The sequence below is a fragment of the Eurosta solidaginis genome, chromosome 1 (genome assembly GCF_040869045.1).
Source record: "Eurosta solidaginis isolate ZX-2024a chromosome 1, ASM4086904v1, whole genome shotgun sequence".
In the NCBI taxonomy this organism is placed as follows: Eukaryota; Metazoa; Arthropoda; class Insecta; order Diptera; family Tephritidae; genus Eurosta; species Eurosta solidaginis.
In genome coordinates, this window is record NC_090319.1 from 28,246,289 (window position 1) to 28,376,617 (window position 130,329).

At 36.6% G+C, this 130,329-nt stretch overlaps 2 protein-coding genes across 4 annotated transcripts; one reads left to right on the top strand and one right to left on the bottom strand.

The window, feature by feature from the left end:
- Positions 1-24,570: 24,570 nt before the first annotated feature.
- LOC137250574 (calponin homology domain-containing protein DDB_G0272472) lies at positions 24,571-111,503 on the top strand. Of its 2 annotated transcripts, XM_067783644.1 has the most exons (8): positions 64,307-64,415; positions 65,469-65,660; positions 87,101-87,164; positions 87,254-92,440; positions 95,069-95,188; positions 108,417-108,674; positions 108,745-108,936; positions 110,461-111,503. In XM_067783644.1, exons 2-8 carry the CDS (start codon positions 65,506-65,508, stop codon positions 110,533-110,535), a joined length of 6,051 nt encoding a protein of 2,016 aa, XP_067639745.1. In that variant the 5' UTR covers positions 64,307-64,415; positions 65,469-65,505; the 3' UTR covers positions 110,536-111,503. The 2 variants fall into 2 exon arrangements, with proteins under 2 accessions (XP_067639754.1, XP_067639745.1); XM_067783653.1 differs by lacking the exons at positions 64,307-64,415; positions 65,469-65,660 and adding an exon at positions 24,571-24,608.
- A 3,751-nt stretch (positions 111,504-115,254) lies between these two features.
- LOC137250586 (transmembrane protein 192) lies at positions 115,255-129,001 on the bottom strand. 2 transcript variants are annotated; one of them, XM_067783663.1, is made up of 6 exons: positions 128,780-129,001; positions 128,492-128,667; positions 127,174-127,306; positions 119,317-119,593; positions 116,732-116,856; positions 115,255-116,649 (listed from the first exon to the last, which is right to left on the bottom strand). In XM_067783663.1, exons 1-6 carry the CDS (start codon positions 128,813-128,815, stop codon positions 116,551-116,553), a joined length of 846 nt encoding a protein of 281 aa, XP_067639764.1. In that variant the 5' UTR covers positions 128,816-129,001; the 3' UTR covers positions 115,255-116,550. The 2 variants fall into 2 exon arrangements, with proteins under 2 accessions (XP_067639764.1, XP_067639772.1); XM_067783671.1 differs by having other exon boundaries at positions 128,492-128,663; positions 128,780-129,000.
- Between the last annotated feature and the right edge of the window lie 1,328 nt (positions 129,002-130,329).

Sequence of the window (130,329 nt, forward strand, 5' to 3'; positions counted from 1 at the left end):
AGCCTTCCTTACTTGTTTTAGGTATTGTTCTTTGAGTACAGGATTCACCGGGCGATTCCTGGCATAGAGGTCCGACGCCCGTTTGTGGAATTCACTGAGGACCTGCTTGTGTTTTTTGGCTTCATGCGGCTGTGTTCTCAGGTGCCGTATTTCCTCATAATGCTCCTCCTTTTCTTCTTCTTCTCCTTTAGCGATAAGAACACTCCCAGATTTTTGAGAGTTTTGTCGATGCTAATGATCCTTGTTATCGACGCGTTATCGATGTTTCATCGATTGTATGTTGCAGTTTTACGGTATATGCTTCGTAAAAAAAGACTTCAGTCGTGGTTAATAAGAAGATAACACGCGCGGTAACAGAAATCGATAACTTTTCGTTAAGAAATAAACTTTTTTTAACATGTCGATAACTTTCCGATAATTAAGAGATAACTTATCGATAGTTAATCCAGAACCTTTTGATAAGAAGTCGACAGCGTTTGCATCACATTTCGATAACAAATCGATAACGTTTTGATAAGATGTCTACAAGCTTAATCTATAATTTTCCGATAACAAACCGATTACTCATCGAAAAAAAAGTCAAAATCTCGTAGATACATTTTGAATACCCCCTACATAGAAAGCTTGCAGATAAAAAATCGATAGCAAATTTATAAGATTTCGTCCGAACACTATAGCAAACCTATCATTTCCTTTCCTTTGATTGCCTTTCCTTTGCTTTCTTTGCCTTGTCTTTCCTTTGATGTCTGTTTTCGCTCATATCAACTCCACCACGTACTTTTTGCCCATATTATTCTAGAGTATTGTGACTAAACTTGTGCTTACATTCTATATTCACCTTCTAGCATACCACTTCCAAAGACTGACTAAGCTTAAGCTTACACTTAGCTTACGCTTACATTCAGGATTCCCTTATACCGTGATCAAGTATGTCAACATACCAGTAAGGAACGTATTGGCTATTTCTTATGTAGTTGGCTCTCCACCTGCAATTAATTGTTTTTAGCTTTAATTTAGACCATTACCAGCTATTTGCAATCCCTGTATCATCACTATTAGCCTGGGCAAAATCGCTTCAGTCACCCACAAACTTAGTGGTGTGTGTTGGTTGCTTCTTACACTCTGTTAGGGAAAATCATGTTTAATTTATTTTCTCAAACGTACTCGTTGCAAATTAAAAATAAACAAAACGTATTTGCATTATTACATTCGTTTTTTCTGCACACTCTCCTACCCTTTCCCGTTGCTTGATTTGCTGGCCACAAATTTATTTGTGCGGCGTTTTAGCCCATAAACACTCTACCTCACGAGCTATCTAACAAAATGTGTTTGAATTTGTATTTCTAGCGAGTTAATGAAAAATCGCGGATATCCTTTTTTTCTTTTAATTATGATTTTAAATTAAAATATTCAAAACCAAATGTTGCTCTGAAATTTGAATTTAAATTTGAATTCAAATTTTCTATAAAAACGGCGAGACATCAAATTTTCTTCGTTCTTAAACAAATGCAGAAATGAAATCAACTTCCTTTCCACTGTAACAACAATAAGATGTGCCACTTCCTTACAAAGTTCATAAGATTAAGAAAAGAATACGGAAATAAATAAACGTCACGTCTTTCATACCGTTAATCAAAGGAAAAAAAAAATATAAGGAAATCAAATAGCCAGAGATATATTCAAATGCTGCCCGCCTGCAATTTACTGTTAGCGCATAACTCATACTTATTAAAAATGGAGAGTTGGGAATTTCCTATGCACCCCTCAAATCTCGCCACACTGCGTACATATGAGAGGACTAATAAAAGTTCGTTTGATTGAACTTGAGAAAAGTGTTTGTACCAAGCAGAGCTTTAAATATAAATGCTACATTTTTTGTAGTAGTATGTGTGTACAAGCAGAATGGTAAACAAAATTTGAGCATAGAATTTCCTGCTGAGTCTCAGTCGCTACGCTTATTAAATTTATGAGGCTCTGCGAAGCTCTTGAGGGCATATGTGGTCGAAATACTAAAGCAAATGAACTGTCACAAATTCAAGAGATATTACTTATTTTATTCTGAAAGTTAAGTCATCTAGCTAAAATTTTGTAATTTGCCTCTTCGCCGGAGTTGTAGGTAGTCTAGCCTTAGATTTCCCAGACGCTTCACAATACATCTTCTGCTTTGGATTGAGTATGCAACTGTGAAGCAAAGCCGTCACACCTCGAACGATATTCAGAGTATATGGTGCATGCAGTATTCTATGCAAAACAGGTAAGAAAGTCTAAGTCCGGGTGAAACCGAACATTTCATAGGCAGCAGTGCACTTGAAACGCTGTTGTTGTTTGCTGTGTGTGGTTAATAGCGTTATAAGGCTGCGCAATAATAGTTACGTATTATTAATACTGTATTTCAGAGCTATTATAAAAAGCAGGAGTGGCTTTCAGACGATTTCGCTCATTTTCAGAGCTATGAAAAAAATGTTCATGCCAAATTTCGTTCGGATTTGGGAGATTTTTGTTTGACTTATGGCATTGAAAGTATTTTGGAATAAAAATAAATAAATAAATGTAAGGCGCGATAACCTCCGAAGAGATCTAAGGTCGAGCTTCTCTTCCAATTTGCGTCGTGCTCCCCTAGATTTTCCCTACAAATTGGCCGGACGGGACCTACGTGTTTTATGCCGACTCCGAACGGCATCTGCAAGGCAGATGAGATTTTCACTGAGAGCTTTTCATGGCAGAAATACACCCGCAGCGCTTGCCAAACACTGCCGAGGGCCGCTTAGAAAAATTGTCTTCTAGTTGAAAAACCTTATTTCTAAAATTTTGATGTTGCTTTGCCCGGGTTGTGAACCCAGGGCATACGGTGTGGTAAGCGTAGCACACTACCATCACACCACGGTGGCCGAAAGTATTTTGGAAAGCGTAACAAAAAAAGGGGACTGTTACGCACATTTTCAGAATTTGTTGTAAGTTTTGTTCTTAGCTCAACCATATCACTACTGAGTTAAAATAGCAGTCAAATGTAGTTAAATACCATAGAGTTATTGCTAAGGTTTTTAGGAAAAGTGGGCGAGTTGTTTAACCGATTTTGATTTTCTTCACTCAGTCTATATAATTTGGCAAGGATAGTGTCTCTGCCAAATTTCAATGTAATATCTTCAACGGCTTTTGATCTACGACTTGTTAAACTTCCAAATCTTCTTCTCTAAATTAGGGTGGTGCCACGCCTATATTCCAAATTTTTTTTGGAACTTATGTTTTGCGTCATAAAACCAATCCACCTACCAAATTTCATTAGCTTAGCAATATTCGTTTTTGAATTATCTCATTTTTTCCATTTTTCTAAATTTTTGATATCGAAAACTGGGCGTGGTTATCGTCCGAGTATCACTTTTTTCCATGCGTAACGGATTAACGGACTTCTATACAATTCTGGTATATTCTTGGACTAGTTAAGAACGATATCGGGACTGTTTCGCGCAATGACTTCAGGATTATTTTAAGGATCTTTTCGAATCTGATTCGGTGCAATTTTGGGGGCAATTAAAAGATCACTCCTGGACTATTTTCGAAATCATTTCACTATTACAGTATTACATTTGAGCAATAAAACAATGAAATATTTAAGCGCATTTCAAGAAGTCAAGTTATGTAGAAAGTATCATTTACAACGTTTTTCGAGCTACCCATTTATATTATGATCCATAAGTGTTCAAACACAGCCTCAGTTACCCTGAAGATGTTCTGTAATATATTCAAAAACAGAACTTCGAATAGCGAAATGGTATATGGTTGGTTGTTGAGAAAATTGTCCTAAGCACAATTCCGAAGTAATATAAAGCAGCTCAGCAATATTCCCCGATTCGAAATCGATGCAAAATTCTCCTCAAACAATCCACAGTACCTACAAAAAACAACGCTGTAATTATAAGCATCTAAAAATGTTAAATCAAAATGTTTACTTCGTTTTCAAAATTTTTTAGGAACTTTATATTTTAAGTGTAGATTCAATTTCTTAGCGAACATTTGTTAGTACCCACGCAGTGAGCAACTTAAGCAAAATCCAAGCAGACAGCAGGAAGATACCATTTGGAATAACAAAATTATCTGCTGCTCAAACTTTTACCTTTTTTGACAAATATCCTTGAAACATAAAAAAAAATGTTCACCCCTCACAAAGATTTTAAGGGAAAACAAAAGTCGCTCAAAAACTGTATCCGCAATTCGGTGTGTTTGCATAGCGTGCATAAAAAAATTTTACCTATTTTACACTTAGTCTAGGTTTGTTTTGGTGGCGATGCTTAATTCATTTGGGACGGTGTTATTAACACTTGACTAAATATGCATTTGTTGTGTCAACTCGTTGAAGTTGAAGAAGTACAGAAGCACCATTGATTTAAAAAGTGAACATTTTGGCTTTCTTAGCATGAGGCTGCAGTAAATTGTAAAGTTTATGCTAAGAAAACGTGCTGTTGAGGACTTCGAACTCAAGTCAATTTCGTTTAACCTTAAATATAAATAAATGTAAGGCGCGATAACCTCCGAAGAGATCTAAGGCCGAGCTTCTCTTCCAATTTGCGTCGTGCTCCTCTTGATGTTCCCTACAAATTGGCCGGACGGGACCTACATGTTTTATGCCGACTCCGAACGGCAGCTGCAAGGCAGATGAGTTTTCACTGAGAGCTTTTCATGGCAGAAATACACCCGGAGTGCTTGCCAAACACTGCCGAGGGGCGACTCCGCTTAGAAAAATTTTCTTCTAATTGAAAAACTTTATTTCTAAAATTTTGATGTTGCTTTGCCCGGGGCGTGAACCCAGGGCATACGGTGTGGTAGGCTGAGCACGCTACCATCACACCACGGTGGCCGCCAACCTTAAGTATGAATTAAATAAATACGTATGCTACATAGAATAATAATACAAAAATTATACTTACTTGTCTTCTATCAGTTAACTACATATTTTGTGGACTTGGGAGTCACGATAGATACTAAACTTAGTTTCAACCTTCATATTAATGGTACTGTCAATAAGGCTAGAGGTGTTCTTTCATTCGTGAAACAGTGGCCAAAGAATTTAGTGACCATTATGTAACTAAAGCACTTTTCACCACTTTAGCTAGATCGATACTAGAACGGATCAATAGTCTGGAATCCAAAATATCGAATTCATGCAGATAGACTTGAATCAGTACAAAAGCAATTTCTACTTTTCTCTTTAAGAAATTTTCAGTGGGACTCTGCGTATAATCTTCCCCCTTATATTTATTAGTCGGTTGAAGCTTATCAATCTTCCAACTCCTGCAAGTCGTAGAGATATGCTAGGCGTAATATTTATGGTTAAACTACTGAATGGATTGATTTCTAGCCCAATTCTCTTGAACGAAGTAAACTTTAACGTCCCATCACGAGTGTCAAGACATTACAAACCTCTTCTTTTGAGGCAGTGTAGAACTAATTTCGAATTAAATGAATCTTTTCGGTGTTGTGTCATGATTTTAACACTCATTCTAGTTCATTTGATATAACGGATTTACTTTTTATCATAAAGAAAACTGTCCTATCCTATCTTAACTCGTAACAAAAACAAATGAAAATTAAAATTTTACGTACTAAAAAGTTCACTTACTTAACAATGTAGTATATGCATAATTTCTAACTGTTATGTACAATACTCAGCTGATGATTTTTACTCTTTAACTGAGCAATTTTAGATCTCAACGCTTACTTACCTATCATCAGGCCCGACGAGTGGGGGGGGGGGGGGGGGGGGGGGGGGGGGGGGGGGGGATTCCCCCGGGCCTGGGGTTTCTCAGGGGGCCCGCGATTTAGAGGTACTAAGACATTTTTTTTAATTCGGGAGAGTCTTTAGTTGTTCCATGTGCAAATTTTAAGCCGAATTTCAAAAGCAACGAATATTGATAATGATTTTTTGCCTGGGTCTGAGGAGGACAATAAAAACATCAAACAAAAATGTATGCTTACATGAATCCGAAATCGCAAAGTTTCGTGGTGACATTGATGAAGGTTCATTTTCAAAGTCTTCCAACAATACGACCAACTCTGTATCAAAGTCCAGATTATTTAAACGACTTCGATATCGGTGCCGTGAATAATGAGTTTTTGCGATCTGACGAAGTCAACGAAATAATTCGTCGAGGTCATCAAAAGTGTCCTGTTATTTTTCCACGTGATTGTCATGACGAGGCATTTCATACCTCGTTGTTAAACAGCATCTTGCCAAATGGAAAGAAGGTGGAGCGTGACTGGTTAGTGTGGAGTGCCAGTAGCAATGCTATTTATTGCCTACCATGCCGTCTGTTAAACACCAATACTTTAAATCGACCTAAAATTTGTTCTGCGGATATTCGAAATTACAGGTATGGAAGAAGCTATACGATAAACTGCCATCACACGAAAATACTCAAGATCACATTAAATGTTATATTCAAAGGCGATCTTTACAAAATCTAATTCAAAAGGAGGCTACAATTAATAAGCTTATCAATGACCAGCTAATCACTGATACTCAAAACTGGAAAGAAATTTTATATAAAATTTTGGACACTATTTTATTTTTGGGTGAAAGAGGCCTAGCTTTCAAAGGCGAAAGTATATATCTTGGTGAACGAAACGATGGACATTTTTTGGGCATCTAAGATCTCATAAGCCAATATGATCCGATACTTAGAGATCATTTAGAGAAAGTTAGGATTTCACAACAGCAGCGCAAACGTTTACAAGTTCACTATCTTTCCCCAGTCATTCAGAACGAGTTTATAGAAATTTGTGCAAAGCACGTGAGGGAAACTATATTAGATCAAGGCAAGAATGCCAAGTATTTTGCTATTATCGTTGATACTATGCCTGATGCTAGTCACGTTGACTACGTTCATTTTGCGCTAACTCCATTTCAATTCGAAAGCAACAAATTTTACAATTCAAGAACGGTTTTTGGCTTTCGTGAATTGTAACCAAAAAAGTGGTCAGAAATTTGCTGATCTAATTTGCCATACTTGATTGAAGATCGTCGTGCACAAGGGTAAGTTAACGGCGCCAACATGAAAGGGGTTTACAACGGAGCACTACGTCACTTTCTCGACAAAAACTCGAATGCTGACTATCTTTGGAGTTGTACAAAAATGTTTTACTATTTTCAGCAGCACTCCACAACGAAGGGGCATCCTCAAAAAAAACTGTACCGAGCTCTCTTCATAGTCTTTCAGCCAAAAGCCAAATTTGACTGCGCAAGCATACGGCGATGTTACCGGCATTATCAAGTACATCAACAAGTTCGAATGTATCTTGCTGTCCTCAATTTGGTTCAAAATACTGACTACCATTAATGAAAGAAACGTGGTCCGCCAAGCTAGAGACGCCACCGTAGATGTTGAGGTCCGACATCTAGATACCTTATTAACTGATTTGAAGTTGATCAAGAACCAATGGGTAACAAATTTAAACGAATGCAAAAGAGTTGCTATTCAACTGAAAATCTCGCCAAAGTTTCCGGACATTTGAAAGAGAAAACCAAGGACGTTCTGAATATAATTTAAATGAAATGATTACGGATGATTCAGAGTCTGATTTTAAAAACAATACATTCCTGGTGATCGTTGATTCGGTAATCACTTGCATTACTGAACGATTTGCAGCTATGAGTAATTTGAGCGAGACGTTTTCCTTTTTGTGGCAATTTGAAGACATGGATGAAACTACGGTTCGGGCGAGCGCACCAAAATTTGTCGAAAAATACAAGTCGGACATTTCTTAAAGCTTAGGATGCGAAATAATTCACTTGAAACACATTTACGAAGCAAATTTTGATAAAGGACTATCACCATTGGAATTGCTAAATGCCATCTACATATGTTCCAAATCTGTGTACGATTTTCCCAACATTTGTGTTGATTTACGTATCTTTTGCACTATACCTGTCACTGTAGCTATTGCAGAACGTTCTTTAAGCGTCCTTTCAAGAATTAAAAACTTTCATAGATCATGTTCATCTCAAGAGCGAGTTTCAGGACTTGCCACGCTTTGTGTTGAATCTGTTTTGGCAAGACAGTTAAATTTTGATATTATTATAAAAATATTGCAGCGAAAAAAGCAAGTAAAGCCACTCTTTTAAATCCGAACTTGCTATATTGAATAATTAAAATTTTTAATCATCATTAAATTTATCAGAAATGTATTAAAATGTTACCAAATAACTAGAAAAGATTATTTGAAACAATATGTGGCTGTTAAAAGAGAATTTTACTTCTACGTTACAATAATCTAGTATAAATAGTAAATATTCTATGTTAATTTTATTGTCAGCTCTTAGTCCAAAAATTATTTAGTTGATGTGGCATCAATAATAATTCATGAATGAGACGTCATTAATTCAAGTTAATCAAATGTATTAGTGAATTTTCTATAGGGGGCCCGTAAATTGTTTAGTCCCGGGCCCGGATTTTCTCTCTACGGCCCTACCTATCATACTCACCTAATTTGATACTCTGTTCATATTAACCTTTCACTTTATTCGATCTACATAATTTATAATTAGGTACTGCCATACTCACCTAATCCCTCGTTTTCATTCTCCTTTTGTTTATAACTGCATCCTTTATATGCTTGCAAAACTAAGCTCTGAAAATAAAAGGAAGTGCTGTAAACGTTAGTTAAAAATAAAAGCCTAAAAAGATGGCGGAACCATAGAAGGTGGCAGTACGGTGACATAAATAAAAATTCAATGTACTTTGTTTTGTTAATCGTTGGACTAATATCAAAATCGTACTGCGCCGGAAGTTGCGTCAAATTATATAAAAATGTAGCAATCAGCTGATTTTCGGCAGTCACCTGTTCATGGCTCCGCCATGGTTGTAAACCCAAGATATAAGATTAAAAAAAATAAATATAAGGCGCGATAACCTCCGATGAGATCTAAGGCCGAGCTTCTCTTCCGATTTGCGTTGTGCTCCTCTTGATTTTCCCTTCAAATTGGCCGGACTGTGCCTACATGTTTTAAGCCGACTCCGAACGGCATCTGCAAGGCAGATGAGTTTTCACTGAGAGCTTTCATGGCAGAAATACACTCGGAGCGCTTGCCAAAGACTGCCGAGGGGCGACCCCGCTTAGAAAAATTTTGTTCTAATTTAAAATCCTTATTTCTAAAATTTTGATGTTGATTTGCCCGGGGTGCGAACCCAGGGCATACGGTGTGGCAGGCGGAGCACGCTACCACACCACGTTTGCCGCCAGAAGATATAAGATATTGTGGCGAATATTTGTATCACTATGATGTTAGTAAGTAATCACAACACCAAAAACAGCAAGCAGCGACACCTACATATGTACAAGGCAACGAAGAATATTCCATACACATAACCAGCAGCTTGAAGCAGGGAGTTTATGTAGCCGGCAGCTAAGATCAAAAGTTGTTACTCACACATATACCCGCATATGGCTAGAAGAAAATCATAAACTACATATATACATGTATATAGTTAAATTACCAAGCGTGAGATAAAACTGTTCTAGAAGGCACGTGAGAGAAACGTCTAGACCTAATGAGAAATATGCGAACGAGATAACAGAGAGTATAAAAGAAGCGCAAGCTGAGGAATAACTAATCAGTTTAATTTAAATACGCTATTAGTTGCAATACTGAATAATGGAGTTATTTATTCGACGGTCCAGCGATACGAACGTTACCAGAAGGTGTATAATTATCACGAACTCCCCAAAAATTTGTTACAATATGTTTGTTTATTGCTCTTTCTAACATACTGCCGTTTAGCACTTGCCGAAGTGTCAAAGCAATGTGGAATGTGGTGGAAAGATCGTTCGAATCTGAACGAAGTGTGAAAATTACCAGGGTTTCTGCCATCGGTATTGGTATAAAATTTAGTATGAAATACATAGTGCATTATATGTGACCTATCGAAAATATTACAAAAGTCGTTGAATAGGGTATCCAAAGAAGCGTAGTTATATCAACATTAAGAATCCATGCACAGAAGTAAATTTTTTCCGCCCTTTCCAAAGTTATCCGCGAACACACAGTTACATATGTACTACACACACTACTTCACCAGAGCTACTACACTAATTTGTACCAAAGTAGTACAACGCTGCCGAATAGCCTCCACAAAAAATTAGATAGAACAAACATGATCAGGTGAGCACAGCTGCGAACGAAGAGCTGATACATATTTTACTCGAAGCCTTTACAATAGCCATCATCCCGTCGCAAAGATACTGAGCCAGATATATAATTTTGCATATAAATGCAACAACAGCGATTTGAGCCAGATAAATTCAGATAGCGTGCTACGGAGCTAGAAAACTCACTGGATGATGACTAATGATAAACCTTTGGAGTCGTTCGTTTCTTACGAGTTACTAAATAAAATTAGTTAAAATCAAGTGCCGGCAGTGTTGCCGTTGGGGCGACTTTAGTCGCAATTTCACCCTTTCTGAAAGCCAATTCCCCGGACAACGACTTTTTTAAAATTTGCAATATTTGAGCCTTCTTGAAAATGCTGGCGACTTTTGGCACGTTTTCTCTTTCAAAACTATGATGCAATATTTTTACGTTTTTACGTAAAGAGATTGTAGTACTCCTTCTCATTACTTAACTTTTGCATCGGAACCACTTAAGGAATCCACATTATCACTCTCGTCATCACTATAACTGCAACCCTGTAAAATTTGATCACTTTAACATACGGCGTTAGTATAGAAAATATTGATTTACTCTCGCCAAAGAGGATAAATTATGATAAGAGACGTCACTCATTACTCGCAGCCATATGCTCGTTGTTTTCTAAGAGGAAGTCGCTTTTTTTTGGCGAGATGTGCATAAAATGTCTTCTATACATATTCGTGGGGTATTTGTGTTTATTTTTCCGACTATATTTAATGAATCAATTAATTCTCTTTCCAAAAATCACAGAATGTAAGAAACTAATTTGGACTTACCCTCATTATTACATTGGGCCCGAAGCTGAGAAAGTCTTGCTAAAGGAAAACTTTTCTGAAAATGTAATTAAATGCTTGAAGCGTAATATTTTAAAGTATTATCAAAAGCTGTGTTACGAAATATTTCAAAGAGTAGACATTTCCTACAAAAAGCTTAGGGTTTTAAGTTATTTGAATCCATTAGTGATTAAATCAAATGATGATATAGGAGTTTTTGATATGGTGTTTGCATATTCTCATTGAACAGAAGATCCCGAAGTAGTTACTGAGGAGCTTAAGCTTTTAGAATGCAAAGCAAAAGACAATGCATACAAAAAGATCTTCGAACAAACCGATATAGAACAGTTTTGGTACAGTGTTGGAAATTTTCCCTCGGAATTTGGTTCTCGCGAATTTTTTTATTCCCGCGGAAAAATTCCTCCAATTCTTTTCTCCTTGGGAGAACAATAATTGGGGAATAGGAATTTCGAATTTTCGAAGTCAGCTGTTTTGTCAATTGAAAAAATAGAAAACTTTAATTAAAAAATAGAAAAGTTTACTTATTGTTCCGTAGTTGTCTGAGATTAAGAAGTAAAATATAAACAATGCACAGTATTGCATTTCATGTGGTATTCACTGAAATGAGTAATGAATTGGTGCCACAGCAATATCAATAGAGGAGCATAACAAAAAGAAGAAGACGGCGGGATAACACAAATCCACCGGAGTAACCTGCTTCCATTCAACTTTCATTCAACAAAGCAATTTTCTGGCGGCCAAATCGTCTTTCGCCATATGCCAAAATCTATTTAATCCTTTTCAAAAATTCTTGCGCAATCTCTGGATGGTTGCATCAAATATATCAAGAGCTCTTCCCTTGCTTACGATATACTTTTCGACTTAAAATAAAGAATATTGTGGTAGAATGTACATATGTACATATTTTTTAATTTGTACAAATAAGTGTTCCTTCTTAAAAGAACCAATTTCCTTTAACTATTTTAATGCATTCCCTTTAATTAACAAGTGATAAAACTCCTATGAAATGGCAGATAAATCTCTCTCTCTGATTGAAAATAATTTAAATGAATATATATATATATAATAATTTGTATTTATTTGTTGCAAACATATTAACGCTGCCACACTGAAAGAAATGGTGCTAGTAAAATCAACAAATCGGTTCTGTTGTTCTTGACTTAACGGAGATTCGGTGAAATTGATCGAATTATGGTTAATTCGACCGAGTTCTTTGCCAAGCGAACAAATTAGTTTAGTCATTTCAACAGAAGAGAAATTGTCGCTCTTAAGTTAACAAAATTCTGTAAAATTGACAGATTCGTAATCAATCTTACTGATTTTTCTGTTAACACTACTGATCTCACTGGTCATTTCAACAGCGATCAACAGTCAATATATGAGCAAATTTCAAAGAGAATTTTACGCCCACTGCGCTCTCTACTTTGTACTTATGCCGATGGTGCCACTTGTTTAAAAAAAAAAATACCAAAATAAGAAAACCACCAAATCGAAAAAACACAAAATGGGGAAAACAACAAAAAACTAGTTTTGTTATCAATACAAAACGAAAGACCCTTTTTTAAATTCACTGTGCAAACAGTTATAAGATACCGGGACACCTATTTATCGGGTACAATTTTACAACTTCTCCTCCAAGCGAAATGCAAAATTGCGGCCTCTTGTTGCAAAAGTTTTTGTTTGAACGAACAGGATTTTTTCCAAAGTTAGTAACATTTTGTTCAAGTTTTTACGAATTTTCACTCACGCGAACGAATTTAATAAGATAATAAAAAACATCCTCTTTTAATTTTGATGTTTCCAACAACATAAAAGTTTGAGTTGTTTTGGAATCGTTTCAAATTAAAGTGTTACGAAAATTAAACTTGCCGAATTACATGTAAAGTTACTCCAGTGGCGAATTACCTTGTAGCGATTTGATTCTTTACTTTTCTATAACTTACAAGTTCTCTATTTAAAATGTTATGTCAAACATTTATACAAGTTTTGTTCGAAACCATCAAGTGTGGCAACTACATGCGAGAGAAGAAATTGAGAATGAGCTGAGCTGCAACTGAAAAAATTGAGAATCAGTTTTGTGACTACAATTTTCATTTCTATTTGCAAAGCGGAGTTCAAAACTATAAAGTAAATAAATTATAAAATATAAAATTTGGTGAAAGTGCGTTTAATAAAACAAAATAATAAAGTGTATAAATGTTGAATGTATGCCAGCATATTTGATGTAAGCCCAAATGAAGTTCGCTTAGTAAGTGTGTTCATATGTATGTATATGTAGCAAGCATGCGTATTTATTTGGTGTGATGGTAGCGTACTCCGCCTGCCACACCGTATGCCCTGGGTTCGCACCCCGGGCAAAGCGACATCAAAATTTTAGAAATAAGGTGTTCCAATTAGAGGAAAATTTCTCTAAGCGGGGTCGCCCCTCGGCAGTGTTTGGCAAGCGATACGAGTGTATTTCTGCAATGAAAAGCTCTCAGTGAAAACTCATCTGCCTTGCAGATGCCGTTCGGAGTCGGCATAAAAACATGTAGGTCCCCGTCCGGCCAATTTGTAGGGAAAATCAAGAGGAGCAACACAAATTGGAAGAGAGGAGCTCGGCCTTAGATCTCTTCGGAGGTTATCGCGCCTTACATTTATTTATTTATGTTATGGCAACATAGGTATTTTCGTACAAAGCTGTCGCAACAGCTTTTTTTTGTACATTTGACTACTAAAACAGCCAATTACGAATCAACGATTTGTGGCGCAGTTGATTCAACATCTTGTTGCGATGGATAAAAATTAACAGAAATTTCGGTTGATTTTACCAGTCTTTTTCTTTCAGTGCATCAGCAGAAAGACTTTTCAAAACTTTCACTTTTTAAGAACAAGATAACGAACCGTTTGCAAATTGATATATGTAATGCAATGTTAGCAGCGCTCAATTTAAAGGAAGGGAAACATTTAGACTCTTGGGTACCTGAAGAATACTTGGTTGTTAAATACTTGGTAACTAAATTTTAAGTCAATTAAATAATGAATTGATATAAACTTTTAGTTATGTGGATGATAGCATTCGTTTTACCAAAACGATGTTACTTAACCCATTGTTACTGAAATAAACTTAACTTTTTGTATGTATTTTTATTATTTTATCGAATAAATATCTTCGTACTTTAGTAATTTTCTTCAATTGCCACACATGGGAAATACATGGGAGAACAAAAAAAGATAAACTGCTCTTCCTTGATAAAAGATGAGTTAAAGGCGATCTAGTAACATTGCAAATGAAAATAAAATAATTAAAAAAAAAAAATTTTAAGTTAAACGGTTTTATTGAAAACAATACTTACATGAAATAATAAAAATACGAAAAGCTAGAAAATAATTAGGTAGGTCCTAGGTACTAGTCATCACACTCCTTATCAATCTAGGGCGTTGATCAGACAATTAAATAAAAGCGTTGGGCGCGTGAAATTTCTAAAAATGTGAGGCGTAGCATAACCTGATTAAGGTTCAGTTGGTTTTACTTATGACTATCAATAGAAATATGACGCGTCCAACGCTTTTATTTAATTGTCTGATCAACGCCCTAGATTGGTAAGGAGTGTGATGACTAGTACCTAGGACCTACCTTATTATTTTCTAGCTTTTCGTATTTTTATTATTTCATGTAAGTATTGTTTTCAATAAAACCGTTTAACTTAAAAATTTTTTTTTAATTATTTTATTTTCAAGTTTTTAGTCTTTATTTAATTGCCTATTATTTCTCATTCTGTTTAGTTCATTTAGTGACTCATTATTACAAGGACTCTTTCCTGACAATTTGTAACAACCTAAGTCCTCAATACATAATCCTTCCAAAGACTTTACTCGACTCTGCGCCACGTATGCTTGTCCCTCCTCCAACTCCAAAATATTTTGATGTCACTTCTACTGGACTGTGTGCAATATTTGTTCCAAATATGAGCCAAATCGGGCATCATAGGTCGCTTTCTATTCATGTATGTATTATGTTTTCCAAATATGGACCAAATCAAATCGGACCACAAATACGATTTTTGTAAATATCTCGATCCTTGCGCCACCTAGCGGCGATTTTTTTTTTTTTTTTGATAGGTCGCTTTCTATTCTTGTATGTATTATGTGTTCCAAATATGAGCCAAAGCGGACCACAAATACGATTTTTGTGAATATCTCGATCCATGCGCCACCTAGCGGCGATTTTTTTTCACAGGTCGATTTCTATTCTTGCATGTATTATGTGTTCCAAATATGAGCCAAATCGGACCACAAATGCGAATTTTGCGAATATCTCGATCCTTGCTCCACCTAGCGGGCGATTTTTTTTCTTATTATTGCATTGTCAGTGGGTTTCTGAACTATATTCCAAGTTTCAAGCTTGTAGCTTATCGGGAAGTTACTTAAATTTCAATTACAAGATTCGTTCACAAACGGCCGTGCATGCGGCCGTGCAGCCTGTCAACTCAAGCTAAATAAAACCGTTTAAAAAAGTAGAGGCCCTTTTTTTCAGTAGGCCCCTTTTCTGTGCGACTTTTTGAAAATTTTCAACGGCAACACTGAGTGCCGATATTTTTAGTTCAAGTTTAGTGAATAATTTCCCAGAGCAAATACACGTACCGTACTCTGTTCATGTTGATGCTATTAATAAAATTCTTTACTCAATATTGATCTCGCTATATTTCATGTTTTGTTTAATAATACTTAAGCACCTAAACAATTGACGCCATTTTGCAACAAAGCTAACGCCAATTAGAAATGCCATATGAAATTAAAGCAACATCCACCTATTTTTTCTTTCTTTTTTTTCGGAAAAACACCTAAAAATACGTAAAAACATTTCCCAAAAAATGTCTTTAAATTAAAAAAAAATTTAATTAAATGGCTAAGAATTTCGAAAGTTTGTATAAACTTTTCACCAATTTGATTTGATTCAAATTTTTTTTATATAATATAATGAGTAAGAATTTCTTATTTTTGTGTAAAATTTTTCATTAATTTGAGGAACAGATCTATAATTTTTTTGTATCAAGAATACTGAGAAGCAGCTTTTATCCTCAAATTTAGGATTTTTTTCTTAAGTGTAGCACTGGCGGATGTTAGAAAAGTTGTTGGATAATTTTTTCATTGTCACAACAGGACTTAATCGTCCCGATGCTTGCCTTCAACTTGTCCCTATCTAACGTTGTCATCCCGCTACTAAAGCCTGAGAAAGCAGGTAACGATATCTCTCCTTTCGCGAGTAGCCAAGGCACTCGAATCTGTCTTGCCCCCGGCGTAAACCTGTGACTTGTCAACCAACCAAGCCCGCCACCACAGTGAATCCAAAACGGCATCAAAGCGTATTGAACCAAAACTTCCGGCACAGAACAGTTCACGTGGCGCTAGACATATTGAAAGCTTTTAACACGGTCAATTACAGCAGGTTACTGTAAGACTTTAAAGTCTTTTCTACGTAGCCTCAAAAAGTGAACCCTTCCAATAATTTAGGTGGTCGGCAGGCATCGGTCCAGTTCAGAAACATACATCGTTAAAGGTTAGAGCCTAAATCAGAAACTGTTCCCCCCGCTTAGGAGCACTGGAAAAAATGTGTTTCTAAAACTTTGCTGTTGCTATGGCCAGGACTTAAACCTAGGGATGTGGTCGCCGAGCCGTTTAGTTGATGGCTTATATGTATATATTTATGACACAAATATCTAAAGAACGCAATGTCAATATCATTTCACCAATTCTATTTTAAAACGACTTGTTTATAAAAAACAATTCAGCAATATAGTTTTGATTACGGCTTATTTATATAACAGATATACCCCCAGCTTTGTCAATATTGGTAGGCCAAATTTATTTTTGACAAGCTTATTAGCTTCGCTTATACACTGAAAGAAGAAGACTGGTAAAATCAACCGAAATACGGGTCAATTCAACCGATATTTCTGTAAATTTTTATCAATCGCAACAAGATGTTGAGTCAACTGCATACAAATCGTTGATTCGTAATTGACCGTTTTAGTAGTCAAATGAACAAAAAAAGTTGTTGCGACAGCTTTGTACGAAAGTACCTATGTTGCGGCATTTGCAAGGCAAATGAGTTTTCACTGAGATCTTTTCATGGCAGAAATACATTAGGAGTGCTTGCCGAACAGTGCCGAGGGGCGACCCCGCTTTGAAAATTTTCTTCTAATTGAAAAACCTTATTTCTAAAATTTGTATGTTGCTTTGCCCGTGGTGTGAACCCAGGGTCCTCGATGTGGTAGATGGAGCACGCTACCATCACAACACGGCGGCCGCCATATACATACGTAAATATGTGCATACATATAGTACACAGCATACATAAGTACAAAGTAGAGAGCGCAGTAAGCGTAAAATTCTCTTTGAAATTTGCTCATGTATTGACTGTTGATCGCTGTTGAAATGACCAGTAAGACCAGTTCTGTTAACAAAAAAATCAGTTAGATTGATTAGGAATCTGCCAATTTTACAGAAGTTTATTAACTTAAGAGCGACAATTTCTCTTCTGTTGAAATGACTAAACTAATTAGTTCGTTTGACAAAGAACTCGGTCGAATTAACCATAATTCGATCAATTTCACCGAATATCCGTTAAGTCAAAAACAACAGAACCGATTTGTTGATTTTACTAGCACCATTTCTTTCAGTGTACTTGTTTGCAACTCTAGAATAGGCGCGCAAAGGAGAGTTAGACCCATCTAGGCAGTGGTTAAATAACCCGGTACAAAACGAGTTGTGTTTAATAGCGGAGACATGAGCCTCTGTGCTATGGCGTGTTTTTGAGTTTTTTTAAAACTATGATTGTTATTAAAACTCCTTATCTATATAAGAAACAAATCAATGAATGTGGTAACAATAACGCATCTTGTTAAAAAAAAATTTAAAAATGGCATATGATTGAAATTTTTCCAATAAAAGATATTAAACGAATTAGGCGTGTGTTAGAGCGTTGGATTTACCACAGAGAGGATCAGAGTATGCACGATGCTTCAACCCATGAATAGAAGATCTGCAAAGGGGGCAATTGCCATTTCATAGGAAATCACAATGTTAAAAGCGTCAGTTGAAAGCAGTGCGAGGGGACAGAGTTGGAACTAGGACGGTCTCAAAATGCGCTAGTTCGGAACTAGTGCGATCCGCTGCAGGGTCATTATATACTTATCAACACTACGGGCGAAAAAAGATACACGCGTGTTTGTCGGCAAAGAAAGGCGCATGAGTACTATTTTTTTTTTTTTGCTAAAAAAAACGAATTAGTCACTACAGATGAAAAAAGGCGCGTGTTTGCCGCCGAAGAATTCTCTTGACTTTTTTCTCTTCAAAAAAAGAGACATATTTTCGTTTTATATTTTTAGAAAGAAATGATTGTTTTTGTTTTTTTTTTTGAGAGACGTACTCATTTAATTTTTAGGAAAGAAAAACACATTAAAATAATTTTTAGTAAAAAAGGCACCATTCGTATAATTTTCAAGAATGAAAGACGCGTTACTATGCGGATGTAAAGAACGAAATTTACTGACAGTAATACCAATTGATTAATCAAATTATCGATTAGTCGAATTCGAACAAAAACATTTTTTTTCGTGAAAATTATAAAAAATGGTGAACATAAAAAGAAAACGGGAAAAAATAATCAAATTAAGAAATATTAAGTACGTTGTTTTATTGAAAACCAACCAATTACACGCAAACATATCCGTACCACCTGAAAAGACGGGTGCCGATGCGTTAACGTAACATTTTTTTTATATGTGGTATATATGCAAACGTATTAGTAAAACTAATATAAGTGTGTAAAAAAACTTTTATAATTGAGCCGAATTTTCGGGAAGAATAGAGACAGCGTTATTATTATTTGTAACTACAACATTTGAAGGTGAGCACTAGTAATGGTCAGTTGCTTTTTAGACTATACATCAGTATCAACAAACGTTAATTCGATTTTGGAATCGCCAATTGAACTCCAGAAAACATTGATCTGGGCTAAGAATACAGTTATTTGAATTTCAGAAAGCAAAAATATGTTTAACTTTACGAATTCTAAAATTAATATATTTTTATAAAGTCTAATCAAACTGACTCTTTATAATATTCAGATCACTTTCTAAAGTACAACTGGCATTTGAGAACTTTTATTGGATTTAAGAACAGCTAGTGGAATTAGTTGAATACTAATAGAAGCTTAATCGAATCACAATTTTGTTTCATAAAATAATTAAGCGAACATCTATCAACAGTCCTAAAAAACTATTACGCTTTTACAAAAAATAGTTTAAATGAATAGCAGCCGTTTCCTCTTTAACATTTGGTGTCATCAAATTAAAATGCATGCGCAAATACTCATAGATGATGCACCTAACCAAATATTTGCCTATTTTTGAAAAAGCCATATTATCTTTTGCTGCTAATGCAAAGAAAATACAATTTTTTTGGTGTTTTTGTATTTTTCGTAAATTATTGAAAATAATTTATTTTCATTGTAATCTGTTACACTGACAATAAAATCCGACCCATCAGGCATTCAATAAAGCAATAATTAGATAATTAGGAATTTGTATTGTATTTTGTATGGAATATTGAGTTCAATAAAGACTGTAATGTAGAAAACTTGAATAATTATTGTATTAACCCTCCGTGTGAAATTGGTAAACAATTTCTATAACCTAACTGAATATGCTGAGTCCTATATATATGAAATGAGCCCGCTTATGGTATGCCTGCAGAGCTATTCCAATATGGCGGCGATGAGTTGGTAAGGCATCAGCTTGTTTGCAAAATACGAGGCATGCCCGACGACTGGAATCTAAGTTTTCTTTGCTCAGTCCACAAGAAGGGGGATCCTACAAACTGCGCCAGTCATCGCGGAATCAGTCTTTTTAATATTGCATATAAAGTCTTAACAAGCGTATTTTGCAAAAGATTGAAGTCCATCGTTGATTTGGCTGATAGAACCTTATCAGAGTGGCATTTAACCCGGTAAATCTACCATCGATCAGATTTGCACAAAGCGCCAAAAAATTGGAAAAAACCGCGAAAAAAGACAGCACGAAAAGAAGCTGCCTATGTGCCGCTTTGGCTGAATTTGGTTCCCCCTCAAAACTTATACGGCTGTTCAAAATAACGATGACAAACACCGGCAGAATTAAGAAAGAGCCTCTCCGAGCCGTTCGAAACTAAACTAATTTGATGCTGGAGACAATAATAAGAGCTGTAGAACTTAACTGCTCTGGATCAATATTCTATAAAAGCGTGAAATTTTCGGCGTGTACTGACGACATTCATATCATCGACCACAACACTCGAGCCTTACGGCATACATATATGACCGATCGTAACGATTTTTTCAGGCAATAACATATGCCGTATTTGTGGGCACCGGGGAAGATTTGAAGGTTTTACCGACTAAAATAAGTTTTTGCTTTTTGAAAACTGGAAAAAAGTGGAAAATATGGGTTTGATGGTGAATGACGAAAAAACGAAATCCTGCAAAGAGTCACGCCACTGTTGGCAGCCATAATTTCTAGAAAGTAAAAGTCTTCGTTTATTCGTGAACCAGCATTTACACAAACAACAACATCAGCTTCGAAATCTAGCGAAGAATCCCTATTTGCTTATAAATGCTACTTTTAATTAGGTAGGCAATTTAAAAGTAGTCCTATCGGCAAACTAAAATCATACTCTATAAATCTTATCCTACTTGTCCTGCTACATTGTGCAGCAGCATGGACCATGACAACATCTTTTGAGGCGGGTATGGGAGTGTTCAAGAGGAAAGTTCTCCAAAAGATTTGCGGACCTGTGAGTACCGAAGAAGATTCAATGGTGTGCTGTACAAGCTTTACGCATACATCAACATAGTCCTAAGAATTAAAACACAGCAGCTACCCTTGCTAGGCTATGTTATGCGAATGAAATATGATGCTCCGACTAAGAAAGTTTTTTTAATCGTAACCCGCCTGTGAAAGCAACGGAAGGCCCTCACTCCGCTGAAAGGACCAGGTGCAAAACGATTTGAATTCCCTTGGTGTTACCAATTGGCGCAAGTAACCAAAGCGAAGAAGCGACTGGCGGCGCGCGCCTTATTGGACGACCATAGCCCTTTAAAACCCTTATTGAACTCAATCTTTCATGTAAAACACAAATTCATAATTATCTTATTATTGCTTTACTGAATGCCTAGTTTAGTCAAAACCTAGTCGGTTATGCTTGGTGTTACGGATTTTATTGTCAATTTACCCAAAACACCAAAAAAATTCTAAATTTAATTTTGACAGCAAATTATTAAATAGAATTGTAACAAGTAAAGGTGTCTAAGTTCGAGTGTTACCGAAAATTATATACTCAGCGTGATAAAAGTCATAAACGTTTTTCCTATTTAGTGTTATAAATCCACTTAGGAAATGAAATACCATTGATATAAAGCTCCTTAATCGTCCACGACCTTTTTAAAAATCTCTTACATAAAAGTGGACGTGGTCCTTAACCGATTTCGTAAATTTTTCTTCAAAGTATTCTTTTAGTAAAGGCAACCTCTCTGCCGAATTTTGTTGCGATAGGTTTGACGATTTTTGATTTATGTTTAATAATATTTGTAAAATTGATTTTATCACAAGTGGGCGGTTCCACGCCCGTTTAAATTTTTTTTTTTTTCAAAGAGTCTCAATATCAGTCCACACGTCAAATTTCAACATTCTAGGTGTATTATTTACTAAATAATCAGGTTTTTTGTGTTTTCCAAAATGTTATATATATAAAAAGTCGACGTGGTTATCATCCGATTTCGCTCATTTTCAATACGAATCTATTCTAGGTCCAGATAAGCTCGTGTACCCAATTTGGTTAAGATATCTCAATATTTACTCAAGTTATCGTGTTAACGGACAGACGGACGGACATGGCTCAATCAAATTTTTTTCCGATAGTCATGATTTTGATATATGGAAGTCTATATCCATATCGATTCCTTTATACCTGTACAACCAACCGTTATCCAATCAAAGTTATAATACCCTGTGTAATAAAACTAAAATCATTCTTTTGGGCGTTTTTTAAACATAGCTAATATTTTTTTTTTAAATTTTCACTACTGTCTGCTGTAATTTATATGGGTGGCTGCCGCTTTTAAAGTAATTAAGAAGCCAATGTTGGCTACGGTTGTTGTCAAGCTTTGCTTTATTGTGGTTGTGGTCTGTAGACGCCGTGTTGAATGTAATTAGCCCTATTGTTTGGTATATGAACAGTTTAACACTTTTTGTAAATAGCGTAAAATTTTTTTTGGGCTGCTGACGGATGTTCGTTACTGAAGCAAGTGACCTTTGAGAAAAGGAAAAAGTTATAATTAAATTAACAAAATTGTGATTCCCTTAAGTTTCTCTCTGAATTTGGTACTAGATGTAAAATAATAGTTTTTGAAATGCAAGTAACCATTTGTTATATGAAAATTTTTTTTTTTTACTAACTGGAAGTGGCGCATTTTTTGTCAAGTTACTTTTTAGCCACTAAAAATTCTTAAATTTCAGCTAAGTTTTATTTAGCAAAACCCTAGACTCCTTATTAATTTCAAATTTAATTTTTTACGTTTTTTACTTTTGTCTCAAAAAACTTTTCATCAGATAAAGTTATTATTAAAAAAACGCAGTAAACAAATATTATGGTATTTTAATGTATATTTCTTTTCGTATTACGAAATTATGTACATCCACAAAAAAATTATTAAACAATTTGCAATGCGACCGTTTGCTAAGAATATGCGACGCAGACTGAAACCATCTATAATTCGCATTGTAAGTAATATTCGACTCTCAATTTACACAAGGATATGCGCATCAACGCAGTTCCAATGGAATTTCATTCATAACAATTTGGCGCGAAATTGTTTTTATCTCAAACATATGACACTCTCTGTGAGAGCACAGCAGCTTCGTCTTACACTCTCGTGTTTAGCACGTGCTGGCAGCACAATTCGATTACAATAAAAAAAATTACGTTAACTTTAGATTTTAATTCAATCAACACCACGTGATGCTGACTATGATATTGTTTGCATCCCCTCACCTGATTTCATATATCATCAAACAGTTCGTGTCCTTTTTTGTGTTACTCACTGGTTTAGAACTTTACTCTCAGCATTTAACTGTTAGCTCACCAACACGTTATAACGGTTTAATGATGTTTCTTTTTTGGTATGAGAGTTATGCATTTTGTTTTTATTTTCGACTTTGTTGCGTTTTTGTTGTTTGGGAGCTTATTTTTTTATTACTATTTTTGTTTTGTATATATTTATAAGTTTTTGATTTTGTTTTTCTTTTTTCTATATATTTTCCGATGCGAATCGGGTTATAGAGGGTTGTACTGCAACTATTCGTTCTCGTTTAAATAAACCGAAAGCAAAATTGCATACGATTTCATTTTTATTTTGTGCATTCTATTTATTGTTTTGTTGTTTGTTGTGTGTGTTCGTATTGTGACGCGACAATTTTACCCCGCCCCCAATTGGGATGTTGTTAATATACATATATATGTAGGTGTTTGTTAGCTTATGTGTCCTTATATCCTACTGCTGCTTCTAAGTAACAGCCTGTGTATTCATATCCAAATATCCAGCTGCTTGTTGTTTTCTAGCCTGTTGTGTATTTTGTAGGTCTGACCAGTTTGTATCATTTGTTGGATTGGCATTTCATCGCACGACGGCTTACAAATCGGTCGTTATTATCACCTTCGTTGTTGTGTCTGAGCGCGCGCTTCGCATACGGTTCGCTGATATGTTGATCTCATTCCAAACGATACAATATTTTCGTTGTGCTTGAGTTGTTTTTTCAAACAGCCTGAATCATGAGTAGACAATATTTTCCCCGTTGGCCAGCAATAAAGTGAGCGTTTCTTTTTTTCTGACTGGCTAAAATAATCTTATCATCTCTGCTACACAAGTTCCGGCTATGATATCAAAACGAGCCAAGGAAATTCGCACGGTTTTTTTTTTTTATTGTGATATGTCTTTTTTTCCGCACGACAAAGCTATCATGCGATTAATGGATATTTAAGTGAGTGTTAATTTTGTTGCTGTACTAAAACATGTGATGTGTGTGATTTACTTTGGCCATTTTGTTGCCGCAAATAATGTAGTTATTTGATTCATAAAAAATTAAGCGTTTTAAGTGTAGATAGGTAGGACTTCTTTTTACTATGTGTGACTAATGTGTGACTTATTAACAAAGTGTGTCAATCTGATTAAGAATGTTTGCTGTGATGTGAAATTATGTTGCAATTTTATTGCGATAACCTACGCATAAATGACTGATTTTTTAATTTTAAAATTGGAGACTGTAATTTGAAAAATTAAAATAAGCAACAAAGTTGCATTACTTTAACAAATAATTTACAACAAAATCGCGAGATACTATCTTATAAAGAAAAAACTCTTAAACACCATTGTAAAACACAATTTACGCGTAATAATAATATCAATAAGAAACAGACTTAATTAAGCTTGTGATAAAAAGTAAAGAATTTTCTAAAAATCTCTTAAAGAAAAAAAGACAGTCTGCGAACTTATTGCAAATAATTTGAAAAGATAAAACATTCATATTCAGTATAGCTGCAACATATGATCAAAGTGAAAGGTGAGCATATGAAAAAAACCAAAATTAAAGAAATTTAAATTTTAAGCACGTTTTATAGCAAACGAAACTTTGTTCAAATCAAACAAAACGTTTTTCAAAACAAATTAAACTTTTTTCAAAGTACTTTTTTTTTCTAAAGTGGATTTGATTATTCTAATGTTCATTTTAAATTGGTATTTTCGAAAGTACTGTTGGAAAAAGCGTAGTTTTTCGATCAACGTCGATATGGATATGTTGTTTCTTTAAGTGGCATTAGTCCAGTTTAAAATTTTTTTTCTTCACGCGTACAAATTTGAGCCTAAATTTTAAAACAATCATCGATTTTTAATTTTTTTTGGTTTAGATTTTTAACTTATTTAGATCTAAAATCTGAATTTAAAAAACAAAACAAAAACAGAAAAAGTTTCAAAAATATAAAAATAGAATCTTATAGACACTTCTGGGTTTGAAACAAAACCGGAAAGTTCAATAAACCCTAAAATAGATATTCGTTTTAAAACTTAATCGAGGGTTTGATCTTCTTGCCAAAAATTTTAAAATTTAAGATTTCATTTGTGAAAAATGCTGCAAGTTAAACAGATTAGATAGTTCAGTGGGTAGAATACAATACTGTTATCCGGTTCGAAACCTTGTCTTACATTTTTTTTTTAACGGAGAACGTAAACTTCTAAGATCCAATGATCAAATATTGAAAGCCAGTTCCGCGCATCCATTTTTACCAAAACGAGTGTAATCTATATTTTAAACCAAAAAAGTTTGAGATTTATGCACAATTTTTAACTGTGTAGTAATGTTTTTAGAACCGATACTTGAGAAATTTAAGATTTATTTTGTGAGACTAAAATTGATTTGACGATAAAATAAACAAAAAATTTTGAAAATTTCGAGTATAAATATTAAATTTCTGTATTTATTTAATAACTTGGGAAAAATTTAAACTAAGTGACATCAGTACGGATAATGCGACAGCTGTTTCGATTATACATTGTAAATATGTTCAAAACCCGCACTCCAGCGACGGTTGAACTATTACAAACACATTCAGCCACACCATGCCTTAGTTGTTGTACAACCTATCCAAATTGCCTTTACATATTTTATTCTTTGCACATACAAAATTTGTATGTTATCATGTGTCAAAGCTACGCTTTTTGTTGTTGGTGGTTTCGAAGTTCGTGAAGCTAATAACTAAATAAAATTTTACAAAAATTTTATAGAATTGAATACAAAAACTTCTTAAACCTACTTCAAAACCATTTTTCAAAAAATTCGAAAAATTAAGAAGTTTTTAAAACTGTTAATGAAAATTTTACAAAATTACAATAACGAACATTTCATGAGCCAATTTCAAAAATGTTTTCGAAATAAATTCAATAAATTATGCAAAATGTTTAAGCAATAAAATCTAATACTTTAGAAAAACAATTTAAAAAATCAAGGCCAATTTCTGGAGATCTAAAGTTATACTTTGTGTGGCTAAATTAACGTGACTTTAAAACTGTATGCTCTAAAATTTTTTAAAATATGTAAGAGTTAAACTAGAAATACTCATGAATATTTTTTAAGAAATCTCGTGTTATAGAATTTTTTTCGAAACCGTTTTTAAAATTGGTTAACATATCGTCGCCCGCTTGCCAGAAGTATGAATGTGCCAAAATGAAAATGTTGGGAAATCGAGTTTCTAAGTTTATTGCTCCCTCAAAATTAGAAGAACTAGTTTCTAATGTAAAAGTGTATCTATATATTATATTCACACTATGTTCTCTCAACTGAGATAAACGCTCTGCTCGCATCCCTTCTATTTTCCGAGATTTAGCATATTCATTTTTCTGGCACAACAAAAATTTTAAAAACTGATCTAATTTTTTGTTAACACAGCTATACAAAAAAATTAAAAGTAGTCGGATCAGGTAATGCGACTCATGTTTTCTATACATTTTGATGCGCTGAATCCAGATACGCTATAAAAATTTGCCCAAGTGGTCATAGTATGGCCTTAACCTCAAAAGACGTAAAAAAAATCACTGCAGATTGATTTTTGAATAATGTTAGGGCAAGCCAGTACCTGCTAGGTCAATTATGTTGGCGGATTGGGATTCGGAGCATCACAGTACTTGGGAAAACATCCGCGGCTTTGACTTATCGAAAGTATGTATGTAAATGACACATTCAATTCAATTTCATATACACTAATGTGTTTTTATTTAAGATATTATTGCAAACTTAGAACTAGTTCTAATTTTCATCAGAATCAGATTCTTCTGAAATATTGGGTTTTGGTAAAGCGTTGCCCTCAAGTTTTTTATAAAAAGAATGATATTCTTTGATATAACCAGTTTTTCACAGAATTTTTTCAAGTATTTTAGATTCGATTCGAGAAGAGGCAACGGCTTCGAATAAATCGGTTTGTCTTCAATTAAACAACTATCTTTTTTTCGCATATTCAGCTAATAAAAAATCTTCATCGGTATAATGTTTTATGAAGAATACCTAATACAGCTCATCTTTTGTGTATCTCAACTAGCATTTATATCGCATGGGTAGTTTTATAGATCCCTGAGTAAAATAATTATAAATAAAAAAAATCGTTATACAATTGTGTGTGAACCTCGAAAAGTTTTGGTGAGTTACGAGTTGGTGCCCAACATACGAATACGAACATACGAATGTGTGCTGTTCTTTTTCAAAAATTGTTTAGCCATATCAACGAATGTGTCATATAAACAGGAAAATCATTACCTTGTTGCCACCCAGAAACATGAATGTGCTACATTCATTTTTCTGGCTCAACTTTGTGTGACTGAATTGCACATTCATGAAAATGGCACTGCAAATTATTGGGGTTTGCATGTGCGTAGGAAGCTCTAGATTTAAGTAGAACCTAGAGAATCTAAAAGGTAATATAACGAGGTCTATAACACAAAATCGAAAAAATTGCACATTCATGCTTCTAGTTAGTGGGCGACGATATGCTTGCGCACATCTGAAATCAAGCGCGAAACGTTTGCTAAATAAGAATAACTTAAAACATGTTTTAAGATTGTTTTGTTCTTAAATTTTCATAATATATCATGCTCTGTAAGAATTCTGCGCCTTCTCGGAATTAGTGAATCGGATTAACCATGTAAGGGAACTAGATACCAAGCGTACTTATTAGAACCACAATTGAGTGTTATTCGTATAACAAAAGTTGAATGCTTCATATTAATCGATTGAGTGAAACGAATGTCAATCCATGATCGTATAAAACGATACTGTTCGTGGGCCTGTATCTTATTACACGATCCGTGATCGAACCCCATTTTTTTTTAAATCACAATAGCTCTAAAAAGGTGAATGCTTTGAATGACATATGTTTTTTAGGGACCAAACGTACTCATTAAATCAATGTTTTTTTTTTTACAATTTTAACAAATAGTTTAACAAATTCATAATTATCATTTGAGTGAAATTCGTTTTTCATTCCTGATCGTATAACACCATATGAGACTAATATTACCAATATTGAGTCGTTTTTTAATTGTATAATACTGAGGTTGAGTTGAAAACTTAGTGAGTTGTACGGGAATTTCGAAGGCCTAGTAAATCCTTGGCCAATATCGTGTTATACGATCCGCGATCGAATTCAATTTTTTAAATCGCAATAGCACTGAGCGGGTGATTGGGATTGAGGTAATTTGTGAAATAGTGGCTACGAGTACTTACTAGATTCATATTGTTGTATCATTTTTACAAATAGTTTGACAGAATTATATTTATCGTTTGAGTGAAATTGGTTTTCGATACGTAATCGTATGACACGATACGGGCTGTTGTTGTTGTTGTTGTAGCGATAAGGTTGCTCCCCGAAGGCTTTGGGGAGTGTTATCGATGTGATGGTCCTTTGCCGGATACAAATCCGGTACGCTCCGGTACCATAGCACCATTAAGGTGCTAGCCCGACCATCTCGGGAACGATTTATGTGGCCACATTAAACCTTCAGGCGATACGGGCTCTTATTTTTAGGTTTAAGGTTATCCGTTCGAAATTTCAAATTTGAAAATTTAAGAACTAGAAATTTCAGCTCAGAATTTGAACTACCGCAAGATTATTTACTAACTAACGCGGCCAGCAGCTGCAAAACCCCTTTTACAACGACTTGTATTACGACTTATATAAGATTTTTATTATTAGAAACTTTTTTCAGGTTTCTTCATATTTTCAGTATTTTGTCGGACCAAAAATATTTCGTTGGATTCTCCAAAAACTATGACATTATCCAAGGTTATAAGCGTGGTATCTGTGAAAAAAATGCTCAAATTTCAGCTTGACTTTTTGCTAACAAATTATTAGTACATGCAATAATTAGATTTAAAAATATTGCCGTCAAATATAAGCGATTGCGAGAACGGTGGTGTTCGAAGACTTTAGTAGAGGAAAATAATCGATATTTTGAAAAGCTATACTGGTTTGAAACAATTTGCCAGAATGCGCTGTTGATTTTAAAAACAATGGCAGCAAATTAACAAATTAGGGAAAACTTGCCTTGAATTCAATTAACTGAGATATTGTTGTACCAAGGCGTTGTTTGGAAATTATCAAGAAGAAGCAATCAACTGATGTGATAAAAACACCTGGTACTGAATTTGCCATGGAATGTATTTATTGAGTTTATTTCAAATTTGGCAGATAAAGAAAAAACAAACACAATTTCTAGCTCTAGGTAAAACTACACGTAGTACCCGATAAAATTAAACATTCAATTGTATAATAAATTCAAATAAATACTTAATATCAAATTGCGCAGTATGTTGTCATCTACTTATTTTCTTTCTTTTTGTGCACACATGTTTATTTATTTTTTTTTGTTTTTTGTTAAAAAGTTAATGAGTTAGTGCTGAAAAAGCTAAACATTTCAACGAAAACAACATTGTTTAATCAGACCAGGCTATTCCTATTCGCCTTTCGATTAGTCGATTAAAAATTGTTAAGTAAAATAATCGATTATGACAATTTATTTTTTTTAATATTTAGGATAAAAAATTTAATTAAGAAATTTTTAAATAATATTTTATAATGAAAATCTTTATAATAACAGTTAGTCAATTGCATGCTATGTTGAAATCGAATACCAGGTAGTAACTATATTCTGAATAAATGCAAAAGTTGCTATACAAGTAGTCGATTGTAAAAAATTCGAAAACAATTTACGAAAATTTCGAACCTGTTATACCTTTCATGAAAATGAAATGGTGTATTAACTTCGTCACGAATTTCAAAATTGTAATTCCTTAAAGGAAAATAGATAGACCCACCTATAAGTATACCGAAATGATCATGAGGATGAAGATCTGAGTTGATTTAGCCATGTTCCTCTGTCCGTCTGTCTGTTTGTATGCAAACTAGTCCCTCAATTTTTGAGATATCTTGATAAAATTTGGTCAGCGGGTATATTTAGGTGTCCGATTAGACATTTGTCGGAACCAGCCGGATCGGACCACTATAGCATGTATCCCACCCTGCAATGCATTTCTTCAGTTTCTTAGTAGTTTTCCTTTTGCATTATTTTTTTTAGTCATAAGCCACCTTTTCTTAGGACGGGTCACATATATTGTTATCTGGAACAAGTAAAGGTGTCTAAGTTCGGGTGTAACGGAACATTATATACTCAGCGTGAGCTTCAATTGCACATTTCATTTCAGATAAATTACTTTTATACATAACACGTGGCACCGCCCGTTTAAAAAAAATGTCTCCCCATTTCCTGTTACAATAAAACTTGTTAAGTGAAATATCATTGATTCAAAACTATTTTTTGCTAAGTTATAGCTTATCATTCTAGTCTACGACCCTTTTAAACTTCTTTGTATCTAAGTTGCCGTGGCCTTTAACCGATCTCGTCCATTTTTACTAGAAATATTTTCTACTATAGGGAAAATGTGTGTACCCAATGTTATTACGATCCGTTAATTTTTCTTGGAGTTATGGCTCCCGAAACATAGAAAATTGCTTAGTCATAAAAGGGGCGGTGCCACGCCAATTTTTTTAAATTCGAAGTTTTTCCTATCTATTGTTATAAATCCACTTGGGAAATGAAATAACATTGATATAAAGCTCTTTGTTGCAAAGATATAGCTTATTTTATTCGTCCACGACCCTTTTAAAAATCTTTTATATAAAAGTGGGCGTGGTCCTTAACCGATTTCGTTAATTTTTCTTCAAAGCATTCCTTATAGTAAAGGCAACCTCTCTGCCGAATTTTGTTAGGATAGGTTTAACGTTTTTTGATTTATGATTAATAATATTTGTAAAATTGATTTTATCACAAGTGGGCGGTGCCATGCCCATTTAAAAAAATGTTTTCAAATTTTTATCAAGAGTCTCCGTATCAGTCCACACGTCAAATTTCAACATTCTAGGTGTATTATTTACTAAATAATCAGGTTTTTTGTGTTTTCCAAAATGTTATATATATAAAAAGTGGGCGTGGTTATCATCAGATTTCGCTCATTTTCAATACCAATCTATTCTGGGTCCAGATAAGCTCGTGTACCAAATTTGGTGAAAATATCTTAATATTTACGCAAGTTATCGTGTTAACGGACAGACGAGCGGACATGGCTCAATCAAATTTTTTTTCGACACTGTTGATTTTGATATATGGAAGTCTATATCAATCATAGAGATCGGTGGTATATACATATATTATATACCCCATATAAACTGTTATTTCTGCCCCCTTTTGTAAAAGCTTCAAATTTCATCAAATACTTACTTTTACGTTATACATATATTGTACTTTGTTATGCCAATTTCAGATAGAGGCTAAATGAAAGATTAGTGAGGATTTTACATTAAAGCCCTTATTGAACTCAATCTTCCATACAAAAATCAAATTCTTTGTTATCTCATTATTTATTGCCTTATCGAATCCTAATGGAGTGAAAATCTAGTCGGTTTAGCTTGGTGTTCGGACTATATTGTCAATGAAGCAGATGACAAGCAAAAATAAATTATTTGCAATAAAGTTATCTGAAAAATTAAATTTTTATATTTACAGCGCAAGATAATACAGCTTTTTAAAAATAGGCACATCTATGAGTTATGACTTGGTTTCCTCGAAAGCGGTGCCGCTATAAAGCGGCCGTTACATAACGGTAGAGTACATTGTCAAAAATGTTGCAGTGTCAAAGTGCCTACACATATGGACAAAAGTGTTCATCACTTAACGTATGTGCTCTTTAATGATATGCCACGCCCATAAATTTATTGACATATTTTTAATTCAAATCCTATTAGTTATTGCAATGCTTTAGCTTATTTAGCTTTGTTATAGTACTGAAAAGCTTTTAACCAACGCTTCAATGTTTTAAATAACAACGATTAAAGTAAAATAGGTACTAAGCTAAGTGGACAAAAGTGTTCGTCACCTTGAATATTTAATAAAAATAATTAAATATATTAGTTTCTAATATTTGGTTTGTCTTCCTTTGGACTTTACGACTTCTTGAAGCCGATTAGGCATGGAGTCTACCAATTTTTGTCCAACATCAGGACCGGTTTTGCGTCATTCTTCCTTTATAAATTCCTTTAGTAATTTTTTTGGTGTTATATGGCGTTCTCAGATCTTTCTGTCAAGATGATCCCATAGATGTATGGGATTTAAGTCCGGTGATTGTGGGGTTGTTTTTAAGGTGTGGGGAGTGTTATATAAAATCAACAAACGAACAATTTCGGCAATATGCTTGGGGTCGCTGTCGTGCTGAAAGTGATAATCGGATTCTATACCTAGCTATCGCGCGCTCTTTGCCAAATTTTCTTTTAGTATATTCAAGTAGGCATTCTTATCCATTGTATTTTCTATAAATACGAGTTCTCCGAACCCATCAGATACCATACAACCCCATACCATGACTCAACCGTCACCACAACTAAAAAAACATTCAATAATGAAAAGTCGTCTACCGTAAGTGTTCGTAGTTTCCAAAAAAGCGGGGCGGCTAAAGGGTGAGTATACCGGCCGCTCTTAAGCGGTCGTAATGAAGCGGCACTGCTTTTGGAGGAAACTGTATTTAAAGCTAAAGAGTAAAGGGCTACTATCCTTTTAACTATTTTTTGTAAAAAGCATAATATTCTTTTGGGGCTACTGACAGATTTTCGTTAATGAAGCAAAAGCTCTGTGTGAAAAGCAAAAATTAATTATTTCATTAAACGAAATTTCTATTCCATTAAGTTTCTGTGTGAAATCGGTATTAGATTAAAATTGGTTTGGCTACAAAACTACATACTAAACAATTTACAAAAAGTTTTCATCTCATAATTCAATAAATTATGCAAAATGTTTATGCATTAAAATCTAATACTTTAGAAAAAAAAAATTTTAAATCAAGGCGAATTTCGGGAGATCTAAGTTTGTACTTTAGTGACTAAATTAACGAGACTTTAAAACTGTATGCTCGAAAAGTTTGTTAAAATATGTTACAGTTAAATTGGAAATATTCATGAATATGTTTAAGAAATCTGGTGTTATCGAATTTTTTTTCGAAAACGCTTTTAAAATTGGTCAACATATGCTTGGGCACACTTGAAATCAAGCGCGAAACGTTCTCTAAATAAAAACGGTATGCTATCGAGAACAACTTCTTAAATCCCAACGGCTCGGAAAGAGGGAATCGGATTATCCATATAAGGGAACTAGATACCAAGCGTACTTATTGGAATCACAATTGAATGTTATTCGTGTAACAAAAGTTGAATGCTTCAAATTAATCGATTGAGTGAAACGAATGTCAATCCATGGTCGTATAAAACGATACTGTTCCTGGGCCTGTATCTTGTTACACGATCCATGATCGAAACCCATTTTTTTTTTAAATCACAATAGCTCTAAAAAGGTGAATGCTTTGAATGACATATGTTTTTTAGGGACCAAACGTACTCATTAAATCAATGTTTTTTTTTCAATTTTTACAAATAGTTTGTCAAATTCATAATTATCCAGTATATTGAGACGTACCGCATGGATACCCATCGGGCAGTGCTTTGTCAAAACCCCAATGACCATTGATAGGTGAGCCTTAGTGAAACCAATTATTTCAGCAGTCCTCCATCCACTTTCGGCCAGAAAGATCTTGCTACCCCGCAAGACGTGTTGTCCACCGAACGTTTGCTGAGCTGACTCGAGGCCCAGCTATGGAGGAGCAATCCACAGGTGGCCAGCGGAATCTCGTAATCCCTACAGCCATCTTCATCCGGTTCAGTTGTACCGATGCGGGCTAAGAGATCCGCTTGACAGTTACCCGGGATATCACTATGGCCCGGGGCCCAGATAATCTTAATTGTAAAATAATTCGGTGCAATCGCAAGCGAGGTCAGGCACTCCCAGACCACCTCGATCGCACTGTAGTTGAGCTTAAGACCTTCATAGCCGCTTGGCTATCATAGTATATGTTAAATTCCCTAACCGTAGTTGCACTGGATAGCATTCCATCCACCGCATCCTTAATCGCAGCAACTTCCGCTTGAAATACACTGCATTGATAAGCCAACTTAAACTTGCGGCTTACATTTAGCTCTTGACAAAAGACCCCCCCCCCCCCCCGCCAACCTTTCCGTCCAACTTCGACCCATCCGTGAACAAGTTAACCGGTCCCATGCCCCAGATAATTCCTCTTCCCCACTCCTCCCTCTGGGGAACGACTGGGGTGAAGGTTGCATAGGGAGCGGTCATCGGCATACAATAGTCCGTCCTGTCCGGGATAAAGTCGAAATTAGTAAAAAGGCTAGATTGTCCGAAGTCAGAAAGCCCATAACCCATATCACGAAGCCTGACCAACGATCGGGCCGCGGCTGTCTTTCCTGCAATATCTACTGGATGTATGTTCAGCATGACATTCAGTGCCAAGGTAGGTGTTGTTCTCAGAGCGCCACTGATACCAATCAGCGCCGTCCGTTGCACTGACACTAACATTTTGGAGGTGCTCGCCGTGTCCAGTGCTTTCCACCAGACCAGCACCTCATATAGCAGAATCGGTTTGACCACCATCTCATAAAGCCAGTGTACTACTCCTGGCGAGAGTCCCCATCTCTTTCCTATAGCCCCACTGCAGCAGTACAAGGCAACGGCGGCCTTCCTGGCCCGATCTTCCACATTGGGTCTCCAGGACAGTTTCTTGTCCAAAACAATCCCCAAATATTTAACCCTATCAAAAAGTACCAACGGTACCCCCCCCCCCCCCCCCCCCCAATCGAGGGAGTTCTGAAATCGGGTATCTTATATCTCCTTGTAAAAAGAACCAATTCCGTTTTTCCCGCGCTCACCGCCAATCCACATGGTTCAGCCCACCTAGCCACAGTATCCAAGTAACCCTGCAGCACATCGCGCAGGGTGCCCAGAAATTTGTCTCTGACTAGGATAGCGAGGTCATCTGCATAGGCAACCACCCGACAACCATTGGTCTCCAGCTCCACAAGAAGCTCGTTGACTACCACAACCCAGAGCAGAGGAGATAGGACACCCCCCTGTGGCGTGCCCCTGCACACCTTCCTCTTAATTATGGCCCCTCCCCACTCCGCTGCGATAATTCTGCCGCATAGAAGTTTGTTAATAAACTCAACCATAGCCGACTCGACTCCTAAACCCACCAGAGTTCTTTCGGTTGCCCCCGGTAAGGCATTGTTAAAAGCCCCCTCGATGTCTAGAAAGGCACCCAGAGCATACTCTTTGTGTTCTAGGGACCCCTCTATTTGCTTTACAATCGAATAGAGAGCCGTTTCCGTCGATCTGCCCTTGCAGTACGCATGCTGTGAAGCCGACAGTAACCCCCGAGGTATCCTTTCCCGTAGGTACAGGTCAATCAACCGCTCAAACGTCTTAAGAAGAAACGACGAGAGACTGATTGGCCTGAAATCCTTAGGTGATACATGAGAGCTTCTGCCGGCCTTCGGAATGAAAATAACCCTAACCGTGTGCCAAGACTTCGGGATATAGCTAGCTAAGCCTGAGGCAGTTAGTGTAGATGATGGCCAACCAGCGGCAGGAAGTCCCCAAAGACTTTTGGAGTTGCGCAGGAATGATCCCATCCGGGCCCAGAGACTTATAGGGCTTGAACGACCCTATAGCCCAGGTTATTTGACTCCCGTATTGGAATGGCAGGCACTTCTGCATGGCCAATGCCCGCCGACCATGCAGGCGAAGATCCCTGCGCAATTGGGACATCGGGAAAATGATTATCCAGTAAAAGGTTTAGGGACTCTTCGCTACTCATCGACCAGTCCCCACCATCATCTCTCAGATACCCCAGAGTAACGGGATTCCCAGAGAGTATTTTTCTAAACCTCGCCGATTCATTGCAGCCTTCTACGTTTTCACAGAAGCTTCGCCATGAATCTCGCTTGGCTACCTTATTTCATATTTATAAATCCCAAGACTCACCTTATAGAGCTCCCAGTCCGAGGGTAGTTTACTCCTCCTGGCTCTGTTGAAGAGCCGCCGACTGGACGCTCTTAGGTCGTCAAGAGAATCCGACCAACAGGGCGGCCTGCCCTTCCCCTGTAAGTTTTCAATGGACAAGACAGTTGAAAGGCGCTCTTGCTTGCCGAGGTGAAGTTTTCCACCAAAACGTCTATCTCAGATTCGGGCAGGTCCGAACTAACGGTACGCGCCGCAGGCAACAGCTCTCCCAGCTTCCTACAATACAAGTCCCAGTTAGTACTTTTAGGGTACCTAAAAGATACTTTACCGGGACGTTCTTCGTTCAGCGAGAACTGAGTATATCGGTGGTCAGAGAAGGAGTGCTCGTTGAGAACCCTCCAGCCAGATATCCGACCTTCCAGCTCTCTACTAACCAGGGTTAGGTCCAGGACCTCCTCCCTTACCGCAGTAATAAAAGTAGGGTCATTCCCCCTATTACATATACAAAGCCCCTCATCTACAATAAAAGTAAATAAAGACTCACCTCTAGTGTTGGTATCCAAGCTTCCCCAGATGCTATGATGGGCATTAGCATCGGCACCGATGATCACGCCAACACCTCTCCGCCTTGCTTCAGCGGTGATTTCGCCCAGTATCGCAGGAGGTGGTCCCGCTACGTCCCCATGGGGCATATTACGCTGAGACCACTCACATTTCCTTATTGCCTCGCTCGAGGCAGACCGTGGTTACGTCAGCATTGCTGAAAGTAGAGAGAATAAAAGCTTTAATCTCTTTTTTAACTTACACACAGGATCTAGGCCTACCTGCCTCCCCATGCACCAAGGTGTTGAGTTTTCCAGTCCTTAATCCAGAAATCTTTCTGCCGTTACGACTCAGCCACTGCTCCTGGACAAGGACTATATCCACTCCGCCTTTTTCAAGGCAGAGCAACCAATTCGCTGAAGCCGCCTTAGAGTGCTGAAGATTGATTTGACGGATTTCCATCAAACCCGCTCTTCTTCCGCACCCCACACTTGGCGGATTCGTGTTAGTCTTGTCCATTCTAAAAAGTCCCCCCTCAAGGCCGCTATCCGCAGCCGATTGTGTAGTTGCCCTTCAACGGTCTCGTGGTTATCTATGCTACGCAGGGAGGCCACGCGAGGGTTGACGCAGTACCTTATGGGTAATGCGTTCAGACGCAAAGCGGGAAATTTTTCAACCGCACGTACACCACCAACTTAACGGCGACGGAGCCGGAACGTACCTTGAAGCCCGCCACGGTTTTAACGGAACGTGGGCAGGTGCAGCATTAGCCTACCAGCCATTTCGGTAAGGTATCACCCCGACCTACTGAGGTGGCAGAATACCGCACCTACCAGCCCAAAGTCATCAAGTCCAAAACAGAGTCAAAATCAAAATCCCTAACAATCCAGTTCGTCACCGTTGTGTACCGATCTTGACCCTTAATAGGGTCTTTCCTCCCCTGAGCTCGGCACAATGACTCAGGGGTGCGGGTTTTATCGAGTTGTCCTCTCTCGATCCGCCATTATCAGTAGAAGCAAGGGCACCTCGTGCAGGACGTGATAACTAATCACGTGTGACAATTCGTCACTATGGCCGGTCTAAGACTGATACCAGTCCCTGATCCAGAGCCTGCAACCACATATGATATCCAAGCCAAGTATCTTAACCAAAAGGTTGAGTTGAAAACTTAGTGAGTTGTACGGGAATTTCGAAGGCCTAGTAAATCCTTGGACAATATCGTGTTATACGATCTGTGATCGAATTAAATTTTTTAAATCGCAATAGCACTGAACGGGTGATCGGGATTGAGGTAATACGTGAAATAATGGCTACGAGTACTTACTAGATTCATATTGTTGTATCATTTTTACAAATAGTTTGACAGAATTATATTTATCGTTTGAGTGAAATTGGTTTTCGATACGTAATCGTATGACACGATACGCGCTCTTATTTTTAGGTTTAAGGTTATCTGTTCGAAATTTCACATTTGAAAATTTAAGATATGCTGAATTTTTGATCTCCTAACTAAAAATTTCAGCTCAGAATTTGAACTAACGCAAGATTATTTATTAACTAACGCAGCCAGCAGCTGCAAAACCATTTTTACAACGACTCATATTAGGACTTAGATAATATTTTTACTATTGGAAACTGCTTAATCATAAAAGGGGCGGTTCCACACCCATTTTCAAAAATATTTATGTTATCAAATTTAATTTTATAATTCAATTTGGAAAGTAAAACTCTATTGATACAAAGCTCTTTTTCGAAAATTTATTCAATAATTTTATTACGAACCGTTAATTTTTCTTCGAGCTATGGCTCCGAAGGGGCGGTGCCACGCCCATTTTTTTAAATTTGAAGTTTTTCCTATTTATTGTTATAAATCCTCTTGGGAAATGAAATATCATTGATATAAAGCTCTTTTTTTCCAAAGATATAGTTTATTTTATTCGTCCCCGACCCTTTTAAAAATGTTTTATATAAAACTGGGCGTGGTCCTTAGCCGATTTCGTTAACTTTTCTTCAAAACATTCCTTATGGTAAAGGCAACCTCTCTGCCGAATTTTTTTACGATAGGCTTAACGATTTTTGATTTATGATTAATAATATTTGTAAAATCGATTTTATCACAAGTGGGCGGTGCCACGCCAATTTTAAAAAATTTTGCAAAATTTTTATCAAGAGGATCAATATCAGTCCACATGTCAAATTTCAACATTCTAATCATGTTTTTAGTGTTTTCCAAAATGTTATATATATAAAAAGTGGGCGTGGTTATCATCCGATTTCGCTAATTTTTAATACCAATCTGTTCTGGGTCTAGATAAGCTCGTGCACAAAATTTGGTGAAGATATCTCAATATTTACTCAAGCTATCGTGTTAACGGACGAACGGACGAACATGGCTCAATCAAATTTTTTTTGATACTGATGATTTTGATACATGGAAGTCTATATCTATCGCGATTCCTTTATACGTGTACAACCAACTGTTATCCAATCAAAGTTAATATACTCTGTGTGCAAAGCACGCCAAATATAAACGATTGCGAGAACGGTGGTATACGAAGACTTTAGTAGAGGAAAATAATCGAACTTTTTAAAAGCTATACTGGTTTTAAACAATTTGCCAGAATGCGCTGTTGATTTTAAAACCAATGGCAGCAAATTAAGAAATTAGAGAAAACTTGCCTTGAACTCGATTAACTGACATATTGTTGTAACAAGGCGTTGATGTGATAAAAACACCTGGTACTGAATTTGCCTTGAATGTATTTATTTAGTTTATTTCAATTTTGGCAGATAGAGAAAAAAAACAAGCAAGGAAGGCTAAGTTCGGGTGTAACCGAACATTACATACTCAGCTGAGAGCTTTGGAGACAAAATAAGGGAGAATCACCATTTAGCAAAATGAACCTAGGGTAACCCAAGAATGTGTTTGTATGACATGTGTTTCGAATGGAAGGTATTAAAGAATATTTTAAAAGAGAGTGGGCCATAGTTCTATAGATGGACGCCTTTTCGAGATATCGCCATAAATGTGGACCAGGGGTGACTCTATAATGTGTTTGTACTATGTGGGTATCAAATTAAAGGTATTAATGAGGGGTTTAAAAGGGAGTGGCCCTTAGTTGTATATGTGAAGGCGTTTTCGAGTTATCGATGAAAATGTGGACCAGGGTGACCCAGAACATCATCTGTCGGGTACCGCTAATTTATTTATATATGTAATACCACGAACAGTATTCCGGCCAAGATTCCAAGGGCTTTTGATTTCGCCCTGCAGAACTTTTTCATTTTCTTCTACTTAATATGGTAGGTGTCACACCCATTTCACCAAGTTTTTTCTAAATTTATATTTTGCGTCAACAAACGAATCCAATTACCATGTTTCATCTTTTTTTCATATTTGGTATAGAATTGTGGATTTTTTTCTCATTTTTCGTAATTTTCGATATCGGAAAAGTGGGCGTAGTCATAGTCGGATTTCGGCCATTTTTTATACCAAGGTAAAGTGAGTTCAGATAAGTACGTGAACTAAGTTTAGTAAAGATATATCGATTTTTGCTCAAGTTATCGTGTTAACGGCCGAGCGGAAGGACAGAAGGTCGACTGTGTATAAAAACTGGGCGTGGCTTCAACCGATTTCGCCCATTTTCACAGAAAAAAGTTATCGTCATAGAATCTATGTCCCTACCAACTTTCACAAGGATTGGTAAATTTTTGTTCGACTTATGGCATTAAAAGTATTCTAGACGAATTAAATGAAAAAGGGCGGAGCCACGCCCATTTTGAAAATTTCTTTTATTTCTTTTATTTTTGCATTTTGTTGCATCATATCATTACTGGAATTGAATGTTGACATAATTTACTTATATACTGTAAAGATATTAAATTTTTTGTTAAAATTTGACTTAAAAACATTTTTTTTTAAATTGGGCGTGTTCGTCATCCGATTTTGCTAATTTTTCTTTAGCACACATATCGTAATAGCAGTAACGTGCCTGCCAAATTTCATCATGATATCTTCAACGACTGCCAAATTACAGCTTGCAAAACCTTTAAATTACCTTCTTTTAAAAGTGGGCGGTGCCACGCCCATTGTCCAAAATTTTACTAATTTTCTATTTTGCGTCATAAGGTCAACGCACCTACCAAGTTTCATCGCTTTATCCGTCTTTGGTAATGAATTATCTCACTTTTTCGGTTTTTCGAAATTTTAGATATCGAAAAAGTGGGCGTGGTTGTTGTGCGATTTCGTTCATTTTAACTACCGATCTGAGATGAGCGCCCAGGAACCTACATAAAACAATTTAATTTTTTTAATATTTAGGATACAAAATTTAATTAAGAAATTTTTAAATAATATTTTGTAATGACAATCATTGCGGCCACCGTGGTGTGATTGTAGCGTGCTCCGCCTACCACACCGTATGCCCTGGGTTCACACCCCGGGGAAAGCAACATCAAAATTTTAAATATAAGGTTTTTCAATTGGAAGAAAAATTTTCTGAGCGGGGTCGCCCCTCGGCAGTGTTTGGCAAGCGCTCCGAGTGTATTTCTGCCATGAAAAGCTCTCCGTGAAAGCCATACTCAAATTAAAAATCGTGTACATTGTTTTATGTCGTTGGTTAACGAGCAACTAGGCAAGACGTATGCACGCGTGCTTTTTAACACTCGAAAAATATTTTAAATAATACATTAAACAATACATTAAACAATGACAACATTCTGCGCATAAATGTAAACAATAGCCTCTTTTAAAGTTGCTACTCTGCTTGTGAGCAACACATAATTGATTTTTTTAATTAGACTCAAATGAGTATATATCTAAATGACTTAATTAATTTGATAAAAAATAAAGCAATAAATATTTATTTTTTAATAACGTGCATGCTTGTTTAAAAATTTCCAATTGCAATTTACTGTTTTGGACTAATCATCAAACGCCAGGCGTCATATCGTTTTGCCAAATCCTCTTATACACACATCTGGCAATTGAAAGTTTATTTTTTTTAATTAATTTCGAAACACTTGCATAAACTTTTATTATTGTCTAATAAGGATATACAGTGACTATCCCAGCAGACAATAACTAAAACAGAGAGATCACATAGCTTAGGCCGAACTATCACTAGGCCACCATACACTGCAGAAACAAAAAACAGTTGACAGTACCTATTGTAAAATTATCGAGTCGATTGATTGTCGTCGTAGCGATAAAGACTAAAACGCTAACAAGCACCATTAAGGTACTAGCCCGACCATCTCGGGAACGATTTAACCAGCTGGACAATCCCGCCCCACCTCTTAATTCCGTGAAGAACTTGTGTTCACCAGAGCCTCGCCTGCTAAAGATGTGTATGATGTATATGTATTGGTTACAGAATTCGGCTCGCGTAAATGATGTTGACAATTGGGTTGCGATAGCTGTGTATTGCGCTTATCAACCGATTGGTGGTCTACTTCTGTAACTTTCTTCTCTTCGCAGCTACTACATCTACAAAAAATGGCTCTAACCAGTTAGTGAATATGTTTACTGGGATGCAGCTAGAGCAATACCATCACAATAGAGCAGAGACAACTGATAAAGCAGAGAGCAATGACAATCAAAATACGAGACGGCCGTGCCAACGTTTAAAATGCACCAAGCGAATAAGATGATGTTCACACTTCCTTCCTTCGACTCCCTCCACTAAATAAGTATTTGTCAATTTATGATAAAATTTTCATTTTTCATTATTGAGCATTATGACAGCTTTGGTACGTTTGTGGGGGGGAGTGCGCGTGCAAGGAAAGTAGGTATAGGATGCCCTTTAGTAGATTGTGCGGGAAATTACTGTCTCGTGACAAGGTGACATTGGATGGCAGCAATTGAGATATTGTTTGCCGATAAATGAGCAACAAATTATGTTGATTGGGCTTAATAATAAGAGAGTGTGGCAGAAGAGATGATGGCAGTAAAACTTTTACAGCTGTGTACAGTGGAATCAAATTTAAAGACGATAGAGTAGAAACATTTCAGAATACACTTATGTTTTCGAAACTCTCACATACAGTTATGTGGTACTAGTGAATGTATGCGCAAGTGTAGTCACTGCGCTATAGTACAATTTGGAACGTGGTAGAGTTGATATGAATAAAATCACAAAGTGTCGGAGCATATACACAGTTTTTATACATGCAAGTGCACGTAGAGATGTATACACTGCTATTTTGTTAGAAATAAAGAGCCAGAGATAGAATGGCAAACATTAACAAATGCGTAATTATTATTACTGATACACAAAGTGCTTACCGAAACAAAGCACGTGGCTAGATTTTCAGGTTTAACTTGAAATTTGTTTCTTTTATGATTCTGTTCATTGTAACATCTTTTAAAATTTTTTGCTTGGATTTATATGAAAGAATAAAGTGCAAACAAAGAAAAAAAGGAAATAAGTAAAATAAATTAAAAATTAAAACAAAATAAAATAAACAAAAATAAAACAAAGTAAAATAAAATAAAATGTATTAAGATAAAATGAAACAAAATGAAATAAAATGAAATGATGTATGTTTTTTAAAACTTTAGCTAATATTTGATGCAATACTAAAATAGTTTCTAGATCTACCTGCTTCACAGAAATTTAATTTCTGGACAATTTTCGATGAAACTTTCCACTGTGCCTTTGTAAATATTTTAAGTGCAAACTGTTTGTAAAAAGAAAGTAGAATTATTAAGATTTTCAAAATCCAATGCCAAATTAATGATTGTTGAGTGGAAATCAATAAATTTCTGCCATAAAAAAGTTTTTTATTTTTTCCTATTCTACAGTAAACAAAGCAACTTCATCAACTTCATGCTCAAATCTAACAAAATACTTTAGCAAGACAAAATTTTCGTTACCCTAGAACAATTAAATAACAAATCCATACTAACTTCCAATTTATACATTCCTGGCTTGTATTTAGTTAGCGAGCAGGCAAGCAAAGCGGATTAATGCCCGGAAAAGTGTATGTATGAAAATTTCCTTTTGCATTATTTTAAAACTTTTTTTTTTGCTTGATAGCGGTATTTGTGGGTAGACAAAAGTTGAAAGTAGCAAGAAGCAGCAGTCATTGCATGGATAGGTGGTAACAATTTTATACCGCTGCTGTGATTCTCACCGCCACATTTCAATTGTCATATTTTTGCTTTTGTTGTATGCATAAGCAAAAGACTTTAAAGTAATTTTACGGCTGACTAAACATTAATGTACCAATATTTTATTGTTTGTTTGAAAAACAAATGGCAAACAATGCGAATTCTTTAAATTGCGTCTTGATTATATGGTGGTAGCGAGATATGAAGGAAGGAACTTTGCCTGCGTATTTGGGGACTAATATAAAATATGTAAAAGATGTGCACTCTGTAAATACTCGTAATAAAAATGATTTTAATCTGCCGGCTTATAAAACTGAAGCAGACAAATGTAATCTGTATTATAAAGGTCTTAAATCATATAATGAACTACCGATTGATATTAAATCATGTCATTCTAATAAATTTAAACAAAAATTGTACAATTATTGCAGAACACTACCAATTTAGTGCTGGACAGGCGGACTTCCATAGCATCGATAGAAGTGCAGCGAAACTATACTGCTGTGTAGCGCCAAGACTTCCAAGCTCTTGTGCGCATACAAAAAAGGTTGCCGAAGCACATACTGAAACGCATCACTCGATTAACTCAGTGCATCGCCGTGCAGATGTTGCCTTCGCGCTTTACTAACATGCGTAAAATGCCTACATACTGCATAATCACAACGCTTTGTTCGCATGATCTGGAAGTCTCCCATCCATAGTACTCCAAGGTAGGACATAGATGTAACTATTCTAGATTGCATAGTCCAGAAGACAATTATAAACATGTAAAATAGATTTAAGTTAGGCTTAGGAAAGCCGTAATAAATAAATACATTATACATTATTATACATTATATAATGCCAACAACAGCAATAACACATCAACCAGTTTTAACTAGACGAAACTGAATATCTAAATTCTTTCTACTTTTAAAATAATATTAAATAAAATAATATTATTTAACTAAAAAAAAATTTATTTGGGCTCAACCAGGATTTGAACCCGTAACCTCTCGCACCCAAAGAGAGAATCATACCCCTAGACCTTTGAGCCGCTTAGTGCTGAGCTAAATTTTAAGTGCATTTATAAATTTTCATTGAAAACCCGATAAATAAAAAACTTGATTCGCCATTTGTTGGCAACGCCTTTTACTTTTTATACTCAGTTGAGCAGAGCTCACAGAGTATATTAACTTTGATTGGATAACGGTTGGTTGTACAGGTATAAAGGAATCGAGATAGATATAGACTTCCATATATCAAAATCATAAGGATCGAAAAAAAAAATTGATTGAGCCATGTCCGTCCGTCCGTCTATCCGTTAACACGATAACTTGAGTAAATTTTGAGGTATCTTGATGAAATTTGGTATGTAGGTTCCTGGGAATTCATCTCAGATCGCTATTTAAAATGAACGATATCGGACTATAACCGCGCCCACTTTTTCGATATCGAAAATTTCGAAAAACCGAAAAAATGCGATAATTCATTGACAAAGACGGATAAAACGATGAAACTTGGTAGGTGGGTTGACCTTATGACGCAGAATAGAAAATTAGTAAAATTTTGAACAATGGGCGTGGCACCGCCCACGGATCAAGAACACGCCCACTTTTAAAAAAAAAATTTTTTAAGTCACATTTTAACAAAAAATTGAATATCTTTACTGTATAAAAGTAATTTATGTCAACATTCAACTCCAGTAATGATATGGTGCAACAAAATACAAAAATAAAAGAAAATTTCAAAATGGGCGTGGTTCCGGCCTATTTCATTTAATTTGTCTAGGATACTTTTAATGCCATATGTCGAACGAAACATTACCAATCCTTGTGCAATTTGGTAGAGGCTTAGATTCTAGGACTATAACTGTTTTCTGTGAAAATGGGTGAAATCGGTTTGAAGCCACGCCCAGTTTTTATACACAGTCGACCTTATGTCCTTCCGCTCGGCCGTTAAAACGATAACTTGAGCAAAAACCGATATATCTTTACTAAACGCAGTTCACGTACTTATCTGAACTCACTTAATCTTGGTACAAAAAATGGCCGAAATCCGACTATAACCGCGGCCATTTTTTCGAAATCGAAAATTACGAAAAATGAAAAAAATGCCATAATTCTATACCAAATATGAAAAAAGGGATGAAACATGGTAATTTGATTGGTTTATTGACGCAAAAAATAACTTTAGAAAAAACTTTGTAAAATGAGTGTGAGACCTACCATATTAAGTAGAAAAAAATGAAAAAGTTCTGCAGGGCGCAATCAAAAGCCCTTGGAATTTTGGCAGGAGTACTGTTCGTGGTATTACATATATAAATAAATTATCGGTACCCGACAGATGATGTTCTGGGTCACCCTGGTCCACATTTGGTCGATATCTCGAAAACGCCTTCACATATACAACTAAGGGCCACTTCCTTTTAAAACCCTCATTAATACCTTTAATTTGATACCCATATCGTACAAACACATTCTAGAGTCACCCCTGGTCCACCTTTAGAACTAAGGCCGACTCCCTTTTAAAATACTCTTTAATACCTTCCATTTGATACCCATGTCATACAAACACATTCCAGGGTTACCCTAGGTTCATTTTCCTACGTGGTGATTTTCCTTTATTTTGTCTCCAAAGCTCTCAGCTGAGTACGTAATGTTCGGTTACACCCGAACTTAGCCTTCCTTACTTGTTTTCAAATACATTTGATTCTTTCTAAACTATATTTAGTAATTTCAAAAGAAGCTTTGATAATTGTAAAGCTATTTGACTACTGCGAAAGAGCATTTGACAATTCAAAAGTCCCAATAAATTTGAATTAACTTTTTCGAAAATCGAATTGATATTTTCGAAAGTACACATTATTTCCTAAAAAATAAATATAACTGATTTCTGGTTCGAATTCGAACGCATTGCCTATAACAACAATTTATATGATAATTTGATTTGAACAAGGCATCCCGGATTGGCGTCCGAACGATCTGGTCACCCTACGTATCACGTAATAGCAAAAGGGCATTTTTCAGAGCTAAGTGTTTAGTTACGTAATCGGGGCCCTGGACAACAGAACATTTTTGGCTATACCTAATTTTGTTGTTGATTTTTTCCATTTTCTGTTATTGTGCCGTGTTGCTTTATTTCCTTTTGTGCCTCGCATCCGAAGAGATGGGTCTCATTCGAAACTATATCGTTGCTACGCAACAATTCTCTAAGAAGCTATAGCTAAGTCACCTTTATTTTATGTGGTATCACAACAGACCTTCATGCTGTCCAAGTGAGCTGCTTCCCTTACCAGCTAACCTAACCCATCCCAAGATATTTTTGATTGGCTGGCAGCCATATTTTTTGTTTTTGAGAAAAAAAGGAGCGGTAGGGTTACCTAGGAACCATTAACACTGACGTCATAGATATCAGCTTTTAGAACCATGAAATCCAGATTGTGCCCGGGTCACTTGGATCCGCGTTCTTTATATGCGATAGAAGATACAAGGATTTTAATTCCACACCAATGCTGTCGATAAACCGACAGATAATTCTGGTGCTTTGTATATTGTCCGATTTAATCCGTCTGCCTGTTTACTTATGTTTACTTATATGCCTGAATTGCTAGGTTAAAAAAATAGAACTTTAAGTCTGCCTCCGCAGCGTCTCTGGCTCGAAAAAGCATCCCTCGTTCCTCTGAGGGTGTTGTTCTAATCGGTTCCCAACTTCGTCCCTTAGGCTCTACTTTCCTCCGGAAACTCTGAAAACAAACGCTTTCAACTGTTTTCACTTATATATAACTTATCGAAATTTCTTGCTAGATGAAGCTTCGCGTTTCAATTAAGTGAAACGAAAAATTGTAAACAAAAGGTAGCTGTTTACTTAGTTTGTTTTCGTGTTTTTACAATAGATTTTTCCGATTTGATCTACAAAATATTCACAATTATCGATTTAACCGGGGTTGGTCACCCTGTGTTGGTGAAAACGAGAAAATCAAATGATGCTGTCTGAAAGATTTGTATACTCCAGATAAAATTTAATCTTGTTGTTGTTGTTGTAGCAATAAGGACACTCCCCGAAGGTTGTGGGACGTGTTATAGATTTTGAATGGCCAATGGTCATTGATAGGTGAGCCTTGTGAACCCAATTATTTCAGCAGACCTCCTGCCATCCACTTTCGGCCAGAAAGATCTTGCTACCCTGAAAGACGTAGTGTCCGCCCAACGTTTGCTGAGATGACTCGAGGCCCAGCTATGGAAGAGCAATCCACAGGTGGCTAGCGGAATCCCGAAATCCCTACAGCCATCTTCATCCGGTTCAGTTGTACCGATTCGTGCTAAGAGATCCGCTTGACAGTTACCCGGAATATCACTATGGCCCGGGACCCCGATAATCTTAATTGTAAAATAATTCGATGCAATCGCAAGTGAGGTCAGGCACTCCCAGACCACCCTCGATCGCACTGTAGTTGAGCTCAAGGCCTTTATACCCCTTGTCTATCAGAGTAGATGTTAAATTCCTTAACCGTAGCAACTTAATCGCAGCAACTTCCGCTTGGAATACACTGCAGTGATCAGCCATCTTAAACTTGCGGCTTACATTGAGCTCTTGGCAAAAGACCCCCCCCCCCCCCGCCAACCCTTCCGCCCAACTTCGACCCATCCGTGAACAAGTTAACCGGTCCCATACCCCATATAATTCCTCTTCCCCACTCCTCCCTCGGGGGAATGACGGGTGAAGGTTGCACAGGGAGCGGTTATCGGTATGCAATAGTCCGTCCTGTCCGGGATAAAGTCGAAACTAGTAAGAAGACTAGAGTGTCCGAAATCAGAAAGCATATAACCCAAATCACGAAGCCTGACCAAGGACCGGGCCGCGGCTGACTTTCCCGCAATATCTACTGGATGTATATTCAGCATGACATTCAGTGCCAAGGTAGGTGTTGTTCTCAGAGCGCCACTGATACAAATAAGCGCCGTCCGTTGCACTGACACTAACATTTTGGAGGTGCTCGCCGTGTCCAGTGCTTTCCACCAGACCAGCACCCCATAGGAGCAGAATCGGTTTGACCACCATCTCATAAAGGATAAGCACTGTTGCCATTGACCATTTTGCATGCATGCTTATGGAAACATCAACTTTTTCCAATTTAACTTTTGATGTTTTAAAAGGCTGGAATTAATATTAAATAAATATAAATAGATTACATATTTATTATCTGCACTTTTAAATTATTATTTCGAATTATTTTCACAATTTTTCAAACTTTAATAAGGTGTTTTTGCATAAAACTGCAAACGGCCAAAAATTAGCGCACAAAAGTTTACTAAGCAACTCTGTCTAGTGAGAGAGCGATCAGCTGACACGTTCTTACGAAAAAAATCAAAATTGTTTTGATTTCTACGTTCCGGGCTACGTACGTACGGGCGTTGCACGTCGGTGAGTTTTCGTTTACATTGCACACTCATAAGATAGGTCGTGTCAGCTGACACGGTTTTGGTAGATACGTTCGTAAGTAACTGCCACATAAGCGACAAAAATTGCTACGTTTAAAATTAGTACTACTAAATTTCAATACGCATTATACTCAGATGTAACTGAAATATGTGTCCATGTTTCACCCTCTTCACTAATTCTATGTATTCTATGCGCGTCCACTATTTATCACAACTGATTCAGCTATATGTTATACGCAGAAATACAACAGAGGGTTGTGGCTCCGCTTTTCGGTACACCCTGTGCTGAAGCTAGTTATTTAGCCACTGCCGCTAGATGGGTCTCCTAAGCTTTATCTAAGCGAGGATAAGCGTTTTTACGCGCAAACGAAACGTATACGCGTGTAAAAAAAAACACGGCTTTTTTAAATAAATTCTTAAATTAAACCGAACAATTTTTTGTTTAATTTGAAAACATTTGTTATATGTTTCAATTTATTTAATTAATTCTTCTGAATATCTTTAATAATAAATAGCTGCTGTTGCTCTTGCCACTACTAACTGTTAAGTTGTACCTTAAGTCTCCTTAGCCACATATGAGACATTCCGCAGACGACAGCAACTAACTTCCGCCACTCCCTTATAGCCGATAAGCTTTCTTCTTGATTGAAGCTTATCCGTTAAATGTAATGAATATTCAAAGAGTAGAAAATGTCTTGAGAAATTGCTGACTTTGTTGAAAAGTTACGAGGCGGTTAAGCATAAGCAGGGTTGCCATATTGAGGTACGTATTAATATTCTAGTGTATTATAAGCCGACGTTGTAAATAACTGCTATTGGTCAAAGTTTATGTAGATTAAAAAAATCATACCCAAATTCAACTGCAGAAAAAGTGCAAAAAGGTCTTCCACATCACTGATATTACTCATATTTACATATTTTTATTTTCAAAGGGTGCTTTAGATTATCCACCATACAAAGTGTGAAATATTTTTTTTATATGGAAGAAAATCTGAAACACCCTTCGGAAAAAAAATCAATGCGAATTTTGAGAGCCTCATAACTTTTTATTTGTGAGACTAAAATTGATTGGGCTACAAAACTGCACTTTCAAAAAATTCTGAGAAATCCAAATTAGAAGCTCGAAATTTTTGAAAAATTTACTCGAATTTGCGAAGATTTTCGAAAACGTTTTTGAAATTGGTTTCCATAGTTTCAGTTACGTGTTGCACAGTGGTCAAAGCGATGATTGCTGTATGAATGAAATTGAAACTATTTTTTGATTTTCAATAACCAAACTCGATATTACTTTAATCGGCGACATCACATATAAAATTGTGTCACGATTAGAAACGTGTAAGGCGTGTTGTACAGGGTCTAAGCTCCGATTACCCTTCAAAGACCCAATAAACTTTAATCAATGCGCGACACCCTTTAATCATTTCATATCGGAATCAAAACTTATATGTATACGATATCGCCAATCAAAGAATTGTTAATTTTGGGCATTAGAAATCAAAAAAAAACTCAATTTGAGTTTGTTGCCTCTTTATAGAGACCTCTTAACTTTGACCTCTGTGCGACACCTTTTAACTGTTTTTAATTTGGACCAAAATATATGTATGTGTGATATTTTGTCCTAAGTGTTACCATCTTAAGTGGTGAGACTGGCAAACATGTTTTAATTTATTTCTTAGGGCCTATTAGATGGGACAAAAAAAATTATTTTTTTTTTGCTCTTATCCTTACTGCCCAAATCACTAGCTGTACCTATTTTAATATGAAATAGAACGATCTACAAAAAAGGTCTACAACTTTTTTTTGCAAAGCTAACTGGTTAAGTTGTTATTCGACGATAAACCTCAAAATTTTATCCTGAATTTTCTCAGAGGACAAGTTCTATTGTACGCAGGTGTCAGTGCCTTTGATTAGAAATTGTTGCACTCCTCCAACTCCTCTACGGTGGTAACCTCTTTAGGTTGCCCCAGTCTTCCCGCTAAATGATTTTGAAATTCGTACCGGTTAGTCTTTCTAGGGTTTCTGAAAGTTTTCTCCTTTTCTACCCTCTTTAGGGGTATTCTGAATGTGATATACGCTTGGTCTGAAACGGATGACCTATTAAGGACCCTCCATTCATATCCTGATATACCATGCTCAGAGCTCAATATGATATCAAGCACATTACTTGACGTTGAACCAACATATTTAGGAACGCTACCCCTGTTAGCCACCTGTATAATACTCGTTAGTACATAACAAAACAGGTACCCAGTTCTATCGCTAACATCGCCCTCCCCATACGTTGTGAAGCGCACTATCCTTTCCGCCTATGACGTGCTGTTCTCTGCGCCCTTATTGATAAACCAGCCCTTAGAACTCTTCTGGTGGAACTTCCACGGAATCTGCGCGCGCGAAGTACAGTAACCTCTCCTCCAGATGAGAGTCATGGCTCCTCAATAGTCAGGAGGAGTTCGTTCGACGGAACACAGTAAGTTTATCTGTAAGACTCGCAGCGCCATTGAGCTGTTTGTCTCTCTTCAAATTATAGAAACGTTTTTGAAAACGTTGTACCTCGTAGCGTCTTAGGATTATTCTTAAGATTCGCAGCTTCGTTTAGCTTTTTGTCTCATTACCAACACCGCCGCCTCTATGGCTATACCGTCATTTGACACTACTTCCAGCTTCTCGTGGTCTATTTCTACCTCCTTTGCTTATCCATTAATAAAACACAATTTGTATTTTTTAACGCATTGGCAACTCTCGTTTAACACCACACGTCGAATTATATAAGCAACTTATCGCATTTTCTACATCCTAACATCCAACAGCATCCAATTCCAATCTCATTCCACAGACCGTGTAATTTTATTTACCTACATAACTGATACGCCCCCTCATTTTCAATGACCTCTCGCCCCAAACCATTTTCATTGTTGTAGGTATAAATCAGACAATATGTCAATGTTTGTTTACTTGCCTTTTCATTTTCAACTTGGCTGTTAAGCAATTAAACAGCAAAAAATCTCGATATTATAAAGAGTACTTCATAGTAGTATAGGAAAATGGAAAAGTTGTTATATGAATATCTGAATACTTCTTATTCAAGTATCGAAAATTCTATGGCTTTCACACGACATGTTGGTCGATGGTCTGATGACAATGCAAGGATATGCCAATGATACATGGCATGCCCATTTATGACGACAGCTCTTGTTTTAATTTTTAAACGAAAACATTAGTGAGTTGTTGAACCACAGGCACAAGCACACAACACGACACCCAAACACGAAATGTTTCAATCTTTACTCCCTCCCAAAAAAAATATTTATTTGTTGTTTACAAAAGCAACTTTTGAACTTGGTCCTTAGCTATGTTTTGACGACAATGACATGAAGTTGTGCCTCCTAGTATAGTCAACCATCCACTCAGCAGCAAGAGGCTGGTAGCTACAGTAAGTGATTGTAGAGTAATAGACGAAAGTTGTCTTACATATGTACATATATGGCATGGAAGCGATGTATTATTAACATTTGTACAGTAAAGAATTTTATAGTTTTAGATTCATATTTATAATTGTTGTTGCTCTGTATGAAACTTCTTTATTACCAAACAAACAAACGAGGCGCTTCATATCTATCGTTTTACCCCATTTACCAAGTAGTTTCTGTCAAATATTATTCCAAAATCTTCTCTCACCCAACGGTGTGTAGGTAACAGTGATTTGCGGTTTTCAGTTTATAGGGCGATATATTCCTCTAGATGGCGCAATGATCGACATTTTCACTTGAAAATTCCCAAATTGATAATGGGAAATCGAAGAATTTGGCGACCGACTTTTAAAGTATTTTCTGTTGCAGAAACTCAAATTTTAAAACAAAATCAAAATATATATTATCAGATGGTCTTTTAAACAATCCGGGAGTGATCCTTAAATCTTCCCGAAAACCTTCCTAATGTTATTATCCTTTAATAGTATGAAATTCTTCTAAATAAAATCCAGAGAACAATTCCCGAAATAGCTCTGAAAAGATACCTAAAATAATCTCAGTGTTATCTGGGAAAAGCCCCGAAATGTTAATAAGGCCCAGCTATTAAATAATGTTGTTCTAGGTCAAATATACATACTTAGAGTGCAAAAATATGTCATTCCCCTCAACACCGCTGTGCCCAGGGACCCAGCAAAGGCAGACATTGAGGACGATTTTATTATGTTGGACACTAATTTCCTTAAGGCGGCTTGGCTGTCAACAAAGATCGTTACGTCGGTGTCGGATACCATACTATCTTGAAGCAGCTTTGCTTCTCTGTGTATGGCATAGACCTCGGCCTGGAATAGCCTGCCTGCGTCAGGAAGTCGGAATGATTGGCTTAATTGTAGATGTGTTGAGTACATTCCAGCTCCAGTTTCCTTTTTCCATTTTCGAGCCGTCGGTGTAGATTGTAATGCCCCTACCATTGTCTAGACCTTCTTCCCATTCCTCCCTTGAAGGATATCTTATGTTCTGAACTAAGAAGTCCAAACCGCTGTGATGTGGTCGGTTTTGGACGTTACGTCTGTTATTATTCCGTTTAATTGTCCCTTCGTCCTACCGTCTAGAATCATCGCGTGTCCGTGCTTAGCTGATTTCCATATGTTGGATTCTCTTAGGCCTGGAGCTCCTCTTGCAGCTAATTCCTGCACGAAGATTTGTAAAGGCGTCAAGGGAAAGATTACATTTAGCGCTTCCTGAGGTACGCTGCTCACGGCGCCTGGCATTCCCAGGCAAGCCAGCCATTGTACCTTCCCGACCCTCTGTTGATTATTCTTTTTATCTAGTGCCTTCCACCATACCAGAGCTCCATATGTTAGTATCGGTAGAATGGCTATGCCGTACATGCCATGAATGACATGTGGTGCCAGTCCCCAGTTCCGTCCAAAAGACCTTTTGCAGGTGTAGTATGCTGCTAGAGCTTTCTTTGATCTCATCTAAACGTTCCTTTTGCAGCTTAATTTGGAATCGAGTATAAAGCCAAGATATTTGGCTTCCGAAGATAGGTTTAACGTTGTGACGGCTAACGAATATTCCTTGCAATTCAGTGAGTTCTCGATGACACTGACTGCCTCATGAAGGACACTTTCAGCTGATTTGCCTTTTCGGTATGCGTGCTGAGTTGCGTCCATCCTGCAGAGATTGGCATTGCTTCTATTATGTAGATCGATAAGTCGCTCCATTGTTTTAAGAATAAACGAGGAGAGGTTATTGTTATATAGTGCTTGGCTTCCCAGTGGCTAAGTCTTCCTGCTTTGGGCATGAAAACCACCCGTACATTTCTCCAGTCTTCGGGTACATAACTATCTTGTAGGCATCGTGAGAAGATGTCGTGTAGATGTGGTATCAATTCGTCCAAGCGGGTTGTAACATAGCCGGCTTCACACCATCCGGTCCCGCCAATTTGTAGGGTTCGAATCATTTTATAACCCATGATATTTTATCCTGGTCAACGATATCTGTGACGTCGGCTTCCGGAGGGTATGCGCGGTTTTCTGGCAACGTCGTGCTATCGCATCCGTGCATCCCGGAAAGTGTGTCTCCATCAAGACTTCCAGAGTTTCCTGACTAGAGACGGTCCATGAGCCATCAGACTTCTTTATGCTGCTAGGGGCTCTACTAGATCCTGATAGTACTTTGCGAAGACTTGATGCCTCATTTGTTGTCGCCAGGTTCTCACAGTATTGTTCCCATGATTTCTTTTTTGCCTTCCTGATGCAGCTTTTGTATTTGCTACATCTGTAGGCATCCCAGTCCTCTTCTAGTCGGCTATGTTTGGCTTTGTTGAAGAGTTTTCTTGTTGTTGACCCGAGTTCGCTTAGCTCTGTGTTTCACCACGTAGTCCTGGGGTTTTTTACTTAGATCTAGCTACTTAGAGAATCGTTGGGTAGCAACGATAAAGCTCCGAATGATACCAATCTCAACTTTGGATAAATCCTCGTGGGTCGCCACCCAAGTACTCTCGCCTAGTTCTGGCAAAAGCTGGGCAATCAAACATAAAGTGATTTGGTGATACCACCTCATCATCCTCCATACAGCTGCAGCAGGATGGAGTTTCCAGTATATTGAGACGTACCGCATGAATACCCATGGGACAGTGCCCCGTCAAAACCCCAATGACCATTGATAGGTGAGCCTTAGTGAACCCAATTATTTCAGCAGACCTCCTGCCATCCACTTTCGGCCAGAAATATCTTGCTACCCTGCAAGATGTGGTGTCCGCCCAACGTTTACTGAGCTGACTCGAGGCCCAGCTATGGAGGAGCAATCCACAGGTGGCCAGCGGAATCCCGAAATCCCTACAGCCGTCTTCATCCGGTTCAGTTGTACCGATGCGGACTAAGATATCCGCTTGACAGTTACCCGGGATATCACAATGGCCCGGGACCCAGATAATCTTAATTGTAAAATAATTCGATGCAATCGCAAGCGAGTTCAGGCACTCCTAAACCACCCTCAATCGCACTGTAGTTGAGCTCAAGGCCTTGATATCCGCTTGGCTATCAAAGTAGATGTTAAATTCCCTAACCGTAGTAGCACTGGATAGCATTTCATCCACCGTATCCTTAATCGCAGCAACTTCCGCTTAGAACACACTGCAGTGATCAGCCAACTTAAACTTGCGGCTTACATTTAGCTCTTAACAAAAGACCCCCTACCAACCTTTCCGTCCAACTTCGACCCATCTGTGAACAAGTTAACCGTTCCCATGCCCCAGATAATTCCTCTTCCCCACTCCTCTCTCGGTGGAATGACTGGGGTAACCGCGGCCTTCCTGGCCCTATCTTCCACATTGGGTCTTGTCCAAAACAGTCCTCAAATATTTAACCCTATCTGAAAGTACCAACGGTACCCCTCCAATCGAGGGAGTTCTGAAATCGGGTATCTTATATCTCCTTGTAAAAAGAACCAATTCCGTTTTCCCGGGTTGACCGCCAATCCACATGATTCAGCCCACCTAGCCACAGTATCCAGGTAGCTCTGCAGAACATCGCGCGGGGTGCCCAGAAATTTGCCTCTGACTAGGATAGCGAGGTCATCTGCATAGGCAACCACCCACAACCATTGGCTTCAAGCTCCACAAGAAGCTCGTTGACTACCACAACCCAGAGCAGAACACCCCCCTGCGGCGTGCCCCTGCACACCTTCGTCTCAATTATGGCCCCTCTCCACTCCGCTGCGACAATTCTACCGCATAGAAGTTTGCTATAAAATTCAAGCAGAGTCGCCTCGACTCCTAAACCCACCAGAGCTCTTTCGATTGCCCCCGGTAATAAATTGTTAAAAGCCCCCTCGATGTCTAGAAAGGCACCCAGAGAAAACTCTTTGTGTTCTAGGGACACCTCTATTTGCTTCACAATCGAATGGATAGCCGTTTCCATCGATCTGCACTTACAGTACGCATGCTGTGAAGCCGACAGTAACCCCCGAGGTATCAATCAACCGCTCAAACATCTTAAGAGGAAACGACGAGAGACTGATTGCCCTGAAATCCTTACATGAGAGCTTCTGCCGGCCTTTGGAATGAAGATGACTAGTAAGGGGATAACAGAGTTCAAAATTGTTTGTCAATATCGTTGTCAGTCGGTTTACCGCTCTGTCTATATTATTAGCTCCCCATCTGACATCCACTTCCGTGGATGCCAGTTTGTGAGATACTTCCTCATAATATTTTCCCCAGTCTGTTTTTCTGGATCTCTATATGGCCGAGAAACTTCCATTTCCCTATTTATGATTCCTTCACATTATATCGTAATTAATCATCTCACATAGATTAGCTTTAACACTAAAAAAAAACCACACTTTATTCTAAAAAAAGATTATCTAAAATTTTGATTATCTAATACGCTCTACTTCTCCTTAATTCACACACAAATAAAACAAATATTTCCGGCTCGTGGTGCATTAGGGCCACGAGCTTAATAGGCACATGTTTCAAAACAACGGATTCAGTTCATTTTTTATTTTGATAACACCGGACAACAAAATTTAATATTTAAAGAGATGAGTAAACTTGTCACACATCTTTAAATATACATACCTACAATCTTATATTTTACTTCAAATGGATTTTTTTTTTAATTTACATATCCAGCCCAATTCTAAATATTCCCTCGGAATTAGGTTCTCGCGGAGTTTTTCATTCCCGCGGAAAAATTCTTCCAATTCGAATTTTCGAAGTCAGCTGATTTGCCAATTGAAATTTTGTTGTGCATTTCTATTTTTGTTTAACAAATTGAAAAGTTTAGTTATTGTTTGCGAATTTGTTTAAAATTGAGAAATAAAATATAAACAAAGCACAGTATTGCTAGAGATGGGAAAGGGGTAAATACCCAAATATTTACCCAAAAGAGGGGTATAAATTATCTTTTAGAAAATATGGGAGAGAAACACACAAATTCAATCAAAAATGTAATAAATTGTTGGGTAGTTATCCATTGCTATCGGTTGAAGTATTTTTAATGTGTAATCCAGCTTTTTCCAAAAATCTGTACCCAATAATGCATGCCGTTGCAAAAATTTTAATTTGCCCAGCAAACATTTTAACTCAAAAAGGAGCCATAAAAATATCTAAATCGTGGCGTTTACAGTTGTTACGAGCTCATTTGGGAGCCCGTAATGGAAGACCTTTATTGCGACGGTCGTCCTATATAAGGCTATGCTCAAATTTCATATAAGCCTAAATAAGAGCCCGATATGAATCCTAAAAAACGTATAAACAGCTCATATTTAGCCTCTTCTGGAACTCTTTCCATCGTCATTATAACTCTAATGAACTCTTATAATATGACACCTATTTGGTGCATTTAAAAAATAAATGACAAATGACACATTGGCATTAAATAACAAAATATTTGAGAGGAAACCATAAAAAGTAGGCAGCGCTTGTTGGTGGCATATCAGGTTCGATACACCAGGACAAAGCGCGACAGTTTTCCGGTCACATTAAGCAATGTTCAAAATACTTACATTTTTAAGATGTAGATGACTGTGTGAAGCTTTCCTTTGACAAATATAAATATTTGGCACGCCATCATATCGCAGTCATAATGATCCTGTTTCTGATTCCTTAATTTACCACTCATTTTGGATTCTTAAATTATGAGCGCCATGAGCATGTTTGAGGGGTAGCTTATGTATATCCTATAAACATTCTCGAAGCCCCTAAAATTCTGGAGTCTAATAATATGTGAAAAATATGAGCCTCAGAAATTTTATCACCTAAGAGTCTGACTTATGATTAAAATTTGATGAAATTATGAACAAACGAAAAATATTAAAATTGGTAAACTAGGCAGCTCCGGAATAAAAATTCAGAAATTTTTCTGTGACAATTTATTCTAAATAAAATTTGAATTCAATTAAAACTTATTTCATTTCTATTAACAGGATAATTTCAGAGGAGTTTTATTACAAATATTGTTTTCCTATATTTTGCGCTTCAGATATGTGTCAATAATTCTTCCTAAAAGCCCTGAATTCTGTCATTATAGAACTCAAAATAAGCAATTTATGAGGCCAATAAGGCTGATAAATGACATCAGAAAGAGGCCTGTGTAGGAGCATATTAGCGGTAAAATATGAGCTGCTTATGCGCGTGCTAGGAGTCATATCGTATTTACTTCACGCTCCTAAATGAGTTCGGAATAATTGTTGACTTCGAATGTTTGCTGGATTGCTTGTTTAAAATCAAAACGAAAGTTTCTTAATTTGAAATGACGTATCAGTTTAATTTCTGAACTGTCATTCCAAGCAGTCTCGATTCAAATTATTTTTAAATATCCAAAAAAAGATACAAAAAAGGAATATTCCGGGTATTTTCCTGGTATTTGCCCATAAAAATGGCGGTGGCCATAAGGACTGCACTCAAGCTGCCCCGAGGCCTTAAACTTTGTTGCCGTTGCTAACGCGATGTTTTTGACCGTTAGGTCTGCATGCGGGATGTGTAGAATAGCATGCAATGCTGCTGTCGGTGTAGTTTTAAGGCTCCCGTTATGCCAATGATTGATACTCTGCATACCCTCTCAAGTTTTTTGGTATACGTACTTTTTTTTGTATGGCTGCCCACCAAACAAGAAACCCATAGTAAAGTATGGGTTTGACAATTGCCGTAAATACCCAGTGAGAGAGTTTGGGTGATAGGCCCCACGTGCATCCTAGCATCCTTTTGCATGCATAGAGTGCCGTGGAGGCTTTCTTCGCTCTCTCTTCCACATGGAGTTTTACTTACTATCTATTATAACTCCTAGATACTTTGTGCTATATTTTTCTTGCAGGTTTACCTCTTGATTGGGATATATATTATATATTTGACCGATTTTGACAATTTTTTAGACAAAAATGCATGCCTTTAGTCTAAACATCCTGTGAGATTTCAATCTTCCAGCTGTTAAAAAGAGGAATAAATGGCTAAAACCCTCTTTTTCGGGAAATCTGTTGTATGGGTGATATATGCTATAATATTCTGATCCGATCGGCTGCGACAAATTAGTAATCGGACACCCAAATAAACTCGCTCTCCAAATTTCATCAAGATATCTAAACGAGTTTTTTCACTTCTCCCTTCTTATTCTGACAATGTTCGAAAAAGGGAAAACCGGTTAATCGAGAAAAGTAGGTATTATGAATGTGATTGGAAGGGAAATATCTCTGACATTTTTTAGGAGTTTTTTCACATGTTGAATTAAAGTGAATGCATCAAAATCGTTCAAGTGAAGGGTGCAGGAATGGCAGAACATGCTATACACGTCTATACGGATGGTTCCAAATTAATGGAAGGGGTTGGGTCTGCTGTTTATTGTGTCGACCCAGAAATAAGTAGATCCTACAGGCTGCGAGATTACTGCAGCGTTTTCCAAGCGGAAATTATAGCAGTGAAGAACGCAGCAGAAATTTTGAAGGAAGCGTGCTTAAGCTGCAGTCGCGTCAATTTATATATTGATAGTCAGGCTGCGATTAAGGCAATGGTCTCACACAGTACTTCATCAAAAAGTGTTTTGGAATGCAAAGAAGCATTGAAAACACTTCGCTCAGGCCGGACCATACATCTTTACTGGGTTTCCGGTCATAAAGGTATAGAAGGCAACGAAAAGGCCGATGAGTTGGCAAAGGAGGGTGCAACACTCGCTGAGCCGACGATAGACGTCACAATCCGTTTGGGAGAAATCAAAAGGAGACAGTAGTTGCATATGATATGATCCATCCATCCAAGCAGGAAAGGCGTGGACAAAAGCGCGGAGCTGCAAAATTTCTAAGATCATATGCAAAGCCCACGATATTAGACGCACAAAGTGACTCATATCTCTGAAAAGAGAAGACTTAAGGCTCACAATGGACATACTGACTGGACACTGCCTTCTGTCGTTACATGCTTATAAGTTAGGCCTCATCAGTAAAAGCAAGTGTAGGAAGTGTGAGCTGCAGGAAGAAACGGTTGAGCACGTTCTGTGTTCATGTGCTGCGCTCGCCAGGTCAAGGCTCCAGCTATTAGGTCCGGCAGAGTTACCAGATCTTGAGGCAGCAATTAAGCTGGGTCCTAGAAAACTTCTAGTATTGGCCAAGAGGACGGAGTTATTCTATAACATATGTCCTAGCACCTGATTGGGGTTCTTCCGTTTGGTCGTCAAACACATTCTGGTAACACTATGGACACATCGAAATAGTTACTATACATGGGTATCCGAAATAGTTCGAATATGCTACACAAAACCATTCCGGTATGATCTGGAGTTTTCAATTGATCCGGAGTTAGTTCCGAAATGATATTGGAACGGTTAAGCAACAATATCAAAACAACTCCGTTGGTCTCTCAACTATGCTGAAAAAATCTGAGAAATGATCCCGAAAAATTTCGAAATTATCCTGAAAACATTTTTGAAACAATCCTAAAAACAACCGCGACACTGTTATTAACTTAAGCTAGGGCGAAAGATCTCTTAAATCCATAAGATTATCAAAAAATACTTGTGTCCAGAAATCAAAGTAGAGACAGAGCTCTGATTTCAATGGTTATATTTGAAGATAGTTATGATTGATTTCTCTTCCCTTTCTTCCTGCCAATATCTGCAGAGGTAGTTGGTTTATTAGCGCTTGTTAATAGCAGGTCTTCGAAAAGTTCATTATATTTCTATCAGAACATGTCCATAGGGATCTTTAGTCTAAGTCTTAAGCGCTCTTGCTGGTCCATAGCATGTTGGTCGAACTCAAAGTGTATTCTTCGATTTTGCTTATTCCGTTCCCTTTTCCATTTTGAAGTCATATCTTAGCGTCACACTTTATTTGTGAACAGAAAACGATCTCTTTTAACGATGTTTTATTTATCTTTTATTTTATTTTTTTAATAAATAAAATCACACGTTCTTTTCTTTATTTTGTTATAATTATAAATCGTCACAGTGGTGTGGTGGTAGCGTGCTGCGCCTACCAAACTGAAGATCCTGGGTTCACGGTCCGAGCAAAGCAACATCAAAATTTTAGAAACAAGTTTTTTAAATTAGAAGAAAGTTTTTCTAAGCATTGTCGCTGCCTCTCGGCTGTGATTTGGCAAGCGCTATAGTGTTGGTTTGTATATGTATAAATGAGTATTGTTTTCGATCACACTTGAGTGATAAATAGGCAGCAGAAGTTCACTGAGGGTCAGTGGACTCCTATTCCCACTGACCCTCTCTCTCCCTCTTTGTAATACTTTACGAAATTTTCTTCATATTGTAACGAATTTAGGGAATTCCGATTTTTATGCACCTTGTGCTAACGTTCGAATCGCTAAACTGTTGAACAAATCACTCCAATATTCAGTATTCCAAACTGGTTTTTATTTACATTACTTTGGGAGTAGTACTTCACAATTATACTTCACAACCAATAGCGTGTTTAAATCAAAACTGATTAGTTATTACTCAGCTTGCGCTGCTTTTATACTCTCGGTTTCCTCGTTCACCCAGTTATCCTAAGGTCTAGTAATTTCGCCGCTTGTACTTTAAATGCGATTTGTTCCATTGGAAAGAGAGTTAAATTTCCTATAAGAATCACTCAAAAAGTGAAAAAACGGTATTTTCGCACAATAGGGTCGTTTGATTATTCCAAGTCACATATGCTGTTTAACAGAGGTATCAAAAATAATGTAATTAATAATAATAATAATAATAATAATAATACTCAACGGATTAATACCCTCCAAAGCCAGCCCAACCGACGCGAGAGGCGCATCCGCATGACGCGCGGATTTGTTTTTGGCGAGTTGTTGATAGGCTGAGGTTAGTTAAGTGTTGAGATCTAAACTGCTCAGCTACAGAATAAAAATCATCAGCTGAGTATTGTACATAACAGTTAGAAATTATGCATATACTACATTGTTAAGTAAGTGAACTTTTTAGTACGTAAACTTTTTATTTTTTTATTTATTTTTGAGACGAGTTAAGATAGGACAGTTTCCTTTATGGTAAAAAGTGAATCCGTTATATCAAATGAACTAGAATGAGTGTTGAAATCATGACACAACACCGAAAAGATTCATTTAATTCGAAATTAGTTCTACACTGCCTCAAAAGAAGAGGTTTGTAATGTCTTGACATTCGTGTTGTGACGTTAAAGTTTACATCGTTTAAGAGAATTGGGCTAGAAATCAGTCCATTCAGTAGTTTAGCCATAAATATTACGCCTAGCATTTCTCTAGGACTTGCAAGAGTTGGAAGATTGATAAGCTTCAACCGACTAGTATAAGGGGGAAGATTTTACGCAGAGTCCCACTAAAAATTTCTTAAAGAGAAAAGTAGAAATTGCTTTTGTACTGATTCAAGTCTATCTGCATGAACTCGATATTTAGAATTCCTGACTATTGATGCGTATTCTAATCGGTCTAATTAAAGTGGTGAAAAGTGCTTTAGTTACATAAGGGTCACTAAATGCTTTGGACCTCCGTTTAACGAATGAAAGAACACCTCTAGCCTTATTGACAGTACCACTAGTATGAAGGTCGAAACTAAGTTTAGTATCTATCGTACCTTCCAAGTGCACAAAATAGTTTAGAAGACAAAAATTATTAATTACATAAGAGGCTGCTGGCAAAGATCTCCGAGAGAGGGACATGAATTTACATTTATTGAGGTTAAGCGGCATTGAATTCACGTTGCACCAATTACCTAGGCAGTTTAAATCCGCTTGAAGCAAGGGACGTTCTTTGATAGACGCATAAGACCTAAAAATATTTACATCATCGGCATACATTAAGATTTTGGAATATTTTATTGTGATACAAATATCATTAATGAATAGCAAGAACAGAATTGGACCTAGATGACTGCCCTGTGGGACGCCAGAGAGAACATCAATGACATTAGAAAGAGTATTTTTAAAAATAACTTTTTGCGTTCCGCCGCAGAGATACCGCGAGATCCACTGGGTGAGACCAGGTTGGAAACCAAGCCGATTAAGCTTGTAGATAAGTAAGGAGTAGGATACCTTGTCAAATGCTTTACTGAAATCGGTATGAATAACATCGGTGTGAAGATTTTCTCTAAATCCATTAGAAACATGAGTTGTGAATTCAAGTAGATTAGTAATAGTAGATTTGCATTTACAGAATCCATGTTGCTGTTCTGCAATCAAAGTAGAAATGGAAAAAGTTAGCTGGTTGGTAGCTATTGCTTCAAACAACTTTGGGATGGCCAACAACTTTGCAATTCCTCTATAGTTTTCTACACACGACCTACTGCCACTTTTTTGAAGGGGTATGAGAAAAGATTTCTTCCAAGCAGAAGGAAAAATTCCAAGTTTTAGGGACAGATTGAATAAATGAGTTAGGGGCTGATAAATGTGTTCAGCGCATTTTTTAAGAAAGCAAGTGGGAATTAAATCAGGACCGTACTTGTAAGATTGCTTCAAAGACGTTAAATATGAAAAAACTTCTTATTGAAATCCAGACACAGACATCGGAAAAGTTCACCAGTTAAAAATTAAATCTGCAAGTGCTTAAATAGTTTAAATATCTAGATTGCACATGCTAAATGTGTAAAATACACTCCGCCTTTTATTAAAGATAAAATTAAAAACAAACCCTCATTTCAGCCTCTAGGTATGAGTGTATATAGATCTCGTGCTTCTATTTGCCTCTAGCCAACAATTAAATTAGAATAGAAGTTAAAGCATATGACAGTGTTGATTAGCTACCTATATATTTTGGCTTTATAAATCTTTCTATTGGCAGTATTATAGTCATTTGCAGTTCGACTTCAGTGAAAGTACCTCGGAAGAAAACAATTGCTATGCTTATACGCATACTGCCGATTGCACAAAGTTTAAAATCACAATAGTTGGTGTTTGCAAAATATAATGTAAGTGTAACAAATTGAACAACCCCACATAGCTTTTTTAAAAAGTTATTTTTTAACAATAATAACCTTAAATGAAAACTCAAAAATGACTCCCTCCGACGCAGCGCTTGTAAGCTGTTTTACGTAAAATACAAGACCAAAACGTGCACTGATAATAAATTTTAAATACACTTCCATAATTAAACAAATAAATATGTAAATTAAAACTGAAAGTTTAGCCACATACAAACAGACGCAGTGATAGCCTAATGTTAGGCCTGCGGTATTAGAAACTTGAAGACTCGAGTTCGAATATCACTCGGGGAGAATATAATTTCTAATTTAAATATACAAAGATATCTGAAGAGATCTTTGGCAGGGTCGAAATAGCTATAATATCAGCCAGTGCTCAGTTTTTCCATCATAATAAAAGCACAAAATTTAATACGAGAAATTATTGTGAATACGTCTCAAACTCACTAAAATTTACGAATTTAAAAAACTGAAAATAAATTGGAGCTATAAAAAACAAGAAAAGAATAGCCATGTGCAATATTGCACTTTCTAATGCCGAAAAAGTTTTCTTCCCTGCAAAAATCGTTGGATCATGTGGTCCACTGGAGTACTTACCATTATACTCCACTGTAATGCAGCAATGGACCAACTCGTGTTTCTACACGAACACAATGGATGCCGATCATTGCTCGTTTTTAACGATTGTAATCACTATACGATGTTTATTGGACTGTGGGTACTCCATGGATTAATCTGATGTAATGCGAAGCTGGAGTATATGGCCCAGTCCTAGGACATCGCAATGTTAATTGGACCTTATTTTTTGTATGAATTGTGGTTAAATTTGGAGTACTCGGTTGGTCCATAGCGAGTACTCTATACATGCATGCATGGGGGACTCACAATTTTTGCAGGGTTTTTATGTTTTGAAAATGACCGCATTTATGATTATTTTAAATGCACAAGATACTCAAATATTCTTTGAAATGCTATGTGGAAACTGCTACTTACAAAGAATAGGTTTTCTTTTATTTTGTAATTTATAAATTTTTTTTGTAGATTTTTATTAAGGAATTAACGTTGCAATAAACCGGAAATGCTGGAACAGGCAGATGAAGCTATCGCTGACTCCGTTGACACCATAAAGACAATTCAACCGGAATCAAAGAAAATATTGGAATATGAAGATAAAACTGCAAGGAGTTCTATTGCGCATTTTAATGCAGATATTTCATTGATTAATATACATTGGTGAGCGTAAAGTTATTTTGAGATGTCATTATTGTTGGCCACCAAAGCATCAAATTATTTGCAAATAACAATAGTGGACATGCTTGGCGTCTTTATTTAAAAACGCGTTTGATTGGTAGAAACTTTCTGAAATTTGTGGAAGATTTTTTTTTTATTTTTATTTTCTTTACATAAGGTCGGTTGAATGTTTGTTCGCATTTTCAATACGAATCTTGCAATCGATTTATAAATAACAACTCATTGAGCTCCAGACGTGAAACTTCACATAAAGGTTAAGACGCCGAGACAGTGCAACAAAAGGGGGAAATATTCCGTTAAGTGGCGCACGGTTCGAAATAATTAGATGAGAACTTAAACCGGCTTTTAGGTATCTTTTCGATGAGCTATAGACTTGAAATTTCAAACTTAATTCAGAGGCCAATGACAGTATAAAATATATTACAACAAGTAAGGAAGGCTAAGTTCGGGTGTAACCGAACATTACATACTCAGCTGAGAGCTTTGGAGACAAAATAAGGGAAATGAACCTAGGGTAACCCTGGAATGTGTTTGTATGACATGGGTATCAAATGGAAGGTATTAAAGAGCATTTTAAAAGGGAGTGGGCCATAATTCTATAGGTGGACGCCATTTCGGGATATCGCCATAAAGGTGGACCAGGGGTGACTCTAGAATCTCTTTGTACGATATGGGTATCACATGAAAGGTGTTAATGAGTATTTTAAAAGGGAGTGGGCCATATTTCTATAGGTGGACGCCATTTCGAGATATCGCCATAGAGGTGGCCAGGGGTGACTCTAGAATGTGTTTGTACGATATGGGTATCAAATGAAAGGCGGTAATGAGTATTTTAAAAGGGAGTGGACCATAGTTCTATAGACGGACGCCTTTTCGAGATATCGCCATAAAGGTGGACCAGGGGTGACTCTAGAATCTCTTTGTACGATATGGGTATCACATGAAAGGTGTTAATGAGTATTTTAAAAGGGAGTGGGCCTTAGTTCTATAGGTGGACGCCTTCTCGAGATATCGCCATAGGGGTGGACCAGTGGTGACTAGAATGCGTTTGTACGATATGGGTATCAAATGAAAGGTGTTAATGATTATTTAAAACGTAGTGTGCCTTTTCGAGATATCGCCATAAAAGTGGATCAGGACTCTAGAATGTGTATGTACGTTATGGGTACCAAATTAAAGGTATTAATGAGGGTTCTAAAAGGGAGTGGGTCTTAGTTGTATATGTCAAGGCGTTTTCGATATATCGACCAAAATGTGGACCAGGGTTACCCAGAACATCATCTGTCGGGTACCGCTAATTTATTTATATATGTAATACCAAGAACAGTTTTCCTGCCATGATTCCAAAGGCTTTTGATTTCGCCCTGCAGAACTTTTTCATTTTCTTCTACTTAATATAGTAGGTGGCACACACATTTTACAAAGTTTTTTTCTAAAGTTATATTTGCGTCAATAAACCAATCGAATTACCATGTTTCATCCCTTTTTTCGTATTTGGTATAGAATTATGGCATTTTTTTCATTTTTCGTAATTTTCGATATCGAAAAAGTGGGCGTGGTTATAGTCCGATTTCGGCCATTTTTTGTACCAAGATAAAGTGAGTTCAGATAAGTACGTGAACTAAGTTCAGTAAAGATATGTCGATTTTTGCTCAAGTTATCGTGTTAACGGCCATGCGGAAGGACACACGGACGACTGTGTATAAAAACTGGGCGTGGCTTCAACCGATTTCGCCCATTTTCACAGAAAACAGTTAACGTCATAAAATCTATGCCCTTACCAAATTTCACAAGGATTGGTAAATTTTTGTTCGACTTATGGCATTAAAAGTATTCTAGACGAATTAAATGAAAAAGGGCGGAGCCACGCCTATTTTGAAATATCCTTTTATTTTTGTATTTTGTTGCACCATATCACTACTGGAGTTGAATGTTGGCATAAATTACTTATATACTGTAAAGATATCAAATTTTTTGCTAAAATTTGATTTAAAAAATAATAATTTTTTCTAAAAGTGGGCGTGTTTGCTATCCGATTTTGCAAATTTTTATTTAGCACACAAATAGTAATATGAGTAACGTTTCTGCCAAATTTCATCATGATATTTTCAACGACTGTCAAATTACAGCTTGCAAAACCTTTAAATTACCTTATTTTAAAAGTGGGCGGTGCCATGTCCATTGTCCAAAATTTTACTAATTTTCTATTCTACGTCACCAAGTTTCAACGCTTTATCCGTCTTTGGTAATGAATTATCGCACTTTTTCTGTTTTTCGAAATTTTCGATATCGAAAAAGTGGGCGTTGTTGCAGTCCGATTTCGTTCATTTTAAATAGCGATCTGAGATGAGCGCTCAGGAACCCACATACCAAATTTCACCAAGATACCTCACAATTTACCAAGTTATCGTGTTTACGGACGGACGGACGGACGGACGGGCATGGCTAAATGAATTTCTTTTTTCGCCCAGATCATTTTGATATATAGAAGTCTATATCTATCTCGATTAGTTTATGCCGTTACGGATTGCCGTTATGCGAACAAAGTTAATATACTCTGTGAGCTCTGCTCAGCTGAGTATAAAAAGGAACATTAGAATAATATTCTATTTTGCATATAGGTATATAAAAAATAAGACACAAATTTACACATATGACTATGTTTGATCGACTGATCGGATGTTCAAAAACTGAAGTATAATAGAGGATATACAAGAAAGTAAACAATACAAAATACCATAAGTATAAACAAATTTTTGCAATAACCCTAATACATAGAACTACGAACAATGAAACAGAAAAAATAGTGCATGAATAATAACTGTGGTGTTTAGTTGATGTCATTGCAATCGCAATACAGTAGACGATCACAAATTGTTTTTAGGGTGATTCTAATTTCTGAAAAATTCTAATTCCTGTACGTTTTTTATTTGTATAAAACCTTACAAATTAAGTCAATTTGCATTAAAAAACTACAAAGAAATTTGGTATTATTCAATATTATTCACAAAAACGAGAAAACATAAGGTAACTTCAGTACAATACATATCGCATGTGTTTTTTTTTATTAAATATACATATATACGCTGAATCAAAAAAAGATCCAAAAAACAAAAACCGCTAACCGCTTCCCTTGAACACCTTTGTCAAGCTTTTCCAAGATCTGAACTTTGGTTTCCAAGGACAAAGTATTTTTCTTACGTTTATTTGGCATTTCAGCGAATTACTTTTACCTTAAAACAAACAATGGCAAAACACGTGCACGCGTATCGAATTTCACACAAAAACTAACAAAAACTCTACAGAACCGCGACGAAAATAAATAGGGGATTCCCCTTTTTATTATTTTGCTACCAAAAAACAAAATACGCTCAGAAATTAGAATTTTCAATTCTAATTTCAGAGCGTGTAATGTATTGAAAAAGTTGATTGAAATGTCTGGACATTATAATTACTGAAGGTTCTAATTTGTGAACGACTATTGTATTCTTATAAAGCAAAATCTAGAACAAAATGAGTTTCGCAGTAACCTCATCAACAAACTTATACGAAATTTCAAAATAAGAACCTCTAATGAAGAGGTAACATGTGAAACGACATTTTTGAACTTTCTGACCCCGGTTTTTAAGTAATATGTAGTATTTTTGTTTTTTCTTTAGTGCAAAATCATATATAATTTTATAATAATAATATCAGTTATTATTTGGTAATTTGTTTTGAATTTTAAACTTAAATTTTAGGGGTGATTCGGGAAAAAATGGCTTGTAAATAACAGGTACCCTATTATGTGTACACATGATTTGATTGTTACTAACTCCTGTAGAACTTATACAGAGCGTTCCAATGAGATTTGATCGTGATTCAGGGCTAGATAGCTAAATGTAACGCTACTACTATGTCTGTGTACAAGGACACTTTTTCCGCTGTGTTTTAATCCATTTATATAAAGAAAGTGTTTAAAATATTTAAATTTTTTTATTTAATAAAGGCACCCAATTTTCGGGCAGACAAGGTCCTCCTGTTACGCTAGAGTGTATATATTACAGAATGCAACTTACTGACCTACATCTACACCCCCTGCATGATATCAAAACTTCAGTTCTAAAAAAATAGTTCTATAAGCTTAGTGATAGAACTTTACAAAAAAAATATCGATACCGGTACACATATAAAATAATCGGATCAAAGTATCGATGCCAGTACTCATACGCAGTAAAAAGTATCGAGTATACTCGATCCAAGTGAGTACTGCGGAAGGTTTATCAAAAGTGTAAAAACTTTTTTTTTTAATGAGATCTTATGTTTTGAATTTAGTAGAAAACAAGTAAGGTAGTTAAAGTTTGGATAAAACCGAACACTATATACCTAATTGTGTGCTCTTACATACATTTTAGGGAAACGACACGAACATTAAATGATTTGATCGACTTACGGTATTTAAAAAAAGTGTTTTTAAGTCAGAAAAAAGTTTTTCTAAACGGGTCGCCCCTCGGCAGTGGTTTGGCAAGCACGCCGAGTATATTTTTTCCATGAAAGTTTCGCAGTGAAAATTCATCCACCTTGCAGATGCCGTCAGAACCGGCATGAAATATGCAGGTTTTGACCTCTCAATTTGTAAGGAAAATAAAAAATAGCACGACGCAAATTTAGAGAGAAGCTCGGTCTAGATATCCTCGGAGGTAAATCGCGTCAAGTATTTTTTTCACGGCACTAAACGATTTTTGGAGAAATTAACTAAATATAAGGGGATCATAACGATTTTTCTATTTTTTAACTTTTGTACTTTTTACTACCATATCTCTACTGGAAGTATTGTTACGTACCAAATATATATATGTACATTAGGGCGGGTCGATTTAAAAATCGCTCATTGCTCTATAAAATCGTATTCTAGGGATCAAAATAAGAAACTTTGCCGAACGAACCATACCTCTAAAACGAATTCTGATGTCCCCCAATTCGGGTCGAACTTTTGGGTATGGTCAAATTTTGAAAAATCCCACTTTGACCCATTTAGAGTGCTCCAATCGAGTCCAAATGTATGACCAACCCTCACTAACTTTGGAGGCCCGACCCACCGATGCCAGTGGCACACCCCCTAGAACCCCCCTGGGGGTTCACCATACAAACATTTCAAAAAATCGCCGGTTTTGCACTTTAAATGAAAAAATCAGCACAAACATATCCATACCAATTGAAGAGAGTTGCACCACTGCGTATAGGTAACATTTTATTATTACGTATAAACAAATAAAAAAAATTGCAATAAAATAATTTGAAATGTTTGTATGGTGAACCCCCAGAGGGTTCCAGGGGGTGTGCCACTGGCATCGGTGGGTCGGGCCTCCAAAGTTAGTGGGGGTCGGTCATACATTTGGACTCGATTGGAGCACTCTAAATGGGTCAAAGTGGGATTTTTCAAAATTTGCCCCTACCCAAAAGTTCGACCCAAATTGGGGGACATCAGAATTCGTTTTAGAGGTATGGTTCCTTCGGCAAAGTTTCTTATTTTGATCCCTAGAATATGATTTTCACAGAGCAATTTTTTTGCCTCCCCACAAATCGACCCGACCTAATGTACATATATTGATCATTTCTTTAAGATTAAAACTGTAAGCCCATTTTTTTTCAAAGTAGGCGTGGTCCTTATCCGATTTTGATCGGATCAATATATAATATTGCAATAGATTTTGGTTTACGGCTTGCAAAACTTTTAAATTTTCTTCTGCTTAATAAGGGCGGCGCGACTCTCATTTTATAAAATTGTAACAAACTTATATTGCACCTCGTAACTTTTTTTTATCCATTCGTCAAGTTCCCCCACTTCATCAGTATTTGTTAAAGCATGATTTCGACCATTTTCAATACCAATATATCGTCAACGTCTGTAAAAGCTGCTAACTCCATCCACTAAAGTTTCCTAGAAGAACGAAATGTAAATGTATTGAAATTTTATGGTGTTAGCGGTTTTTCATTATTTTGTTGAAGTTAGTGATTCTGTACAATAAACACGTACTTTCCTTTTACCACCATATGCAGAAATCGTGTCCCATTCAACCGTTATCAAAAAGTCGGTTTAAATTGAGTGCGAAGCTTTTACCGCATCGTCGACGATCTCATTTTATGCTCAAGGTGTTAATGGACTGAACTTTGTTTGTCTTAAACATGTCGACCATCAGCACTTGGTAAAGTATCGGGGAGAAGTATCGAGGTAAAGTATCGATACTTTACTCAGTATTGGAAAAAAGTATCGAGTACGAAATACTCAAGTATTTTTTGGAAAATTATCGATACTACTTACTCAGTACTCGTATCGTTCTATCACTACATAAACATATCTATTAGCTAGTTGCAGAGCAACTATTTACAATTGACGTGTTCACTTGTGTGTACTTAAAACTGCTTAAAACTATAAAACACCAAACAATTTTCGCATAGCAGCTCAGCTTAGAACACTTGTGCAAAACCGGGTAAATAATAGTTATGTCAATCATTTGCTAAAGCTACCTCAACAAAAGCAAACATAAATCTAGTTATTCTCATTTAAAAACTATGATTTATATTGAGAGAATGCCCAAATAAAGTTTAAAGCAGCAAAAGAAGCTAAGTACGAGCTATTTATAAGTTGATTACCATTCATTTCATTTCATGTTCATTTTTTTATACTTTTGTATACTTTTAAACTTAGAAAAAGTCTTCACCGCCCACCGATGGGTGTCGAGAAGCGCCTAAGGAACTCTTCACTATTACCGGACCATTTCGTGTTCCGTTTCTTTATTAGTTACCTAGTTCGCTGTCTAACTGGAGCCCTCGATGTTTTTCAATGAGACTCTTTGTGCTGTGAATTTTAACTCGTCCCATCACGCTTCGCTTCCCGCCTCCTCTTCCAGCGGAAATATTCCTATATCTGTTTTCTAAGAGGACTCAGATCCTTGCTCCACCATGGAGCTTTGCTCTACATCTGAATCTTTTTAGATGCGAAGCTCAATGCGCTTTTGGTTGAGAACGGTATAAATCTCAAGTTGAAAGATTGCTTGAAATTTAATAAATGTCCTAGCTCTAAACTCGAGCTATAATGTGACTTAAGGAGAAATATTAATTGGGTATTCTGAAAACAAAGCTATATGAGAGTTGACTTTCATCAATCTCTTGTATGCTTATAGCAAACTGTAATAGTTGTTGTCACTTATGTATAACAACTTTTACGCAATTAGCTACCTATCAAAAAAGGCTGGGTTAGTCCTGTGTTACAACAAGTTATTTCGCTAAAGCACAGTACTGCGTCGTAAGAAGCGGCTGATAAAAGTCCATACTTACATTGATTTTGGTAATCAAATTATACTTCTTCTCAAGTCAGCGTTTAAAATTATCTAGATAGCATCTGGAAAGGCCCATGTGGCTCCTATACCGAACTTTCTACTCCGACAACATCTAGTAAACATTTTAAAGTCCCCTAAGATCACCTGAATAGAATTTTCTATTAAAAATGTTCTAGTTTTGAACCCACGAAGCATCTTTAAAAAACCTGGGCAGTCTATTCTCAGCACCTAGAATGAATTTCATATACAGCCAGAACATGGAATAGCCTAGGACCTAGTCGACCTACTCATCAAAACGTTTTCAACCCGGTCAATACTCGTACAACTTGGAAAGTTTCAATTGCATTCCTAATCCAGTAATTGATAGGAATACTGTTCTTCAGAGCCTTCTAGCTTTCAAACCGATTTTTTCTCCTGGTCCAGATGGTGTTCCTAGTTGTGTGCTCAAATACTGTGCAGTTAATTTATCTGAGCCGATATATAAATTATTCCAATTATCTATGGAATCTGCCACTTCTCCATTGATCTGGAAGAACTCATTTATTACACCTTTGCGCAAAAAAGTGCTAGGTCTAGTATCGAGAACTATAGAGGTATAGCTAAGCTTTCAGCTATTTCCAAAACACTTGAGCAAATAATTACAAGTCAACTTCAACACATGTGTAGCTTCATATTATCGCCCTACCAACAAGGTTTTGTGCAGCGTAGATCAACCACTACCAACTTGCCAGAGTTCACTTCTTGTGTAATGGATGGATTTTTAAATAATAGGCAAACGATTGTGTACCGACTTCAGTAAAGCGTTTGACTCTGTCAATCATGAGCTTTTAATTTAAGTAGAAACTTGATTTACTTGGGTTTCCGAAGCATTTATTTGTATAACTCGCAAGCTACCTCGCGAATCGGACTCAACAAGTTTTGTTTAAAAACAGTATTTCAAGGTTGTTTTATGTAACGCCTGGTGTGCCCCATGGTAGTCATTTGGGTCCATTACTTTTTACCTTATTTATAAATGACTTACCACAAATTCTCATACATTCCCGAACTCGTATGTATGCGGATGATGTCAAACTTTGCTATTCAAACTTGCCTTCGCAGTCTTCGCGCGTGGATCTTCTACAGGCAGACTTTAACTCATTTCAATTTACTAGTTTTGAACTGCTCGAAATGCAAACTAATAACATTACACCGAGTGAAGCCAAGTTTGACATCGTATCTAAACAGCACGCCTGTGGAGCGTATATCTGTTGTAAGTAGGGTTGCCAGATTGGAACGACAGCAGACCCGCAGATTTTTTCTTGTTAAGGGGCCCCATTTCGAAAATAATTTGCAGTTCAATTTAACTCCGCAGTCAATACTAATGTAACTGTGGTGATGACATACTCCATGATAAACTTATGTTAATTCAGCTATGGCTACATTCAATTCATCGGGAGAATCTACAAAATTAAGATATTTTTATTCGTCATCAATTAAAAAACGAATTATATTACCTTTTCTTATTAAAAAAGCTGACATAATTTCACTTGTTGCAACGTCCTTTGCTGTTTTGCGGTGCGAATCACTATTCAAATGGCTTTTTACTGCCTTTTCCCCGTCGTGTTTCACTGTAAATCTGGTTTTACATATTGCACATTCTGCAGTAGATGTGTCCACTTTTCTAATCCAAGTGCCGAACTTATCGTCAGCCAGCCAAGAATCTTTGAAACAACAATACGATTTCTTTTTTCGTGGCGTTGGCATTTTTGGATAAATTAAATCAATTTATAAATACGCGCAAGTTATTGCAAATTTTTGTAAAACAGCTGTTTTGCTTAGGGAATGGTGTTGCCTATCGGATCGATAATAGCTTCGATAACGATAGGGTGGTAATGTACCAAAACTAGATACGTCTTTAATAGCTTCGATAAATATAGGGTTGTGCAAATCTACCAAAAGTAGATACGTCTTTAATTTACAAACCTTCTATCATGAATACTCTTGGCCTATAAAAATTAATAATACAAAAATTAGAAAAATGTCCCTGAAATTCCCGGAGAAATTGATGGTTAACCCGGAGCCCGGAGATTTCGCTTGAAACCCGGAGAATCCGGGTGAAACCCGTACATCTGGCAAGCCTACAACTTGTAAGTGATCTAGACGTTCTTTTTGATCCAAAACTAACTTTTGATACATATATACGAAAGCAACGGGTATACTCAGATTCGTGAAGCGATGGGCTAAGGAGTTTAATGATCCGTATTTGACTATGACCATCTACACATCGTTGGTACGTTGGTGCCCAGGGTATCAAAACTTTATAAAGCGTATAGAATCGATTCAGCAGCAATTCATTATATTTGCACTACGTGGTCTTAACTGGGATTTAAGTATGCATTTGCCACCATATCGAAATAGGCTTCTCCTTATTAGTCCGCCAACCCTAGAAAATCGAAGAACTTTACTCCGGGTAATGTTCATTCATAAGCTCATTGTGGGCGAGATTGACTCCTCTGATCTTGTTAGTCAACTAAATTATGCTGTTCCTGGTAGAAAGTTCAGGCATTTTGTGCCTTTTCATTTACCAATTTGCCGGCAACTTGTATAACTGCACCAGCTTTTAATGTTCGTTTACCGCGTTGCATAGTTCTATACTCTCACGTCTGGCCTGATATTTTGAACTCTCTTTCATATGTATGGTTTAATTTAATATATACATTTGTATTTAATTATTTATTTTTAATTGCATCATTAATTTATGTTGATATTTATCTTAGTAGTCGACCGCTTTGTGTCTGTGTCGACTTTAATCTAAATAAAAAAAAGCACACCTAGATAAAATTTTCTATTCGAGTACGACACAAAATAAGTTACGTAGGTTCTCATTATACGTGCGCTGTAACCCACCTTCTACTGTTGATAAGACATTTAACTTCTTCAAAATGTATAAAATATTGTCTTAAGCATGTTAGGCCTTATTGTTTGTTACGTCCTTAGGTGGTATTTTTTGGTGAAGCTTTTTGTTAGATTGCTGGCTTAACTATTCGAATTGATGGGAAAACTAACATCAAAATTGTTTTTCTTTATCATAAAAATTATTGTTCTGGCCTTGAGCTCGCATCGAGCCTTGAATTCTAAAATCAAAATAATTTCCAAAAACGGGGCACGCCCTTTAACAGTAGTTAGAAAAACGTTCCGATTATATTTTTGTCTTGCAAAACTTCTCAGCAAAATTCATCCGCCTTAGCAGAAAACGTGTAGGTCTGCCAATTTGTAGAAAATATTTAAAAGCAGCACAGCACAAATTGGAAGAGAAGCTCGGAAGAGAAAAAAAAAAATGGGAACAATTCAAGCTTTTCATGTTCTTACTTTTTTGTTCTTGAACTGACAACCATTTTCTTGGTCGGCAACGGCTAGTCTTAAAATATGAACAAATGTTCTATTAATGAGAACAATGTTCTTAAATTAAGAACAATGTTCTTAAATTAAGTTCAAGAAAAAAGAAACGGTATAATTAGTGTGCACTACAATGTTAAATACAACATTTGGCACAAGTTATCAAACAGTTGTAGTGGCCCAGCGGCTATGATGTTGCGGTTACGATCGTATGGCGCGAGTTCGATCACCGTCAAACTCTGAAGTTTCTTAAAACAATTTTTTTATATTCTGTTTTTTTTTTTAACTCTTATTTGTCGTTCTAAAATATATTGTTCTAAATATATATTCAGATTGCATCATAAAAAGAATTTCTCAATGAGAGATAAAAAAAACCCATATTATGCGTTTTTTCTAATCTTTTGGAATTTAATAGTAATTTTTTTGTTATTAATATTTTTATTAATGACAAAAAAATTATTTATTAATAAAAAAAAATAAATAAATGGTACGTTCCCACTACCACCAATGATCAAGCACAAACCCTTCTTGAATTGAGACCACAAATCGTTCTTGCAGCGTGAGAACGAAAAATGAAATGAGCACAGAAGGTTCACACATCAATACCAAAGTGGTTATAAAATACGAACGGTGTGCTTCGAAAAACTGTTCTTAAAACAAGCCCATCGGTCACCAGTTAAGAAAAAACGTACTTAGCAGACTTTTGTCAACGAATGTTCTTAATTTTGAACTTGTTTGGTGCGTTTTAGAATGATTTTTTCTCTGAGTGTACTGTGATAATCCCGAAATAATTCTAAAAAAAGTACCGATAGTATACCCAAAAACCCCCAATAATCTCGCAAAAACAATCCCAAAATGATTGAAAACCAGTTCCGAAATTATTCGAAATAACTAGTTTTATTCGAACCCGAAATTATTCTCAAGTTACCGGAAAATTACCCCCAATAGATCCCGAAAACCATTTCTAAATGGTCTCAAAGTGGCCTCCACATATTCCAAAAGTAATCCTACTTTTAACAAGTTGAATGGACCTCAAACTATATGACTAAAATACCAGAAGCAGGTGAAGAGAGGTATCGAAAAAGGAAGAAAAATTAAAAAAATTCAGTATTTGGACAAAATATGTACTTCAAATAAGAAGTAGTATGCAATTTTGGGCTGACACATTAGCAAGTCGAGCTGAAACGGCAGCCAGATTAAATAATATGAGGGAACTCTATGAGATTAGTAGGGAACTCACCGGAAAATACAGGAGTGGTCAAAAACCTGTAAAAGACTTAAACGGAAATCTTATTACTGAAAGCGAACAACAAATGAGTGTATGGGTGGAACACTTCAAGAAAGTATTAAATAATACTGTAGGTGAAGCGACCTTAAATTCCAACACTATTGCTGCAAACTACAACAGCCAACCCCACTTCAATGGGGTAAACAGCGCGCCCCCTACGAAAAATGAAATAATTTCAGCAATCAAGTCCTTAAAAAAGGGCAAGGCCCCAGGAACTGATGACATATATGCTGAATACCTCATAGCAGATCCAGATACCGCAGCTGAAACCTTACTTCCAATCTTCCGTCAGGTATGGGAAGAAGAATCCTACCCTCGTCAGTGGAATGAAGGCATACTTGTAAAAGTCGCAAAAAAGGGAGATACCTCTGATTGTAACAACTACAGAGGTATCACCTTACTCTCGATTCCTAGCAAAGTGTTCTCCGCGATCTTACTGTCCCGAATTCAAGAGGCGGTGTATGGAACTCTAAGAGAAAATCAGTTTGGCTTTAGACAAAACCGATCCTGTGTTGATCTAATAAATACCGTCCGAATCATTGTTGAACAATGCTGTGAATACAGAACATCAGCTTATTTACTTTTTATCGACTTTAAAAAGGCTTTTGATAGTCTCGACAGGAAATATATTTGGGAAATACTACGAAAACGAGGGATGCCCAATAAAATAATCAACATTATAAAGGCAATGTATGCCGAATTTAAGTGCCGGGTCAGTCACGATGGGCGCCTCTCAGAACCCTTCGAAATTAAAAGCGGGGTGCGACAGGGATGCATACTCTCGCCGCTATTGTTTATCTTGGCATTAGACGAGATTATGAGGAACGCAGAAAATGATGGACACGGTGTACAGTGGACGCCTTTCACTCAGCTAGGGGATTTAGAATATGCAGACGATGTCTGTCTGCTAAGCCACAGAAGTACTGAGCTTCAACACAATTTAGAAGCTGTCAACACACATGCAATGGAGGCCGGACTAAGCATCAATACAGCGAAAACCAAAGTCATGAGATGCGGCTATAGTATTTCATCAAGGCCATTGACGCTTACGGTTGACGAAAATGAAATCGAAGGTGTAGAGTCCGTTGTTTATCTTGGTAGTATTGTCTCAAATGTGCAGATGAGGACGTTCAGTCTCGCATAAACAAAGCAAGAATGGTTTTTGGGCAACTGGCAAACGTGTGTAGGTCCAGCCAAATATCTTTAAAAACGAAGCTTCGACTGTTTAATTCGAATGTTAAATCAGTACTGTTTTATGCTTGCGAGACGTGGAAAAGCTCAACTTCAATTCAGAAACGTCTACAAGTTTTTATTAATAAATGTCTGCGCCGAATCCTGAAAATTCGATGGCCGGAAAGAATTTCAAATGACGACTTATGGTCTAGAACAAATCAACCTAAGGCTACCACAGAAATAACCAAGCGTAAATGGTCGTGGATTGGTCACACTCTCAGAAGACCTCCAGTAAATATAGCCAGACAAGCATTGCGATGGAATCCACAAGGAAGCCGACGACCTGGTGCACCTGCGAAAACTTGGCGCAGAACTGTGGATAAAGAACTCGAAGACGCAGGATATACGTGGAATGACATCACAAGAACTGCACCTAACAGAATAAGATTTAAGTCGGTGGTCGAGGCCCTATGCTCCAATAGGAGTTGAGGAGGATGATGATGATGATGATGATGCAATTTTGAGAAAGGGAGAAAAGAAATAAAGGAACGGAGAGGGGAACGTTTTAGGAAAATGAATAGCGGTAAGGTGAGGGAAAGAGGAGAGAGAGTGGCAGAGACGGACAGTAAGATGAAGAGGAAGAGAAAGTAAGATTAGATAAAAAGAGAGTGGTATGGCTTGAGAAAGTGAGTGAATATCAGAAAAAGAGAAGGAAGTAAGAGAAAAAGTGAGCGAAAAAGGGGGAAAGGGAAAGGTTTTGTGGAAAAACGGGTGAGGGAGTGAAAGAAGGAAAGAGTAAGGGAAAGAGACGGAGAGCAGAAAATAAAAGGGAAATGGAGTGGGAGCTAGAAGCCGGAAACCGAAGGTAAAGGAAATGGTGAAATGAAAGAGGACAGGAAAGGAGAGGGTGAAGTAAGAGGGAGAAATGGCAGTGGAAAATTAATAATCAGTTTAAAAGGTAGAGAAAGGTAAAAGTAGAAGGAATCAAAGAAAAACAAACAGGGAAAGGCAGGAAATTACCAAAAGGGAATGGAGGAAAGCCAGACAGAAGAGTAGAAAAAGGAAAAGATAAAAATATAAGGAACGGAGAGAGTAATAGCAATAAAAAAAACCGCAAAAAAGGAAGAAACAGATGGAGAGAAAGCGGTAGAACCAAATGAAATTATTTTCATATTAGGCTAAGCCCCCTAAAGGAAAGCAAAGGATTGTTGGTGCATCAATTCTGTTCAACTGTCAACTAAAATGTTTAATTTAAAAATATTCTAAACCAAAAACAACTTCCTTCAGAACAGCACTTCCACACGCAGCTGCTGCGTTCATTAAAATCTTCAGAATGAGAAAAACACTTGTTTTACAAAGTTGAAAATTACCTCAAGCTGTTACACATCAACCCTTCTACACATACTTGTATCTTTTTTTGTCTATACGCATACATTATAAGCAAGAATTACAAACAATTATATTGTTGTTATCAAGCCAAAACATTATTCCTTGCAAGCAACAATTAGTTAACTCACAACGAGCATTAAACTCTACCCCAACCCTGCATTGCAACGAAATCTGTATTGTTTTTGTTGGTCCTCGTCAGTTTAAGCTTTTTGTGCCGAGCTATTGAAGAAAGTATTTATATTTGTATAAACGAGTTGCTCTTGTCTTGTATTTATGAGTCTCATAAAACTCAATGTTACACGCAAAATTAATGTCAACTTGGTTTCCATGTTGTTTTTGTATGCACGTTATAGGTACGCTCTGTGTCATGTTGGTTTGTTTTTATTTTTACAAATTTTTCCCACAACAATCAACCAAACAACACCTCGTGCTTTTTTCCAAATTCACTACTATACCTGACGTCGCACAGTGCATGATTTTGATGTGCTGTGGTATAAGAAATGTCCGAAAAGCAGATGAGACTATATCTATTGCTGATTAAAATATCGCCCTATCTTGGTTGCCGTTTCGAAAACAACCAATCGCAGCAAACGTTGGAATAATGTCCTACTTCAGAGTTTGATTCAAAAATGCCCTATTTAAAAATTCGTTTAAAGAAGGCGTTTTTGAAACAAATTCTGGAAGAGGATGTTATTGAAAAGTATTCTCAGATAATACTGAAATAGGGTGATACTCCACTCAGCTGTCGATAGAAAAGGCCAATAAATGGTGAAAAGGTTGAAGCAAGCCCGCATAGAGCATAGCGAGATTTTTTTAGAAAATTTCAGCAATTGAAAGAGCTGCACTCAAGAAACCATTATTCCAAACGCAGAATATGTCTCGCGGAAAAAAATTTCAAAAAAATTATTCCCATTTTCCTTTCCACCTTGTACCTAAAGTACAAAAAAAATTGAAAAATTGTTGATGATCTATAACTTCCCAATAACGACTTGTATCAGTGACTGTGACAGAACAGTGACATCATTCAAATCGCAGTTCACAATCACTTTTACTCATAATCCGGATCACAGGCCCAATTACACCTCCCCACAACTGAATGAATCCGTGATTTGTGCTGCAATCTACTACTAGAGGTCGCAGTAAAGGCTACGCAGCTATTGCTTGATGTCGCATAGCCGCTTACGTATCAGTTTACTGCGACATCTAGTGCCATTTAGTCGCAGCACAAATCACAGTGTCATTGGTTCATACAAATAATAACACATGGGCTTCGCATGACTTTGTCAATATTCAATCATCGCTGGATTTCGGGTTCAAATCCCACTCCAGGACAAAGGCTTTTTTAAAGGATTTACAAGGTATAATCGTAGCGTTTGTCGCCTTGTACGTCCAGATGTCGCGTTGTTTAAATTTTTCCCAAATTATAAAAAAAAGTAGTATTGTTTAAATTTGAAGAAAATTGCCACTGCTATTTTTCTGGTTCACTTTAGGCTATAAGCTCCTTTTGCTATCCAACTCTTTACCATAAAAAAATCTATTCCCATTTTGTCCATCGCCACCTCAAAATCGTGCACTATGCGCACTTTAAGCAATTTACTACAGTTTTAATTTTCATTGTTATTTAAGTTCTTATTTGTACATACTTAATTTAAAAGTAAAGTAGTCTGAAATATTTTAAGTCGCATCGTTTTATCGCTAAGAAAATATTTGTCAAGCACTTCGTATATCGTCAAAATACTTCTTATCCTTAAGAAAAGTGTTTGAAGTTGCAAAACTAAAAGAAAAGAAAAGGAATAATATAATTGTATCATACAAATATTTTACTTCATCCTAACAATTTCTTAAAGTCATTATACCTGTCGCTCTCACTAACTCATTTCCTCTTAAATACGACTTTTAGTCACGTATTTGACAGAGACTTTTTAATTGACTTGACTGTATGACATCGAATCGCAAATAATTCTGTAAATGAGCGTACACTTAACTTAGAAGGTGCACGCACTTGGAAAAACAAATTTTTTTTTCCTTTTCAAAATATTTGATTTTTTTATACTCAGTTGAGCAGAGCTCACAGAGTATATTAAGTTTGATTGGATAACGGTTGGTTGTACAGGTATAAAGGAATCGAGATAGATATAGACTTCCATATATTAAAATCATCAGGATCGAAAAAAAATTTGATTGAGCCATGTCCGTCCGTCCGTCCGTCCGTTAACACGATAACTTGAGTAAATTTTGAGGTATCTTGATGAAATTTAGTATGCAGATTCCTGAGCACTCATCTCAGATCGCTATTTAAAATGAACGATATCGGACTATAACCACGCCCACTTTTTCGATATCGAAAATTTCGAAAAACCGAAAAGTGCAATAATTCATTACCAAAGACAGATAAAGCGATGAAACTTGGTAGGTGAGTTGAACTTATGACGCAGAATAGAAAATAAGTAAAATTTTGGACAATGGTCGTGGCACCGCCCACTTTTAAAAGAAGGTAATTTAAAAGTTTTGCAATCTGTAATTTGGCAGTAGTTGAAGATATCATGATGAAATTTGGCAGGAACCTTACTCCTATTACTATATGTACGCCTAATAAAAATTAGCAAAATCGGAGAAGGACCACGCCCACTTTAAAAAAAAAATTTTTTAAAGTAAAATTTTAACAAAAAATTTAATATCTTTACAGTATATAAGTAAATAATGTCAACATTCAACTCCAGTAATGATATGGTGCAACAAAATACAAAAATAAAAGAAAATTTCAAAATGGGCGTGGCTCCGCCCTTTTTCATTTAATTTGTCTAGGATACTTTTAATGCCATAAGTCGAACAAAAATTTACCAATCCTTTTGAAATTTGGTAGGGGCATAGATTTTATTACGTTAACTGTTTTCTGTGAAAATGGGCGAAATCGGTTGAAGCCACGCCCAGTTTTCATACACAGTCATCCGTCTGTCCTTCCGCATGGCCGTTAACACGATAACTTGAGCAAAAATCGACATATCTTTAATGAACTTAGTTCACGTACTTATCTGAACTCACTTTATCTTGGTATAAAAAATTAGCGAAATTCGACTATGACCACGCCCACTTTTTCGATATCGAATATTACTAAAAATGAAAAAAATGCCATAATTCTATACCAAATACGAAAAAAGGGATGAAACATGGCATTCCATACGCAATGCAACAGCAAAATACATGCAAATACTCCTGTCAAATATCAATTGCTTTTGCAATTCAATCCACAAACCATCATTCCAAACAGCTGCTTTTTCTTGCAAGAAAATTTTCTGTAAGATTAACAATGGTCTAGGCGTTGATGGATAATGATCCGGTACGTTACGGTAACTAGAACCTTTAAATACCAACTGGACCATATCGGAAACGATTGGATATGGCCGCGTTGAACCTTCTAAGTCACCCTGCCTGCAGCCCCTAGTTCCGTAAGGAACTTGTAGCCGCTATTGCGACGCCTGCTAAATATGTGTATAATACATTCATATTTGTAACAGGATTCGCCCCGAGTAAGTGATGTTGAAAATCTGGTTGAAGAAGTTGTGAAGCTATAAAGCTTGGTACTGCGCTTGGGCGTAACTTAACGGAGACCTTGGGTTAGGTTAAGTTCAGAGGACATGCATGGGAATTTCCTATACTTCCGCTCGGAGACATTTTTGTCCACTGCTGGTGCCCGGTGGTGGCACAGCCATCCAACCATATTACTTCCTATTGGTTCTCAACGAACCTCTTGCTTTCCTTGATGAACTTGTAGTAGCAGTGAAAATTCCAAACCTTTTCCAGATTGTCGAAAAAACGTGCGCCCTAAAATCTATGTCGTATCTTTTGCAGTTCGGAACACTGGCAGAAAAAGTGATGAATCTACTCTTCTTCCTCCTCACCCTGATGGCTTCTGCAGAGAAAGCTGGTTGGTATGAGCCACTGTCCGAGCATATCTGCAAAAGCGCAATGAGCTGTGATGACACCCGTAAGTACTCTCACTGCAAATTTGTTAAACTTGAGAAGAAAGCTAGCTCCTTTCCTATCCTAATCTCGCATGCCTCGATTTTGCTCTGGAGATGACCTGGTGGTGGCGTTCTGAGCTGTCCGCCTGGCTTGCGGTAAATTCAATGTCGCTCTGGCCCGGGATCCAGCAAAGGGAGAGTACTGGGTCACTTATGGAAATCAGGCTCGACACCTCCACACTATATTGGACTTAATCACATTGAATTATAATGCCTTCATGGCGGTCTGTCGACCAATTTTGTAACATTGAAGTCTGGGACCGTACTATCTTTGAGCAGTCTGGCTGCCCTATCTATGGCATAGACCTCCGCCTGGAATACCGTACATGAGTCAGTAAGTCGGTACGATTGGTTTACCTGCAAATGCTTTTAGTACATTCCAGCTGCACTTCCCTTTTCCATTTTTGACCCGTCTGTGTAGTTTGTAATGCCCCTACCACTGTCTCGGCCTCCTTCCCATTCTCCCCTAAAGGAGATAGTATGTTCTGAACCTGAACCGCCGTCATATTGTCGGTGTCGCTGGCGGAGACCTTTGTTATAACCTATACCATACTTTATTTTAAATAAATCAATGGCCTTCCTCTCCATCCACACCTAAAAACGCCATGAAGTATAAATGATTAACGAATTCACGTCGCTTTACTATTTTGTCCCAAAATTACCGCAGCACGCATTTGTGTATGCAACTTTTAACATTCGTTAGCAAAAAAAAATAACAGTATACCCAAATTCGTCCACTCAGAATAAATACTTTTTAAGCATATATGAATTTCGTTTAAGTTACAATATTTTCTTCTTAAAACAATGTGAGTTCAAAGCCCTATAGATCTGCGTTTGTATCCTTCAAGAGTTCATACAACTTTCACAAATAAAAAAAAAAAAAATGTGTAAATCGAAAACCAAAATCGCAGTCTTGTGGCTTATTAAATTTTAGTCTAAAAAAGCAAAAAATTTTAAATAATTTAAAAACCGTCTTGATTTTTTAGCCGGCCTTTCCTGCGTTTAACGGTGGAGCAATATTTTTATGGAAGGATATGGACGACGCCTATCTAAGAACTCAACGCGATTAATACCAACACATTGTAAGGTTTAAACTCAACTGGCTTAAGCCATTTTTATGACTTTCTGATTTGAAATCGAAAAAAAATTCCCCAACTTCAAAAACGTTTAGAACGTACAGTGGTGCCCACATAATTAGAATTCTTTTATTTTCAGGCAGTATTTACAACTGTTTTTATCTTTAACTGTTTTGTTAATTTTCAATCAAAACATAATGCTTTTTTTTCTGAATTCAAGTTCAACACGTAACACAAAATTCACAGCAATTCAACGAATACCAAAAGTTTTATACCAAAGTTTTCAACTTTTAGAACTAGACATAAAATTCTCAAAATTGAACGGTAGTCGATAGGGTTTTGAAACTTGCACATAGTTGAGGTCGAATTCAGTGAGCTACAAAACTCTGTACTCGAAATATTTCTCAAGAAACCTAATAAGAAATTTGAAAACTTCGATGTCGAATTGTTGGTATTCGTTGAATTACTGTAATACTTTTTGAATTGTTAAAGATAAAGGCAGTTCTGAATGCTGCTGAAAATAAAATGTTTCTAATTATGTGAACACCACTGTGCCTCTATGAAATTAGATTTTTCTAAAAATTTTAATTAAAATTAAAAATGAATGTTTGAAAATATTTTTTTTTTTTTTGTAGGTTATATTTATAAATTTGGGTATATGAATAAACCTGCGAAATTTTTAATTAGTTGTGAAAGGTGCAAATGAATAAGATTTATATTTTGCGTACGTGTGATTGTGTGTGTGTGTGTGTAAGCATTTTGTGTGAGTAGAAGGACACTTCTTTTCTTTTTTCTGTTTGGAATGCCAAACTTTTTTGGCACAGACTTTTTGAGGTTATAAATTTTAAATCTGTTAATATTAAGTATTCTAATATCTTTGTTTTAATTTTTCTTGTTCTCGCATTTTTCACCGCCATCCTATATCCTGCCCATCTGCAAGCGAGGTGCCACAGGAGCACCTTCTTTGTTTATTTGTGCTATTAAAGACTGTAATGATGCAAATTTGTAGGATTTCTGGCACGCGTTACAAAATTACATTAATTATTCCTTTGTTGTTTTGCGGCGACAAAAAAAGTTGTTTTCCGATTTGTGAAAGGCATAAAAGGTCATTTGTTTTTTATTCAGGTAACTGTCAAGGGAGGATTTTAGCGGGACGAGATTTATTTATTTATTTATTACGGCTTAACTTAGCCTAGCTTATTCCTATAACTATATTTATAATCTAACCTAGATTACAAAGGGTAATGTCCTTATTTACTATTCGGGCTGCCAATTTTCCGTGCTGGGCTGTAGAGCAGTCTTGCGTATGCTGCGGGATACAAACCATCCACGCATTAAAGCGCAAAGATAACCGAGCGGCGATGCAGAGAAGTGATGCGCTGCAGTATATGCTTCGGCAACTTATTGTGTGCGTGAGCGTTTGGTGATGCATAAGCGAGACATGGCTTGGACGCACCATGAATGATACTTCTGGAGACGACTAATTTAGCACTTTGACATCGTTTGGTAGTTCATTAAAATATTTTAAGCTTTTATAGTACAAATCACATTTATTGCCGTCTATTATGAATATTATGAATTATTGGAATAGAATTGAACAGGCCGTAAGTATACAGAATTTTAGAATGATCGGTTCTGTAGTTTAATGGTGAAAGCGTTGTAAACTTTATGACTGCACACCGCTTAATTGAAACATTTTCATTGTATACATTTTTTTAAATTTTCTATATAATAGCTGCAAAACTTAGTCACAACTTAATTTTCTTTTTATTATTTGCAGCCGAAGGTATAACTATAATGGAACAGGCCGTAGAGATTTTGTAACGGATCGAAGAAAGGATCAGGTAAAAGTGATAATCCACCGTTGAATAAAACAAAATACATATGTACATATCTCAAAATAATTAACTTTCCTAAATACAAACTTTTTCAGTATCAAAATCGACTAGAACCATATCGTCCTAAATACGGACCACGTAACGATCAAACTTTCTATTATGCACCACATTGGAACAATAAAAATCGATATAAGAGTTTAACGAATAGAAGTAACTATCGTTGGTCAAACGAAAACAAGTTTAAAACTAATTATTGGCAAAATGAGGCATTAGGGCGTATTAATGCGTCATATAATAGTAAAGACTGCGTTAGGAAATCTATGAATTCTCAAAAGCCAGATAGTACAGCATTAACTGTAGGAATTGAAAAAAATTATGAAACTGCAACAAATGAAAAATATCAAATTAATGGAAACGCTACAAACTTAGCTAGAAATGGAGATAAAAATGAAGAAAATACTTTGCAGACGTCTAGTGAAGTTGGCATGAAGAGTATAGAAACTACAAATGCAAACTCAACAACAGTTAAACGTACAGTGCAACGGAAAACCCCTAAAACTTCTTCACAAGTAAATAAAAATACTAAAAAGATAAATCTTAATATTACCAAAATATCAACAAATATAATTAAGAAAAAACAATTGGCTAAACCTCGTTGTATCAAGAATGCGAATAAAATAATAAACAAGACAAAAACAAACAAAATTAAGAATAAAAGTGTTACAGAAAAAATTAGCAAAGACGCTAAAGAACAGAATCTTACAATAAATAATTTAATTAATAAAGAAAAAAGTCCAGCACTAGATAATAAGGAACAAAGTAAAACTATAGAAAACCATACAGTTGAAGTAAGCAATCTTACAACAAACAGCAGCCACAAACAAGCAAATAGTAAAATAATAGAAGAATATTCTGAAGAAAGCCCAACTGCGGATAGTACAGAAGATATAGATATAAACGATATAAATAAAAACTGTGGAAAACAGAAGCAAACAATTATTCACAGGGATACTTTGAATAACGAAAGCGTAGAGAACTTGTTTGATAGTGAATTGGTCATCAAATTGAGTCAATCAAGCGACGACAATTTAGAATTCCAGGACAATGATGATTCCAACATTTCCAATGTACACACTATTAACTGTGTAAATATATCTAATAATGAACAACAAATAACAATACTACTTGCTGCTGATTTACCCGATGTTGTTGATATCGAACCGAATTATTTAGATATTTTTGAAGAAGATGCTTCGTATGATGACAATTTCGAAAATTCGTCGCCAATTAAGGATACTAACACAAAACCACGTATTTCTATAGTACCATTATCGCGTCTTGTACGCAGCGAACTTATCGAATCGGCAACAAGCGACTCAAGTATTACAGAAACCGAGCTTGCACCTACAACGCACCACACAATACACACACTACCAATAGCAGGTACACCAAGTAAACGGGTCTGTCGACCGAATCTGGTAAAACGACGACGTAATATTTCAAGTTGTAGTAATTCAAGTGGTACTACAGAAAATTTAATTGAAAAAGTAGCCGGTATGGATAAATTTGGTATTAAAGAAGTCATCAATAATAGTGGAACACGTTTTGATGAAGCGCTTAAAGCACATGCGCGTAAACGTTTACGTGAAGAGATACGTAAACAATTGAAATCAATGAATGTAGAGACTGCAAATGATGTTGATAATGTAGATTTTGTACCCGATGATATTGTAGATGCTATATGTATACCAGATTTGCTATTAGATGAGATACGTAAAGCTTTAAGTATAGAATTTTTTTATAATAACGATACATTACAAGAGCCTACCATGGCAATTGCGGCATCCAATTCAGATAAATCGGATGCCACAAAAGACAGGAGTGATAAAGAGTTAGTTAGAGTTGGTGGTGTTGGTGCTGGTGCTGGAACAATGATGAATAACATACAGCCAATACAAGAGAGTATTGTTGAAACGACGACTGCAACAATGGGAGCCGGAGAAACTGAGATGGAAACGAAAAAATATGCAGTTGAAAAAGATAATATGGTAGAGAAGAAAAAAGCATTAGATAGCGGTGTTAAAACGGCAGCAGTATCAAAAGCGAATAAAACTAAAGACTTTGTCGAAAATGCCAAAATATTGGAAAACAAAAATGCAACCAAAAATAGTGATACAACGCAGAACGTATTAGATGTGGATAAACCGAATAATAATGTGGATAAAGAAGAAGGAATAGATCAGCAAAAAGTAACAAAATTACCAAGCGATAAAGCGCAGGAAGAAGTAATAGATGTTTCGAACACGAAAAATGGGGTTAAAAAAGATAATACTGTAGAGAATAAGAAAGAATCGAATAAAAATAATAAAGTGACAGCAACAAAAGATGCAGTTAAAGTTAAGAAAGTAGCTAAAAAGAACGGAGCACCAGAGAAACTAAAGTCAACAAAAGTTAGTGGTAAAGTTGCTGAAGAAACCAATGACAAAGAAATGATAAATGATGTAGAGAAACAAAAAGAAACAGTAGCTAGTGACAAACCGGCAAAAAAGAAAATTGTAACAAAAAACAAACAAATAGGAAAAAAACAGCAAGCAAAGCAGAGTGATAAAATAGTAGAAGTTGTAGCTGAAGATAAAACGAAAAATATTGTAGAAAAAGACAATAGAAGTAAAGATCAACAAAAAGCAAAAGAGAGTGATAAAAGGTTAGAAGTTATAAATGAAGATCAAACAAAGCCGACTGTAGAAAAGAATAAAACGCAAGGGAATGACGAAAAAACAAATGAAACTGACAAAACAACTAGTGAAATAAAAAACAAATCAATAATTACTGAAACAGTGCCAACACCTAAGGTATATGCTGCAAAGCGTAAAGCAAATATAATAGAAAGCGATACAGAAGACAGCAAAATTAATATAATAGAAAGTTGCTCAGAAATAGTGCGCGAAATAAGCGTACTAAACTGTGAAGAAAATAAAAGAAAGAAAAAGAAGACAAAAAAAGGTAAAAAGATTTCACGTTCAAAACAGAATAAACTCAAAGAAATCGATGATGATATAATACTACTTGACACATCATCATCATCGTCCAGCAGTTCATCGTCATCAAGTTCCGATAGTAGCACCGACTCAGATTCTGAAACATCAATTCATAGCGTTTCGTCATCAGTGAAACGTAGACGCATAAAATTACGCATAGATGCGCAAAATATTGTAGACAGTTTTGAAAAACTCATACTACCCAGTCTGAGTGATAACTTGAAAACACGTTATCATAACAAATTTTCGAATTCTACATACACACGTTTGCATTTCATATCATGTATATGCACCAGCGAATATAATACAAAAACATTTACGAAAAAAGAAATTGCAAAAATACAATCTGATCTAAAATCAGAAGATCGTAGCGCTGCTTTAGAATTTTTGATGCGTGAAATTGTCAACGTTTTCAATAAACAAAAAGAGACTGCAAAAAGGGAGCGTGGTAATCGTATAAGAAGAAACACAGACAGCACAGATAAATCACAACAATCAAACGATGAACAACCATTTTCTACAACAAGCGCTAGTAGAAGGGATGAAACAGCGGGTACTTCTACTTCAGATATAGCCGACAAAGCTAATGCGATTTGCAGAGAAGCTGTTAAATATATTAACAGTAGCGGTGACAATAAAAAAAATGCTAGTGCAGCAGAAAATGATGATGGTGTAAGAAACTGTAGTATGCAATCAAATCTGAAAACAACACCCTCTTGCGCCTCAACACCAACTAAACACGAGCAACAACATCAAAGTGTGAATGGGCGAACATTAATGAGCAATCATGTGATGGATGTAGAAGAGGAAGTGGGGGAGGAGGAAGATGTGATTGGTGAAAATGCTAACATTGCACAAAATACAAGACAACGTGGAAACAGCATTAACGCATTCGCTGAAGCATACGAATATTTACAACAGAACAACAATCAACACAACAACACTAATGCAATTACAATGAATAGAAATATGTTGGTAAATGAAATTGGGAGTTTGTCATCAAGAAATGAGACGACGACGTCTTCTATTGGTACGACGGCGGCAGCGAATGCACCACGAACTTATTTGAATGGTTTGGGATTACACTCTAAAGATCTATTTGGCACTGAAAATAAATTAAATGGTGCTACAAGAAACACAACAGTGAGAGGCGAAAGTGGTCCCACGTTGAATAATTTATGGCCACTATCCGGCGTTACACCGCTCATGATATCAGATACGCTCTTTCCAAATGTAGATTTAGATGCTTTGCGCCAAAAAAATATCCTCGATGAATTTGTTGTAAACAATTTACGTGGATTAGATTTTAAATTAATGGAAATGCATAAACGTAAAATGTTCGTCGAAGAGATGATATTAAAATTGCAAAAAGATAAAATGGATATTGATATGCAAACTATGCAATTGCAAAATGAAAAATTTATCTTATTGAATACCGCTATGACGGCAGCTGTTATTGAAATGCCAAAGCATGAAACAACTACTGAATCGAATGCACTTGCAACAAGCGCAACAACAACAACAACGGCAACTGTTGCACCAATACAAAATGCAAATGCTCAACCAGCTCGTATGGATAAAACTTCAAACAGCACCAGGCCCAGCTCTTCCAATGGCATCATGAACACCAGCGCCACCATGACCACCACAGCAACCATGACTACACCACCACCACCTCGAGGGACTACCACAAATTCTATGCAACAAAACACATATCAAGATCATCGTAAACGTCGTATTGATGATAATTATTCCCCGCCAAATGCTAAACGTTATCGTCCACGTGGTAGACGTGGCGGTTGTTGTCGTAAAGTTATGTTGAAACGTGCCAACAATGCACCCTGTATAGATCCGCAATTGGCAACAGATATTACATTTGCACCACAAGATAAAAGATTGTCATCACCAGGTCGCAATCGTGATACACAACGATGCCCTTCAAGTCCACATATTTCAAGCTCAGATCGTTGGTTTAACGATACGGATCGTTCATTCAAACCTGCTGAATTACCTGTGGGCACTTTGGATGTTAAAAGTGCATTGACTCAAGTAAATCTTTATGAGAATTACATAATTGCTGCTGGTGAAGATGGACGTCTGTACAAATTTAATGCTATGACACTGAAATTAGAGATGCAATTCGCGAAACATAGTGAAGCTATTACACATTCGTATTTGTGTCGTGACAAGAAAGTTTTATACACAACATCGCTGGATGGTTATATGAAGAAGACATCTTTGGAGGTAAGTGTATGAGTGCTGAACTTTTTTAGGCCCACCTGCAGAACGGCAAGGTAGATTTTTAACTCATAGTTAGCTACAAATGAGAGGTTAAACTCATAAAGTGTTGAGAAATTTTAAAATTTACTCTAAGTTAAAAAGATAACTTGACGTTCTGCAAGTGAGTCTTAGCAATTTATAAGTTATATATAAGACTGACTAATGTACCCAACTCTTGGAGAACCGCTCGAGGCTGAAAGATGTGTATTGGGTCCCTGGGCATTGAGGAATAGATGGAAATGAGCTAGCCTAACAAGGCCCATCGCTTGAAGCTTGAACCGTAAACTGGGCGATATTAAAAGAAGGCTAGAGCTGCCCATTACGGTCGAAAATCATGTGCAGTTCATGCAACCTTACACTAGATCTTACTCCTATCATTGGAAGGAGTGAACTGTAGGCTCATGATGGGAATTCTTACTGGACGCTGCCTTCTAGCGTCACAACCGGTTACTTTTATAAAATGGGTTACTTTTATAAAACCCGTTACTTTTATGAAACCGGTTACTTTTATAAAGCCGGTTACTTTTATGAAACCCGTTACTTTTGTAAAACCGGTTACTTTTATTAAACCGGTTACTTTTATGAAACCCGTTACTTTTGTAAAACCGGTTACTTTTATTAAACCGGTTACTTTTAAAAAACCGGTTATTCTTATAAAACCGGTTACTCTTATAAAACCGGTTACTCTTATAAAACCGTTTACTTTTTTTGGGACCGTTTAATCTTTAAAAATCAGCTACTTTTATAAAACCGGTTACTCCTATAAAATCGTTTACTTTTTTGGGACCGGTTAATCTTTAGAAATCAGCTACTTTTATAAAACCGGTTACCCTTATAAAATCGTTTACTTTTTTGGGACCGGTTAATCTTTAGAAATCAGCTACTTTTATAAAATCGGTTACTCTTATAAAATCGTTTACTTTTTTGGGTCCGGTTAATCTTTAGAAATTAGCTGCTTTGATAAAACCGGTTACTCTTATAAAATCGTTTACTCTTATGGGACCGGTTACTCTTATAAAATCGTTTACTTTTTTGGGACCTGTTATTCTTATAAAACCGGTTACTCTTATAAAATCGTTTACTTTTTTGGAACCGGTTATTCTTATAAAACCGGTTTCTCTTATAAAATCGTTTACTTTTTTGGGACCGAGTATTCTTATAAAACCGGTTACTCTTATAAACCCATTGACTTTTTTGGGACCGGTTAATCTTTAGAAATCAGCTACTTTTATAAAACCGGTTACTCTTATAAAACCGTTAACTTTTTTGGGAGCGGTTAATCTTTAGAAATCAGCTACTTTTATTAAACCGGTTACTCTTATAAAACCGTTTACTTTTTTGGGAAGAATCTTTAGAAATCAGCTACTTTTATAAAACCGGTTAGGTACTCTTATAAAACCGTTTACTTTTTTGGGACCGGTTAATCTTTAGAAATCAGCTACTTATATAAAACCGGTTAGGAACCGGTAATAATTAGAAACCAGCTACTTTTTTTGGAATCGCGACTGCTTTTGAACCAAGTCCTTTTTCAGAATCGTAGACTTGTTTCAGAACAAGAATATTTTTTGTAGCCTTTACTTTGTTGTTAGAATTTTATTAATGTAGAGCTAGATCAAAATAAGAAACTTTGCCGAAGGAACCATACCTCTGAAACGAATTCTGATGTCCCCCCCCCCCCCCCTTTGGGTCGAACTTTTGGGTAGGTGCAATTTCAATTCTACCTGCTGTGTCTTGTGGTGGCTTAAAAAAAAACAACGCAAGCAATTTTACGATCTGCAATTGTGTCACAGTGATACCTTCATTTTTTAAAACGGTTGAATAAAAAACCCACACAACTATGTTTACGACATGCAAATGCATCACAGTGATGCCTTGGTTTTAAAAGGGGGTTGTAAAAACGCTAATTTCTAATAATTTTTTTTAATTTCTTTTCTATTGCTAAGTTAAATTAATTTTTACATTTACATATGTTCTGACTAAATAAATTTCTAAAGAGAAAAATAAAATTTGCCCCTACGACCCAAATGTGGTGACATCAGAATTCGTTTTAGAGGTATGGTTCCTTCGGCAAAGTTTCTTATTTTTATCCCCAGAATATGATTTTCACAGAGCAATGGGCGATTTTTTGCCTCCCCACAAATCGACCCGGCCTAATAAACATAATTATCAGTTAATTCTGTTATTTGATTATTTAAAAACGAAGCACCTCTGAGTAATCAGTTTTCTGATTAATCCAAAAGCTAATAATTTCAGCAACCGCCTATTTGATTAGAATCATTATTCGAACTTATGTGATTAATCGTGTTTCTTGCATCTTCCATATTTTAACATTTTACGGTCAGATTTTTTAGGTTTTTCAATTTTTGTACAACCAACTTTGCATACCAGCGAAATGCGCATTTTTTATTAATTTTCGGTTTTGTTTATTTAAATATTTAATTAATCAAACAATCGATTAATTAAAAAATTAATTATTCTTCAACAAAATAATTTAAAATACATTTCTTTAGTAGATAGCGCCGATAAATATTGAATGAAATTACTAATTGTTGATATTTACTACAATACTTTGCTTTTTTGTTTTTTCTTTAGAATTTCGCCTTGGATATACAATCAGTATATATGCAGGAACCCCTACAATGCATTGAAGTAAAATGGGGCGCTGCTTTTATTGGAAGCCGATGGGGCAATATTTTCACATACGACATTGTGGTAAGTTGAAAAACATTTTATCAATCATCAAGGCCCACATTTCGCCGCATGTGGTATGCTTTAATCAAATTTTATATTCGAAACCATGGAAACAACTTTTAAAAAAGTCTTAACATTTTACACGAATACGAAACTTTTTTAATTTCCCAATTATTCTAAATTTAATACGCGTAGCGAAGATCCGGACGTTTCATCGACATCAGTCATTGAGAATCGATTGGGCACTACTCGTAGCAATAAAATTTACAACGTTCAAGGCTCCTTTACAAGAGTATATTTTATCAACCAGAAACTCGGCTCATATAAAAAAGACCTTTGAAAAATAAGCGCACCTTGCATTGCTAGTCCTAGCAAGAGATATTTTCCAGGCTCAGCTCTACCTCTGGTAAAAGCAACCAAATTACGGCTCAGTTCAACCAAAATTCCTATAAATTTTTATCCATTGCAAATAGCTTTCCAATCATTTTCACACAAGTTGTTGTATCTGAATTGATTGTTTCAACAGCCAAATCAACAAAGAAAAATTTCATCATAAGTATACCAATGAAAACTGTTAAAATGACAGATTTTCCTCAACATTGCAATAACAGTGAATGCTGTTGATATGAAGAACAAAGAACAAGTAGTGAGGGCCGTCAGCATAATCTTATTTTTAAAATTTACTTATGTCTTTCATAATATTGACAGTTGTTCGCTATTAAAAATACCAATGAAATCAGTTGCTTTAACAGAAAAATCAGTTAGATTAATTGAGAATGTGTCGCTTTTACAGAATATTGTTAACTTGAAACCAATAGTTTTTCTTCTGTTGGAATGACTTAAGAAATTTGTTATCTTGACAAAAAAAAATCGGTTGAATGAACAATGTGATCAATTTTGTATATATGTTAATTCCAGGTGTGAGGTCTTTATTGACCGGCCAGTTCAATCTAATTCCAGAAAAATAAACCCCATTTGTTGATTTTACTTGCGTCATTTCTTTCGGTGTGTTATGAGAGTATCGGGCCTAACATCTGCAAAGCTATTTTGCGATTTATACTGCAGTTTCTAGATTCCTAAAGGAGTTCGCCCCAGTCTAGAGACTTTCCGTGATCCGGCAGATTTTCTGGTAGACTTTTTCTTATTAGCCAGAATCTCAACCTCCTTGCGCTCACACCCTACGGTGTATTTTTAATAGTTTTCGAACAAAATTTGAATTCTTAGTCAGTGGGTTCTCTGCAGCCCTATATCTTTCTCAACAGTGGTACGTAGTTAGTAAGAAATACGCAAGTCGAAATATTAAACTTATATGTATATCAATTCAGAAATAAATAATTTGCGAAGATTTATATCTCGAATGCACGCAACACGTGAATTCTAGACAAATGTAATGCAATCTTTAATTTTAGCTCACACCGTAATCAGACGAAAACATTTCTTTCCTTTTTTCGCTAGAAGTAATTTAAATTAAGTAGATGACCTGTGATACGTAGTTATGGGGCTCGATTGGTGATTTATTGCTCTGACGTGCTTATAATTTTATTATTTGGTGTTCTCCTTTATTTTGTAGACTCGATTTTAATATGCACATTAGGGTGCATAAGCTTTAAACATAATTTTTTCTCCTTCTTGGTTATTAAATTGTTTTATTTAGCTTGACTTGACAGGCCGCACGGCCGTTGTGAACGAATTTTGTAATTAAAATTTAAATAACTTACCGATAAGCTACAAGCTTGAAACTTGGAATATAGTTCAGAACCCGATGACAATGCAATAATAAGAAAAGAAACTCTGATAGGTGTCGCATGGATTGAAATATTTCAAAAATTCGTATTTGTGGTCCGATTTGGTTCATATTTGGAACACATAATACATACATGAATAGAAAGCGACCTATGAAGAAAATTCGCCGCTAGGTGGCGCAAGGATCGAGATATTCAAAAAAATCGTATTTGTGGTCCGATTTGGCTCATATTTGGCATAATACATACATGAAGAGAAAACGGCCTGTGAAAAAAATCGCCGCTAGGTGGCGCAAGGATCGATATATTAAAAAAAATCGTATTTGTGGTCCGATTTGGGCCATATTTGGAACAAATATTACATACAGTTCGGTAGAAGTGACATTAAAATATTTTGGAGTTCGAGGAGGGACAAAAACATACGTGGCGCAGAGTCGAGTAAAGTCTTTGGAAGGATTATGTATTGAGGACTTAGATTGTAACAAATGGTCAGGAAAGAGTCCTTGTAATAATGTGTCACTAAATTAACTAAATATAATGAGAAATAATAGGCAATTAAATAAAGACTAAAAACTTGAAAATAAAATAATAAAAAAAAAAAATTTTAAGTTAAACGGTTTTATTGAAAACAATACTTACATGTAGTAATAATAATACTAAAAGCTAGAAAATAATTAGGTAGGTCCTAGGTACTAGTCATCACACTCCTCATCAATCTAGGGCGTTGATCAGACAATTAAATAAAAGCGTTAGACGCGTAAAATTTCTATTGATAGTCATATATAGGACCAACTGAACCTTAATCAGGTTATGCTACGCCTCACATTTTTAGAAAACGTGGACCCGGGTACCCCTAGAATGTGTTTATACAATATGGATAACAAATGAAAGCAGTTGATGAGTGCTCTAGTACAGGGTAATTTTCATCCCTATTTGTGACCGTGGATCAGGGTAACACTAGGATGTGTTTTTACATTATGGGTATCAAATTGAAGCTGTTGATATGTGCTTTAGTGCAGAGTAATTTTTACACCGCTGGGTGACTAGTGTCTCGCTATATAGGACAAAACGTGGACCCGGATACCCCTATATGGATATCAAATGAAAGCTGTTGCTGAGAGCTTTAAATTAATTTTTATTGTGATATTCGATTTAGTCGCATCAACCTGGCAAAACTGATAAATATGCATGCGAAACCGAAATAAAGACATGAATTTATAATACCCACATACCTATTTACATACGTCCTATTCGATTTGCCTGAAATTTGGTATATAAATTTGCTTATATTAGTATTTACGATCCTCTTTTCCGGGAAGTAGACCAGAGACGGACTGGGACTGGGATTAAGACTAAGACTGGGACTGAAACTCGGAGTTGGACTGGGACTCGGAGTGGGACTGGGACTCCGAATGGGAAGAGGGAAGGAGACTGAGAAAGAGATAGAGTGAGCGGAAGATAGAGATGGATGAAGCGAAAAAGAGAGACGGAGGAGTGAATAAAAGGATTAAGAAAAAGTGAAGAGGGGGAGGGCAGAGTTAGGCGGAAAAAGCTTATTAAAATGTATGCAGATAGACCAAATTTAGGGCAGAACAATGTCTGCCGGGTCTGCTAGTATTTAATAGATAATCTTGAACTGGGATGTCTGTAAAAAGCTCACATAGACTGAATGTGTTCATAGTGTTACAAAAAATTTGGCTGGAAGACATTAGACGGGGATGCCCTAGCTAGAATTACTCCATCCTCTTAGCAAATACGAGAAATCTGATATTCGCCATTTTTAAGCAGAAGTCTTAACACCATTTTCGGTTTTATAGCTTCTTTAATATACGTCAAAATACCTCATAAACTTCTTGCTTTGCCACCTTGTTTCCCTGAGGACATAGGGTTAGAGTGGTGGAGAAGTGACAAGGCATTTTGACCAGCTCCCCAAACCCCAGCAGGTTAGGGAGCTTAGAATATACCCGCGGTAGGTATGCCTGTCGTAAGATGTGACTAAAATAACAAATTGATTCAAGAGGTTGTGTAGCGCAACCCTCTCAAGGGGTTGCCAGCGCAATATATAGCTTCTCCAACCAAATTGTCAACCTCACCTCACGAATCCTGTTTCATTAACAGCCGAGGCTCTGGCGACCCCGAACTCCTGATGGATCTAGGGGGTGGGAGGGCGATATGGCCTAGAAGGTTGTATATGGTCATACAAAATCGTTCCCGAGATGGTCGGATTAGTACCTTTATGGTGCTTGTTACCGGAACGTACCGGATCTATATCCGGAAAAGGACCATCAACATCGATAATACTTCCCAAGGCCTTCGGGGAATGTCCTTATCGCTACAACAACAACCAGCTCCCCAATATAATACCACTCGATAAGTTAAAACCCTCCCTCCTTAAATATATACATAGGAAATTGAACCAATTGTTTAGTCTAATGTAGGGCATCAAGTTTTTGATTTCATGTAAAAGCTCTGTTAAACTGTCAATGAAGTGCTTGCGATTCCCTTGTCAAATTTGATTTCAACAAAACAAAATGAGTCAATTAATGAGAAACCTGACTCGGTTCCCGTTCATGCGAGCCAAGTGTGTTTGTATGCTTCATATCTGGGCTCCAGTGTCCAATATCGTTATTTTTAAAAGTTTGAAGCTCACTCCATTCAAGAACGGCGGCCTAAAGACGATACTTTGTAGCGCCTAGTTTTTTTTAATAGGGGCTCACTATTAGGATTCACACGGCCTGGCGGAGCGCTGTACAAGCATACCGCGTTACAGAAGATTCTTTAAGACTTGATCGGATGGTTCTTTTGTTAAAAGTGGCGAATTCAGCCCCGAATTCATTAGAAATTCGAGTACGGTTTGAGGATGGACGTTGTTAAACGTCCCCTCTATGTCCAAAAAGACGACCAGAGTTAAGTTCTTAAAGTCAATTGCTCTCTAAAGCCGGAGTCATTGGTGCCGTATGTCGTATCGCTGTATCCGTATCCCTAACATTATCAGCTGTTTATCGTTACGACGGTAAACCAAAACCCAATTGGTTGGCTACGATACGGTTACGAGCTTAGCGGCACCAATAATCGAGTGCATTGATTCTCATAAGGTTAGTCGAATCAGCTGTTAAAAGGTTACCGATACGGTTACCGATAAAGCACCAATGTCTCCAGCTTAACTTTGTACTGAGGGCATGGAGAGCTGTCTCCGCGGATTTGCCTTTTCAGTATGCCAGTTTAGAACTAGATAGATGAATGTGCAAATTGTTTCTAATGTGCACTTGGAGTTTCAGCGTTGTCTGAAGAACTTGTTAATTTTCTTTCCATCGGAAGGTGCCCTCCCTCACACACCCTAATATATGTGTACTTTTGCCAACAACAATTTCTTGAGATATTGCCTTGAATAATACATACATATATGTCTGCAATCGTGTATACACACTTTCGTAAATGTGTATGTATGTGTAGTTCAGCCCCTAAAATTTAGACTGTTATAGGCACTAAATAACAATAACAAAAGTAAATAACAATATTTATAAACACACCCATTTCGCAACGAAGACAATGCAACAGAAGGATACCAACACAGCCAGGCTTTGTATGAACGAAATTTCATTTGGGCCAGCCCATGTTGCAGCTGCAAGGGCGGTGCAACGATAAACCCTGCGTCTAAGTACATAGTTTATGTACTTCTTTATTGTGTACTTCTATTTATATACAAGTACTTATTTTAGTTATTATTGTATTTGTTTACATTGACTAAAACTAAAATGGTGTCTATACAAGCAACTTGCATGCGCAGCAACTAACAACTTCTGTTAGTTGCAACAACAAGTTATAATCATTAGCCTGTTTAGGGGTATGAAAATGAACAACACGCGGGAGCATGGGCGTACATATCGGAGAAGGAGAACGGGGTGTGCGCGGGTTGGGCGTATTATTTGGGTTTGAATAATGTTAGTCCCGAAGACACCCTTACCTTATTTGTCCATTGAATGCAAAAAAAAACGATTGTAGTGGAGTTGGAGATGTTCATATCCAGAAGTGAGTGAAACGGTATATCTCATACCATGCTTTTCTCCCTTCTCTTGTACTTATAGTGTAAGAACTGAAGCTGAGGAGTACTTTGCACTATACTATTCCAAAATATTTTTCAAAAATTTCCCATTTCAGGATTTGTCAAAAAAACGCCCTATGTTGGAATTAGATTGAAAAACGCTTTATCTCAGAATGCTTTTCATTAACTCCCTCTTATGTCAAAATGCATTTAACTTATGCTCAGATAGGGAGTTTTTGAATTCTTCAATCAAATTCTGAAAGAATAACCAAACCAACATAACCCTTTATCAATTCATGAAATATATAATTTATTTTAATAATTTGGGAGAAATTTAAACAACGTGACATCAGGACGGACAAGGCGACAGCTGTTTCGATTATACCTTGTAAATCTCTTCCAAGCCTTTTCTCCCGGGAGTGGGATTTGAATCCGCACTCCTACGATGGTTGAAGTGTTACAAACGCATTCAGCCACGTCATGCCTTAGTTGTTGTTAACCTTATCCCAATTGCCTTCTTTGCATATTTTCTTTGCTTCAAATAAATTTTTTCATACACTTAAAGCAATAATGGTAATCCCCGTTTAAAAACTCATACAAATTCACGAAATATTTAGTAGAAAATAAATTATTTCCCCCAAAACCTGCTGCCATTTGCAAATTTAATATCACTACTAATATACTACTAAAGGTACTATTCTACTACATTTTTCGCTGGAGGGGATTGAATTATTCCCCGTTTTCCTTACTTCATAAAGGCAACCCGTCCAGATTTTTCAGTTTTGGAGTGTCAAAGCTCTGCCATCATTGGAGAACAAACCTCTAGTAATTGAGTCATGATACAGAGCTACATCAAAAAGCGTTGGCTATTAACATTTAACACGAGCTTAACTTTGAATGTATCCTCAGTGTTCCCAGGAGTATGTCGACGACAAAACTGAAAACCCCTCTCAGCAGATTGGGTTTGTATTTAAAAAAGGACTGTGTCCTCTTAGCAAATACTAGAAGATATCTCAAACCTGTCCCACGTCTTCGACCTGACTTTCGCTATGCTTCGGAAAAGAAGGACGCTGCATAAAGAGCCGCGCTTCGTACGAGCCTGGCAAAGGGCGATATACTGGAGCGTTATCTTGACGCGAAGAATATTGGATATCCCAGCTAAAGAACAACAAAGCGCCAGTTAATGACGGTATGCTTTGAGGTGTGATCTGCCCAATCCACTAGAAATACGACCCCGTAAACAGTGCCAATTACCGCAAAATTAGCCTACTTAATATCGCGTATATTGTTCCATCTAGTGTACTGTGCGAAAGACTGAAACCCAAAGTTAAAGAACTGATTTGACCTTATCAGTACGGCTATAATCTGCTATCAATCACATCTTCTTCCTGGAGGAGACTCGCGATAAGACAATCAACACCCATCATCATTTTTTCTACTTCAAACAGTCTTTGACAGCCCGAAAAAGAAGTTGCTTGTATGTTGCTATGTCTAAATTTGAGTTCCCTGCAAAGTTAGTAGGACTCTGCCAAATGACGTTGAGCAACATCACAAGCTGTGTAAGGATTGGTAGCAAGCAAATCAAAACCAGACGAGACTTTAGTCAATGCGACACCCTTTGTGCAATTTCTTTAACTTAATGCTAGAAGATAGTTCCAGCAGCAGAACAACACCGTAATGTCACACACTTTTATAAAGGCATACGTACAGTTTTTGGCGTATGCTGATGACATGGCTATTATTGGCCTTAACGCGGACGCCGTGAGTTCTGCCTTTTCCGCATTAGATAAAGAGGCAAAAATAAATTCGACACCGTTGACGCATGTAAATTAGAGACTGTGTAAGTCTTCGCCTGTCTGGAAACCAACATTAACAGCGAAAACAATGTCAGCTTAGAAATCAAACGAATAATAACTCTTGCCAACAAGTACTACTTTGAACCGAGTAGACAATAGTAGAGTTAAGACCTCTCCCGACGAATAAAAATCACGCTCTATAAGTCTCGTATCATACCTGTCGCGATGTATTTTTCAGAATCATAGTTGGTGTCGAGTGAAGATGGGATGGTCTTTTGAGTGTTGGAGAGAAAAGTTCTGCGGAAGATTTATGATTCTGTCTGTGATCCCAGCGGCGAGCATCGGTATCATGATAAGCTGTATTAGCCTTACGCGGATATGAAGATTGTGCAGGAAATAAAAGCTCAAAGGCTACGCTTGCGTTGTCATTTTATTCGAATGGACGAAGATGCTCCGGCGCAGAAAGTACTCCTGTCTGCACTCGTATTTGGAAGCAGAGGAAGGGAAGATGTCCACTGAGTTCCAAGCGACAGACGAAGGTAAACTTAAACACCTTTGGTGCTCCCAGTTAGCATCAGTTAAAGTGAAACAGAAATAAGCTATTGCAATGATCAAAATCGTCTCAACGGTTAAGCGCCAATTAATGATGATGATGATTTAGAGATAAAGTGTGTTTTAAGTTGACTATTAAAAGATAATTTCAACAACAATAGCTACAGCCATTGAACTCCTGTCGACCCCTTGCCTTGCTACGCCTATGCTTGGGAGGCGATTGCATTTGAATGCATCTCCCAACCAACTGTTTTCCGATGTTGGTGTAATTTTCTTTGTTTCATTCTTACAAGTAATACAAACAAATGATGAGAAGGGAGTGCAGTGCCTTTGCCGATGCGCTCTATTTCAATATCTTGCTATCTCTCTCACCATATTGAATTTGTTGTGTTAGTGGTGTTTAGTCATTGTTGTGCGCATGCCAAAAAATTTAAAGTTATTGACTTGCATTTGTTGTTATAATTCAGGTTTTATATGCTGTATTGTATTTAAAAGTAAATGTAAATATGTAAACAAAGTCCTATAAAAACTATTTACAATATATACAAGAGCATATATTCATTATCATATCCAAATTGCACAAATGCACTAAGTCCTATATACCCCGCTAAAAATATGTATGTATGCATGTTTGTACCAAAAACATATTACACATTTTTTTTTTCACATTTTTGTTTTGGAAAATATTGTGGGTGTGCTCTCAGATTTTCATTGGTTGTTTACAGCGAATCAAATTGCTGGCATGTTGCATTTTCTCATATGAACCTATTTAGGGGTTCTGTTGTTATTTAAGGATTTTTATGGATTTCTATTGCATCCACTAAATAAATACAAAACTAGGCGTGCACTTTAACGGGTTTAAGTTCTTTATTCTATATACCTACAGTGGCTCACAGCTTATTTCGTGCAGCTACAGAAAAAAACTGTAGAGATATAGAAAGGAAACTAGTGACGGTGTCAAAAATATTCAAATGCACAATTTTAATAAAAATATATGCTTTTATTTGAACAAATACTTAATTTTCATATGTTTACACGTTTGTGCTAATTATTTAATAAAAACTGAAATTATCTCAAAAACTAAGGTCATACACCCCTATTCTGCATTTCGATTACGTTCCCGTTCTACGCTCCGCTTTAATCGAAGTTGGGTATTCTGCATTACGACGGAATCTTAATGAGAAGAGGAAGAGCAAATGATTTTTCGAAATCAGCTGTTTGTACGGAATGTGTGAACATTGGAACAAAATAAATTAAAGAAAATTTGTAAAAAACACTGAAAAACGTCTATATTTCATTATCCACGCCATTTTGTACAAAAAAAAGCAATAGAATATACTGCCACAGTGTTATATTTTTTTGAGTGAAGTGCTTTCATAATTGTAAGTGTGTTTTTGTCGTTCTTTTGGCCAATTCTCTGCCGTGGCAACCAAGTTTTGTTAAAACGGATTCCTGCACGAATATAGTTGACATTTTCTGAATTTTAAGGATGCTAATTTCATTGCACTGGCCTAAAATACTTTATGAAGATTTATTTATTCTTTCCGCAAGGATTGTTTACGTTTTCGCTTCACCTTCCTCTACTCCGGCAGCTTGCTTTGGCATATAAGTGGACCCAACGAACATACAGAAATTATAACTGTCTATTATACTGGAACCAATAGCCGCGGCATTATTTGTGGAGTTGGAAAGCAACGCATACGAAAATGGCCAGGCGAGAATGGAAAGGCAAATATTGCGAGATTTGTGTAATCCATTTGAGATGAGTGACGAATTGTAAGAAATTAAACTTAAAAGTGGTAAAGTTTAATAACTTATTTTCTTATTTAGGTTCAAAAAAACTTTCGACTTAATAAGGATGTTTTCAAGTATGTGTTAGATACTTTTGCGGAGCAAATACGTCCAAAGACTTCGACATCGACATTTTGTTTTTGACCTGGAAACATATAAAAAACCGTCATCATCAAGCCTTTTCCGTTTCTTAGCAAGTTCTACTTACATTTTTGTTAACATTCTGTTATAAATAAATAAGAAAATAAAAAGAAAATATTTTTCCGCCAACAAATTTGCAACTTAGAAAAACGGAACTACGATCGAAATGCAGAATACACAAAATCGAACAATTCGAACTTGGATCGAAAGAGATTAGAACACAGAATACCAAAATTGCCAAATCGAAAAAATTCCAATCCAAGTCGAAATGCAGAATAGGGCTGATAGCTTATTTTTTCTGCACTGCGCCCTGCCTTAGAAAAAACTACTTTTTATTTAGTTTAGTACCTCGTATGACCACCCGTTTGTTAAATAACATCTTCAAGATGATTTTCCATAGATGCCATGAGTTTTTGAGCGGCCTCAGGTGGTACCTTATGGCTTTCTTCGACAAGAGTAGTTTTTGAATCGCTAATCTTACTAATCTGCCTTTGCCGTGTAGCCGATTACAAAATTGACCATAAATTTTCAATGGCATTTAAGGCGAGAGATTGTGGAAGTGGATTCATGAGGTGCGGACAGTTCCATATTACCCATGCCTGCACAATCACGGCGCAATCCTGGATATGTGTTAAGGGTATTTGTCCTGGTTATTGCGAAATCGATCACGTACACCTAAATTAGGGGCGATTCGCAACAAATTGCCTTTCGTAAGGTTAAATACAAATTTTTGTCCATCGTGGCATCAAAGAAAGTTATTTTGCCAAGTAGGCCCAAACCCAGCACACTTCCACCACCTCCGCACCTCATGAATCCACTTCCACAATCTCTCGCCTTAAATGCCATTGAAAATTTATGGTCAATTTTGTAATCGGCTACACGGCAAAGGCAGATTAGTAAGATTGGCGATTTAAAAACTACTCTTTTCGAAGAAAGGCATAAGGTACCACCCGAGGCCGCTCAAAAACTAATGGCATCTATGGAAAATCATCTTGAAGATGTTATTTAACAAAAGGGTGGCCATACGAGGTACTAAACTAAATAAAAAGTAGTTTTTTCTAAGGCAGGGCGTAGTGTATTAAGTATTTGTTCAAATAAAATCATATTTTTATTAAAATTGTGCTTCTGAATTTTTTTCACACCGTCACTAGTTTCCTTTCTATATAGATCTACAGTTTTTACTGTAGCTGCACGAAATAAGCTGTGAGCCACTGTATGTATGTATTACTAGTTTTTCGATATTTAGAAAATGGCTGCAATGACCGCTGAGGGATGCAATGAAAAATAATTAAATAGGAGTACCCATCTGTTGGTATACATGCAAATCAGTCCCTGCCCGCTTTCTCCTGCCCAGATTCCCTTGCCATTTCAAGCATTACCATCCTTCCACAAATGGATCAATATTTTAGGAAGAAATACATATACATATATTTGTGGTATTTGGCTGGTTGGTTGGTTGGTAGCTTTGCCGCCCGAGTATCAAAAACTCGAACCCAGGTAGTGCACTGGGCACACATCTCTCCAATTGGTCGGTACTCCTTTCGAACACTTGATAACCCTTGCTGTAGCTCCTGCAAATGCTGTTAAAAAGGATCCTCATACTCTCAGCACGCAGTGTCCCGTGATTGTGGCTGTAAGATTTATTTCCTTGACCTATTTAGTAGAATCTCTGGTCTCTTCCTTTCGTGAATCTGTTGGGTTTACTTGGTTATCTTGCAGGTGTCAGAGCAGTACCAGTTGGAGACCTCTAACTCCTTGAATTCGAATACTAGTATGTTTCTTTTGATTGATGTAAATGGATGCATCTGCACCGCCTCCGCTGCATCCAGCAGTGCCCCTGCCTTCACAGGTTCGTCTACCTTTTCGTTGCCCTCAATGTTCCTGTGATGTTTGCAAAGTTAGTTGTGGCATTAAGCAACCTCTTGCTGCTGCTGTCGGGCGAAGTTATGGGGGGAGTTAAGCGCCATGAGTGCTGTGTGACTATCTGAGAAAATGCATGCCTCGCACCTTCCCACCGATATACCAGCCGATTCTGAAATACGGACTGACAGCGATACAATCAGTTGCTCAGAGTATACACCAGCTCCCACGCCGCAGTCCAATGTAGACCCCCTGTGTAAACCTAAATTGCGTCTTTCCTGTGCATCCGTTCAGCGTCCCGTCACTTCTTAAGGGGAAATTTACTTATAACTCCTGTCAAAATACTGCCTATTGCTCTAACAGTCAGAATCACGAAGAAGTTTTCTATCAGAGCATTTACAGTTTCGGACAAATTCGAACTAAAGGCAGCCCCGCAGTACAGCTCCCAGTTAGTGCTGCTAGGACTGCTAAGGCAAAAACCCTCCACTCCAAAGGCTATTTCATCAGCTTTTAACATATCCATGAAACTGAGACACAAATTTGGATTATTATTTAAAGTACTTATCGAGCGCGATCTTTCTTAGTCCACTAGGACTCCGAATCAACAACACGATTAATCAACACCGAGCTTGGCTGCTGCGCCTTAATTATGAGCTCTAGATGCCCTTTGCGAAATATTCCATAATTAAGAATGTCTTTGGCGACATGCAGTGTAAATCGACTATAATCATAAAAAAGGAATTACTTAACTGCTAATCAATTATTCGACTAATCGAATAGTCGAGTAGCAACTTTTGCTGAGAACTGGTATTCGATTTCAACATAGCATGCAATCGAGTAACTGGCATTATTCGAGTACTGGCTGACAATATTCGAATACTGGTTTTATTAATTAAAAAATAAATGTTAAATGTTCACTTAATTCAATTTATTGTGATAACTAAAAAAATTCAACTGTTTGCTGCAACATAATATTCCGAAAGCGTAGCTAGGTATGGAATTTCTTTTCTAGGTCTGAGGGTGCCAAAGAAGAAGAATACAAACAAATTTGAGCTACACAACGTCTTTTCGAATCGCAGAACTCATTGAAGAGTTACAAGAAAACTATTCGAATAGTCGAATCTATCACTAATTGAATGCCATACAACTAGACGATTAGTGATAATCGATTATTTTACTAAAAAAAAAACTTTCTAATGGAATAATCGAATATTCGAATGATCGTTTATCAAGTGCTCTTATTGAAACCTCTTATTTGATAATAAAATCATTACCATATTTTAAATCCGTTTTAATGTATTTTTCATTTCTTCATCTTTTAACAGTCAAATACCTTAAACAATTCTGCTAATTCTGCCTCGGATACTCCGATTACCGCAATTAAAGCAGCAAAGGAAGGTCCACGCCGAATTCTTATAGTTGCGTCTAAATCTAAGGATTTACAAATTCGTGATGCATCATCGTATTTACTGTTGCGCACAATAACTTTACCCGATACTTTAAGCGCTTACACTATTTTGCTAGATGATGGAAGCATTTATTGTGGCACACAACGTAGAGATATAGTCAAATTGGATTTCATCGTAAGTAGATTCATTTTGTACAAAATAATTTTTTTGTTAACTATAATATACATAATTAAATCTTTTACAGACCGGTGAGCATGTATGTACATTAGCCTGTGGCATTGGTGCCTCAATATTACGTCAATATCAAAAGAAATATTTGTTGGTCGGCTCATATGATGGCAGTGTTTATGTAATTGATAAAGCGAAAGGACGACAAGTGGGACGCTATGTAGATTCCGATGAAAATATATTAACGCTAACAGTGATCGATAATAAGGTGGGTAAATTTTTTTTTTTCATATATGCTAAACAATGCGGAGTATTGAAGGAATTTGTCTTTAACCCGTCCGTTTGTCCGGTACCCTGTTTCGGTTGCAAGCCATTGTTTTTCTGGCCTCGGCGGCAACCAAGTTTTTTCGGCGGGGTACGAAATGTTCTATAAACATGCTCCCACTGCACTGGCTTGTCGAATAGTCGAAACTTACTTAACTAATTGGCGCTTAATCGTTTTATTGGTTAAAATAAATAAATGTAAGGCGCGATAACCTCCGAAGAAATTTTAGGCCGAGCTTCTCTTCCAATTTGCGTCGTGCTCCTCTTGATGTTTTCCTACAAATTGGCGGGGCGGGACCTACTTGTTTTATGCCGACTCCGAACGGCATCTGCAAGGCAGATGAGTTTTCACTGAGAGCTTTCCATGGCAGAAATACATCAGAGTGCTTGCCAAACACTGCCGAGGGGCGACCCCGCTTAGAAAAATTTTCTTCTAATTGAAAAAACTTGTTTTTAAAATTTTTAATTTTGCTTTGCCCGGGGCGTGAACCCAGGATCTTCAGTGTGGATGACGGGGCACGCTATGGCGGACGCCGTGGTTAAGTTCGGCCAATAGGGCGCGCCAGCCGCTTCTTCGTTGTTCTAACTCGCGCCAATTCGTAACACCGAGGGAATTTAAATCGCCAGCGTAGCCGGCTGTGTTTTTATTCGCTGGACTATGTTGATGTCTGCGTAAAACACGTAAAGCCCAACATTAACTCTTCTCTGTGCGAGTCATCGCCAACGTGTGGAGGTCCGTAAATCTTTCGAAGAACTCTTTTCTCGAACACTCCCAGATGCGCCTCATCTGATTTAGTCATCATGGTCTATGCTCCTGCAAACAGCAGGGGTACGATAAGTGACTTGTATAGCATGATTTTCGTTTGCCGAGAAAGGACTTTACTTTACAATTGCCTGCCTAGTAACATGTATTGGCAAGAGTGATTCTTCGTTGGATTTCAGCAGATGCTGTTGTTTGTGTTAATGCTGGTTCAAAAATAAACGAAGTCTTTTACTATTTCGAAATTGTGGCTGCCAACAGTGGCGTGGTTGCCAAGACGCAAATACGCTGACTGTTCTTCTCCATCAAACCCATCTTTCCGCTTCTTTTTCCAGTTTGAAGTAATTAGAACTTTCGGCGCTGTTGTTCAGCCCGATTATATTCAATGTCGTCAGCATACACCAGTAATGGCATGCTTTTATAGAGTATTGTTCCAGAGCGTTTAAGCTCGAAACCAGTCGAATGCAAACAACTAGCCGATTAGTGATACTGGATTATTTTACTAAACAACTTTTACTCGATTATCAAGAGCTCTAGTGATTACTTTAATCGCATCTCGACGTAGATGCACCTTAAGCTGAAAATATTTGAAACGAATTCCTTTTATAATTTTATGACGGATTCTTCCGAAATTCCCCATTGTACGCCGCATTTCCCTATTCATGTGCTTTTAATGAAATAATAATTTCTCGTTTTCTTCTTTTGCAGATAATTACAACATCTAAAGATAAAACTTTGCGTATAAATGAGTTGCCACACTATTTTGAGGCAAAACGTAAATAAAATAGTTTTTTGAAACGTATTTAAAAAAATAATAATTATATTTAAGTACGTATAATGAATAGTTAATTTAAGCTTAAACGGATGCCCTTATCGCATCGTTATACATTAGTAGTGGGATTATTTTCGAACAATATTCGAACAAACGAATAATACTATTCGTTTAAAATTATTCGAATAAAACTCATTATTCGAATAATAGGTTATTATTCGGTTACCTCTATTCGAGTACCGCTATACGAATAATGACTTGGCAAAAAAATACCTACATTAAACACGATCACCGTCTGTACATATAAGCTTATGTAAAACAAGGCAAGGCATTCGCATAGTAAGGTAAGGTATTCGAACATAAAGGTTATGTATTCGGATAGAATTGTTTGAATAACGAATACCTGTCGAATAAAAGCGTTTATTATTCGAGCAATTTTTATTCGAATAGTCCCACCCCTATTACTAATACATAAATGAATTCATTTAAACACGCATACATACATACATGCTTATGCTATACAAATGTTTGCATTTAATTTTATTATAATATATACTTATTTTAATTGTATAAAGAAAAACAACTTTTTTCAGCTACATACATACATGCACATTAGGGCGGGTCAAATTGTCCGAACTTGATATTTATTTTCATGTATTTTATTTGTGAAAGCTGCTATTCGGATTGGGATATAAAATTTTCTAACAAAATTAGGGAGGCTCGAAATTCATTTCAGACCTATGGTCCCATGGACAATATTACTCAGTATGACCCATAGATTCAGAAACTGGATGTGCACCTGAAGTTTTTTTCCCCCATACAATTTGACCCGCCCTAATGCACATATTGAAGATAGCTGAATCTTGATTAACTTTAAACTGAATTATATTTTCTAAGTCATGTTTTAGTCAGCAAAGCTGGGCAATAGTGACTTTTTTTTTAAATAAAGGAATCAATGTGTTAACTATAAAAAACAAAATTTGTGTGTTTACTGTTCTACAGAACTCTTTGGCGCGTAGGTGGTTTGTGGGGACACATCCATGCAGGAGATGATATGTCGGGATTGATGCTGGAAAAGTAAGGGTAAGAACGAAGTTGGGCCAGAGGGACTCTTGTCTCCCATCGTGGTCTGCAAGGATTATATAGTGTATATTGATGACGGGGTTCCCTCGGAGCGATCTACAAAGGTGTCTACCGATTTTGTGTGGATTGTGCTTAGGGCGTCTTTATGCTTATCTGGATCAAACGGCGAAGATGTTTTCTTATCCCTCTTTGAGATCAAGCAATTGCTTGCTGGGATGTCTTGGTTCGTGACAATCTTGCAAAAACTGTATGTTCAGCATTCCATTGTGCTCTTTAATGTTGTGGCAGTACTATGTACAGTATTTTAGCAGGCCTACAGCCTTTTCCAGTGCGTTTTTCAAGACCTGGCGACGAGAATGTGTAGCACATGAGCGGCCGGTCAACTGCTGAGTAAGTTGTTAGCAACGTTTCCTTATCTTTTCCCCAAAGTTCTGTGGGCAAGCGACTTCAGCAACTTGTTGCGGCTTTAGATGCGTACTTTAGATACAATTTCGGTGGCATGTGTCTTCAAGGTAAGAATGTTATCGAACGTCACCGTTACCACTAAGATCTTTAGAGGTGACTAACAGTCAGTAGTGTATTTCAAATGTAGCTGGTTATCAGCTTATCAGTATACAAAAAAATACACTGGCGGCAAACATTTTATGGCAGTTAATTTACTAACGAGTTGGCGTGAATACCCCATACATACATATCTCTCAAACTTTTTTTTAAGCTTGAAGCATAACAGATCCATGCGAAGGAAACGAATTTTCCCGTTTTTCGAAGTAAGCCTCCAAAGAATCATCATATATATTATTTCTAATTGCTGTTTTTATGTACGGGTCCCTTTTTCGCTCTTATTTGGAATCCAAATCTATAAATAAATTTTTGGTTGTAAAGATGGTGATTCGGGCTATTAGCGAGCTTTGATCAATTTTGGTCATAGTGCTTTTGTTTAGCTATATTTTATTAAAATAATTTGCTAAAAATAAAGGATTGTGAGCACACAAAGAAATCTATTTGTACTATGGCACTATTGTGAATATTTGCACTGCATTATCGACAGTTCCTCTCATACGCCAAATGGCGGCGCAATCTGTGAGCTGTGAGTTTTAATTGATTGATAGAACAGCTGATTTCTGTTGATATTTGATGAGACTTTTAGATTGGTTGCGCAAGATGCGCACGGGTACGGCTCGTAGATATTTATATTTCGAAGTGCGACGTTGGGCTCTACCAAAGAGATAGATGGAATATACTATTATTTGTTGTTTTAGGAAAATTTAAAAAATATAAATGTGGGCAAGGTCTTCCTACTTTTTTTTTTATTTTAACTGTATATTTGTTCCTCTACACGCTTTTATAGTACTTCTTAAGCGGCAATGCGGTAAATCTTCCAAAATATTAAAAGCGATAAATTACACAAAAAAGTTGGCTGATGTGGCAATTCGGCACATGCTTTCCCACGCATTTTCATAGACTGGACAGTGTCGGAATTGGTCCAGCGGTTTCCGGTTCGGTCCCAAACTAAAAAAAGTTTTTTTTGTTTTTTGAGGTAAGGGCTCTGGTTGCGGGTTCAGAATCACCGCTTCAACAGAATGCACATGCCGCATTTCCAGATTCAGCAACTTAAAACAAGAAACAAATTGGCGAATGTGGACACATGGGTTCCCATGCATTTGGATGCGCTGAATCTGAATCAGCGATCGAAAATTTCCCATCGTGTCCCAGTTATGCCCTAACCTGAAAGACGCTCAATCGTCAGTGATTTTTCGTTTTTTGAGGTTAGGGCCGTTAACAAATTCTGATGGCGAGTTTAGATTCAACCAATCATAGTGCAGGTGAATACATTTATGGCATTACCAAATTCGCCGTTTTTTTTTTTTTTTGTTGTAACTGCGTAATTTGGCGTTTTAACTATTTTTTTCCAAAAGTTTTTCAGTCGATACATGAAAGACCAAAATTAAGGTTTTTTCATGTTCTCCTACGCGTTTTGATTTTTTATTTTACATCTTCATCAGGGAATCTGATTTATTTTTATAAAACAACAAAAAACATAAAAATCAAAAAATTAATAAGCATGAAAAAACAAAAGAATTTTCAAAAGTTCACTTACATTAAATATAATCAGCCCTATTCTGCATTTCTGGATTTGAATTTTTTCGATTTGGCAATTTTGGTCTTTCGATCCAACTTCGAATCGTTCGATTTTTTTTGTTCCGTTTTTCTAAGTTGCAAATTAATTGGAAAAATATTTTATTTTTATTTTTTTTTATTAATTAATAACAGAATTTTAACAAAAATGTAAGTAAAACTTGTTAAGAAACGTAGAAGGCTTGATGATGATTGTTTTTTATATGTTTCCAGGTCAAAAACAACATGTCGATGTCGAAGTCCTTGGACGTATTTACCCCGCAAAAGTATCTAACACATACTTGAAAGCATCCTTGTTAAGTCGAAAGTTTTTTTTTTAACCTAAATAAGAAAATAAGTCATTAAACTTTACCACTTTTAAGTTCAATTTCTTACAATTCGTCACTCATCTCAAATGGATTACACAAATCTCGCAATATTTGCCTTTCCATTCTCGCCTGGCCATTTTCGTATGCGCTGCTTTCGAACTCCACAAATAATGCCGCGGCCATTGAATCCATTATAATAGACATCTACAATTTGTGTCTGTTCGTTGGGTCCAGTTATATGCCAAAGCAAGCTGCCGGAGTAGAGGAAGGTGAAGCGAAAACGTAAACAATCCTTGCGGAAAGAATAAATAAATCTTCACAAAGTATTTTAGGCCAGTGCAATGAAATTAGCATCCTTAAAATTCAGAAAATGTCAACTATATTCGTGCAGGAATCCGTTTTAACAAAACTTGGTGGCCACGGCAGGGAATTGGCCAAAAGAACGACAAAAACAAACTTACAGTTATGAAAGCACTTCACTCAAAAAAATATAACACTGCGGCAATATATTCTATTGCTTTTTTTTGTACAAAATGGCGTTGATAATAAAATATAAACGTTTTTCAGTGTTTTTTACAAATTTTCTTTAAATTATTTTGTTCCAATGTTCACACATTCCGTACCAACAGCTGATTTCGAAAAATCATTTGCTCTTCCTCTTCTCTTTACGATTCCGTCGTAATGCAGAATACCAAACTTCGATTGAAGCGGAGCGTAGAACGGGAACGTAGTCGAAATGCAGAATAGGGGTGAATAAATTTTAGTTCATTCCAGGGTCTTCCTTTGACCCCAAATATCACCGTTCACATAAACTTACAAAAAATGTATAATTATAATAACACGAGATTAAGACCGAGCTTTTCTTCAAATTTGTGTCGAGGCAGATACATTTTCTGTGAGCAGCTTTTCTTAGCGGAAATGCACTCAGAATGTTTGACATACCACTGCCCAAAGGCCCTAACCAACAGAATTTTCAATACTGCGTTTTTTACCGACTTCTTCAGTCACAAACCGATGTTGCCCGTTTTCGTCGTACACAAAAATTCTGATAATAGTTTTCGTATGGCATGGATGTATCCTTTGGGACTTACTTCGAAAAATAGGAAATCACTTTTTTGCTTACGGTTCAAAACAAATTGTTATATTTTATACCCAGCCTAGTGTTTGTAGAGCATACATAATTTAAAAACAAAACAAAAACGCTGTGTTTTTATTTATAACTTTATTTAAATACAGAAAAAGTTTCAGTCGAATTTTGATTGAATATCTAGTATGTAAGTATATATTTTTACATATCTCAATAAAATTACTAAAATATTCTTATTTTAAATAGTGAATATTGAAGACGTGTATATATATTTTGTATATCACTATAACTTCCCTACAAAAATATTTTTCATACATTGTTAAAATTTGTATGCTGTTGACACGTTTGATATTACTTATTAAAATAATTGGACAATTCACAAATTTCTCGTATTCATTGAAAAGTTTCAACTTGTTGCCATGGCTCCCAATATAAAATTTGTTTATATACATTTTTTTGACATAGGGTGAATAGCAGATCTTGTGAACCGACAAAAATATACAGTTACTCACAAAAATAAGTACACACTTCGTTTATGCTGAAAAAAACTCAAATGCAGTGGCTCACAGCTTAATTGATAATTTTCATCTAAAATATCGCAAATTCCCTAACAGAAACCACATAAAAAAATGTCAAAGGTTATTCAAAGGTAAGGATAATTAATCAAAATTTCAAAAATTTCCATCAAAATTTTCAAATTCATTGAGTATGCAGTTTTGTAGCCCAATAAATTTTAATATAAGAATGTGCAAGTTAGAAATAGCTCAAAATTTTTCCTGAATTTTCATAATTTTTTTTGGCGAGGGTGTTGAGCAATTTCCCACATACAAAATGCATTTTGTTCATGCGATGTATGGAAGAGATTGCTCAACACCCTCGCCGAAAAAAATTCAGGAAAAATTTTGAGCTATTTCTAACTTGCACATTATTATACTAAAATTTATTGGGCTACAAAACTGCATACTCAAAAATTTTCTAGAAATTCTGAAACAAAATTTGAAAATTTTGATCAAAATTTTTGAAATTTTGATTAATTCTCCTTACCTTTGACATTTTTTTAATGTGTTTTCTGTTCGGGAATTTGCGATATTTTAGATGAAAATTATCAATTAAGCTGTGAGCCACTGCATTTGAGTTTTTTTCAGCATAAACCAAGTGTGTACTTATTTTTGTGAGTAACCGTATGTATGAAATTATAGTATATAGCTAAATTGTTAGTATGTGTGATAAGAAAGATTTTAAAAACATAAATAATGTTAAGTATAAAACAGATTGTAACAAGTTATGATTATAAATTGCATAAAAATTGTATTACATAACAATGGATATACGAGTTATTATTAAAACCAAAGTGGAATCCTCCGAATCCATAGGGAATAATTTCGCAAAATATTTATTGTTATTTATTTGTATTAATGTGTCAAATTCACTGTACGCGCGTTTAATTGCATTTGGTGCAATTTCTGATTGAGCTTTTGATTATGATCCTTCAAATAGGCAATGAGGTCGGCCTATAACAATATAAAAACAGGCGAAAACAAATATATGTATGTATATATATATATTTATTTTCTTATAACTTTTAAAACTTACCTGTTTCTCTAGTAATTCACTGGTATTACCACCGGGTTGCATGAGACCTAACGATCCGGATGCATTATGGCCGCCACGTAGCGCATCAGGTGGTGGTGTTGATTTATTAAATTTATATACTTTCGCTAAAATTTAATAATATTATTAGTAGCACAGTTTTGTTGTAAAAGAAATATATAAGTCGATACAAATTAAGATTACATGGGTGAAATTTTTTCAGATTTTTTGTGCATAATGCAAAAAGATGTGCCTTATTCGACGGTTCTATGGAAGACTAACTCATTTCGCTTCTCAGCGTGGAATACAAGCATGTTTCTATCGACGCAAATAACGAACTGCTATACTGCCGTCCAAAAGGCAGTAAAGTGTAAAAAGTGAAATCAGAGAAATATGGAGTGGGAGTTTTTCGTTTTTTTTTTTAACTAAATAAATAGTTTTTTTTTTTGGTACAAAACAAAAATGTATGAATATGACCTATTAAATGACTTTATGAATAGCCATTATCAATATGATTAGGGTATATAATTCTTTTCGGAGCACGAAATAAGACGTAAATTTCACTTACTGCCTTTTAGGAATTTGAATGTCTATCAATTTCTGTGATTACAATTTACTTACTAACCAATTAGTCATTCAAAATTCATAGTGAAAGATAAAACAAGATTTTTTTTTGACTCGGTGAAACCAGGCTAATCCTGTTTTTTTTTGTGTTTTTATACCTTTCATGAAAATGAAATGGTATATTAATTTCGTCACGAAACCCAAAATTATAAGTCCTTAAAGGAAAATAGATAGACCCACCATTAAGTATACCGAAATAATCAGGTTGAAGAGCTGAGTTGATTTAGCCATGCCCGCCTGTCCGTCTGTCCGTCTGTCTTTTTGTATGCAAACTAGTCCCTCAATTTTTGAGATATATTGATAAAATTTGGTGAGCGGGTGTATTTGGGTGTCCGATTAGACATTTGTCGGAACCGGCCGGATCAGACCACTATAGCATATATCCTCCATACAACCGATTTTTCAGAAAAAGAGTATTTTTCTAATATCTTACTCAATTTAACAGATTGAAGCTTCAAACTTCTTCATATACTTTCGTATATTGCACATATTGTTGCCTGAAAAAATTGATGAGATCGGTCGTATGTATAGTATATATCCCCCACAACCGATTGTTGAGATAAGAAACTTTTCGTAACTACTGCCCCATTTTCAAATTCAACGAATGCTTACGTATATGGCATATATTGTTGTCTGTAAAAATCATAGAGATCGGGTGTATATATAGTATATATCTCATACAACCGATTGTTCAGATAAGAAACTTTTAGCAATTTCTACCCCATTTTAACAGCTATAAGCTTCAAATTTCACCGATTGCTTACGTATATAGTATATATTGTTGTGTAAAAAAATCATAGAGATCGATGATATATATAATATATATATGATGGTATATATAGTATAGATATATTTTTTTTTGCAATTTCGGCCCCATTTTAACAGCTTGAAGCTTCAAATTTCACCAAATGCTTATGTGTATAGCATATATTGATGTCTGAAAAAATCATTGAGATCGGTGGTATACATAGTATATATCTCATACAACCGATTGTTCAGATAAGAAACTTTGCGAAATTTCTGCCCCGTTTTAACAGCTAGAAGCTTCAAATTTCACCAAACGATTACGTATATAGCATATATTGTTGTCTGAAAAAATCATAGAGATCGGTGGTACATATTTTATATACCCCATATAAACTGTATTTTTTTGCCCCTTTTTTACGGCTAGAAGCTTCAGAATTCATAAAATTTCATCAAATAGTTACGTTTACGTCATATATTGTTGAAATACGTGATTCGTAGTCATAGTTTTTACACGCAGACCACAAAAAACCTGAAACTTTGCATCCTCACACAAAGTACCTACCTATTTTTCATTTTATATTTATCTTAAAAATCGTTTAGGTATGTAGATCTGTTCACTATATATTTCTTATCTTATACATCCGATTATTCGGAGATTACGAACGAGATAAGATTATTGTTCAGCCCCATTCATGAAAGGTATGAGATATTCGGCACAGCCGAAGACAGTCCCGTCCTTACTTGTTTTTTTTAGATTCATACATAATTTTTTTTTTTTTATCCTAATTCTTATGTTTTAAACTTACATTTACCGAGTCTTAAGCGCCAAGATCTAAATCCGCTCAGCTACAGAGAAACTCATCAGCTGAGAAATATAGATTCACAAATACAATAGATTAAAAGTTTTTGGGTTTTGTTACCAGAAAGTTAAAATAGATTAAAAGTATAAATATAATTTTTTAATTATTAAGAGAAGATAGAACCGTTTTTTTACGGCAAAGAGCGGGTCTGAAAGTTGAAAAATCTCAATTTTTGCAAATAAAAGTTTAGTTTTGTTCGATTTTACTTTTTACACCTTACTGCTTTTTTGATATGGACGACAGTATAGTTTCCCACCCGAGTGAAATGCGATAGTACCGACAAAATTATATTAATAAAATCAAGAATGATGGTCTGTTCTGATGTACTCCTATAGAAGATGTATTTGATCCACTTACAAATATAAACTCCATGCGTTAGACTTAATACCAACGTCTCTAACATGTTGAAACCCGCAACATATGAAGCTGGCGAGAAAAAATTGAGTGCACAATGCTGCCAGAAATCAACGCCATAATAATGATGTATGCCCGCCTGTACAGCCAATAGCATAGAATTCCAAAGTGATACCACATTCAATGGTATACCTTTTTGCATAGATGTAGCGCGATGAAATTCATGATAGCCATTCATGCGTAGATCGTCATGATGTTTTTTGATTAGATGATCAAACAACTGTAAAAAAATTTCAAAAGATCAAATTTTGCAAATATTTATAATTTTATTTTCATTTCAATATGTATCAACATAAGAGTGAGACGCAAAAAGAATTCGCAAAATATCACTTCTATATTAGAAGCCCATTTTGAGAGCGTATCGGATTTTTATTTTTATTTTATCGATCATAATTAAAAAATAAGGTCGATTTTTTTTTTATTATAACTTCGTTACTTAACGTTCGATTTTTAGATGTGATGTCAATATTTTGGACTTAAAACCTCTATATTTCTAACTGAGGTCGTGTTCTTATTTTTCTTTTTCTTGTAGCGATAAGGACATTTGTCGAAGAATTTGGGGTGTATAATCGATATCAATGGTCCTTTGTTCCGGAAATTAGCTCATTTAAGGAAGTTGGCAATCCTGGTATATGAAAGCTAAAGTAATGTGTGCTCCTCTTTAAATTTTCAAATTCATTGTTAATTGTGAGTATTAATTCTTACAACCTTCTTCTAAACACTAACAAACGTGACATTTATCTGTGGAAAATAAGATCCTCTGTCCAGGTGATCTCCAATTCAACTTTACTAACTTGGCAGTATATTGTAATTGGTGCTCCTGCTTTGTTGTTGTCAGTCGACTTAATTTTTTTTTGCCACCTTCAACTGTGTATCTTCCCAAAAGTTGTATAGTCACTGAAGTTTGTTTGTGCTTCAAGCTTTATTTTGTTGTTTGCGTCTATGCTTAAAATTTGCGTCATAATAATCTAAGCTGCGTTAGAGCTGCCACCCAGTTTCTTCGATTATTATTTTATTTTTTATTATTATTTTTTATTATTATTTTTGGCCCGTTTTTTTTTCGAACACCATGGATCCAGTCAATGGTAAGCGTCGTGGCGACGACCTTAATAACGAGGTTAATAGCGCCAAAAAGGTGCAACGGATCAGCGACTTCTCTCCTAGTTTAATGCAAATCATGGATCAGCGATTTGCTAAGTTCAACGATCTGATTGCTAAGCAAATTTTGGACTCGGAAAAAAGGCTCATTGAATTCGTATGCAAAAAAATAGAAGACAAATTTGTGGTGCTGAAGAAAGAGGTCAGTGAGCTTAATGCAAGAGTTACTCAGCTGGAGAGCGTGTTCGAGCGCGTTGGTTATCTCGAAGAGGAAGTAAAAACACTCAAAAACAATGCGTCAAAGCAAGAGAGCCATATTGCCGCAAGTGAAGTCCGTGTACACGGAATCCCTTTAAGGAAGGAGAAAACTTAACAAGTGTCTTTCATCACCTCTGTTCCACTCTTAGATTGCAACCAATTCTTATAATGAGCATTTTTCGGCTACGGACAGATCCGGCCGTAATAATCAAATTTCAGTCGCTGACAGACAGAAACAAATTGCTAAAAAGTATAGGCACCTTTAGGCGCCAAAACAATATAAACATCAAGGGTCTGCAATTAGTCCATGTGGGCATAAATTCAAATGATCCGATTTATGTAAATGCTTCCCTGTCCAGGCAAAACTATGCGATCTTCAAGGCAGCAATCCGTCTAACAAGAAAAGGAAGGTAGTAGCGGTTTTTTCTAAGAAGGGTCTGGTACATATCAGACGAACAGCCAACGCCAGCCCTGAAGCAATACACAGCTTGGATTTTCTAGAGCGTCTTGAGAATACCGGCGAAGAAAGCGCTCGTTCCTTTCGAGATGATGATGCGCCAACGAATAATGATCAATAAATTAATTTCTATGTATGGTATATTACTTAAGTTCTTGCGTCTCTTCGTTTCCGTCTTTATCTCTCCCTATCATACTTGTAAACATTCATTTATGTTGTCTTTACTGTTACGCATCTCAGAGCATTCTTTATATCCCATAGATAGTGATGGTCCTAGACTATAAGTTGTCTAGTTCTAAAGACTGCTTACATACACTGTTGCGCGTATTCAGCAAACGTACTAAAGGGCTCAAAGTCATCCACCTCAATGCGCAAAAGCCTATATAAAAAATTGGATGAATTGAGATTCATATCTGAAGGTTCTGATACAGATGTTATATGTATTTCCGAAACCTGGTTTTCTTCATGTCACAAAAATGATTTGGTGCAACTAAATGGATATCAACTTTTCAGGGCTGATAGACGTGGTCATGGTGATGGTGTTGCTATATATGTTAAAAGTAGTTTATCCTGTAAACTTTGCTGTAGTGCTAGTCCAAGTGATTCTGTCGAATATGTGTTCGTAGACGTGTTCTCTGTAAATAATGAAAGGCTTCTTATCGACTGTGCATACAAACCTAATCGTGGAGTTGACTCCTCTGGCTTTATTGAACTTCTCGAGCCTCTACTTATAAGCTATGATAATATAATCATCGCTGGGGATTTCAACTCCAACCTTCTCGTCGACTCAACGCTAAAGCTAAGTATGGAGTCTCTTGGACTTTTTCCCACCAATTTTACTTCACCTACACACTTTACTGACTCAAATTCTTCTTTGCTGGGTTTATTTTTTGTGAATGATCCCCTGAAATTGCTCCACTACGATCAATTTGTCTGCATCTTGCTTTTCAGAACCGGATCTGATATTTCTTAGTTACTACTTTCAAACGTCACACATCCAATGTTCCTTTACGTATCGTGATTTTAGAAGCATAAATTACAGTTCCCTTAATGCAGCGGTGGAGTCGGTCGAATGGAGCTTGATTCGAACGCTGACATCGGTCGATGATCAGGCATCATTCCTACAGAACCATATTATTAGGCTTTTCGACAACCATGTGCCAGTGAAACTCAAAGCTGCTACACACAATAATACCCCTTGGTTTAGTGCCAATCTAAATCACTTAATTCACCACCGTAACCTTGTTTACTCACGATGGAAAAGATACAAAACCCTGGAGGCTCACAACTGCTTCAAAGCAGCTAGGATCGCTGCAAACAAAGCCATTAGGTTAGCTAAGCAGAAATTTTATAATAACAAGTTTAGTGCTGCTTTGAGTTCAAAGGAAACCTGGAAGTCGATTAAAGATATTGGTATCGGAAAATCCAAATGTGATATTTCTGTTCTCCCTGATGTAGACATTAACGAGATAAATATAAATTTTGTAAATCTGCCAATCTCAACTGACAATATATGTGCTGAAAATTATTGTATTCGCGCTAATGTTGATTTTGGTCTCTTGAGTTTGCTAGTGTCGATGATTGTGATGTCGTTCAAGCCATTCTTTCGGTAAAGTCTAATGCTATGGGGTTTGATGGTATATGTCCGAAATTTTTAAAAATAATTCTTCCTAAAATCCTACCTCACCTAACCTACTTGGTTAACTCTGTGCTGACGTCCTGTGTATTTCCCAAATGTTGGAAAGTTGCTAAGGTAATCCCAATCCCCAAGCAAAACAAGGAGTATAAACCTATAGCTATTCTGCCTTTCCTTTCCAAGGTCGTCGAACGAATTTTGCACTGCCAGATAAATACTTATGTGCAGGATAATAACCTTCTCACAGATTCCCAGTCTGGATTCAGGACAAATCGTAGCTGTAAAACGGCGCTCCTATCGGTGATAGAGGATATTCGAGAACAAGTTGACAAAAATTTTACTGCTTTCCTAACTCTTCTCGACCATTCAAAAGCATTTGACTCGGTCGACCACACCGTTCTCTGCAAGAAGCTGGGTAACCTATTTAATTTCTCCAACTGTGCAACAGCCCTAATCAGATCGTATTTGGCCGACCGAACTCAGGCAGTAAGTGTTGGTAGCAGAAAGTCTGACTTCGTCAGTGTTTTAAGAGGCGTCCCACAAGGCTCAATCCTTGGTCCCCTGTTATTTGTTTTGTATATAAACGATTTGCCTGGTGTTCTCAAGTATTGTAATATTCACGTTTATGCTGACGACGTACAATTGTATATGTGCTGTCCTAGTGATCGTACCAGTTCGTGTATTAATAACTTAAATTACGATTTGCGTCAAATTGGTACGTGGGCTTCTATGAACGGCTTATGGGATGCTTCGTACACTCTGGCTTACACAATATTTTACTCCGTTACATAGTCGTCTACTAAAAGCAAAAGCGTACTTAATACCTACGCTCCTTTATTGGTTGTGAGATTTACTCTAATTGTGACTATGTATGTAATAGGAAACTTAATGTTGTTTATAACAACATTGCTAGATACGTCTATGGGTTGAAAAGACTTGACCACGTCTCTCATCATGCTCACAGGTTGCTAAACATTTCTTTCGATAACGTTATTAAACTTAAAACGCTCACTACGCTACATAAATTAATATATATGAAGGAACCTGACTATCTGTATCGGAGGCTAAATTTTCTCCAGTCGTCTAGATCTGTTCTCCTTACCCACTTCAGACATCGTATGCTAATATCTGATCGCCAGTTCTTCATTACTTCGATACGTCTTTGGAACTCGCTCCCTTCTAGACTTAGGCTTATAAGCAATGCTCTGCTCTTCAATAAAGAATTAACAAGTTTCTATAATAACCTAGACAATTAAAATACTGATTTCCTCTAATCAAATGTACTCTATCATTCGTTTATTTATTTATTTATTATTTATTAAATATATTATTTATTGTAACCTTTTCTTAGACATAGTCATCAGCTTTAAGTTTCAAGTTTAAATTGTTCCTATTTTATGCCTTTTACCGACTAGCACTATAAAATAATGTTTGCCAAATTGTTGTGCTGGGATGAATTGCCCAATAAATACAAAAAGGTACTATCGCGAGCATCTTGGGAACGATTTGATATGACCACCTCGAACCTCCTTGGTCTGTGAATTTTAGTCGCCTCTTAAGACATACATATATGCCTACCGCGGGAATATTCTAACCTCTAAACCAGCAGGAATTTAGTTTTTGTACAGTTTTGTCTGCTCAAGGAGAACTTAAATTGACATTGGAAGGAACGATAGAGCTTATCAAGACCATAACTATTGGAAACTTCTTAAGAGCAAAACTATAACATATCAACTAACTGACACAAATAATCAAGCTACAAATAAAAAAACATTTCTAGAAGGTTAAATGTGGTCATATTAAAGAACAATAACAGGAAGATTATTAAGACATAGACATATTTCAAAACTAGTTGAAGGTAAAACAAAAGTATGCGGCCACCGTGATTAAGACGTACTACGCTCGTCCTAAACCTTAAAAATTATGTTGAAAAGGTTTCTACAAGAGTTCTTCTCGGCAGGAGGTTGTTGTTGTTGTTGTAGCGATAAGGTTCCTCCCCGAAGGCTTTGGGGAGTGTTATCGATGTGATGGTCCTTTGCCGGATACAAATCCGGTACGCTCCGGTACCATAGCACCATTAAGGTACTTGCCCGACCATCTCGGGAACGATTTATGTGGCCACATTAAACCTTCAGGCCATTCCCTCCCTCCCTACCCCCAAGTTCCATGAGGAGCTTGGGGTCGCCAGAGCCTCGTCTGTTAGTGAAACAGGATTCGCCGCGGATAGGTGAGGTTGACAATTGGGTTTGGAGAAGCTATATATTGCGCTGGCAACCTGAAAGGTTGCGCTACACAGCCCCTTGAATCTGGTATTTTAGTCGCCTCTTACGACAGGCATACCTACCACGGGTATATTCTGATCCCCTAACCCGCTGCGGTGGCAGGAGGTTGTCAAAGTCCTCGATAGTATTTCCGCTATTAAAAGATTCGTTATTCATTCATATAAGTGCATAAAATTTGAAGGACAAATTGGAGGAGCACTCAGCTGTTCATCTTCTTGATGGTATATTGCTCCAAATAATAATAAAGTTAGGGCAGGGTTTGACTGGATTATAAAAACACAAGAGACTTTTGTTTAATCTCGAAAAGGTAAACATACGGTACCATACAGTACCTTAATGGTGTTTTGTTACCGGAACGTACCGGATCTATATCCGACAAAAGACCATCAACATCGATAACACTCCCTAAAACCTTCGGGGTGTTGTTGTTGTTGTAGCAGTGCTTCGCCACATCCAACAGGTGCGACTAATCACAAATTGTCATCAATGTCCTCTAACGGGAGTCCAAGGAAACTTGCAGTTTCAAGAGGGGTGGACCATAATGAGAGGGGTGTTAGAGGCGTTGGTTCCACATTACAATTAAAGAGATGGTTGGTGTTATGTGGGGACACATTGCAAGCGGGGCATACATTTTGTATGTCGGGGTTGATTCTGGATAGGTAAGAGTTTAACCTGTTACAGTATCCAGATCGAAGTTGAGCTAGAGTGACTCGCGTTTCCCTGGGGAGTATGCGTTCCTCTTCCGCAAGTTTTGGGTACTGTTCTTTGAGTACTGGATTCAATTCCTGGCATAAAGGTCCGACGCCTGTTTGTGGAGTTCGCTGAGGACATGCTTGTGTTTTTTGGCTTCATACGGCTGAGTTCTCAGGTGCCGTATTTCCTCACAATGCTTACCGATATTACTCCTTAAGGCCCTGGGAGGTGTTGGCTCATCAATCAGATGTCTCTTGGGATGCCCAGGTTTCTGGGTATTCAACAGGAACTGCTTGGTTAGCATTTCATTTTTCTCTCCCAGAGGGGAGTATTCTCGTCTCATTATGTAGATGGTGTTCTGGGGACATAAGACAACCCGTGGCGGTTCTGAGGGCAGTATTTTGGCAGGCCTGTACCTTCTTTCAGTGAGTGGTCTTTAGGTTTGGCGACCATATCGGAGACGCGTAGCATGCAGTCGGTTGGCCAATTGCTTTGTAAGTGGTAATGAGCGTTTCTTTCTATTCCCCAAGTACTGCCAGCAAGAGATTTGAGGATTTTATTACGGCTCTGGATTTTCCGTACAATTGCAGCTGCAATCCTGGTCAAACGTCACACCCAAGATTTTGGGGTGTAGGACAGTCGGTAGCGTAGTGCCATCGACGTGGATGTTCAAAATGGTCGACATTTGGGAAGTCCATGTTGTAAATAAGGTCGCGGAGGATTTAGTTGGTGATAATACCAGGTTTCGCGAGGCGAAAAACTGCAGAGATCAGGGAGGTAGCCGTTTATTCTGTTGCAAAGCTCATCGACCTGTGGGCCTGGGCCTGCGGTCATTATTGTGCAGTCATCGGCGTAGGAAACGATAGTAACTCCTTCTGGTGGCGAAGATAGCTTTGATATGTAGAAGTTAAACAAAAGTGGGGATAGGACACCACCCTGTAGCACCCCTTGTTTAATTCTTCTTGGTTTAGATGATTCGTTTCTAAATTGCACCGATGCCTGCCGACCACCCAGACAATTTGCGGTCCACCTTTTAAGACATGGGGGAAGGGTAGACCCTTCCAGCCGAGGCGGATTCAATAACCTTGCAGAAAGCACGCTCCCCTTGGCGAGCACCAGTCGGGATAGGGAGGCCGTTAATACAACTACAACATGGTTATAAAGGCTGCAAAGTGAAAAAGTCGCGAAATCTGTTTTTATTAGCTTAAAATTTTTTTCTTAACAGATTACACGTTTTTTTTTAATGCCCTCTGAAGTGCGAATAGAGTGAGAATAATGAAGACAAGAATGTGCCCGGTCATGGATGATATATCAATCAGCCTTGAAATTACATCCGCATCTTTTAATTTAGCGCAGTAATTACATATTGTACTTACAAATGTTATCACCCAAAAAGCAGCACGTAAATATAGCATTATAAAATACGCTTCGCAACGTTTGTCAACTGGCCATGTATAAGCAAGTAGAATGCCAACGAAAGAGATAACTGTTGATATAAATAAATGTATGCTAAAAGAAGAAAATTAAAATACCATAAATCATTAATTAAACTCTCCTTCTTTACGTATACTAGGCATATTGAGATGTATTTAATTGATTGTCAAATAAGATAGGTCATGGTCGGTTCTATATTAATAACAATAGGGGATAAATAAACAAGGGAACGGCTTTTAAATATATGCATGTGGATATATGAGGATATGCTCTGATTTAAGTAGCCACGTTTAAAGTTTCTTCTTGCTCATAGATTTACGGATTTCTCCCTCCCAATGTCGTTAGGGGTCCGCGAGCACTGTCATAGAGATATAGGAGCAGCACTGTCATACACGCATTTGTGCACATGCTTTATTTTTAGTAGTTTGGAAACAAATATGAAAAACTTCATATCCGTAGTTTATGATAGAGACCGGGTGGAAGTTCATAACCCTTCTTTACCCTCGAGTTGTTCTAGTCTCATTTCGGTATACAGACTTGATGTCATGCACCTCATGTGCAGAATATCTTCGAAGGAATACATTCCTGAAGCTGATCATTCGACCTCGAAAAAAATATATGCGAAGCGCGATAACCTCCGGAGAGATTTTTGGCCGAGCTTCTCTTCCAATTTGCGTTGTGCTCCTTTTAATTTTTCCTACAAATTGGCGGGACAAGACCTACACGGCAGAAATGCACTCGGAGTGATTGCCAAAAACTTTGGAGGGGCGACCCCGCTTAGAAAATGTTTCTTCTTCCCGGGGCGTGAACCCAGGAGCTTCGATGTGGATTGGCGGAGCACGCTACCATCACACCACGGCGGCCGCCCTCGACCTCTTTATTTTTAAGGCCCACGGTGGATGACTATTAATGAATGGAAATGTCGACAGAGAAAGCATAAATAATGCTATAACACCAACATCAATAAGTTAAATAAAAATATATATCTGACGCGATTTACCTCCAAGGAGATTTTGACGAGACCTACATGTTTTATGCCGACTCTGAACGCCAGCTGCGAGGCAGCTATGTAATTTTTAATTTTCATGGCAGAAATACATCGGGAGTGTTTACCAAAGCACTGCTGAGAGGCAGCTGACAGGTGGGATTACTTTAAATTTGCCTAGATACATATATTTAGTGTTTAAGATAAAGTTAAACATGTACTATGAGATTATAATAAATTGTTAAATTCTTTAAGTAACATTACTTACGACTTACCTAAAAACCGGTACTGTTCTAAGTGGTTTAAACGACCCATCTTCATTCGAACTCAAAACTGGATCTAGGAGCTCCTGTGTATCATTTCCCATGTTATCAGCTTCTGCAGCAGCTACAACGACATTTGGCACCGTTGATGGACGATTGTCACCCATATTCATATATTGAGCAACTTGCTATAAAAAAAATTTATTGCTTAGACTGGAAAGATTTACTTACATATATGGCTAGAAATAGTGTAAAAAGTGATGGTTCCTAATCAAAATGCTTTTATTTTATTATTCTTACCCTGTTCGCGTGGAAGCTGTGGCCCAAACTAACCATACGAAGCACACACAATGGCTACGTAAATAGTTAAATGCGCATTTACTAATCAGTGAATCAAACGCACAATGATTCACGAAAAGTATATATATATGCTATCACTCGACAGTTTTTTAAAAAGAATTAAAAACCTGGAATGCGAAATTATTGTATTTGACTTGTAGTTTTTGACACTTCCTATGCAGGCAGATAGGAACATTGTTTACTATATAGTTTGGCAGCTTAAGTAGAGGTTATGTTGCGAATAGAGTGGAAGGCAGTGGACTAGGCAGTCGAATGTCATATAATGAAGGAATGGTGTTCGGAGATTTTTCGAAGTTAAAAAAAAAAATGATAAAAGCTTTAATATAAATAAAAATATTATTTTAATAACAACAAAAACGCCATGTATATTCTGTATACATAAATATGTAAGGATTATCTCACTTTAAAATTTGAATTAAATAATCTAAAGTTTTGTTTTGAAACTGAGTCGAGAACTGTGCGTGTGAATGTGCGAATTTTCACCGATCAGCTGTTAGTTGCACTACTTGGTAAAATTTACAATGGATAGGAATCTTTCTATTATTCCTTCATTGCCATACCTACCTGTCAAATAATTGCTGACAGGGAGAACGGCTGTCGCGAATGGCCAGAGAATGGAAGAGTCTTGTTTTTTCCTCGCGGTTATTAAATTGAAGTGCCATGAATTGCACATTTGTGTTTCAAGCTTTTGTTGTTGTTGTTGTTGTAGCGATAAGGTTGCTCCCCGAGGGCTTTGGGGAGTGTTATCGATGTGATGGTCCTTTGCCGGATACAGATCCGGTACGCTCCGGTACCACAGCACCATTAAGGTGCTAGCCCGACCATCTCGCGAACGATTTATGTGGCCACATTAAATCTTCAGGCCATCCCCTCCCTCCCCACCCGCAAGTTCCATGAGGAGCTTGGGGTCGCCAGAGCCTCGTCTGTTAGTGAAACAGGATTCGCCGCGGATAGGTGAGGTTGACAATTGGGTTTGGAGAAGCTATATATTGCGCTGGCAACCTGAAGGGTTGCGCTACACACCCCTTGAATCTGGTATTTTAGTCGCCTCTTACGACAGGCATACCTACCGCGGGTATATTCGACCCCCTTACCCGCTGGGGGTCAAATCAGCTTTTCTTTTAAAAGTGTATACAGAAAATCAGACTACATAGTAATATTAATTTTTAAAATCAAGTTAATAGATTAAATTTGAGGAGCCAGTTAAGCAAACATTTTAAAATATGTAAATAATGCAATATACCAGTCGTCTACAAAAATGATTGAACAAAAACTATTGTGCAAATGATTTAAGATTTACCATTGGAATAAAAATTTCAATTATATAATGGGGATTATTTGACCTAATTCTAATTATTTAATGAATTAGAGAATTTCGCAAATGAAGATTAATTAGCAATCATTAGCATTATCTAATCATTACTTAACATCTATGCTTTAGACCAATAATGCATTTGCCAATGCGTGTGTGTATATAGCTAGTCTATACT

Bases quoted from the DNA above. Each gene is read 5' to 3' on its own strand.
- LOC137250574 (XM_067783644.1), top strand. From the start codon at position 65,506: ATGCTGGAACAGGCAGATGAAGCTATCGCTGACTCCGTTGACACCATA. The intron at 87,165-87,253 runs GTAAAAGTGATA...AAACTTTTTCAG, and splicing joins CGGATCGAAGAAAGGATCAG to TATCAAAATCGACTAGAACC. The intron at 95,189-108,416 runs GTAAGTTGAAAA...ATCTTTTAACAG, and splicing joins TTTTCACATACGACATTGTG to TCAAATACCTTAAACAATTC.
- LOC137250586 (XM_067783663.1), bottom strand. From the start codon at position 128,815: ATGGTTAGTTTGGGCCACAGCTTCCACGCGAACAGG. The intron at 127,307-128,491 runs GTAAGTCGTAAG...TTCTTCTTTTAG, and splicing joins AGAACAGTACCGGTTTTTAG to CATACATTTATTTATATCAA. The intron at 119,594-127,173 runs GTAAGTACAATA...ATTTTTTTACAG, and splicing joins CTTTTTGGGTGATAACATTT to TTGTTTGATCATCTAATCAA.